The following is a 144179-nucleotide window of genomic DNA, read 5'->3' as shown; positions in this document are numbered from 1 at the left end:
AGGTGAATAGTCAGATTATATTAACTACTGTGCTTCTTATTATCTAGATGGAACCTCCTCTGACTGGCTCAGATCATCTGACAATTGCTCAATAGTCTGCCCTTTTCCCAGTGTGGTTAGATGGCAGAGACTGTGGAGTCAGACTACCTGAGTTCAAATTTCAGCTAGATTATTATCTAGATATGTGACCTCAGGCAAGTTTCATAACCTTTCTGTGCCTCAGTCTCTTCCTCTTTAAAATGGAGATAATAATATTCCTACCTCATAGGATTATTGTGATCCTAACATGAGCTAATATATTCAAAGACTTTGAATAGTGCCAGACATCACAAACGCCATGCAGGTAGGTGTTCAGTATTATTGTTCCTAAAGTTCATCATGAGTTTTTCTGACCAGGTGGACAAAAATAGGTAAAATTACATCTTAACATGCTTAATATTGATCTTATTAAGCTAACAAAAGCCAATAGCTCCATCTCAATGCTCATCTCAAAAAATTCCCTGAAAATCCATTTCCCCAACCTCTGATGAAACTGTATGAAAGCTCCTATTCTGTTGCAAGGGTTGAAGAAAGATCTCTACCAGCTGCCTCTACAGGACTGACTGAAACTCCTCTACCATACTCAAGAAGGAAGTCAGCCTTTTTCATTCTACTTAATAATCAGGAGACAGTAGTTGGCTTGCTGGACACTCCTACTAAGTCACAAGAATTTTCAGGTGCACTAAAGTTTCTGATGGAATACAGACAACCTTTGGCACTTGGACATTTTTCCTTTTGTTTTTGATTGAACAATATCGGGGATATAACTTTCCTACCAGAATCATTTGCCAGAGCTCTAAGGAGAAAAATGAAGTGTTTCTCAAGTAGCAGTAAAAGCCAGGACCCCTCAAAAGTAAAGGGAAAAAAAAAACCTTCCTTTGACTTCCACCTAAATATCTTCAATACATCAAAAGTTTAGCAGAGGGAAAAAAAGGTAAACATCCAGTTTTAGATTTGAGTTGAAAATGTGTGTGGTGCTGCTCTGAATTTTGATCAAGGAAACCCACCTGGCTCTCTCCAGAAGAGGTAACTAATCCTACCATGGCGTTTAGCTGTTACTGAACCAGCTCATAAGTGTATTGAAGAAGCATAAAATAAACCTTCTTCCATCACTCACTTATTAAATGATCACAGAAAAATGATTTTCATTCTTTACCCTTAGGGAAAAATGGAAATAGTATTTTTTCTCTTACAGATCTCCTTAAGAAGCGTTTATGAAAAGCAATGAGAATGCACACACAAGTACTTTGTAAAGTTATTATGCAAATGTAAGGGTTGGCAATTGTTTTATAGAAGCTGTATGGGAAAATCTGTAGCACTATTTCACCAAGTATTGTGATACACCATTTTGAGATTTCCCCAATTCCTAGAAAAGAAATCAGTTCTTAAAGTATACATGAAGCAGACTCCAGTATGACAAAAATCAGTGAATACTGGCTCTGGAAGTGAATACAGTCCCCCTCCCCCCGCCCCAAACACACTCTGACCCTACAAAGCCCATTTTATTCTTTGATCTGAGAACTTGGATCTCCTTACGCATCTATAGAATTAATAGAATTTCCCCTCTCTTTTTAGGATCTTTCCATGAAATATCGAGTTTAGCCAATTCTCTAAAATTTGAAATTTTCTCCCTTTTTTTTCATTTTTTAACCTGTTCTAGCCAAATGTTTGCTTAGGCAATGATGGTGACCCAGTACTTCCATTACTGTCATATTTCTACTGTCTTACTTAGCTACATTACTATCATGTGACTACTCAATACTTTCATCCCTATTGCTATCATGTGGAGTTGTCCTGGAATTCATCTAACACCTTTACTAAATTTTGATTTGCTGTTGAGAAGTTTCAATTTTAGTTAAGTAGCACTTGCATGTATGTTTGTGGTGGCTAGACAGTATTGTTCCTCTTAAAAGCTGATAGAACTCCTCTAGTCCTATGACTAAATCCTAATACAACAGGAAGGGAATTATTCAGCCCAGTTTCTAGGGAATCTAAGGACCAAACAGACTAAATGCGTTGCTTGGAGTTGAAGACAGAATGCAGACCAGGGTGCTCACAAGTTGCACTGCCTGGAAACAGCCAGTAGACTGTTCTGTGCTCTTCCTATACAATCTTTTATTCTCTACCACCTTCCCTCCTGATTAATACCTGCACACACATGTGCACACACACCTTATCCAGCATAGCCATGTCACAGTTCAGTTTTCATAGTCTCAGCTCCTACAGGTGAACGTCATAAACAGAAGTAACCAATCCTGCAGTATTCCCTCCTGTCCTTCAGCATTTCCTCCCTGGTCCCTCTGTCAAAAAAGGGGGGGTTCATTTTACATTTATTAGTATTTTTCTGAATATACTTTTGGAGGTGGGTGAATGATGAATGAGAGGCATAGGAGGCAAAAATGCACATGGACCATCTTTCTCTTCCGATTCCCCAGCTGAAAGAACCTGAGGAAAAGGAAATTTTCCCCACTGTATTCCAAATACCTAAGGATTTTTAGCAGACAAAATGTGGGCAATGGTGAGAATATACCCCCTGACTTTCCAGCATCTTCTCTCATCTCCATTCTATTTTCACTGCCTTTCTGCCCCCTCCACTCCTAAAATGCTGTGAGCAGAGTGGAGAATTGACTCAATTCTTCCAACCTATATGCTGAGCCACCTCAGAAAAGCAGCTCAATTTGGGGGACACTTTTTTGTCTGCATTAATAAAATCGAAGGGTGGATTTGACAGGAATTGGGGGGAACAGTTTGTAATCTCTGTAAAAATAAGAGTATCTGAGTTTCACTTTGGGTGATGGTTGCTATGGGACTTAGTGAAATTATTAAAATTTTAATATCTATCCCAAAGTGTTCCGACTCTCTCTGTTCCTCTGTTCAAATTTCCTAAGTCCTACTCCCTCCCCACTTAGTCCAGAAGAGACTTACCTCACCCCAACTGCTCCTCTAGTTCTGAGGGAACATCCCACAGGAACGTCAGTAGTCCCCGTACCACCCCAGCTGCTGGCTCACCTGTCAGTAGCAGTCCCTGGTTTGAGCTCTGTGAATCTGTGTCCTGAAGGCAGCTCTCTGACCATCCAGTTCACAGGACAAGGAAATGCTTTTAGCGATCCATGTTAAACCCAGCCACTGCCTCTAGGAATGCCACTGGGTCTGTTCCTCTGACTGCTGCTTATTCTACTCCTTCCTGGGAGTTCTGTACGCTCCCCGAGGGTGCCTGCCGGCTGATCCCCTGTTGCAGCTGGTTTGGCCTGTCTTCAGCACCTCCTCTCCCTGGTTAGTTCCCCGGAGGGGAGTTTTCAGGACCACAGCCGCTGGGCAGCTCCTCGAGCTCTGGCTGGGGCCTCCGAGTTGCAGCAGTTTTGATTGTTTTCCCAGAGGACCAGGGAGGGGCGAGGCTGCCCACAGTCTAACTCCTCCCCTTCCCCAGCCAAAGGCACACCTACTTCAAGCGGCTACTCTGGCCAGGTCCCCCTTAGCCATGTGCTTGTTTGTTTGCTTGCTTGCTTGCTTGCTTGTTTAAGTGGGGGTTGAGTTGGTAGGAGGGGCCTATGGGAGGAGAGTTACTGAAGTTTTGAGATAAAGCAAAAGAGGAGTGAAAATCTTTATCGTCAAAATGTACAAAATGGGAGTGAAGCAATGAGGGCAGAATGGGGAAAGAGAATCAGAGATAGACTTGGAGAGAGCTAAGAAGAGCGAATGAAGATGCTGGCACATGTTTGAAGAGCCCAAAAACGTCAGAGATGCATACCCCAGACACAGAATCATGGACTTTGCCTTACACATGTGGATTAGTGATTTAGTTTTAAAACTTTGGAATTCTAAAAGTAGAAGAAAGAACTATCTTCCCCCTACTCTCAACATGTCCAAGTTATTTCCATTTTAAAACGATTTTATTTTAATTAGTGAATATAAACAAAACCATCTCTGTATTTGTTGCACTATTCCTTCAATTTTTCTGTTTGTTTGAAATTTATAAAGACAAATAGCAAACGAATGAAATCTTTCATTTTAAGGACACTTAGCTCCTAGAATCACAAACTGGGATCTACTACTGTTTTTCAAAAATATATTATTATGCATTCAGTCCACCTGAGTGGTGATTAACTTGGAAGAAGGGTTATATAATTCCTAGAATTCCTATGGTATTAGGAAGTCAAATTAAGTGGTTAGAAGAGAAAAATTAAATTATATCTGGAAAGATTTAAAGAAAATAGATATGTATGCTTTATGACAGAGAGCTGTGGGCCAAGCAATCAAGTCAAAGTGTAGAATCTTCATTTGGGAGATTATTAAATTTGGGATTTTGCCTGAGCAAAACATGAGCAAAATCAAATGAATAATTGTGAGCTCATTTTAAGATGTAAAGGATTTTTTAATCTTCTAGTAATCCAGGAAGGGAAAACGGGAAGGGTATTTGAATAAAGCAATTGGCTGAATGATCTTCAGTAATTCAACTTCACTTCCAGTACCAGTTTTCACATCTGTAAAATGACCTGATCACTTGAGTTTTTTCCATAAGTAGTAAGATAGAATTCTGAGTCCAAGCTCAACCTCTTTTTTGAAAATAACTTGAAGGAAATTCCCCAGGCTTTTTGGAAATCACTTGCTCTACCAATGTGTCACATGTGTTGCACAGAGATGAAGAACTATAAATATGCCTTGTATGCAAGGAAAGCTGCCAAAGACTAAAACAAAAGATGATTTTACTGCTAATAGAGCTGCAAGGGATATCTTAGATTCAAATAGCTTTTTTAAATTCAGATATAGGTGTCATGTGACTCTTGTCCTCAGAAAACAAGAAAATTAAAATTAACACTTTTTTTCAGTTTTCATCGTAAGTTATTCATCTGCAGGAAATATTTAAGTTTCACTAATCTTTTTCATATCCCTATCCAGGAAATACCTGCTCAGCAAAATAAATTTCATTTTCAGAGTACTTAAATAACATGCTAGGAATGGTGGATTTCTAAAAACCAAATCAGAATCCACTCTTCAGCCAGGAGAAATTTATCTGTGGAATAATTTGTGTTTAAGATAGCGCTGCAATGACCACATACAGAATGTATTGATCCCCATCTTTGCGTCTTCAAAGCCATGTCCTTGGATATTTGATTCAATGAGATAGGTGCCGTTGGTACCCCGAGAGAAGTGTTCAGAAGGCGGGGAGAAGTAGATTAGCAGAAAGGTGAACATACTGAGACAAAGATGAGGGTGGGGACAGGACGTTCTGTGAGGCTCCTTGCTTTCTCTGACAGATGTAAGGGATTGACCACAATAGGATTAGCTCCCAAAACATGTTCAATTGTGTGTGTGTGTGTGTGTGTGTGTGTGTGTGTGTGTGTGTGTGTGTACCCGCGTGTGCAGCCCTGTGGGGGAAGATGCTGAGTGTTCTTTAAGAGCTGCCTTTTTCAGAGCGAGGGACGGAATCTGTTTCACGAGGGTCACCCTCCTGACAGCTCCTGGACAGTTATACAGTTGGCTATTCAACTCTGAGAGCAGTAAGGGGTACGAGGGGTGCCGGCAGTGTGTGGAGGGAAGGGGGCAGTGACGGGACACAGAACATTTTCATTCATTCTCTGCCCCCCACATGTTTCCTGGGCCAGAGGGCCACACCCCAACCCTACTTCTTTCTCTGCTGCTTTTTGTACAGCTCTAAACTAACCTGTTAGAACCATCTGCTGGGTAGGGGAAATGCAACCAGCGCTTAGTTGCCGGCCCACAGGCCAGGACCCATTGAAGCAGAGAGAAGGGAGGCAACGGGCAGATTTATGGGCAGCAATCTGTTCCCCGCCCTCCTCCCCACAACCCCCAACCCAGGCCCCTCTGCCAGGAGACAGCTTGATAATCCATCAACCCACTAATGAATTAATTAGTATTCCCAGTAATCCCGACCCCCAAAGGAGACCCGCCTGTGGGCCCCTAAGGGAGCTAGAAATTGCCTTCTTCGACCAGACACTGAAGCCCTGGGACCAATGTCTGACATTAGGCCCCAGGGTGCTAAGCTGCAAGCCACAGACCCTGTGTTAAGATCCCCAGATGTCCCTCCTTCTCACCTTCCCTGGGGAGGCAGCTAGCTTTTGCTGAATTAAAACCAATACCACCGACAAATAGAATCTAGAGCCATAAATCAGACTACGTAAAGTAGGATGGTGAACTTCCAGAAAGCAAGTATTCAGCCTGTCCATATTCAGGATAAAACTTGAGCAGATACTAAAACTGCTCTCCAAAGATTAGTTCGAGGTTAGGGAGGGGTAGGGATAGGGGCAGAAGGTAAAGAAAGCACAGTCCTCAACCTCAGGAAGCTCCATGCTCCAGGAAGGAACGATGCAGGGTCAAAAATAATTATGAAATAGGTCGAAACAAAGTGATTTGTGACATGGATCTGCCCTGAATGAAGACTGGAAAAAAGCAAACATGTCAGCTGAGTTTCTGAGTAGTCTGGAGACTGGCATCTGAAATACAAAAATCCTCTCTTACAACTGCAAACTCCTTCACACTTATGCAAAACTCTGAGATGCAGTAGGGTGGAAAAAGCTTGGGAGTAAGGAAAGCCCTGCTGTAAACGTTGGTCTGCCTCTACCTGCGTGGCCTTGATGAGTGATCCAAGCTCTCTGAGCCTCACCTCATCAACCAACGATCAGGTTGGATTATGATCTCTTAGGTTTCTTCTGGCTCCAACATTCAGTGATGATGCCATAGTTAAATGTGACAACTCCCCTTTGAGAGTGAATAACACCAGCCCATTCAAAAGTATGAAGTCTGAGTGCCCAGGTCTGAAGAAGGTAACAAAACAGCTCAGTGACAAAAATGAGTCTAGAAACCAGGTAATAGACTTGAGAGTCTTCTGTCCACCCAGATTCCTAGTCTCTTTTGAGGACACTTGACTCAATCTTCTCCCATCCCATTCATTCAAGACTTGTGTTTTGGGGCATACTCAGTGACTCATTCCAGCTACAAAAACTACCTGCATTTGTTAATAACCTGTTGAAAACTTCTGCACTTTTGAAAGCTCTGTACCATAGGCCTCCAGCATCCTTCTCTGCACTTGGTATGCTCCATTCCTAACAGCAAAGTCCTCTGGGATTCAGAGGAATCCTAACATTGCCATTCAGTAACCATACAACTTCAGACAAGTTATTTATCTTTTCGGGCCTCAGTTTCTTCCTCTGTGAATTGAAGACAATAATGCCTATCCAATCAACTTGCTCTAAAGAATATATATCTTATTAAATATGAGATAACATATACAAAGTACCTAGTATAGAGTCTGTCACTCAGCAAGTGCTCAGTAAATGACAGTTATAATTGGTATTTTTTCTTTAACACTTAAATCTGATTTTGCATCCCTTTGAAATCAAGATAAACTAGTATCAGGATCTCCTTATAGAGATCCTGTCTCTGTGCTTCTATCTCAATACAAGTATCCCTTTTCTATAGCAATGGCCACACTATATTCATTTATCCAACAAATTGTTTTATGCACATATAAAGTCTTAGACACTGTTCAAGATTCTGGTAATACAGCGCTGAATAAGATTTCTTATTCCTAAATAAAATTCAGTATAGTGGCAGAGGCAGAAAAACAAAATTAAATAAATACGTAACTCAAAAACTTCATTCCTCCATCTTTTTAACATAATTCCATGTGCACCCAAGGAGCCATGTATGGAGCAGAAATGTTCATTGCAGTACTTTTTTTTAATAGGGAAAAAATACATTATCAATACATTATGTACCAATAGTTAAGCCAAACAATAGAATACTATTTAACTTGCTTACTGCATATATACCATATATACTAATATATATATATATACACATATATATAGAGAGAGAGAGAGAAAGTAGATTGAGATTATTGCATAGTTACCAAAGGAGATTGTTTTCTTCTTGTACAAGCATAATGTATTCATATATAATTAATGAAATTGGTATAAAATATAATAAAATTATGCTATTTCAAAATCTCACTCCCCACACATAGCCAAATGCATTTTCAGAAAGGGGAGCCCCCCCAACCCCAAATACTGGAGTATGTGGCAGCAACAGTAAGACTTTTCCACAAAAAATCACTACACCAGCTCCCACCAATTCTGCCTTCATACGGTCAGCCCCCGAGCACTTGCCAACTCCCTGGAACACATTTTAGGTTGAATTTAAGAGGCTTCAATCATGGAATCTTTAAGCCCTAAGAAGTATCTGGTGGAGGGCAGTGGGGATTTCCTAAGAAATCCAGGCTTCGCTTACACCAATGGAAGGAAATTAGGATAAAGAGAGGAATAAAATGAAGTCTTCTGGGAGGACCAGGCAGAGCATGCCCTGGCATGCTCGGTTCACAGCCAAAGCTCAGTCACTCCAAGTGGACAGCGCAGCAGTACACAGGCAGTCCACTTGCACCCATGTGGCCTCCAGTGGTCTGCACCGTGAGGCCAATCCCATCACCTCTCCAAGGCATATTCATCCACCTATTGAGGGACGTAGAAGCTGACGAGAAGAAACCCATTACTAACTGTAATAATTATAGCTACTTCTTACAGTCCATTCACCATATGCTAGATGCTATTTTAGATGCTTTGCATGTATTAATTTATTCGATCATCACAACAGCCTTATTATTGTTGTTATTATTATTCTCTATTTTACACATAAATCAGTCAAATCCAGAGAGCTTAAGTCACTTGCCCAAGGCCACACAGGAAGTGCTGGTACACTAAGTAACAGTGCTGACATTTGGGTGCACATGGGCTACTTCCACTACACAATATTGCCTTTCTAAAGCAGGTAACTGATTGTTAACTACACGGGCCAAATCTATTCCCTGGGTGCTCCGGGAGGAATACAGAAAGTAAAATGATTAACAGTGGTCTATCTGGTGTCTCAACCTGAACAGCTGGCAGGATGGCATCCTCATCTGGTTCCGTGTTGTCCAGAATATGTTAAGAATATGTTCATATTTTGTTGACAATACACTTGCCTGAGATTCGATTTCAGGAGAGGCTTTTTACCACCTCTAAGGAAATACAGTATGTGGAGAAGGTGGCACCTTCATCCCTAGAAGCTCCTGCAATACAAGAGATACTCCCCACTCACCTGGGCCTTCCCTGAGCCCCACTTTATCCCCAGTCTCATACTCTGAGACAATATTTTATGAATCCAGAGCAAAGAGAATAACGTCTCTTAGGAAAATGAAACATAACACCTTTTAGAAGTTGAGCTGAGCAGAGTGCTGAAAGACGACCACTGCTGGGGCTGGCTCAGAGAAGAGGGACACGTACCGCTCACCGGCCTGAGACTCAGCTTCCAGGTGGGGTTTTCACTTTCTCCCACTAATTTCAAGGGAACAAAAATACCAAAAGGATACAAGCAACATCCACCTTGCCCAGTTCCCAAACCCTGGCATTCTGCTTCTGTAATAAATGACCTTTCAAACATAAAGGTCTGGTTGAACTCCTCAGACATTTTCCCCTTCCCCCTGCTCTCCCATTCTCTCAGCTAGATCTACTTTAATTTCTGGGCACTTTAATTCCTGGTATGAGCTAAGAAGGCAGGAAAGCAGGCAACACAGAGAATACAAAGCTATACTGGCCTTTTGGGGTTCAAAAGTGAGTATTTTAAGATACCAGAATTATAGTGTGGGGAAAGGGTAGGGATAAAGGAGGAAACTGACATTTGCAAAGTGTCTATGCCAGACAGTTGTTGCATCAGTCATCTGCGTATGTTGTTTTTTGAATTTTTACATTGAATTGAGAGCTCTAAATACATTACTTCATGAAGTTGCCACAGCAACTGTTTGGAATGGACTCTACTACTGCTTTGTTTTAACAGATGAGGAGAATGAGGTCCATTAAGTCATGCATTCGAGAAATATTTGACGGCCTCCTATGCGCACTAGACGCTAAAGATGTATCAGGGAGCAAAACAGAAAGGACAAGTAACTTGCCTAAGATCACACAGCCAGGAAATCAGTGCTGTACTTTAAAAGCCTGCTTTTGTTTATCTTGTTTAAGCCTTTGGTTTATTTTTATTTGTCTTCTATTGTTTAACCCTTAAGTACTGGGAGGATAGATTTGAATGAAAAGGGAATAAATTACTCCCCCACTTTCTCCAAGAAGTCACATTGGTTCCATAAAGGGAAGTAACAGTCCTAAAGTACTATAAAGAGGGATTCTATGTGGTAAGTTGACAGTTTCCATATCCCACCCCTGCCCTCCCCCGAAACACAGGAGTGTACACCACACTCACACAGAGATAATACACAGCTATAGGGTTACATGCCAATTTATTCATATCCCAGGGTGCCCATAGTTCTGGTTTGCTTAGTACAGTCACAGTTTGCACCCATTGTAAAGCAAATAATGCCTGTTGATTATTTTTAGAGCCCCTTCCACTTTTCAAAATATCCCAGCTTTAATGTACATCTTATGTCACCCACCCACACTCAACTCTAAAATCCCTCATTCTTGGATTTAGGACCTTAGCTTCCCTTTGTTCATTTCAGTTTATTCCAGCATTAAAAGGGAAAGTCTACCGCACTTCCCCCAGGCTCTAAAGGATGCTAAAGGGTGGCAGAGGGGCATGGAGATGCTGTAAGACAGGGGCTTTATAAATAGATGATGAAAATGAGAATTGAGAAAGGAAAGGTGAAGGGGAAAGTAAAAAGCAAAAAGCAAAGACAAAGATAAAACCTGTCTCTACCCCATCCTTTGACCCCTTGAAAAATACCCCCAGGCTGGGCTGTTGATATTCCAACCCCACACCCTCCACCTTCACCCAGCTGAAGCCAGAGTTAGAAGCCCAAATCCAGCTTTAGGAGTGGGAGCTGTTCATTCCCCCAGGCTAGAGAGGATTTAACGTCTTTAAAGACTAAATTAAGGCTCTGAATATTTTCTGTGGGTACCAGCTGCGGCCAGGCTAAAACCATTGCCCCATCCTCTACCAATCCCCTGCAGTATTCTGCAGGGAATGCTGTCACCTATTATCAAGGGTGCTAGCAAAGCCTTTCCCTAGGTACCTGCCACCTCCGTTCTTTATCTGTGGCATTGAGAATTTAGCTTTGCCTAGAACTGAAAATAATTGGAATGCCCATCCAAGTTCCCTGAGGCCTTAGGATATTATGACCGTCTGGCCCTCCCCATCCCTCACTTTCTCTTACTCCCTGACTTCCAGAAAGTGCTAGCCTCCCAAGATGCAGCTTCCTCTTCCTTTTGCTCTCCCTAATGCACTCTGCTCTCTCCCTCAGTCTCTCAGGGGGTCTCCCTCTCACTCTCTCAGCCCCATCCCCACTGTTGCCCTCTTCCCCCTCCCATCTTACCCTTCTTTAGTGCACATGTTCCTCAATTTGATTTACTTCTGTACATTGTGTAGCTTTGCAACGGTCTGTCCTTAGAGAGCCCTCAAAGGGGGCACTCCATCTGTCAGCCTCTCACTGTCCCTCCCTGGCCTCCAGCCATCGCCCCCTCCCCTCCCCTGCCCCTGCCCCTTACTGCGGGCAGTTTCTAAGGGAGCTGTGGAAGATTTAGGAAAACTTCTTACCCCACTTCTTCCCACCTCTTCCCTCACTTGAGGGCTTTCTTTTCCCTGCTTCCCCCCACCTTCACTCAGCTTGATTCTTGCCACCCCACCAAGGAAAACCTTTGAAGCCACAGGCGTCCATGGGAAAGTACAAGCCAGTGAAGTCGCTTTGGGTCTTCTCTCCTCCTGGGATGCCTGAAGCTATATGATCAAGACTTGGTGCTCAAACAACACATTGGGTTATTGATAAATTAAGGATTAGGTACCCCATGGTCGGGATCAATGGTGCCAAAAAATCCCAAACTGCAGATAATCCAAAATTATACCCCATTCAACAAATACCTATTTGTTCAAATCTTAGGAGGTGCTAGAGACGCAAACATGAGCAAAACGGGAAATACTCCAGGGATTCCAGGGATTCACAGTCTGTGGGGCTATTCAAATATATGAATAACATAAATGGCAGAAAACAGTACTGAGTGGCAAGTGTGCTCTAGGACTCTGAGAGAAGGTTCTTGGGGCTCAGGGAATGGTTCCAGCAGCAGATGGAGTTTAAGCTGTGCTTTGAGACAGACGTGGCTGTCAAGTGTATTCCCATTAACTTAGCACCAAATGAGAACTGGGCATTTATGTGCATTTTTCTCTAAAGTACCACAGTAATCTATTTTATATACTGGGTATAAATAAACTTGCCAGAGTTTATTTGTTTAAGGTAAAAACCCTAGGGGGTTCTGTTTCTTGGTTTTGTTTGTGAGTGGTCAGCAGGTTTGCTCATTTCATCATTTTTGACTGGGGTTGATGATTCAGTAGCTTGTTTCTGGGGGATGTGTTGCATGATAGTGCTGTGTTTTAAGATTCTGATGGTTAGGAGCCATGGAGAACAACAAGCCTGTATTTGCAGAGAGCTCTAAATATTTCAGAGCCTTATTTTTTCCTCCCTTGGGCAGAAAGTCTGAACTATTTTGTGTACAGAAAAAAAAGATACTATGCCCATAGGGAAAGTGACTTAAATGAGGTTGCCCACTGAGATGGACTTTAGTGACTGGAGCCTCGCTGGAAACCCCAAAACAAAATTTAGTGTTAAGATGTGACTTCAATCCTTTGATCCCATAACTTCACCTCAAATGATCTATCTAAAGGAAATGATCTCCAGTCAGAAATATCCTGGGGATAAGTAAATTCATCCCTATGTTACTTATATAAGTTAAAATAGGAAATAACTGAAATGGGCTCAATAGAATAATTAATTCAATTTAGGTGAGTTCATGAGACAAAACTTTGCAGCTTTTACCAGTTATTTACAGAAGATTTCTCAGACAGAGAAATGGCATAAAATAAATAATAAGAACATAATGTGCAAGATTTTGTATGCAATGTGATCTCAGTTAACTACAATGTACACTAAGAGCTGAAGCCTTTATTACACCCACACCGCTTACTGTCTACATTAGCATGGTTTCCATATTTAGAAACTCTTGCCCAGAAGAAAAATGTTTCAAATAACTTTAGTGTTTATTTTTGGAATTTTGCTCAAAAAAAGTATTTAAATAAACATTGATGATACTATCAAATGACTATTTATCATCAAACCTCTTCAAAATTCCCATCATTTGCTTTCTTTCTCAATCCTGAACTACTATATCATTATGTTTATCCAATCTTCTTACTCCTCACATTGAAAAATCCTTCTTAAACTATACTTACACCTTATAAGTATCCTGACCCCCACCGTCCCTCAAAAAAACCGTTAAAACTCTGACAAGTCAGTGATCTCCCTCGCCATGGAAAGCAAGAAACTAAGTTTTGTCTTATAAATAGGTTATTTTGGTAGAATTTTTTAGGAATCCAGCATCTTTAAATATTCAAAGAGAAAAGGCAGGCAAGAAATACAAGACTTCTAACAATGGTTATCAATTAAGTAGGATGCTATGCTTCAGTAATATTTCCTTTTTTATAGTAAAGAAGTATGCTTCACCAGTTTAAAACAAGTTATTAGTCAAATGTATAATTCAAATAAAGTCCCTGCAGGTTCCTTGAGATACATTCCAAACCATTAGGACACAGAGAACATAGAAACATTTTGAAAGCAATCCAACATGATGGCTCAGAGCACAGACTTTGAAATCTACGAGCTTTCTATCTTCCTTCTGTAATTCATTTTTCTGACTCGATACTAACTCTAATACTAATGTCCTGCATCTAACTCTATATTATTATATTCTAAAGCCATCTTTGCAATAAGTGGCAAATGCCCAAATACGTATTTTCAGTCCAGATCACTCCTGGACTCCAGGCCCATATACCAAATGCCAGCCTAATATAAACAAGTTAATGACTAAGAGACATCTCAAACTTAACATATCAAAAGCTAAGCTCCTCTTCACCCCCTAAATAGCATCCTTCATGCTCCCATATCTCAGTTATTGCTGGAAAAAATCCCTCTTTCCATGGGCTCTGGTCAAAGAACTTGAGTCCATTCCTGTGCACTCTTTCCAAACCTCCAATCTACAGGTACATTTGTGTTGGCCTTCAAACACCCCGCCTGTTCTGCTACCACCCTGGGCTGAATCTTCATCACCTTTCTCTGGATTTTTGTCCTAGTCTCCTGACAGTAGTCCTGGGCCTCCCTGTTTACATCCCTGATCTTTTTAGTCTGTTCTCAGCGTAGCAATGCAGTGAGAATTATGTCCTCTTTTTGCTCAAAAACGTCTAATAGTTTCATACGTTACTCACAGTCCTAACAATTACTTACAAGGCTCAAACACCCTTTCCCTCCTCCCTGTCTGATTCTCTCTCTGGCTTCCTCTTGGATCTCTCTAGCTTGCACACTCTACTCCAGGATCATTGGGTTTTTCGTTATTCTTCAAATACCCTGATCTTCCCATGGCCCCTCCATCTCCTACAAGTTTTATTCATACCCAAATTATATTCAAATTACATCTTTCTGCCTTCCAATAAATAATTCTATTTGTTCAAATCCCATTCGTCTTTCTCATGCATGCCACCTCCTCAATGATTTTCCTTCTAAGACTGAATCAACCTGTCCTTATAGGAAGTGAAAGAAGCCCTTTTAAAATTCTCTACTACAGCACTTATTGTCACATGCAGCATTATCACAATTCACACTGCTGGTTCATTTCTTCTGCAGAATGCATGTTCCCTTCATGCTGAAAACTTGTCTTACTTTTCACAAAACATAGTACATTTAATATATTTTTTGATGCACTATAAGAAGAATTCCACATTATTGGCAGGACAACCTAATATCATTACATAAATTTCTACTAAGCACCTCTGATTGCTCAACACATTCTAGGCACTAGGGATCTAGTGGAGAATTAAACTGACAAGTTTCTTTCCAATTGCATGATATTATTTATGTTTAAATTAAAAACTAGAGGATTTAACTTCACAAGCATTCTCAGGAATAATCTCCTGTTTAAAGTCAGGATGTTCCAGCTTGGTCTCAATTTGTCCCAGATCCCCCCTATGAGAAATCCTGATGTTTCTTTTCCACTGAGAAGTCCTTGTTGAAAATTCTTTACTCAAAACAAGTATGTTTCTTCTATGTCTCAAGGACCTTATGACTTTAAAATGCTTAAAACACAGTACAAGCAATTGAAATAAGTGTGCTTCAAAGTGTATATGAGCATGGCAAGAGGAAATAGAGAAGTGAGATGTTAAAGGAACCATCCAAGGCATTAGTTTACAATGAAAGGAGAAAGCAGAAGGGCTTAAAATGGGGAAGAAAGATGTAGAAAAGGAGGTGAAGGGAGTCCCTGCTCCAACCGTATCCAGAAACACTCCAGCCTGTCCTCCTTGATTATCCCAGATGTTTTCCCCTGTTCTGAACCAAATTAGTCCAAGATCTGGGCATCTCTCTGGTGCCCAAGGTCTCTCCCCAGTATGAGTGTGTGTGTGTGTGTGTGTGTGTGTGTGTGTGGCAGAGATAGGAAAAGAGAGATAGACACAAAAATAGAGAAAGAGAGAATGTGTGTGTGACAGACTTTGACCTGGAAGAGCTTCTATTCCTATGCCCTGTGGTTTTGGTGACAAGGAACGGAAGCTCCCTGAAAGACAGGAACACCTTGGATACATTTGTAAAAGAAAAACAGAACTTCAGTAAAATAAACCTGTTCACTAATATGTCTCTGGCTCAAGTATTGGCTTAATTATTAGCTATACTTCTTTTCATTGTCAAAAGTATCTCAGTTTGGACCATACATGTATGATTATTCCCGCTTTGGGAACATTTAGAGACAATCAGCAGAACAGAGGGGCAATGTTTGCTTTCAGAAGGTTCCCAGTTTAATAGGAGAAACAGCCAAGCAAACAGGCTAAACAACATGTCAACAAAGTTCAAGTGGAAAAAAAAAAGCACTGGCTGGGAGCCAAGGGACTTGGATTTAGGTCTTGAATTTGCTAGGGACTCACCCTGTGACCTCTAGCAAATCACAGCAGCTCTCCAGGCTTTATCTGTGAATTAAGAGCCCTGGACTAGATGATCACTATTCTCCCATTTCTGATTTAATGTTCTGAGATCACATTCAGAGACACTGAATAAAAAATTTTTAAAAATATGTGCTGCCTTATGAAGGCAAGCTCTTTGGAAAGGACAATGCAGCAGGCCTAACTAGGTGGCCTGGGCCAGGATGGGATGGAGATTAACCTCCTTCTATATTCTCTACTCCTCTCCACACCTTGTTCGTAGATAACTCATCATTAGCCAGGGGTGGCTCAGAACAGGTGCAGAAAGATACAGGCACAGAAGGCCCAGTGACAAAGGAGCAGGTCTAGTAAACAACAGAGTCCTGCAGCCTTTCCCAAGTTAGGAGCAAGCAAATTATATGCTCCTCTCCCATATTCTGAAAGCAGTGCCAATTAACTGAACACTAAATAATTTATGTTGTTTTGTAATTGTTTCTCAATGTTATAAGTAGCTGTAATATTCATTAGCACTTTGTAAGATATTTGCTTGTGAAAATACACTTGAGCTGCTTTAAGTCCATGAATAAGCAAACTGTGTGTGCCTGCTCTGACTCAAGCCCTGGGAAAACGATTACAAAGAACTCATGAATCAACATTGCTCCTAAGGAAAGGGGAAAGCAAATTGGCATGTCCTGAGCCAATTTCACACCATTTTTTAATTTAATATTTGTGGTGGTTAATTTTATGTCAACTTGACCAGGCTAAGGAATGCTGAGGTAACTGGTAAAACATTATTCCTGGGTGTATCTGTGAGTGTGTGTCTGCAAGAGATAAACATTTGAATCATGAGTAAAGAAAGTGCCCCTCACCAATGCAAGCGGGCATCAACCAATCTGTGAGGGCCTGAACAGAACAAAAACGTGCAGGAAGGGCCAGTTGCTCTCGCCACCTGAGCTGGGACAACCATCTTCACCTACCCTCAGGTATCGGTGGTCCTGGTTCTTGGGCCTCTGGGCTCAAAGTCAGACTTATACCATTAGCTCCTCTGGTTTTCAGGCCATCAGACTTGAACTGAATTAATCTACCAGCTTTCCTGGTTCTTCACCTTATAGATGGTGGATTGTGGGACTTTTTGGCTTCCTTAACTGCATAAGCCAGTTCCTAAAATAAATAAACGTCCTGTTGGTTTGGTTTCTCTGGAGGACCCCGACTGGCAAAAGAAAAAAAAAAAGGGTGAAGAAACATTATTTCATCTCTTGCAGATAAGGACTGTGTGGTTAATCAGAAAGTAAGCAACCCAGCGATGGGCCTGCCTGTTTAGTACCACGACAGGATTGTAACAGTTTTCCTAACTGCCTGGTGCTTATTGTTTAATTAACCAAAGTGGCTGGGGAGATTAGATAAGGCCTGTGTGTGAGGACAAGTGTGAAAGGCAACATATAAATTGTGAATAAGCCCATACAGGCACATGCTAAGGAAGTGGCAGAATCCTCAAAGGCTATGGAATTTAGTCCCAGATCACTTGTTCTGATACAGTCAGTAGCTCCTTCTGAACAAGGGTCTTAAAAACAGGTGTCTGCTTGGCCCACTGTCCCTTTCTGAGAATAATGCTTCATTCTCCCCAAATTATAATTTAGGCTTTATATAAAAATTGAAACCCAACATTGGAGCTGACTAGACCAAGAGTCAGAGGCAGACCTTGTGTAGGTTGTATGTGAAGGAGACCAAACTTAGTTCAATCCCTCCCCCCTGTAGGTAACTTCTTGCTACACTTAGGAAGAATCAGGCACCTGAGGCAAGTTGAATCATGTTCCTTCCGAAAGAGAGGTGTTGACACGTTAACAGTAGCACCACAGAGGATAATCTTATTAGGAAACAGAGTCATTGCAGATTTAATTAGTTAAGTTAAAACGAGGTCATGGAGGGAGTGAGCCCCTATCCCAAAGGACTGATATCCTTCTAAGGCAGCCGTATGGAGACAGAGACGCACAGGGAGAAAGCCACGTGAACACAGAGGATCGGAGTGAGGAATGTCCAGGCCAAGGAACAACACAGACTGCTAACAAACACCAGAAGACAGGAAAAGAAAAAAAGGATTCCCCTGCTGGCTTCAAGGGAGCATGGCCCAGCTAAACACCTTGATTTTGGACTTCTCACCTGTAGAACTGTGAGATAATATATTTCTACCACATTAAGCCACCCTGTTTTCAGTATCTTGTTATGGCTGCCCTAGGAAACCCTCCTCTGTGCCCTCACAGTGCCCTTTCCAAGTATCTATGCATTAATCTATCTCCCTCTCAACTGAATTCCCCAAGTGGAAAGACCCTCTTATTTGTCTATACTGGATCATGTCTAGAATAGCGCTTGATATAGAGAAGGACCTGAATATAGTAGGTGCTGAATCAACAAATAAATGAATGAAGAGGTAAAGGAGTTGGTGACTATATGGAAAAACATCCAAGATCTAATCAGAAGTGTTTGTTTTGTTTTGTTTTTATTTATCTCTAGCAATTGTACAGAAAAAGAAAAATTACCAGAATTTTTCCCTTCAATTCTTTGGAAATTTAGGTTTTTTCCTTAAATGCACCTCCAAAGGAAATAGTCATACAAGAATGGGACAATTATTTATGGAAGGAATTATATTGCAAATAAATTTGAGGAGAAAAGTTGATAGCAAAGGGAAGGGCCCTAACTGGTGTAGCTCAGGTCTTTGAGAAGCAAGATGCTCTCCTTGAGCTAAGAAAACAAAAATTTGGGGCACAGAAAGATCAGAAATAAAACACTCCTCTATTTCCAGGCTCTTCCTTCAGGTTACTTCTTCTACCCTGTCCTGATGCTTATAGGTCATGCAATTGCCATACCTCTATACTCTGATCTCTCTTCCCAGGAGTCCCATCCTAACTTTAATAGTTTTCCCATCCCAACTTTTCAAAACTTCACTCAAGGGTCACCTCTTAAATAATGCCTTTTTGATTCCTACCCCAAGCCTCTTCTGCCAGCACTGCATCCTGCACAGACTTCTTGAAGGACCCATGCACACATCCTTATGTATTTAGACCGATCATGAGGCCTCCTATTCTTTAAAGCTGAATGAAGCCTCTGCATTCTTTAACATCTGTCTCCCTATGAGACAGGTCAGTGGAATAAAGAAATGAAAGACTGGTAAATATTATCTCTAGGAGTAACTTTATCTCTAGGAATATTGAAACATTTATTATGTTCCAGCCATGAATACAGAAAGAAAAATAGCTGGAGGATAGGCTAGGAAAGAGTATTCTGTAAAAGGAGTAGCATTCTTTTCCATATGAGAGAGAAGTTTATTCAGGGACAGTCATTGCAGGACAGGAGGCAATGAATGCTTGGCGGAAAGACTTTGGAGCTGGGACAGGCAGAAGGACCCAGGAAAGTCACAGTACAATCTTGTTAAAAACTGAGTTTGTCCTCCTTGCCTCTTGTCCCCACAGTAACAAAGAATTGAAAGGCAGAGACACAATAACAAGGCAGAGTGAAGGCTTTATTTGAACACTCCAAGGGAGGAGGGGGCCAGAGTCAAGGTAGACAAAAGCCGGGAATTTTTCCAGGAGAGTCAATTTATTATGACCTAGCTGAGAGGCACTTCTTTGATTGACAAGCTGAAGTCATTTGATTGACAGCTCTAGTTATATACCCATGTGCACGTCTTTTCCTGAAATGCACACAGAAAAGACCGTGCAGGGTAGGAGGAGCAAAACTGCAATTTTATTTTAATGAGGAGGTGTGGTTTGGGTGGTGCTTGGTTTTGTCTGTTTCTGCTTAAGGATGTGGTTGGGACCAGTTTGGCCTGGTCTGATTAGCAAGAAGTTATCCTCTGTAAAGCCTCTGTTGTCTTCATGTGGAACCCTCTACCTGAGCAGTTTGGGCAGTTGTTTTTCCTTGAGCCTTATGTTCCCCTTCCCTGGCTGCTCATGTCTATCTTCCTACCTAACACTGAGCAGAAGGACTGATGAAGGTATAACAGTAGAATCTCATTCTTCAGAAAGGGTTCCATGCCATCCTTTCTCCTTGGCTGATGATGGCACAGCTGAGCTAGCCACTAGCTGGCAGGATAGATGGGATTTAGGAAGGTCCTTTGAGTAAAACTCTTCTCTCATTCAGATCTAATCTAATTCAAGGGGCCCAGATTGGTTGGGGAGGACAAAACCTCCCAGGCAAGAAGAGTCAAATATCCTCAGCAAATATTGGCAGTGCTCATTTACTCTTCATTGGCCCAGTACCTCAAAGGTGAGGGAAGAGAATTCCAGGCCAGAAAATATAATTAGTCAGACTGCTGGTTTGGGCTCTAATTTAATCTGGGCAGCTGTGCCAGGAGCCTATATTAGCATGACACTGGGTGGCGGTGAATATAATTACGTAGCAATAGAGAAAGGGAGGAGAAGTGGGATGGTGACCGATTTGTGCCTGCATTAGAGGCTGGGGGGTGGGAAGGGGATGTCAATGGAGAGGGAGGATTCCCCTGGGAGAAGGGAATAGGAAATAGGCTTCTGTCAGTGGATGGATGGTGACTTTAATTTGGCTTTTGAGAAATTGTGCGTGTGTTGTGCAGGGTGTGTGTGTTGGTGTGTTTGGGGGAGGGGGCTTTGTAGCTGGGGGTGAGTCCACTCTGCATGACAAAGGTGAGGTTGAGAGTTGATGGATAGGCCTTGTCGGTTACCTTGGAGGGAAGGGAGAGCGAGTGTTGGATCACATTGTGGCTGAACTCTGGACAGATCTTAGCTACTTTTTCAGTGGGTCTGCCTAAACAAGGAAAGCAGAATAAGGATTTTAAATGTGCACACTCATTGTCTCCTTGTTGTCTTAGACAAAAGAAATGTGACTAAAAGAATATTTCTAAGTATTTCATCCATACCAAAAAGCCACCAGCTACTAGTTTTACTTGTAAAGTTTTCCTTTTGGGCTGGGCTCTGGGTTAAACAGCTTTACTTTGTTTAGTAGTTCTTATAAAGCACAACAAGGTATTCGGTGTTGTAATTCCCACTTAATAATTGAAGAAATTGAGGCTCAGAGATGTTAAACATGGTGCCCACAGTCCTGCTGCTAGTGAATGCTGAAGGCGTAGGGACCAAGGGCAGGCCACCCTAAGATGTGCCACTGTGACATGCAGATTCTTTCAGAGGTGGGAACACTCAAGGCCCAAAAGACTCAGAAAGAAATTTTGACCTCCTCTCCCCAAATGCATAAAAAGAATTTAGTGGAGGAACTGCTCCAGGAGGAGAGCTCTCACCATAGACACTAGCTTATAATGTGAACCAGAGGCGGTAGACAGGGAGGGACGCAGCTAAGTCTGTTACCCTCTGTGCCCCACCTCATTGTTTCTGTGCGGCCCAGAAAACATTTGTTTATCAAACATTTGAGCTTTTCATATTCCTGTGAATTACTCCCTTTTTCCTTTGAAGTCTCAGACCCCTGCCCACTTCTCCAGGATGACATATATACCTCATTCTCCCTGATTGTATTTGGAACCCATGTCAATGGCTTCCCCTGTACCTAATGAAACCTTGGTTTTTTCCCCCTGTTAATCTCTCTCATGTCAATTGCATTCTTAAACCAGCTAGAAGAACCTCCAGAGGTAAAGCAAATTTATTCCTCCCCAACAAAGCTATGATTCAAATCCAGGCCTGTCCGGCTCTAAACATTTTGTTACTAACTAGCCACAAACTTAGTTGTAAGGTAGGATCACAACTGAAAATGGAACTTAGATCTCACACAATACTGCCTTTTTTGCATAGAGGACAAATGAAGGAAAGAAGAAGATATTATTTACCAGGATAAGAACTAGATCTATTAAAGAAAAAAATAAAAACAAGTTTTTCTCCCCCTCAACACAATTCTCTTTTCACTGTAAGAACTGTAATAATCACACCTAAATTCTTGCTCACTTATTATGTACTAGGTGATATACTAAGCTTTTCGTACCCTCTCAGTTCACTCCCACTTTGAGATTATTGCCCCATGTTATGTGCAAAGACTAAGGCTTCAAGGCTGTATGGCTTGTTGAAATGCAAAGCTCTGATTCATGACAGAGCAGGGATTCAAATCCAGCCAGCCCATTCTCCTGATCACTGTCTCCCTGTGAAACCCCTGCATCATCGTGAGACAGAGTAAGGAAATGGGACAGGAGTCCTGCCATTCATTATAAAATCTTCTTAGCCTTCAAAAAAGGCCCAATTTATTCTTTAACTTAATCTATATGCTGTTCTTCCTCTTCTTCCAGGCCCTTAATCAATTAAGTAATTTTGTAACCAGGATGAGAGATAGACCTCAGGAGTATAAGTGAACCTACACCAATAAAGAATGTTGAGATGCGAATCAACACAGTCACTTAAATAACCCTATTCTTTAAGACAAACTTTAAAGGAATTATGAATCACCTGTATACAGCATGCCTTATGCCAACCCCTACCCAAAAGACCCTACAAAACCCAAAACCCCAAACTCTTAATTACCTCCTCTCTGAGGTCGCCCATACTCCCATCTGACTGTTTACTGCCTTATCAAATGAATTTTCTTGTTGCATAAGCCTATTGCACTTGTCTCTAACTCTTTTCCATGATAAAGATAAGAACTCACCCACCTCCACTTCCAGTAGTAAAAGTCCTTGTAGCTTTGCTATTTCATTCAGCTTTCTAGTCTCAAAGTAATCTTTTTCTGTCTCCCTGCTTTATTTCAGATCAGTAGGGAAATGGAAGTTCTCAGAACATAATCTCACTCCATCCAGTGCTCCACAGCTCCCCCAAATTCTGGGTTGGTAGGAAAGTAATTCCCGTGCCACGCAGATCAAGTGGACACTGGACACCAGATGACCCTGGCTTTAGGAGTTGGCAAGGGATTTGACCTATGCGGAGCAGGAATTCAATGAACTTTCCTTTCCTCCCTCTGTTCTTTTTTGCTCTCTACTGCCTGCATGCCTCTGAAATTAGCTTCTACTCTGCTTTAATGACTTCCTTCCTTGCTGGCACTTACTTAACCTGGTCAAGAATTCTTTCCTGGTCAGAATCAAGAACACTCCCTGCTCTGGGTTGAGGCTGAGGTCTGGCCCAGTGTGCCTGGAGAGAGCTCTCCAAATACAGCTGCACGACAACACTTGCATCCTTCTCTCTGTGTGCAAGATGGATGTGTGAGTTATCCATCCCATGAAGTGACATAAAGCTTCAAAGATCCACAGGAATCTTTATTTCAAGCCTAAGCCAATCCCACTCACATTCCAGCCTATTATTTGGGGGAGTAGGAAGACAAATAGCTATGTATTGGGGATCCTTTTCATTACTCTCAAAGTTAACTTTCCCTGTGGCTTTGAACCTTTCAGCTCCACTGCAAGGGCCATCAAAACTGTCCTTTCCTATCCTGGAGGCCTCTTGTCTCATAAGAGAGAAACAGAGGAGAAGCCTGGTTATTCCTTTTCGTTTGTACTTTGAGGTTCTGTTACTCCATCAGCTCTCTTTTTCCCAGGCAAAGATATCCTGGGGCCTTGAGAGCCACTGGGTGTAAGAAGGGAGGGAAGCTAGCTTCCTTCCCCCAGAAGAGGGCGGCAGGGAGGCTGTGCTGGCCAGGCCTCGAAGACAGACCGCAGCAGCAATGATACAGGTTTCAGAATCAGACGGACCAGGGATTAAATCCCCACCGTCCACTGAGGATGCTGGAACTCTTTTTCTTCAGCTGTACATTGGGAATGATAATGCCTACCTCGAAGGGCTGCCCTGAGATTTAAGTGAAGGGATAGATGGTGAAATAGCTGGAAGGCAAATAGGAAGGTAGTGAGAGCTAAATCATGTTTGTCCTCTCCCAGACGCTAGTGCTCCCCAGACCCAACCCAGAGCTGTCAGCCCCGCCCTGCACTGTGGCTGTGCTGGCTGAGCCTTGCACAAGGGTACCTGCCCCTGGGAGGTACCCTTTACCTGAAAGCAAATACAATGATTTTCATAACTACAGTACAGTGAACAGAATCCCCTGGGAGCAAATTCTTTCAGGCATCATTTCATCTTTCCCCAGGTGTCCAAGATGGGTCTGTGAGATGTAGGCACCCCATGGAGTGACATAAAACTTAAAAGATCCACAGGAATCGTTCTTCTCTGCGTGCTCTGAGACCAGTGTTCTGGTCTTTTTGCTCCGCCCCCGACCAAGTCTACCAAGATTGTTATGTGCTGGACTCAAGGGTAAATGATTTCCTGAAGCAGGTTAGGGCTCTAGTGGCAGAGTTCCAGGCAGAAGGAGTACCAAGAACAGGAGTTAAGAGACAGTAAACCACATACATACCACCCACAGACACAGCTTGCAGAATGACATTTCTAAACATGGTTCTCATTATATCCTGCAGTGCTCAATATAGTTTTGATATATTTTTGAACTTCCAGTGTTAAGAAAATTAAATAGTAAAACTAGTAGGTGAAAGTCAAAAGTTTGATTTAGTATAGGATATTTACACAGTTTCAAAAATACTTAAAAGTCCTTATTAATAAGTTAAAAAGGAAAATTAAAACTTTACAATAAAAAAAAGGCAAAGTACCCTTTTATGTCACCAACGGTGGGGAAACTGACAGACACCATGTGACGCACTGAGGAGGACACATCAGATGCATCATCCCAAATTTTAATCACATGGAACTGCAAATAAACCAAACTGAGGGGCACTCTACACAACAAGGCTATCCTCAAAAAATGCCAATTTCATGGAAGGTAAAGGAAAGCTGAGGAACTGTTCCAAGTTAAAGGAGACAAGAAACATGAAAACTTCGTGCAGTACGGATTCTGCACATTACTGGGCTTGAATTAAGTCTGGAGGTTAGATAGTAATAGTGCATCAGTGTTAAATTTCCTGATTCTGTTCATTGTACTGTAGTTATGAAAATCATTGCTTTTGCTTTCAGGTAAAGGGTAAAGGGCCATAACATCTGGAAATTACTTTCAAAAGGTTCAGAAAAGATAGAGACCATGTTATAATGCAGAACTGCTGTCAATTCTAAATCAGAGAGACAGGTGTACCAGTTTTCTTTACTTTCTTACAATTCTCCATAAATTTGAAATTATGACGGGAAAAGAGTTTACAAAATAAATTTCTAACCCTGAAATACAACATTCAAGGGTTTCTTAGATGTAACCTCAAACTATCTTAACAATCGTATGTTCCACTCATTCTTTACCCTACAACTCACATCAGAGCCACATCAAGCTACTTGATTTTTCCCAAACATACCCTGTATTTTCCACGTTGGTATTTATGTTCATTCAGATCTCCCCACTAGGACAACCTTCTTTTTACTCCTTGAATTTAAATTCCTTTTAATCCTATTTGGTCCTGGACATTCTTAGTAAAAATTACCCAACCTAAGGGAGAAACCCTCATTTTCCCACTTCCTGGGTTACTTCATTCTATCAATGAGCTAGTCTCAGGTTCCTCCTAGGTAACCACAGGCAGATCTCAAAGAACGGTATAGGCTGCCACCTGGTGGTGTTTAGGAATATACTCGCTTGATGAGTGCATCAGTGAGCCCCCTGGTGGTAGTTAGAAATATACACGTTTGAAGAATGCATCTGAGCACAGAGGTTTGCAGGATGGGAAGTCAGGACACACAGCTTCTGCGTGCAGTCTCCTTCAGTTTATCTGCGCGTTATGAAATCCACTTGGGGGATTCTTTTAAGGACTAGAGTTAAGATATATTAATTGTTTTTCACAGAGAATTCACTCAATAAATGGTAGCTAGTATTATTAGAAACATACATATCATACTGGAAAAAAACCCTTTAAGACCATTTATTATCTTTTCATATTTTATAGTTACAGAACCTGAAATCCAGGAGAGGTGCAGAGCAAGACCTAATGGGCAGGCTTTTTACTCCTCACTCCTTTACCAACATAGATGAGAAGAACCGCGTCCAACGTGAGTACAGTCAATATACTATAAAAAGCAGATGTAATTGTAGAACTTTATGTGTTTTAATTCTCATTCATACCCACCCTCTTATTTACTTCTGTCTTCTAAGGTAGGCCTGGCAGCTGCTAGATCCAAGGACGTAAGGGCGGGAGGGTCTCCCGAAGAGGGAAATGGTACCCCGTTGAAGGAGGCGGCTGGCTGTGGTGGGGCAGGTGCCTGGGCAAGAGAAGTTTTCCTCCGAGGAGGCAGCCCAGAGCCATTTGCCTTTGGCAGTTTGGGTGGTTGCACTTCAGTTTCACTTTCTCTTGTGCATGAATCACTTCCTTTCGCATCCTCTCTCTTCACTTTTCTCTGGTTCAGTCTCTCCTCTTTCTTCTCCTCCAGCTCCTCCTCTTTCTTTTTCTCTAAACCTAGCACAAAGGACTCTCCTTGGAGCCAAGGCTCCTGCACAGACCCGGAGCTGGGGCTCCACACACACCATTTCCCACCTGCAGTGCTCCCTCTGGTCACAGCGGACAGTTATCCCACTTCCTTTCATTAACTGACATGGCACTGATGAAACGTCTAACGTCTTTCCAGAAATCCAGGTTTGTGGTTCTCCAGTTTATCATAGGTTCTGCCCTTATGTCCACTCTGCCGACCAGGGAATCTAGTCCACTGTGGCTGGGGAATGCAGGCCAAGCCTAGTGCGGTGGCCTCAGAGCTTCAGGGCAGCCCTTTTGTACAGATGAGACATAGAAGGAAGCTTAGAAAAGAGCCACTTCTTCCTCCAATCTGTTAACGCCTGCCCCCATCTCACCATAACCACACTCTTTAAACCCTACCCACCCTCACCCTACAACTTTTTCCCTATTCCAAATCTACAGCTGCCTCCAAATTCCACCTGCTGTCATGGCTTTTAATGCCTATCCTTTTTAAGATTTTAGACCCAGAGGTCCCAATTTTAAATGTTCCCCAAATCCATGAGGTCACAAGCTGCCTAACACTTGCTCCATAATTGCTCCACAGTTCAACCCACCTTAAATGCTCTTTCACCTAAAAATCTGTATTACTTTTCTGTCATTCCTCTCTTCCTTTTTCCACCACCAATTATGCTATTGCTATGAGTGTTTACTTTGTCCCAGGTACCTGATACAGAGAGGAAGCCTCTAGAAGCCCTCTTTTCTTCTCAGTAGGGAAACCAAGCTGAAAATTGTTCCACATTTCTTGTTCCTCAGGTCCCTGGGGTTGTCCCAGATTGAGTCCACTGCGTTGACCTAACTCCAAAAAGCGCCTGACTCCCTCCTACCAAACCCCTACATCCTTCCTTCTCCACTGCACTTACACTCACATCCTGTAGGCCTCAGGCTCTGTCCCCTTCAGTGTGTTTATAATGAGCACTCCCTATGTAAATCACACCTGACCCCAATGAGGCCCTGTGTTTCTAAATTAAACAGACTTAATCAGAAGAACAAGAAAACATAGGCTCAGCAGGCAGTCAAACAATCCTGTGCTCAAGCCATCTGAGTATGATGAAAAACGCAAATGTCACTATTTAATCTACAGACAACAGAACTGAAGTGGCTGTAGTGGAAGACAACATTCCCAAAAGTAATTTAATTTCCTTAGGAAGCTCCTCAAAAAAAAAAAAAAAATAGACTTACATATTTGAGAAATACAAACTCTCTTCTTCTAAGAGAGTCACCATTCATATCAGATTATTATAAGCTCCAAGAAGATGTGCCTTAAAGAATCAGGTTTGTCTTTTGTTAATCATGTGGATCCTAAGATGATTTATTTGATCACACTAGGAAGTCTAAGTGTCCTTCTAATGGATAGCATTTTAAATTGCTTCTCTTTATATCCCCGGATCTAGCTTGTTTCTGCACTTAGAAGGTACCCAATAAAATACAATTTGAATAGAATTAGAATTCCAGATGTAAAGGAATGCCCTCTTCAGAGCCTGCAACAGATGGCAGTTCAGTTCCACTGGATTTACAAATAGGGAAGATACAACAAAACATAAGGAAGAACTTCCCTGAAATTGAGTTGAGTGATTCAGGAGAAGGGGTGTGTTTTAAAAGTTAGCAAATCTCATTTCTTGGAACCCTTTTTTCCTAGAACATAGAAGCAGAGAGAAAAGCAAGGTGACTCTGGTGGACCCTTTTCTGTCTAGAGAAAGGTAAAAAAAACCCTTGCTGAGTTGAACCACTGCCTTCTCCTGGAGGCTTCTATCCACTCCTCCCTATTTCGAGCCCTTGGTACAGGATGGAGACAAACCACTCAGACTCCCACATTAGCAAATTGAAAGTCAATTGAAAAATGTGAAAAATGAAATCAGTGAAAGATGGATGTTTAGAAACCCCAGGATCTGAGAAAGGAGAAAGGTGAGAGCTGAAATGGAAGCAGACTCCTGGCATCTGGACCAGGCCGAGAGGCCCAGGTGCTCGGCCCAGAGCAGGGGCTGTGAGCAGCAGCTTCCTGTCACAGGACAGTCCCTGCAGGCAGCTGTCCTGGCTCTGCCCCAGGTCCGATGGGCAACCTGCCAGGTGAGCTCTCAATTCTCTAGCTTCAGAACTCATGCCTAACTTGAAGCACGTCTGTTTGGTGGACACATCAGTGTTCATCAACTCTTCTTGCTTCTCAGTGTTATCAGCTTACATGTCTGGCCAGTAATATCACTGAAAAGAAATTGTTGCTTGGCTCTAGAAAGGACAAGGGTTTTTTTCCTAATATACTCTCTATTACCTTTACAGTGATTTCTTAAGAAACATCTGTCACCATTTTCATTCCATTAGAAACCATACACAGTTATATGAGAGTAGAGACCAATAGTGTGTGTAGATATTGCGAATTTCTAGATGCAAGAGAATCTGAGAAAATGTTACTCTGTATGTCAGAGGAGGAAATTGATACCCAGTTAAATTAAGTAACTATCATATAGCTAGTGTTCAAGTCAGAGGGCTCTTTTATTCCCAGTTCAGTGTTTTTACTAAATTCCATAAGCACAAGGGAGGGCACCCTCCAATGACAAAGTAGCCACGTTTTGAAACAGTAAACTGCGGAGTTGCCTAGGCACTAGAGAGCCAGCTCGTCATCTCACTTAGCATAAGGATTTTATATTTAACCAAGAGAAAAATGGACAAAATCTCATAACCTTCTGAAATCCTGAATCTACTACATGAAGGGCAATTGGTTAAGTTTTCAGGGGTCCCGTAGATCATAGGATCAGAGAACTTCACAGTGTCAAAGATACAGGGGCATTTAATGTTTTCCAAGGATGGAAGGAGGGTTGATGAGAGAGAGAGAGAGAAATACTCTGAAACTGAGGAAGAAGACAAACAGAATACCTTGGACTTCCTTCTCCTCCTAAGAATCACACAGCCTTCACCTTGTCTTTCAGTAACTGCTTATAAAGAATAAAGCATTTCTTTACAAAAGAAATCAAAAATAGTAACTTTTTTCCCATTTACAAACAAAAGAAAAACTCTAGAAATTTGCTTGTGAAATGGTGTATTTGGTGAATGAAGTAATTTTGATAATTTCAGATACACAGCATGCTAGATAAATTGAAAACAATGAAAAAAAATTGAAAACCATGTATTAAGGAGCCTTAAAAAATAGCTGCAGTCTGTTGAAGATTTGCCCTGAGTTCTGCCCTGGAATAAATACTCAACATTCCTTTATTCCTATCACTTTACAACCCCTCCTTTAGGAAGATTATCCCTATTTTGCACACAGGGACTTTGAGACCTGGAGATATTAATGAATGTGTCCAAGACTACAGAGACACCTAGTGCCAGCATCTGACTCCTACTCTCCTAACCATAAAACCACCAAAGTTTATCAAAATGTTGGCATGTTGCCCAAGACAATCATTCCTTATGCTGAACAGTCCTGTACCTTCAAAGACATCCAGCGTCTTTGGCCCTCAGACACTAAATAACTCTGAAAATTAAAATGCCCTCACATATTTACAAACTTCCTGTAGAGATGGTGGTCTCCTTATGTCCCCAACACATTGAAAATAACTGTTCAGGGAAAGAACTAAGTTCAGAAGCTTAGGGTTAAAAAGAATCTTCAGAGTTCCATTAGTTTAGTTTTTATACTCAATTTTTACAGAAAAGAATAGTGATAGACCAAGGGAGTGCTAGGTTCAGTTTTTTTACTTGTTGACTTTGAAACCATTTTCGAAAAAGCATTTGCTATGTAAGGAAGATGCGTTATACATTTTCTTCCCCCCATGTGAATGGATGTGTTGTGTGTATTTGTGTGTGTGTTAAACAGAGAGACAGAGGAGTATTATTTTACTCATATTATCCTTGAAGAAAATACTGTTTAGAGAATTTAATTTGCTGAGCAGGAATTTTATTTAGGCATCTTTCCACCATATATAGCTATACTGGGGCTATCCAACAAAATCATCCTATTGGCAATTGGAAATGGATTTGGGGAACGTGAGAAAAAGAGATCCAACTATATGTAGTTAGAGCCATAAAATTAGAAAGAAATAATCACCGTGTGAAAATCAGTCACTAAACGTTTAGCATATTAGAGGTATGCCTCATACAATAAAATTTGTGATAAATATTCATAAAAAATGATACAGGGAAGGAAAGAGAATAGGTCCAGAGAGGGAGATAGGAGACAGTTGGAAAGGTGCAACATCAAATAGAGACAGGGAGAGAGTATAAGGAGAGACTGGAGAAGTGGGGAGAGGGGTGGTCAACAATGCTGAAAGCTAGGAGGGGGGTGAAAGTGATGGAGGATTGGGGAAGCCACTCAAAATTTGATAAAGCTTCTTGGAACTGAAAGCTGATACATTGAGCACATTTCCAGGATGTGACAGATGTTTTCAAATCCAGCTCTAAAAATTCCTTGGGAAAGCAATCATTTATTTCAAAACAGAAAACCTTTGAAATTGTTTGAACATAAATAAACAGGCTAAGAAGTCAACACAGAAAAACAAAGTTGCTTACAATGATATGCAGGGTTTGAAAACAAGCTTCTGGGGAACTTACCAGCATGACAAAGAGTTACGAAAACAGGTCCATTTTGGCTAAGAGCCCTCGCAGGTGTGTGAAAGGGCTACAAGTCTCTCCTCTGAGATAAATGTCTGATAATTTGGGGGAGAGAGCTTTACTGTTTTCACACACCTCTCCTCCTAGGGACGGGAAGCTTTATTCACAGCAGTGGATTCTAGTGATACGGAAGGCTTTCCTAGACATACTCATTACATGGGCTGTACTTCCCATCAACAGGAAAAAAATCTCTTGTTTTGGAAAGACCAAGGCAGCTCTCTGACACAAGGGGCTCCCTAGCCTTGAGCTCAGTGACTTCAGATATTTTGTTATTTACTCTCCTGAGCCAGAGCAAAGGATGTGGCTGGGCAGGAGGTGGGGACTAGGCATGTGCATATGTGTGTGTGGTGCATGTGTGTATGCGTGTCTTCTCATTTCCGCTTCCCCTTTCAAGCTGGCAACAGCAGTTTAATGAGGACAGAGAGAAAGGTGCAGTATGCAATATGATACTTTCTCACTGTCCTCACCCCTGTCCCGATGTCTGGGAGGGGCTTGGCCCAGCTTGGATGACAGCTTTGGCCCAGACTCGGCTCTCTATCAGCGGACAGGTGAGTACTTTCTGGCTCTGTTGATTACGATGGTGCTGGGAGAATGACAGGAGGGAAAGATCGGAGGAAAATCAGGCTGCAAAGAAAAGGGAAAAGTCAGGAGACAATCTCCCAACCCTGACTTCAGCCTTAAAAACTTCATGACTGTCTCTAAGAGCAAAGAGGTCCCTTTTCCTTTTTTTTCCCCTCCCTCCTATTAACAGAGAGGTCCTCTTTCTAGGGCCACAAAACTCGGTTCCTTTGATGACCTGAATCGATATTTGGGAATCTTATACCCTCCCTGCTGGAGAAGTTCCTGTCTGTGTCTTGCTGTCACTTTTACTGGAATTTTAATCTGATTCTAACTTTGAAAGCGTCTCAAGGAGAGAAGTTTCTTAGCTTCCTGGTGGTTTCCCTTCCAGCATCCACAACTCTGACTATTTGGGAATACCCAGCCTTAAAAATGTTTGCTTTTTTGTGGGTATGACCACTTTCCTCAGAGGTTGTAGAAGAAAGTTGTTAAGATAAACTACAACAGCATATATTGGGATCAGGTATGAGGAAGAATTTACACAATTGGACAATGCCGGGCTGTATTAACTAGAAGGCTCCAGATGGATAACCGCCTGCTTGGGTTGGTTTTTAGACTGTACATCCCAGAGATGGGCATGTGAATATGTCAGCCTCTTAATGACCAATGTGATCCAGGATTGAGGTGGGGTTCTGTGCTCTTCCGACATCCCGTGTCTCAGTGGTGGCCAGGCTGAACATGTCACCACGTACATGAGTTTTGGGGAGGGTAGAAAAGTGGAAAGATCCTCTACACTGGGGTTTTCCCATGCCTCTGCTACTGAGCTCATCAGGGGGTGGAGGAGAAGAGCTGGGTACCGGTGCTGGACAAGGACAAGATAAAAGAGCCCCACAGAAATGATCTGATAAAACTACAAGGATTTGAAAAATATATTCAGGGAAGTATTAATGACTTTGTCTACCACAGATGGCTCTGAGTATAGAGGCAAGGGGACTTTTTGGACAGTACATGGCAGTGCCAAGGATAGAAGGTTAGAGGTTGGAGATTTTCAACTTGCATGTCCAAGCTTCAGATTTAACAGTTGTTTAGGCTTGAGTGATGAGGGCTAACAATTGGGTGTGATTCTCCTGCAACATGAAGCATTGTTAGGAAGAGGCTAAGTCAGGTTTATTATCTAACTCTACTGAGAATATGGTCAGAGATACCATGCTAAAGATATGACAAGAGGCGATAGAACGAGATCTAACAAATGATTGCTCACTCACGGGCACCCCATGGAGTTTAGAAACTCTTCACAACACATCCTCCACACTCCTTTGTCCTCTGGAAGTTAGTTGGAACCCTGTGATTAAGCATCATGTAATGGCCACGGAAATCCAGCACAGTCATTTTTAGTTCAACATTTATTATTTGTGTTCTAATAGAAAATGGAGAGGAAGTTTGGTCCCAGCTCAAATCATGACTCTCACAGCCCACTCTGAACTACAGTAAAGGAAAGAGATCAGACATTTATTTCCAGTTAATAACTGACAGCTGTTCTGTTTTCCACCTAAATAACAAGACTAAAGTGGGTATTCCGGTACCCACTGCCCTCTGTGCCCTGCCCACACCCAAACCTAGGGGGGAAAAAAGGCTTAAACACAGATTTGGAGAAGAAGATAGGGTATAGATATTGTGAGAGAAACAAGGTAAGAATAAAGATAAGTGCATGAGGGAAAAGTGCTTCATTACCATGGAAACAGGAGTGAAGAATTGAAGATATGAATTCACAGAACCAACTTGATGATCAAGGAATCTGCTCATTCTCACTCTTGTCTCCAGACTAAGCTACCAGTCCAAATGCACTGATGTTTCTTATTCTTGATATCTTTATAGCCTATACAGATGAAAAATTTAGTGTCTCCCAACACCAAAAGGACAGAATTACTTTTTCCAAATGTACAACTTTAGTATCTCCTGAAACAATTTACATGCCTCCCATAAAACTCATGCACTTCAAGAAGGTAGGAGTAAGGAAGAAAAGAGGTCTTTGATGGTCTAGTTTCTGTATTTATTCAGCTAAACTTATTTGCGGTGAAAAAAAAGGGGTAAAGGGGGAACAAAAGAGTTATATTGATCAATTGAAATTTTTATTGTTATTATTTATCAAATAACATCCCCTTTGTCCCGTGAAATAGATTGAACTACTTCCCTAGTCATTAGAAGTCTCAGAATGCTCCAATGCTACTATACTCAAGGTAATTTTGGTTCTGATGATCTTCCAAACTGCAGTGATACAGAAGATTAGAAATTAGGAAGACATTTCCTATCGATGAAGAAACATGAGAGCACATGGCAGGTTGGGGGTGTGTAGAATGCGTGTGGGGCTGACCGGCTTGAGGTGGAGTTTGTCCCATGCACAGCAGAGAAATGTTGGCCGTCCTGGGATTTCCCACAGCCCTTTGCAATGGTGGTGACATGTGTGCGGCTGTGAATGCGGATAAGATGCAGAAGGTCTTATGAGCCCCATCATGGAAACTCCATTTCCTTCTTTCCTCCCACGCTTGTTTTCACTCTCAGTCCCAATTCACAAGCACTCCTTGGGGTACAGGCACAGTACAAAGAGAGAAGAGGTCTGTGTGATGCATGCCCCTGGAGGAGCCCAGAGTGCTGAAGAAAAACCTGGGACTGAGTCTTGGAAACCAAGGATGGCAGGAGGGAGGCTGTGATATAAAGGAAGAAAGCACACCTGGGACTCAGAGCTTGTGAGTTTCAGTACCACTTATACTCATTAGTATTCTATGTGACTTCAGATAAGCCCTCTCCTTCTTCCTCCCTACCCACCCCCCACTCTCTTTCATTTCTTCAACTGCAAAATGACTGACAAGGATTAGATGATCTCTCTGATCCTTTTGGGCACTAAGTAAGAATGAAGGAGCTATTTGTTGCTCATTTTTCTTCTCTGCTTAACAGCAGCATCCCTCTTTCACCATCTGCATTTTGCATACACTTCTATATCCTGCTGCTCACTCCTTCTTCCTTCCTTACTTATTCCTAAAAATGCTCCAACTTTAGTGAAAGGCTTAGACTGAAGGAAGATTAAGAACAGCTATCAATTATTAAGCATCTCCTTTATATATTAGGGACTTGACATACACTATCTGATTTTAACTTCCAATAACCCAACAAGTTCGGTATGTTATCTGTTGTACGTATGAAGAAACTGAAGTTCAAAAGTACTTCTTCTGAGGACACACAGGCAGTCCAGAGATAGAACTGCGATTCAAAACAAGGCTTACTCTGATTCCTTTCTACAGTTTTCCTTCTCAAGAGTTGACCATCCTTACTAGGCCCCTTAAAATATCCTCACAGTGAGATATCTGTAAGCAGAGTTGACATTTACCAGACTTAATTTGTAGGCCTATACTGGTTGTTAAAATATTTAAACATGTCCATACCAAATTATGATAAATATCCATTGCTCCAAGCCCTCTGAGCACCCATGACCAACCCAAGTATCTCAACTCTTCCCATAAGATTCCCCAGCTTGGCACCAAAAACTCAGCACCATACTAGCCATGCCCTTGGACAGAGCCACAGGTCTGTGACTGGTGTCACCTCTAATTGCTCTATGCTGCTCCACAGCCATTGTTAAATGACCCAAATGCCACAAAAATCTGAACATAATGTGAAAGTCCAGGCAGACTTTCTCCTCTCAACTGGCATCTAGTTGGACCCTTGCTGCTAAACCACTGGGCAAGCCTGAGGAAGGCAAAACTGCTTCATCATCTAGTTGAAGTCAAGAAGGAAAACTCTGCTAATAACCAGACAAAGCAACCCTTCCTTTAATAAGATTGTTTCAAAGCCCAGTATCAATTACTTCTGGTTTGTGGCGCCTCTTCTATCCTAGACTGTAAAATGGAGAGTTTGTGTAGCATGTCAAATGGAGAATTTACTAAGATGGTTTCTCCTTTCCTTTTCCCAGATCATATTCACCATTACCCCTTGGGTGTTGATATTTTTGGCTATTTTTTTATTCTGTTATTAATGGAAAGACTATACAACTGGAGTCAGACCAACCTGAGTTTAAATCTCAGCACTATAAGATCCTAAATATGTGATCTTGAGCAAGTCACATATCTCTCTGAGCTTCCAATAACAACAATTAGCCCAAAGGTGATTATCAGGATTATGCAAAGTGGTTTATGGGAAGGTTTTATGGATAAATATAAGGTACTCTATACATCTGAATTATTATGAGTGCCCATAATCTCTGACCACATCCCTTAGAAAACAGAGACTGGAAGCGTGATGTCCTAAGCGTGGTAATAATAACATACCCATAATGGTTTTCTGCTGCAAATACAGTTGCTGCTTCGGCTGCTGATTTTTGTTGGAAGATGCTCGTCTCAAAGCTCTTAAACAGCTCCCTAATCTTAAGCCACTAGAGGTGATTTCTCTTGTCTAACTTCTATTCTGTCTGCTGCAATTTCTGTTTCTGACTATAATATCCTCAGAACAAAGAGAATACTCTCCTACTCTACTTGGCTGTAGTGAGATTCCAGAACACCTACAGACTGTGGAAAAATATTCAGGGAGTGAACCTCTAGAAAAATGTAGGGAAGAAGAAAAGACAAAGGGTTGCAGGAAAATAGGACTTTAAAGTGATTCAGGTAAGTAGCAGCAGAACCAGTGTGGAATTTTCTTGGTTGTTTTTTTGGTGGGGGCATGGTTAACATCAAAGAAAAGCAGTAGGCTTCAGATTTCCATCCTCCTAGAAGATATCTAAATACAATATTATAAACCAGCATCAAGAAAGATGGTAGGCAGAATCCAGAAGGAACTTTTGACCAAGGAATGAAAACTTAGAGTGGAAAATATTTTTTAAACTTGAGAATTTGATAGTTTAAGCTTTATAAATTCAGTCAGACTTATGTGACACCTACCTGAAATCAACAAGGGACTGGCATGACTCTGCCCCAAGCCTTTTCCTCTTCACTACAAGGTATACAAAATATATACATTAGAATTTGATACCATGTGGCAGCTCAGGAGCACCTGTTTTATGACAAATACTAGATGAGGATAGTTTTTCAGCACTGGTGTGATTCTTGCTTCTCTGCAAGTAAAGCATTTACTGAGCCCCTTCTGTTTCAAAGTACTATGCTATGCCCTGAGACGGGGTTTGGGGAAGATGTTACAGGGAGTGGGGCAAAAAGACAAGAAAGGCAGCACTTATCTCGTGTTGCATATGGTACAGGTGTGTGTGTTAGTTGCTAGAGGTGAGTAAGAATTCAGAGATGACTCCAATTGGCCTTCAGTATAGATAGAATTTGTTTGGTCAGAGAGCAAAGTGGGTGCAACTGCATACACTAAAGCAAAGAAGCAGAAGAGTTCAGGAAGTGCTGGAGGTCAGAAGGCAACACCTGATGGAGCCACCCTCACTTGGTTCCTTCTCGGCCTCCCTCATTCATGCTCCCCATTTCCCTGGGTCAGTGAAAGGTGGAAGCCTGGGAACCCCTAAGTCAGTGTTAATTTGAAAGAGAATTTGTTAAATGGGTAATAACCAGAGGCCATTGGACCATTTCCTAATTCTTATGGGGAAAACTGTACAAATGCATTTCTTTACAGGTATTATTCCTACAAATATTTAAACTCAACCAGAATAAATGCATAAACATTGATATTAAAGGCAAACTTACACAACATCAAGCCCCCCCATGCATTTTTTTAGAGGCTGAAACCAATGCCCAAATAGAAAACCTAACTGACTTGCCAGACATCAATTAATTGGACAAAAAGGTTAGAATAATGCCCAAGTCTCCTGACGGCTAGTCAATGCTCTTCCCACAGCACCATTGTACACTGTACATATAAATGAATGCTTCTGTATGTCTTGTTTGGAGGAAATTTCTTCATGCCCTTTTATTACAAGGGGCCCCAAGGCCTTCAAAGGTGCCATCTTGACAGTTGTGTGCACCCATTCTTCAATTCTTTCTAACACTTTCACTGCTGATGTGCTTATCTAATAACCATTTGTCACTTCCTCCAGATTTCCACATAGAATACCCACCTTCTTATCTCACAGCCACACAGCTTCCTCCTGTTAACTAACCAGACATTTCTATTTCTCCCTGGCTCATAATATTGCTGGACTGGTAGTGTTCCCTAAAACACCCCATGAACAGGTCTCTACAACCCAAGTATGGCAGAGATTGGGGAAAATTAACGTACTCAATTCCCAAGTCCCACGTCCAATTTACCACAGTTGAGAAATTTTGCTTAGACCTTGCATCTTTTATTTCAGACCTGAGACCACTGTTGCTTTTTCAAGTGAAAAAATTAGTCCATTTTCACCCGAATTGCTCTGAAAATGGCTCATTCTCAGTGGGCAGTAGAATCCTTAATTTCTCTAGCTTTTTTGTTGCCATAACTCTAGTAACCATTTATAAGCCTTTCTTTGGATCTCTTAAGCTTTGAGGATTCTGTTTCCATAGGTATTTTCCTTTAAGTGTTTATATTAACTAAAACTTTTGTGCATGGGACCTAACAGCAAATAAGAATAGTTAAGAAAATGCAACTTACATTCACAATTATAGGAACTCCTAGAGTAGAAACAAGTCATGGAATAACCCTCCAATTCATCTTTTTTCTCCAACTTCCAGCCCAAAACATTTTTAAATACTTAATAAACACATAGTTATGAGCTTATCATTAATAGTTTTAAAGCTGATCTACTTCTATGAGTCTGTGATGACTCTGTAAGGCATTGGGCTCCAATGGGAAATAGGTCACCTACTGAATATTCATCCTTTAGAGAAGTATTTATTAAACAACCACAATAAATTAGGTTCTGTTTTAGGTATTAGGGATGCAGCAGTGAATAACCCATACAAAAATCTCTGTTATCATGCAGCTTATATTCTAATTAGAAGAGTAAACAATAAATTTAATGTAATTTAATTAACAAATAAAATATAAAATATCATAGTGATAAGGACAAAATCAAGCAGGGAAGCATCTCAGGGAAAGTAACAATTTTAGACTGTAGAAGCAAGGACTGACTTCATGAAGACAGTTGACTTAGAGCTGGGCTTTGCAGGTTAAGTGTGCCCCAGGCTGAGGGAGAAGAACAGGGAGGGGAAAGAGAAAGTCTAGGGTGAAAAAGGTTAATGTTTAGAGGAGGCAGAGGGGAAACTAGCCTATGTGAGTGTGATGCATTTTGAAAGGTGCAAAAGAAACACAGAATAGATTCATTATCACAGAGGACATTGAAACCCAAGTCAGGACTTCCATCTACCATCTTAATTAGTGAGATTCTGGCACTGTGTTAGGCAATAGTGTCCTCACTGAGAAACTGAGACCAAAGAAATGGTTATAGCATTATAACCCCAAGGTTAAACCATTAGCTAGCGACAGAGTAAGGTGTGGGGCTCAGACACTCCTTCCTTCCTTCTCTCCTTCCTTCATGCCTTCCTGCCCTCCTGCCTTCCTTTTACATTCCCCTCATCACCAAGAGTTCTTCTTGGGGGCTGAAGATTTCTTTTGTTGTGGGTGTGGTCATTTTGTTCTGGAATTAAACAGGCAAGTCAGGCTTTGATATTTTCTTCTCTGGGCTGACAATAACCTCTTCAATATTTTGAAGGTTCAGGACTAGGTAAATAAACTCTGATCAGTACTTTTAAGACTCTTTTCCTCAGTTCTTTCCACTGGTAGTTTCATCCTCTTTTTATCACCTCACAACAGCCCTGACAAGTTACCTCTGCTACCCCTCTTTGTGGCTTCACTATGTCACAAGCTTAATTCAATCATTTAATTTCCCAAGAGGCACAGGCAGTGGACAAAGGGCAGGTGCCTTGGATTAACAACATTTCATCGAGTTAACTGTTGTCTCTCCTTGGAGAAAAATGTGTCTTGGGCTGGACTGAAGTAAAAGATTTTAGATCAGACCATAGTAATTACGTATTCTTTTTCTCTGGCTATGTTTTGTCTGCAGCAAGCAGAGGCATCCAAAATAATTTTATTGCACTAGGAATGGGTTTTATGTTCAGGATGTGCTTTTCAAAGAGAGCTATTTTAGAGACTAAATTGTTGAATGCCTGACTAATGATTTTGTTTTTAAGTGTTTGAAGAACAGAAGTCTCTGGAAACTGGCACTCTTCTTGGGTTTTTTTTTTTCTTCCTTTTATTTTTCCTTCCTCCACCAGTTAAAAGTGTAGCTATAAAGATGAAGCTGTGTAAACGGCCACTCCAGGGAGCAGAGGGATAAGACAGGGAAGAGCAATGGTCCCACCTTCCTTTTTCCCCTTAGTGGGTTGTGAGTGTGGCAGGCGGAGCAGAGGTTAGAGGACAGTGTGTAAGCGATGAAACATACATTAGCCTCAAGTCTTCTTAAGCTCTCTTTGGACAATTGAGTGATTCTTCCCCTCTTTTCCTCTTTGAATAATTGGCCAGTGCCATCAGAACGTATTTTTTGGAAGAATGCAGAGGTGTGGAGGAGGTGGAGCTAAATGAAATAGAAATGCATGGATGAACTGGAAAAGTAACTCATAGGTATGGAGAAACCCAAGTTGGCAAATCAGAAAGTGATGATCTTGAAGGTAGTGGCTGCTAATTGCTTAAAGCTGTGTTCCTTGTTTCATTGTGAGAGTTTGTTTTTCCAAGTGAAATCCTATGTGGGCCCCTAATATATAAAACAGGAAACAAAACAAGAAACAAACCCAGGATGACTGTAGTAGTGACATCCTGGTTGTGAGACCTTAGAAAAGCTGGTTAACTGTTGAGATCTGATTCTTCATAGATCTTTATGAGGATCAAACTAAGTGAATTTTATAAATTGTAAATTTAAAGACACTTTAATTGTAATGCACGAGTCTGAGGAACAAAATCCTTCAGGATTAAAGAAAAATGTTTTGTAATGCAGCATGTCATATATATCATGAGAAGTAGGGATTCTTCAAGGCAGAAGAGCTTTCTCAACGTCCCTTAAGTCGTATGTTGTTTAGAGTTTCCAGACCTACTGATTTGAAAGACTTTCCCTGGTGTTTGGATTTTTCAGAGCATTCCTTTTTCTGGAAGACGGAGGAAGGGCTGGACATCTCCTCCCTCTTCCTGAATGGGCATGCTCCTTCACCAAGAGCCAGGAGGCTGTGGGGAAACCCTCAGGCTGGTGGTTTCTGAACAGAGAATGAGTGAGTGTCACTGTGTTTCAGTTCTCAGAAGAGCATTGCTGAGGCGGGAAGTCCTGAAGTTTGAACCAGGGCCATGGAGGGCTCTGTGCTGAGCCCCACGTCCTGGGAGAAACGGCGGGCCTGGCTCCGTCAGAGCCATCACTGGCAGACCCAGGTCCTCGAAGAGGAGGCTGCAGCTGCCCTGCAAGATGTCCCAGATCCCGAGCCTTCCAGCCTGGATGACGTTTTCCAGGAAGGTAAGAGAAGCGTAGACATCAAACAGACTTTCCTGTTGTCCTCTGATAGAGAAAATGTGGCAGTGGGCACAGGTCTGCAGAGTGTGGGCAGTGGGTCCACAGGAAAGACCATTTTGACTGGTTTAAATGAGTTTAAGGGGAAAAGGGTTCAGTAATACAAGATACGTATTATATGAGAAAGAAACAGGCCTAAGATTAGGAAAAAGAAGAGCCACATTTTTGCAGCATCCTGAGAACTGCCTCTGAGAACCTGAGGCCAAGGTGCTCTGTGAATGCTCTGTAATGTTTCTATTTTGTCTGTGCAACAAAATGACACTCAATCTGGGTCACTGGGCTCTGGCTGCAACTCTGCCACTAACAAGCATGTGACCTTTGGCAAGTCATTCGCCTAAGATGTGACTGAAGTAACCGTTCCTGAAGTAGTGGTAGTATCTTTTCTACATGCTTCTCTACATGCTTCTCAGAGCTTCTGTGAGGTTCAAATGAGATTACACATGTAAGAGTAAAAAAAAAAGGTATAAATAAACCCATCTTTGATTATTTGGTAGGAAACAAATGCAAGATTATATTTTTGTTCTTGTTTTTTTTTAACAAGGGATCCACCCCTGGTCCCAAACCTTGAGAAAAAGAAAACAGTGGGAACCTGGACATTTTCCAGTTTCCTGGGAAGACAGGGGCAGAGACAGAAGAAATATCCACTATTTTTATCTACTATCTTGAAAGAAGTTTCATAGGGGAAGATTCACAACGTGGCTAATATAAGGATAAACTTGTGGAATGGGGTGAGTTTCAAGGAGGAAGTCTGATCTCCTCCAGTTCTCACAGCAATCTGATGTCTGACTTTTCTAGGGAATCCAATCACTAAGATTGAAGACTGGCTGCAGGACTGTGGGTAAGTGACGGAGGGGCCATGGGGCTGAATGAGGTTGGTGGTCAGATATGCTGACAGGCACTGGTTCTTGAGAACTCAGAGATAAGGAAGTGGGTTTCAATTGGACCTAAAGATTAGAAGTGAGGATGAAATGGGGTAGAGATTGTAAGGGCTTAGGTTGAACATGGGGGTTGGGGCTGTGAATCAAGTACAACTCCGGGCTGAGACTAAATTAGGGTGGAGGTCTGAAAATCAAGGCTGGGGCCTGTCTAAAGCCAAGAATGATGGGAATCCACAGCTACTGGGAATAGCTGGGCCGAGTTCCAGATCCCTACTCCATTGTTTTGCCCTTCTGACTGGAGTCTTACATTGTGTAACAGAAAAGGAGTTAGAAACCAAATTGTTCTTATGATCAGAATAATTCATCACACTGTTGTTTATTTCTACTGCAGAACATGGAAACAGGGGCTAAGGGTTTACCCCAGTCATTCAAAGCAGTGAAGAACTGGAGCAGGTACTTAAGGCAAAATGTAATATCTCTTTCCTTAGAGACACTTTAAAATATGAGATCCCACATCCCCATCAGACTATACCATTTTAGGCCCAGTCTACCCAGACACAGAGGGAAAGCTTCTGTGCCCTATTTAAGCCTGATCATTTGTATGATAATGAATTCTAAGAATTTATAACTCCTGCCTGCTTCTTACTTCCCCCTCCAGGAATCCTTCAAGCTTTATATGGCCTTTAATCTAAATTCATCTATTAACTATAAATAAACTCATCCTTGCCCATTAGGTAGGAAATAAATAGCACTGAATAATCCAACGTTGTTTATTTTAATTCTGCCCCAGAAGGTAATGCCAGGAAGGATATATTTTGTGTTTTTGTTGTTTGCAAAACATATCGCACCTACTGTCCTAATTAGCCCACAACTAGTTAACATCAAAGTCAGTTAAGGGTCCTCAAAGTACTGGAAGTAAAGGGGTGGTGATAACAGGAATGTTTGCAAGTTTTGGTGTGTGAGAACTATCCTAGGATTTAAAATGCTTCACCAGATACATACTGGTGTATGTATCTCATTAACTACTCTTGAGTCTTATCAATTCAGATCAATAATTATTGACTATGCATTTGCTGTCTGATTGTCTGAATGGCTTAGAGGGGTGCCAACTAGTTTATGTATTTTTCTTGACCTCAGCTATACTACTTTCTCACTGAAAATAGTAATTCAGAATACAGATATACAAGATTGTCAACTCCAGAAATCACCTTTTCCCACCTATATTCTATAAAGATAAAGCTCTACCAAAAAATGTTATGAAAAGGTAATCTGGTGAGTGAAAAGGCTCCAAAATTTGCACCTAATTCTTGTCTTGCCAACTGTATAACAATTGTAAGCAAACTAACTGAAATTCTTCCTCAGACTCCCCACCTATAAAGTGGAGAACTAGAATAAGAAAGTTTCAAAAGTTCCTTGTAAGATTTCAATTATATATGCACAAGTGTTTTATGCTCTGTAATAGTAATTGAGTGGTGAGGTTTATAAAGGAGGGGTTTTACTATAAAATTTTACAAAATAAGTCTACTACTAATCTAGCATCCACCTATCTGTATCTCTTTATTTATCAGAAAAGTATGTCCAGAAGTGGTACACACCAGTTCTAGGAAAGTGGTTACCTCTAGGAAGGAAGAAAAAGGGAATGGGAGTAAAATGAGACTTCAGTTGTATCTTTAACATTTTATTTATTTTTTTATTGGCAGAAATCTTAAACAAATAATACAAAATGTTTGCATGTGTGAAAACAGGGGGACAAGTGCAAGGGTATCTGTCATGTTTACTTTTCCATGTGTTGAACATTTTTTAATATTTAAACTTCAAAAAGGCCACAAGGAAGTCCATTAACATGCTTACAAATATTTGTCTCTGGAAGGGGAATTATTAGGTTCATATAGTATTTCCAACTTTCTCTATTTTCTAATCATCCCTAGTAAGTATATAATCCTTTTTAATTATATGGGGAAAATCAGAAAAACTAAAAGGGTAATGATAGTGAGAGAACACTTGGTTTTGATAATGGACAAGAAGAAGATGGGAGGAAATGCATTCTAAATTTGACTCTCTGAGTTGCCACAGTCTTTGATTCTTAGGCTGCCGAGACCACAGAGGAACAAGGAACCCACATTCACTGGTTTTCTGCCCATTCTGTTGACAGGTGCCCTGAGAGGCACTTTTCAAATTTTATCTCAACACCATACAGTTTCCATTTTCTTCCCATTGCCAAAGACCCTCTGGTAGCAAGGGAGTTTGTTTTCTGACAAGCCTTCCAAGGAAGCCCACCAACTTCTGGGGTAATTTAGTGTCAGGTCTCCCAAGGTTGTTTATTTCAATTCCACCTCAAAAGGTAATGCCAGGAAGGATATATTTTGTGTTTTTGTTGTTTGCAAAACATATCGCACCTACTGTCCTAATTAGCCCACAACTCGTTAACTTCAAAGTCAGTTAAGGGTCCTCAAAGTACTGGAAGTAAAGGGGTGGTGATAACAGGAATGTTTGCAAGTTTTGGTGTGTGAGATTTTAGTGGCAAACCATTCTGCTGCAGTTTTAGATTGTGCACATCTTTACAAACTATGCTGCTCCTTTTCTGTTCTCCTCTTAAGCTCTCAGGGAATTTTCTAGGACATAAATGTGTTCCTTGTGAATCATCAGTGGTAGGGTTGGGGACCCAAAAATCATCTTTGTGGAATTCAGCTTTAATCTTTGCAGGCAAGATCTATGGAAATTACTGGAAGAAGCAAAAAAGAGCCATGCTTCTTCTCACAAATTAATCCTCATGTCTACTCTTTATGAATTGGGTACACAGGAGAAGGAGTACCTTAGCTCTTCCATTTCAGACTTGAAATGATGCTAAGGAACTTTTCAATGAAAGACAGAGACAGAGGAGCAGCTATGGATCTCGTCCGTAGTCATTGATTCTGTATCCTAAGCAATAACTCATGAAAGGCCTGGAACTTGGGTGATGGCCAAGTTTCAAATCAGCATGCTCAGTGATCAATAAATCCAGGCCCATGGACATACTTCTGTAATAGATCCCACATACACATAGAAATGCCAACTGTCCCAAGTACATATAAAGAATATGACGTGCATCTAGCGCACAAGTAGAGAAGAGAAATGTAGGGTGAAAACCTGTCAAAAACTTGTATCTAATGAATAGTGCCAAGGTTTGCTTTGGACATTATCAGTGGAATTTTTCAATGTAAATTTTCTTGAATTATAGCCTACAGAGCAGTAGTATTTTCCTCTTTAATATAAATTGTAGTACAACTTGGTGGATATGTTTCAGTCATGCTGGATGAATAAATTTTAGAGATCTGCTATACGACATACTGCCTGCAGTTAACGATGCAGTATTGTGCACTTCAAAATTTGTTAAGAAGGTAGATCTCATGTTGTGCTCTTACTTAAAAAAATTAAAGAGAAGCAAGGAGACCCTGGTAGGTGATGGATATGTCTGTTACCTTTATTGGTGATGCTATTATCTTGGATGTTAGCATATGTCCAAACTCTCAAATTGTACACATTAACTATGTGCAGTTTTTTTGTATATCAGATCTTAATAAAGCTGTTAAAATAATAGTCACATAAATTGTATTGAAGTATATATTTACTGAAAACTAAGCAATTATTAAATACATAGCTAGAGAAATTTTCTCAAAGGGAACACACCCGTGCAACCTGGAACACAACATTAGCAGTATTCCAGAAGCTCCCTTCTGTCCCCTTCCATGAGTGACTAAATACCCTGACTTGTAATATCATAGAGAAGCTTTACCTTTTGTAAACATATATAAATAGAATCATGCAATATGCACTCTTTCATGTCTGTTTCTTTCACTAAGCATTATGTTTGCAATGTTCATCCTTGTTTTTGCATGCAGCAATAAGTCATTCTTTTTGTTGTGTACTATTAAATTTTATATTTATTATACAATTTAACTACTTTACAATAATTAGAGATTTGATGTCTTCCATTGCTAGGTTATTATGAATATTATTTCTTTCGGTGAAAATATCCAGGTATTTCCACTGAGTATATTCCCAGAATTGAATACATTTCATAGTAATAGTAAATGTTAATTTATTCTAATATGTGTAATACTATATACACTGACATATATGTTTGTAATATTATATTAATACATTTCTTTGGTGAAAATATCCAGGCATTTCCATTGAGTACATTCCCAGAAGTGAATACATTTCATAGTAATAGTAAATGTTAATTTATTCCAATATTAGCAATACTATATACACTGACATATATGTTTGTAATATTATATTAATACATTTCTTTGGTGAAAATATCCAGGTATTTCCATTGAGTACATTCCCAGAAGTGAATACATTTCATAGTAATAGTAAATGTTAATTTATTCTGATATTTGCAATAGTATATACACTAACATATATGTTTGTAATATTATATTAATATATGTTTTATGTAATTATCTATTAGGAAGAGAAGTATGTGTATGCAGTTCTAATTGTAGTAATTAAAGTTACCTATCTTAATTAGCTGGAGTACAATTTCACATTTTATAATGTACCTTGATGTACAGATTTTTTCATGCAGATACATAAAAATTCAGATTGTGGAAAACATGGTTGATTTTTTTTTCACTATTGAAAAGAAGGTACCAATAAAAAGAGGTCCAAATATGACTCAATCTACAGATGTTCAGTTGGTAAACTCATCCCCAATATTAAAAATTTCATTAGGTGATACTCTAATAGCCTGAGAGTGATCTGGGTTGCTGGGAATTGGTAAAGAAGGAGGGTGGTTTCAGACCATCTCAGTGCCTGCTTTCCAGTCAGTCTCCCTCGTAGCTCACTTGAACAACTCTTCTCTGCCCCAGCCTCCACATGAGGTTACATTCACACCACATGCAACTTCCATTTTAAAAGCTTGCAAAAAAGCAAACTCTATAAAACTCACCACACATTAGTCTTTGAAGTGTACTTAGATAATGATCATATCGATGAACCCAATCCTCTTATATAATATTTGAGAGTCTAGGTGCTCTGGTTGCAGCTCAAAAGCTCTTTCACAGACTACTTCGCTCACCTGCTTTAGACAGAGAATTTCTTCCTTGTTTGGAAAACTGAGTTGAATCTTGCTATCACTTATACTCATTTCTGTCTGTTCTTCTTGTGGAGATGGTAAATGTTTGATAAGACCTTATCTCAAAAATGTAAAAATAAAATCTCTAACCAAAATGCAGTTTCTTCTGCTTCCTGAAAGACATGGTATTCAGCAAAAGCATGGCTCTGCAAGAAGGAAGGGGATGTGGGTAGATAAGATGACCTCCTAAAAGTCATATTTAAGTGAAAAAAAAATCTTGATATTTCTATTTGTGATGTGGAAATTATGGCACCCAAACTCCTACTTCCACAGATGTATTCCTCCAGTTTTGCTTCTATATTCTTTCTTTCCTATTTTCCCTAGCAACTGGACAATCATTGCTAAGTTTACACAGTGTGATCAGTACAATGGTGGCACAATTAATGTAAAATACAGTGCACTCCTGACTACCTCAATGAATTTGTCAGTCCAGTAACCACTCTGTCTTAGTTTTCTTCAACATAAAAGCAATTTAAATACGACTGCCTTGCTGGAAAATTATGTGAACTTGTGGGGCATACTTGAGGAAAAACCGCATAGTGATTTCAACTTATAAGATTCTTTTCGGTGTTTAGATACTCTGAAGAAGGGTTTTTTGAGGAAGCAGGACACTCGATCTACAGTGGTAAGTACAGGCCTTATTCTTTCTTCTTTCTTCTACCTGAATAGTGATATGGCTATGTGCGTGTATGTGTGAGCATATACATGCATGCACATGCATATGCATGCATAAGAATGCTAATTGTCCCTTAACTGTCTACAAAATGTCTGTTAATAGTCCCAAGGCTGTCCAGGAGGTCAAGAAGATAGAGTAAGCATTGACTCCAAGCCCACAGGCTGACTAGTGTTCAAAGATTATCTTCTGTTAGTAATTGCTCAGCTATCACTGCTATGGGGAAATGGCTTTCTAAAATATGTGCGTTTATGTGTGTGAGTACATAGCCCCATGTGCTTACTATTTAGCAGAGGACTGTATACAGTGACTATATGATATAGGAGACAGGTTAGTAATAGGTGAGTGTCTATGTAATTCTTTCTGAATTAAAATATGCATGAGATTTCTAAGGTAGTATATGTAGAGCTAGGGGTGGTTTTGAAACGTGGAAGTCTGATGTAACTGTGTGGTTATACATATTCATGTGTACAGATGTATGCGTCTGCATGTATGTGTCCAAACCTGATTTTCTGTGACCTTTGCTTTATTATTTGTCAGGGTGCCCCAGCCATGGAACTAGCTTTGAAGATGACTTGACCCTTGGAGCAGAGGGTAAGTGGCACAACTCTCTGAGGTTGAGATCAAGGAAGAGGCTACACTGGGTGAGTTAAGGATAGAATGGAGGGGGAGAACTGCAGAAAGAAGCAGCCCATTTCTGCTTACCTGTAGGAAAAGAGCAGATCTTTCTTTATGATCTGACATAAAACTTAGAAAGTGTCACATGCTCACAAATACTCCCTCACCAGCCTCTCATAATGTCTACAGGTTCTTCATTGGAGATTTCCTTTGGCCCCTGGGGGGATAACATATAAAAGCATCAGCTGCCCAGACATCTTTGAAACTTTCTGCATAGGAAGCCCAAAGCAGCCTGAGTGCTGGGTGTAAGAGAGAGAGTGCACAGCAGGAAGATAAGGGCTTGAAGGAAGGATGGAGGTACAGCAGTCTCTGAGTGTCTCCTGGGACCTATAGAGCCTCATGGGGTGGGGCAGGAATGACTGGCCCAAAGGGCTGAATGACTGTCCTCCCCAGGACAGAGAAACTCTTTACCTAGAGGCCAGTCATGGTTCAGAAGTTCAAAGACTCGGGGCCAGTTTTTCTCTGCCGTATCTGTCCCCCTTCTAGGTCTGTGTTTGATAATCTTCAGAGTCTCCCCCAAGAGCAGAATTTATGAGATGCAGCTCACCTGTAGTAGTGGCGACAGTGAGCTGAGTTTTAAGGTCAGAGTGGCAGCTTCAGAGATGTTCATTTTCCCTTCTAACTTTCTCTTTGTGTCTTCCTGTTCCTTGTCCAGCCACACTTTTGGCCGCCAATGGCAAACTCTTCTCCAGGTAAGTGTTACATTCAGCCAGGCTGTCACCTTTAGGAGCTACAGAACTGGGGTAGGTGTCAGAGTTAAAGAAGTTAAAAACAAAAAGGTAAAGATTCACAATAGAAAGTAAAATTTTCCCAAGCACGAATGAGGCCATAGGCTGAGTCTTCACACTAGAAGTTCAGAAGGGAATGAATATGCCCAACAGGGTACATCTTGGAGTCGGGATGCAGACTGCTTCCAAGATTCATATGACGTCAGCTCTGATCCCCACAGGCGATTCCTGGACACAGCCCAGCCCTGCCAGCTACTTGATCTTGGCTGCAGTCTGGCTTCCAGCAGCATGACTGGTGGAACCAACAAGACCAGTTCAAGGTAGGTACCAAACTTGACAGAGGTGTAAGGGTGGAGAAGATGAGATGCAAAAGAAAATGGAACAAAGAACCCTCACCCATTTTTTATGGGTTCTCTTAACTGGAGCTTTTGTGCAGTCACATACTTGAGAAGTATGACCATATTTGCTTCAAGAATAGCATGGAATCTATTCCCTGCCGGGATGCAGGGGAATCTATCGTTCAGAGCTGGATGCAATGTATAAAATACAGGTGTCTCCTCCTCTGAACCTTGTGCTTCAGCAAGTATAGTATTTGTACCACCACAGTTCCTGAATTTATAGTAAATGCTTAATAAACAATGAATAAATGCATTAATTAATTGTTTTGATGATTGAGTGAAGCAATAAAATACTACTTCATTCAGGCATTTTTTGTGTCCCCAAATGCAAGCCAGGCAACGAGTGTGTGGAATTTGAAAATATGAAGCAGATGAAGAGCTTGCCTCCAGGAGCTCAAGAATCCAATAGGATGAACAAAATATGCATGCAAATAACTATGAAACAAAATGGAAAGTGATTAAAAATAGTGTGGTATAATAAAAAGTATCTGGAATTTGGAGTCAAAGTTTAAATTTGAGAGCTGATTCTCAGATTTATTAGCCATGTAACTCACTTTAGTAATTTGTCCTCAGTGAACTTTAGCCCTGGCTATACCCCAATTCATTAAATCAGAATTTCCAGAGATCAGACTCAAATACTGTATTTTTTTTTAAAGCTCCCCAGGTGATTCTAATATGCAGTCATGGTTGAGTACCAATGATCCAGTCTTATGTCTACAATTTAGATAAGGAATCTTGAGACCATGGAGACAGAACCAGCATTTAGGAGGCAAGCGCAAGAGTTGATCCAGGGACTCTGATTATCTAGCTATTAAACAAGATGGTACCTATCTGGGACAAAAAGCCCAGCATTCTTTCTGAAGAGAGTGGCAGTGGTTATTCAATGTCTCACATAATCTACAGCTGCCCTGGTCCCCATTTCTGTTTGGAATGCATAGTTACTGATGTCTGGTGTCACCCAGCTTGGTGGCCCAGATTTGGATGTAGATACGTATTGGTGCTGAATCGAGAGAGAGAAAGAGAGCTTGATCTTCCATAATGCACGGCTCTGTCCTGAAAGTAGTGCTATAAAGGGGCCTACCTCTCAAAATCAGGTTTTCGGCATACTATATTAACTAATTTTTAGCCACAGATGAGAATAAGATGACTTTTATGTTCCTTACACATCATTGCCTAACTGTCCCACAAGCACTGGAGCAAGCAGGGTAGCCAGCTGCAAAGCACTTGGCAAAAGCCAGTCGTAGCATAGGACGTGCCCGTGGAACTGACAGGCTAATAACATGGCCACGGGATTTCCTTGCATCTACGCTGCTTTTGTTTCTTCAAATCCCTTTCACAGTAAATTTTCATTCATCTGTAGTCAAAGTCCTGTGACAGAATCTTATTCCATTTGTAAACCAGGCCTAGGCTGTAATTGCCTTGTTTCAGACAGAGAATTTAGATCGAGAGAAGTGAGAGCTTTTTCTTTAAGTCACAGTGGAAGGTAGAGAAATGGTCAGAAAGCTATCTCAGTCTCCCGGCACTTTTATTAGATACTCTGGTTACCCTGTGGCTCAAAGTTGGCCCTATTCCCCAAAATCTCCCTTTTCAGCATTTCTGAGATTCTGGACAAGGTGCAAGAAGATGCAGAAGATGTCCTTTTCAGTCTGGGCTTCGGCCAAGAGGACCACAAGGACACTTCTCGGATTCCTGCCCGATTTTTCACCACCCCCTCTCAGGCCAAAGGCATTGATTTCCAGCTCTTCCTGAAGGCCCAGGTGCGGAGGATTGAGATGGAAGACCCTTGCCTCATGCTGGCCAGTAAGTGTTACCACAGATCTCGTTTCTACTTCTCCCCCAGCGTGAGACGTTCACAACAGGTGCCAATGGCTCCAACTCCTTCTTTCTCATGGTCAGCTTCACTTGACCCTTTGTCTCTTTTATCTATTTCCCCAAAGGCATTCCCATTGCCTTCAGATGAAGGTGGAGAATTTTGACATCTGCTTTTCCCTCTTGAAGAAATAGTCTTTAAGAGATCTCACATCACTATTATTGTGAGGCCTTCTCTCCTTTTAGCTAACCCAAATCAGAACAATGTCTTTAAATCTCATTCCCATTTTCTACTTCGGAACTGGCATTACAACCACTGCATTAAAATAATTTCCATTTAGGGCAGTGGTTCTCAAAGTTGGATATGCAAAGTCACTCAGGGAGTTTATGGAACATTTATATTCATAGGCTTTTCTTTCAGAGAGGGAGGTGCCCAGGAATATTTATTTTAAACAAGCACACAAATGATGCTTACATGTAATCCTTCAACCCCATCTAGGGAAACAACGATTTCAGATGCCCTGATTCCGTACTAAGGAAACATATGAGAGGGTTTCTCTACCCAGATGTGGCATAAAAGACTTTACTTGAGTCTATATATTAGGATATATTTCAAATTCTGTTCTGCTACACCCCCCAACATGATAGTATTCCTGACAGCTTTGTTGCAGATTCTTTGCAACAGATCCAAGTTAAAAACTCAATAAATCTGCGCCCCTGAGCTCCACCTGCTAAAGCAAGGATCTTGAGCTGGAGTACTGGAGTACTTTGCAGCACCTTAGGTGATTTTCTGCACAGTAAAGACTGATGATGACTTACTGAATTATTTTATGTGCCAGGTGTATAATTAGGTGTTAAATTCTGGAAGAACAACAGCAAGACAAGAGGAACATGATTCCCACCTTTAGGGAGCTTATAGTTTAAGAGCTGTATGACTTAGCAAGGTGCTTTTCAAATATGGATGTGCTTAAATACCAAAGGATATTTTTAAATGTTTGAGATGCATCTGAGATTCTGCATTTATAACAAGTTCTCAAGCAACCCCAATGTTACTGGACTAGTAGTGGACACACTGAGAAGTGAGGTCTTAGTAGGAATGATATAGTCCATCTAAATTTCACTACCCCAATCCATTGCCTAGTAATTGCTATCCCTCAAGTGTATTGATATTAAGAAGTCTTTTGTAACCCTAAAGTTTTGTTACTAAGAAAATAATGTTGATTTTGCCCTTTTTTGCCATCTAAAGCAAACGCAGTATGGAGGGTGTTGCTTAGAATATAGTGACAGCAGAAAGCATATGCTAAATCAAGATAGAGAAAAGTTTCTCATTCCATATAGAATTACTTTATGGACTAGAGGAAAACACCTATTTGGCATGGGGAGTCAAGAAGTCAAGAAAGGGGATCCTGGGTGTCAGAAATCTAAATGGAAGAAATGCTAGTGGGAAATTGGCACCTTCTTTCTGCATTTTGAATCTGAAGAAGGCTACTGAAGAAAGAGATACAAGAAATAATTTGTTGATGACCCCCAGACTCACCATCTTCAACCCTTGTACCCAGGCAGGTTTAAGCAGGTTCAAACACTGGCTGCCACTGCCGATGCTTTCTTCTGTCTCTACTCCTACGTGTCTAAGACACCTGTCCAAAAGTTCACACCATCCCACATGTTCTGGAATTGCGACCCAATGGATGTGCCATCCATCAGGATTCTGGCTCCAGAACTGGAACCTCACTCACCCAGAGAGCGCCTTCGGAAAGCCATCTCCAAGATGTGCCTGTATACATGCCCCCGAGATTGGCTATCACCACCCCATAACACCCCCAAAAGGAACAGCTTAGACCAAGTGGTGTGGGAAGTGATGGACAGAGTGAGAGGAGAAAAGCTAGTCCTCCAGCAAGATCCTGGATTTGGGCCAGACTCATGGAAAGACTCTTTGCCCAATATCGGGGGTACAAAACTGCCCATTTCTTCCTGTCCATGTGCCCTCTGCTCTAAACAGGAAACACAGCTGGGGATGTCCACAGTGCAAGCACAATCACAAACCCTGGATTCTAACCCAAAGAAACTCTGTTGCACACATTCTCTGCCCAGAGAAGATCTACAGTGGAGCACAGACTCTGCACAGGTAAAGAGAGAGCTGCAGGGTCCACCGGCTACCAACAAGGAAGCCCATTCAGCCCAAGATGGAACTTTCTGGAAAAAGAAGACCAGAGCAAGAAAGAGCTTGTTTCAGAAGAATCCTATGGACAGGATGATTAAGTCAATGGGCCCGTCCATCATCCAACAGAAATGGAAGCAGAGCCAAAAGGGACCAGAACTGCACCAATCTTTAACCCAGCAGCTACAGGACACTTTTGACTTGGAGGAGGTGAGTGGGATGGAGATGAGGGTGAGGCAAGAGAAAAGCTCTGGATTCTTGCCCTTGGGTCTTCTCCAGATATATCAATTCTTAAATTACAATCAGGAACCTCTGGGAGTGAGTTAAGATACAAGAACCTGACCAATATCATGTGTGGGATCCACACAAGGATATAGAGGAAATAGGGGTCAGTTATACAGCATGCTAAACACTATTAAATAAAATATGTTCTTCTCTCCCTTGACAAATACGTATCCATAAAGACCTGAAAGTCCAGGTTCATATCTAGATTTCTCAGACTCTTAGGAATTCTATTCTAGAATATGGAAGTATGGACAGAACCACTTCCCAGCCTGTCCCCTTCTCTTCCCATGCCCAGATCTGTCTTGCACCATAAGGGACCTGTCACACACATGTGTGAACTCTCCAGTCTGCATATCCAAAGCCATACACAATAGCCATTCATTGGTCATCACCCATGCTTGGGGGTAGAGAGGTTGACCCTCTGAGAGAATGCACCAGGCAAAACCAGTTCCCTGAAGCAGGCATGGGGCCATTTGAGCAGCACACTTAGGGATTCTGGGTAACCATGCATGGTCTGAAAGGAGTAGTGCAGGACCCAAGTGGGCACATCTATCTAGGTCTACCAACTCTGTGTCTCAGAGACTCTCAAAAACTCAGGACCCCTCTAGTCTACATCTATAGACAGTACTGCCATCAAGTACTGGGTGCCTTGGAAAAGTTCTCAGATCCTTGCCACAAAGAGAAGCTGTGTTGATTTGCAGTGTCATTGGCATGGGTGTTGCCTCTCCAGTGAATGGCTGCCCCTCAGCTCCTTCCTTCCTCACTACCAGGTTCCTGCCACAGTAGAAGAGGCTGAGTCTCTCACGTACACTCAGTCTTTCCCCTACAGCTGCCACCCTACACTTTTCCCCACCAGTGCCTCTGACTGCGTTACATCTTAGTTACAGGTGCAAAACCACAGTGAGGAGAAGGAGAGCCACTGGCCCAGTGGATCCAGACATCCTCACCTCTACCAGACTGCTGCTGCTGGTCAAGACTCAAGAAGTAAGTGGGTCATTCATTCTCTCCCTCAATCTCTCTCTCTCTCTCTCTCTCTCTCTCTCAGTGGTTCTCAAAGCTGGCTGCATATTGTAATCACCTGGGAAGACTTTTTTTCAAATGCCCGTAATGAAGGGTCCCACAGCTGTGATTCTGTTTTAATTGGTATGACACAGAAACCAGAGGCTGATTTCATATTTTTAAGCCCTTCGGGTGATTCTGCTTTGACTGGAAAAATACTCCTCCCAATCAGTGGTTCTCAGCCTTTAGCATCAGCATCCCTGGAGAGCTTGTTAAAATACAGATGGCTGGGCTCCAGCTCCCAGAGTTTCTGACTGAATAGCTCTGAACAGGGCCCAAGATTTTGCATTTCTAACAAGTTCCCAAGTGATACTGAAGCTGCTATTCCAGCCATCACAGTCTGAGAACTGCTGTTCTAAGGGAAATTCTGTATAACCTTAATATTAAAAAATGTAGTCTACGACCCGACAGCGTTAGCATCATTTGGGATTTTGTTAGAAATGTGGAGTCCCAGCCCCCAACCCGATATCTAACGAACCACAACTTTATCAAGATCCTTAGTGATTCATCTGCACGATGTAGGTTGAAAAGCATTACTGTAGAAGTTTTGTAACAGGTGAGGACCATCCATGAAGATCTATACCCCAGCATCTGCTTTTTTGCTGCTTTCTCACCAGCCCACATCATAGGACTTAGAGAAGAGTCCACAGTAGATCTCACGGTTTTTCTCACTGAGGCTTCGGGTCCCTTTCTGCAGCTGGAGCCTGGTGCACACGGCGCTCTTTCCCTTCCTCAAAGCAGGACAATGAATCTCATGTAAATAGTTGTTACAGCTAAAATATTTTACGATGTGAGTTTTGAGTATTAACTCTTTCAGAGGTATTCCTTATACCTTTGAATATTGTGGCTAAAGATTTGCTATTTAAACTAAGTAGAAATTCATCTCCAATGGTTTTTACCATCTATTCCCTAGGACCACAAAGAAGATGGCATCAGGGATAAATGATTTTTCCAAGATAATAGGAATTGAAATATTTCTTTCATTGAGGAAATGAATCTGGCTTAGAGTCCCCTCCATTCCTAATGTGTTAGTATTATTTGCTGCACTTCCTAGCCCAATGGCTTTTTTTTGGTTAGTACTCCAAAATGTCAGGGCTACCTGTCCAGAATCACAAAGAGCTTTAATAATTCTAACTCTTTTAATTCTAATTTTCTGTGATATTAGGGCCCTAATAAGTCTTCTTTCTCTCTTACCTATTACCCTCATCTCCAGGGGTATAAATTGTATGTATACAGTTACTCACTCACCAAAGAGGTAAATATCATAAGGCAGCAATATGTTACATGTAGTTGAAAAAGTTTAGGTTATGGAATGAAATGATCCACCACATGCTAATTCAATGATCTTGCAAAAATCCTTTAACTTTAATTCTGTCCTATGTAATAGGAGAATAACAATAATTATATATAAATTGTATATGTGTGTATATATATATATATATATATATATATATATATATACACTAAGCACTTGTATATACATATGAACATTCTGATTTAATTGGTATGGCACGGAAACCTGCACATACTCCCTACTATGTGAAGGTGACACACTGGAATAACAATAATGATGCTGACGCTGCTACTGATTTCAGAAAAGGTAATCTTGGGTATAAAATATTTAGATCAATGATTCTCAATCCTACAAGCTTTTTAAAAAATGGTTATTTCTTGGACTCTACCCAATAGAATTAAATATAAAATCTCTAAGGTGTGGACTTGGACATTACTGTTTATTCTTATTTTAAAACTTTCCTAATGCATGTTTCCTAATGCTTCATAGCAAACCACCCAAAACTTAGTGGCTTAAGGGATATTTATTATTTTTCCCCATTTTGTGGGGGTCCTGGGAGGCTCTTCTGCTTGTGTCGCCTGGATTCCACTTATGCAGCTGCTTTTGGCTCATTAGCTGGGCTGGATGGAAGGTCAAAAATGGGTCCACCCGCATGTCCAGAACCTTGGTGCTGCCAGCTAGCACTTCCCACGCATTGTGCCATTCCTCAGCAGTCTAGTTTGTCTTTCTTGTGAGGTGTTCAGCAAGAACTGAAGTTGCAATGAACTCTTTTTAACTCTTTTTAAGTTATGTTGCAAACTGCACAAACCCTAACCCCTCCATCACGTGTTAGTGGTCAGATCAAGTCACAGGGCCATCTTTATAAACAGTCTCTCTCTATCACAGACAATGATTCCGGTCACCAAGAGAGTTAAGAACAACTGCTTTAATTAAGGGACTTTATCTTCACGTACTAAAGATGAACTGAGAGCAAGCTTTCATTCTAAAGCTCATTCAAACTCAGACACACCATACAAAATTTGAAAAAGAAATTAACTGCTAGACTTATCAAATTAAAATAGAAAATGTGGAGTATGTGCTCCACAGCTAGATTTTTCTGCCAATTTAATTTACTCCAAAATGCAATGCTTTGCTCGTGTTGTTTATGTCCAGCAGATGTCAGCCTCACACAAGAAAAACACCACAATGTGTGGCAAAGCCGAAGATTACCTACATGGTTTTACTTGTCTGGACAATCCTTGCAATACCCAGAACATCAGTTCTTCTCACAAACCTGTCCCACCTTTGGCTAAATGTCCATATACAGAAAGATTAGAATTGAATGAATTAGTAGGAGTTATATATTTCAAGTAAGTAACTAGATTCCATTCTCTGCCAGGATGATAGGATTTCATTACAGCATTAGAGATTGTGGTTACAAATGCTATATTTCACTTATTCTAAGACACATTTTTCCATATTTTAATATCCCTGAAATAGAATGGGTCTTACAATTGTCAACGTCAACCAACTTGTTTATGTTTTCCCTCCTTAGTGGAATAAAAATAATTAGGAGGCTTACAAAAGATGGCTTATCAGATCGGTGAAACACAGTACCTTCAAAAATAAAATGTACTTAGCTCCCAGGTAAGGGAGGAAATGAGTTTGTAGTTTTTCGTGCTATTATTCCCTAGAAGAATAAGAGATCTCTCCCCCACTGACAGTCTTTGGCTAAGGCAGGGGACATCACAGTGGTTCCCAGATCTTGCCAGTGTTCCATGTGTTTGTTTAATCACCTTTTCACAAAACTATGAACTCTCTCTCTCAATCCACTCCTCTATCATCCTTTAAGAGACCCCAAGAAGAGGTGAACAGCCATGAAACAGCCAAGTACCGCCAATATTAAAAAGTGTGTGATAAATATGGAAAGTGGGGACTCATTCACCACTATCAAAGGCAGAGCGAAGTGCGGCAGCTCCTCAGACCTACTAAGAACCACCTCCACTCTGCCTCTTCCAGGCTCTGTAATTATCTCCTAGAGGTCAGTTATCTCCCTGGTGTTAATGGCAGGGGAGGGGTGTGAGCATGGCAGGAAGTGACGGCAGCGTCCAGGTGGCCACTGTGTCCAGCTACATCGTCCTCTCATTACACAAAGACACTCACTTGAAAAGGCAAACAGGGGTTGGAATCCAACTCTATCAAGCCTTCCACCCAAAATCTCAAGGGTCTTCATCTTCTAAGAAGGAGTTCCTCTTTTTTTTTTTTTTTTCTCCTAATTTACTCCATAAGATGAGTGCCTTTCTGTAATTTACACAAGGACAGCTTTTTTGTTCAAAGAGGACCTGGTCACATGCTGTCAGCTTTCTTCCCTCCCTCTCTCTCCTTTCATCTCCTCCAGAGAGGTCTTAATCTTCCTCCATGATATAGGAAAGGATGGTCTTCATCATTCCCCAAAGTTTGCACCGTGCTCAAGAATTTTAAGTTCATTGCCCTTTCTGTTGGTGGCCTGTTGCTGAAATTTGAAATGTTTGCTCTTTACCACATTTAGAAGAGTCAGGGCCAAAGGAGATTATTTTTTGTTGTTGTTTCTTTTACCATATCTGAGGTACACAGGCCAATATGTATTCTATTTGCAAAGTGATCATATCTAGAAGTAGGAGGTTTCATTTTATGGTCAACTCTGCCGCTTGGAGAAGACAGGAAGGATTAGGTGTGGAGGCTGGTGCCAAGCAGAGGATAAATCAGGAAACTATTCTGAGATAATCCCAAATTGCACATAACTGAAAGTGCTATTCGTACCTGGTGGAACCTATGTAAGCCAGGTAGCTACACACTTGCTCTCTGATGTAAGATATTTCCCATTTGATAATACTAACAATAACAAATATTTACATATAGCACTTACCACATGTCAGACTATCTTTACCACTTTATTAGAATTGAATCATTTAATTATATGATACAAGGTTTTTATTGTTTCCCATTTATAAATGATGAAACAGGGCACAATTATTTTTATACCAAAACAAATTCTGAAGAGGGACTACTGGGAAATGTAGGGAGAGATGGGAATCTTTAGCACTTTATGGGAATTAAATCATTCAATCCCATAATTTAAGTTTTTTATTGTTTTCCATTTTATAAATGATGAAATGGTATTATTATATTCATACCAAAATAAATTCTGAAAAGGACATTCAGAAAGTGTGAAGAGAAATGGAAAAAGAGAGGGGAAGGAGAGAGGACATCATGACAATGCAATGATTATTTTTCTGCCTTGTTTACAATTCCTGCAAAGGTTGTGTTGCATCAGTTACAGAAATATAATTAAAAACAAAATCTTCTGCTGCCCCAGAAAATCTCTCCATAAGGGTATAAGAGAAAGAAAGCAGTTTTCTTTTTAAATAAGCATTAAACCAGAATATCATGTACATTACAGGCAATCCACTAAAGAGATTGCAAAGACAGAAAGAAATCTCACCCTTTTATATAGCCAAGCAGATACAATCCATTACATAGATGACAAAATAAACAATAACTGGTCCTCAAGAAAGAGGATTTGACAGCTCCATTTGTCACACATAGTTCATCCTAGGTTAATCTGGCAACTGGGGTGGCTTACTGAGTTAGCTAATTCCCTTCATCCAAAGGAATGATCAAACTTCTTCATCTTTATGACAGAAGGTAGTTTTGCAAGTTGGAACCAGATACCTAAGTTAGGCCTCCTGCCCCATTACAGAGACTGGAAGATATGGGCACTATGGCCCTTGATGGTTACATTTCAAAGCCACGGCTTCCATATCCTTGAGAAAGACATTTCTGGGTTGTAAAGGTGGCATGAGGCTTATTTAGCCTTTTAAATTTTTTTAAATACATTTCAAAGAGACAACTTACAAGTTTTCTAAAGAAACATGTTTTGAGAAAAGGAGAAGGTGGACGGAGAAACCTCTATTGCAACAGGGAAAATTAAGCATCTTATTTTTAATTTGTATTTGCCATTATACCTCTGCATATCTTCTTTTCTCTTCCTTGGCCTTCCCTTTATCTGTACTGCCCCATTCTTTAGAGCTGCGGAGGCAGAAGGATAACCTCCACCTGGACTGCTTAATGCCCATTTTCTGAATTATACATTTCAGATGTTCTGATGGATTACTAAGGCTATACCCAAGCTGGTCAAGCCACACAGTTTAGGTGTCAGTGTTCATGTAGCCTACAGTAAAAGAATTGCTCCTGAGATGTGCTGAGCAGAGGCCCCAGCTGCATACACATTACTTTACCCAGCCCTTCAGGCAGAAAGGGCCTCTGGTGATTATGTTGCCAGGTAGCTGCATCTGGGGAGGTCTCTCCCTGTGTACTAGGAGGATCTTGACTATGATTGAAAAAGAATTCACGAACAGATCAGATGAGTGTAGGTAAGGAAGGAATTCATTAAAGTGAGATTGATAGTGAATGGCAGCAGCCATGCAAGCAGTAGAGAGCAAAGAACAGAGGAAGTAAGGAAAGTTCAATGAACTCCTGCTCAGCATAGGGCAAATCCCTTGTCAACTCCTGAAGCCAAGGTTACCTGGTGTCCAATGTCTGCTTGAATCTGCGTGCATGGGAATTATATCCCTAGCACCCCAGGATTTGGGGGAGCTATAGAGCACTGGATGGAGTGAGTTTATGTTCTGAGAACGAGAACTTCCACTTCCCTACTAATCTGAAATAAAACAGGGAGAGAGAAAAGGACTATGTTAAGACTAGAAAGCTGGATGAAATAGCAAAGTGATAAAGACACCACTGGAGGTGGAGGTTGGAGAGTTCTTGTCTTTATCATGGAAAAGAGTTCAGAGACAGGAGTAATCATCTTATGCAACAAGAAAGTTTATTTGATATAAAATGATACACACTCAGACTGGAGTGCAGGCAGCCTCAGAGAGGGGGCATGCTTAAAGGGTTTAGGGTTTGAGGTTTTATAGGGTCTTTTGGGTAGGGCCTGGCATAAGGAGTGATGTATACAGGTGGTTGGTAATTCCTTTGAAGTTTTGTCTTAAGAACAGGGTTATTTAGGTGACTGTGTTGATCCACATAGGTTCATTTACATCTCAGAGTTCTAGCTCTCATCCTGGTTACAAAGTTACTTAATTGATAAAGGGGCTGGAAGAAAAGGAAGAGCATACAGATTAAAGTAAAGAATAAACTGGTCTTTTTTTGAAGGCTAGGTAGATTTTACAATGGCAGGACCTGTCCCATTTTCCTGCTCTATCTCAATTATATAGAATTTTCAGAGATATCATATTAAGTCTTATATTATATAGATACTATAAGAAGGAAAATGACTTAGCAACATCATGTAAGTAGTTAGTTAGTATCAGAATCAGAACTAGAACTCAGGTCTCGACTCCCAGTGACTCCCAAATGAATGTTCTTTTCATGAGAACACACTTCCCTGAGTGTGTAGGAGTTCAGACTAGATGTGAATCAGAGCAAGCCTCACTACCTGACTTGGATTTGACCTTCATTAACTGTGTCCTCTAAGCCTTTGAGCTAAGCACTGATACCCTTGCTATGTCTGTCACTGTTGGATTTTGCTCACCTTCTTATAAACACACCAGCAAGAGGAGTGTTCTGCAGGTCAAGCTGGACTCTCACTTGCAGTTCATGGTTTCATGGAAGACATGTAAGGAAAAGCAACAACTACTTTGAGTTAATTTCATTAAATTCCATGCAGTATAGAAAAATGAACCTCCCAGAGGATGGCATTCCAGGTGAATATGATGAATGAGTAAAGGTTGAACAGAGAAAGCATAGTAGGGAGAAGTAGAAAAAGAAGAAGTAGGACATTGGTATCTTAGTAGAGAGAAAAGCATGTTCAAAGGCAGAGAGGAATGGAATATCATAACGTCTTTGGAAACTACACATTGTAACTAGTGGGCAAAAGGGAACAGGTGGGAGAAGATCAAAATTAAGAACAGAAAGGATAATTAGAAATCAAATTACAAAACAAAGGTCTTCTGTTATTTTAAGTCTTTTAATTTAGGAAGATAAGAAGCCACTGAAAAATTTACAAAGGAAGTGATTTGATTAGATTTACCTTGTAGAAAGATCATCCTGGCAGAGGTAGGAGAGAGGGACAGAATAGGGAACCAATGGACTAAGGAAAACCACTGAAGAGTCTACCACAAGGGTGGAGGGGAAAAAAAGATGCTGGAGTATGAAAGCAAGTAGACATCTCCTCCCACACACACCCCAAGGAAGCAACTACAACAAATACAGCTAACCCTGGAAATGACCTGAAGACTGCCGAACAGACCACCTACACCTGGCGGAGAAGAAAAGACCACACAGAGAAGGATAAAGTGGAAGTGCCATGATCAATCAGGACCCAAACCCTTCCCCCATCCCATTCCACAAGTGGGAGGGACAGGAACAAAGCAGGGAGGTGACAAGAGTCCACATTACATCAGCCTTTGGTGATTAATGGGGCTGAACACCAGACAGAGCTGGAGCACTCTGGGAGGCTGAGACTCCTGTTGCTAGTGGAAGACAGGCACATTCAATTGGTCCTGCTGAGACCCAACACAGAGGCAGCAGCTTGAAAGATTTACAAGTAGCAGGAAGGGTGCCAGAGGGACAAGAGTTGGACAGAGCTCTTTCAACGGGAAAAAAGGTGGATGAAAAATGCTTCTCCAGCCCTCCCTCAGTCCGGCTGGTTGGGTGGTCATGAGAGCACCAAACACTCCATCCCCTGCATTGGTGGCTCAGGCCTGAGGCACTTCATTGCATACCCATCCATCTGCCCACCCAGTATGATAGGCTCAGCAGCATCAGACTTCCCTACCTGGCAAGTAGAGGGAGGCTTTCTCAGCTTTCTCCACCCTCTCTCAGCCCAACTGGGGAGACACCTGAAGGAGCCAGCTCTTAGTGCTCCTTTCTGCTCACTGGTGGCCCAGCCCACTGCTTCACACCAGCCATGCCCACCCTGTTAGCCCAGAAGCACTGCCATCGCTGCAGGGCAGGCAGAGGAATGCCCCACCCACAACAATCCCAACAGAAGCATGGATGCTAAGCTCACAAAAGGCCAGCTGAGGTGAACTGCCACACATGGAGGAGTGAGGTAGGCTACTGCCAGCAGATGGATAGAAAGGCAGCCCCACCAATAGCTTCCCAACAAAAACTAGGGCTCCATCACAAAGGAGAATCAGGCACCAGGCAGCAAGAGTTTTGAGCTTCTGGGTACCACAGGGTGCCTTCTGCATAAAGCCATTACTTTCTAGACCATGAAGCATAGCAGATCCATCTGATACAAATGAAGAAACACAGAAACACAGACAAAATGAGGAGTTAGAGGAATATGTTCCCAACAAAAGTACACAATAAGACACCAGAAAGAGGGATAAATGAAATGGAGATCAGCATCTTGATAAAGATTTATAAACAGTCATAAATAAGCTCACTGATCTGTGGAAAAACATCAACTATCTCAAACTATCTCAGGGAGGATTTCAACAAAGAGAGAAGAGTTGGAAAAGCCACTCAGAGCTGAAGAATACAGTAACTGAAATGAAATATACAATGGAGAGTATGAATAATAGATTGCTGCAAGTAGAGGAGAAAATGAGTTGGAAATTAGAGAATAGGAAAACAACACAGGTGAAGAGCACAGAGAAAAAAATCTCTAGAAATGAGAGGATGCTAAGAGAGCTGTCTGACAACTCTAAATGAAACAATATTTGCATAAAAGGGGTACCAGAAGGAGCAAAGAGACAAAGGAGTAGAAAGTCTCTTTGAAGAAATAATTGCTGAAAATTTCCCCAATCTGGGGAAAGAAATAGACACCCAAGTCCTAGAAACACAGAAAGCCTCAAACAAAAGGAACCCCAAGACATATAATAATTAAAATGATAAATATTAAGGATAAAGAGAGGATATTGAAAGCAGCCAGAGAGAAAGAAAACAATACTTATAAGGGAAACCCCATCAGACTTCTCAGCAGAAACTTTACAGGCCAGCAGGAGGTGGCATAAAATATTTAATGTAATGAAACAAAAGGATGTTCAACCAAGAATCCTCTACCCAGCAAGGTTATCATTCAAAATTGAAGAAGAAGTTAAAAGTTTCCCAGATAAACAAAGGCTGAAGGAATTAATAACCACTAAACCAGCATTATAGGATATGTTAAAGGGATTTCTGTATATGGAAATGTTCTTAAGCCTAAATAGTTTTCACCAATGAAAATAAACCCACAGAAAAAGTACTATACCAATTACTTACCAAGCAAGTATAAAATTAAAACAAAACAAAAGTAGTAAAACCAATGATACACAAAATCAGTCAAGGGATTAAAAAAAAATACAGATTATTACATGCAACACATAAAATGTAGAGGAGAAAGTAGATTGAAAAAGTAATTTTAGATTGTGTTTGAAATAGAGCAATCAACAACTTAATCTAGACTTATATATTTAGGACACTATCCACGAACTTTATGGTAGCTACAAACCTAAAGCCTATAATAGATACACAAAAAATTAAAACAGAGAAATCCAATCACAACACTAAACAAATCATCAAATAACAAGAGAAGAGTATGAGAGAGGAAGAGAGGAACTACAAAAACAACCAGAAAAAAATTAATAAAATGGCAATAACTACATACCTATAAATAACTACCTTAAATGTAAATGGACTGAATGCACCAATCAAAACATAGGGTGGCAGAATGGATACTGAAACAAGACCCACCTATGTGCTGCCTACAAGAGACTTATTTCAGACCTAAAGACATACATCAACTGAGAGTGAAGAGATGGAAAAAAGACATTTTATACAAACAATAGGGAGAAAAAAGCAGGAGTAGCAGTACTTATATCAGACAAAAGAGTCTTCAAAACAAAGAAAGTAATAAGACAAAGATGGACATATGGACATGACATTATGATAAAGGGATCAGTCTAACAAGAGGAGATAACAACAATATCTGTACCCAACATAGGAGCACCTAAACATGTAAAACAAATACTAGCAGAACTAAAGGGGAAAATAGACTGCAATTCATTTATATTAGGGGACATTAACACACCACTTACATCAATAGACAGATCAACCAGACCGAAAATAAGTGAGGAAACAGACACGCTGAACAACACATTAGATCAGATGGATTTAACAGATATCTACAGAACATTTCACCCAAAAGCAAATTGATACACATTTTTCTCAAGTGTACATGGAATGTTCCCCAGAAAAGATCACATATTAGGCCACAAAAACAGCCTCAATACATTTTAAAAGATTGAAATTTTATCAAGGAAATTCTCACACCACATTGCTATGAAACTAGAAATAAATTACATGAAGAAAACAAAAAATCCCACAAACACATGGAGGCTAAACAATATGCTTATAAATAATCAATGGATCAATGAACACATTAAAACAGAAATCAAGCAATACATGGAGACAAATGAAAACAAAAATACAACAGTCCAAAATCCATAGGATACTGCAAAAGTAGTTCTAAGAGGGAAGTACATAGCAAGACAGCCCTACCTCAAGAAACAACAACATCCCAAATAAACAGTATAAACTCACAATTAAGGAATTTAGAAAAAGAACAAATGAAACCCAAAGTTAGTAGAAGGAGGGACATAATAAAGGTTGGGGCAGAAATAAATAAAATAGAGATGAATAAAACAATAGAAAAATCAATGAAACCAAGAGCTGGTTCTCTGAGAAGATAAACAAAACAGTTAAACCCCTAGCCAGACCTATCCTGAAAAAAAAGGGGACACAAATAAACAAAATTAGAAACAGAAAAGGAATTATCACAACAGATACCATAGAAATACAAAGAATTACTACAGAATTTTATGAAATATTATATGCCAAAAAACTGGACAACCTAGAAGAAATGGAGAAATTCCTAGAAAAGTACAACCTTCAAAGACTGACCCAGGAAGAACCAGAAAATCTGAACAGACCAATTACCAGAAATGAAATTGAATTGGTAATCAAAAAATTCCCAACAAACAAAATTCCAGGACCGGATGGCTTCACAGCTGAATTCTACTGAACATTTAAAGAAGAACTAATACCCATACTGCTTAAAGTATTCCAAAATGTAGAAAAGGAGGGAATACTTCCAAACTCATTCTATGAGGCCAGCATCACTCTAATACCAAAACCATACAACGACAACTCAAGAGAAAAAAGTTATAGACCAATATCCCTGATGAACATAGATGTAAAAATCCTCAACAAAATATTAGTCAGTGGAATTCAAAAATACATCAAAGGGATCATCCACCATGACCAAGTGGGATTTACTCCAGGGATGCAAGGATGGTATAATATTCATAAATTGATCAATGTGATACACCACATTAACAAAAGGATGGAAACCACATGATCATCTCAATAGATGATAAAAAATCATTTGACAAAATTCAATATCTATTCATGCTAGAAACTCTCAACAAAATGGGTTTAGAAGGAACTTACCGCAAATAATAAAGGCCATATACATTAAACCCACAGTTAACATCATACTCAATGGTGAAAAGCTGAAAGCTTTTCTACTAAGATCAGGAGCAAGACAAGGATGTTCACTAATGTCACTTTTATTCAGCACAGTCCTGGAAGTCCTGCCATGCAATCAGACAAGATAAGAGATAAAAGGCATCCAAATATGTAAGGAAGTAAAACTATCACTATTTGGAGGTATGATACTATATATAGAAAACTCTAACAACTCCACCAAAAAAACTATTAGGATAACTGGATTCAGCAAAGTTGCACAATACAAAACTAATACACAGAAATTTGCTGCACTCCTGTATACTAACAACAAACTAGCAGAAAGAGAAATCAGGATAAAAATTCCATTTACAATTGCATCAAGAAGAATAAAATACCTAGGAATAAAACTAACCAAGGAGGTGACAGACCTGTACTCTGAAAACTTAAAACACTCAAGAGAGAAGTTAAAGAAAACACAAATAAATGGAAATATATCCCGTGCTTATGGACAGGAAGAGTTAATATTATCAAAATGGCCATCCTGCCCAAAGCAATTTACAGATTCAATGCAATCCCTGTCAAAATACCAAAAGCATTTTTCAATGAACTAGAGCAAATAATCCTAAAATTCATGTGGAATCCCAAAAGACCCCAAATAGCCAAACCAATCCAGAGAAAGAGAACAAAGCTAGGGGTATGACATTCCCTGGCTTCAAGCTATACTACAAAGCTACAGTAATCAAAACAGTATGGTACTGGCACAAGAGCAGAACCCTAGGTCAATGTAACAGAATAGAGAGCCAAGATATAAACCCAAACATATACAGTCAATTAATATATGATAAAGGAGCCATGAATATATAATGGGGAAAAGACAGTGTCTTCAATAACTGGTGTGAGGAAAACTGGACAGCTACATGCAAGAGAATGAAATCGAATTACTGTCTAACTCCATACACAAAAGTAAAACACAAAACCATAAAACTCTTCAAAGAAAACATAGGTAGAAATTTCTTGAACATAATATGAGCAATTTTTTCCTGAACACATTTCCTGGGGCAAGGGAGAGAAAATAAAAAATGTGCAAGTGGAACTACATCAAACTAAAAAGCTTCTGTACACCAAAGGACACCATCAGCAGAACAAAAAGGCAACCTACAGTATGGGAGAATATATCTATAAATGATTTATCTGACCAGGGTTTAACATCCAAAATATATAAAGAATTCATACAATTCAACACTCAAAAAACAAATAACCCTATTAAAAATGGCCAAAGGACCTGAAGAGTCATTTTTTCCAAGGAATAAATACAGATGGCAAACAGGCACATGAGAAGATGTTCCACATCACCAATCATCAGGGAAATGCAATTCGAAACTACAATGAGCTATCACCTCACACAAGTTAGAATGGCCACTATCCAAAGACAAGAAATAACAAGTGTTGGAGAGGATGTGGAGAAATGGGAACCCTCCTACACTGTTGGTGGGAATGTAAATTGGTACAACTGCTGTGGAAAGTAGTATGGAGGTTCCTCATAAAAGTAAAAATAGAAATACCGTTCAACCCAGTAATTCCACTTCTAGGAATTACCTGAAGAAACAAAACCCTCTATGCTTATTGCCATATTATTTACAATAGCCAAGATATGGAATCAAAGTAAGTGTCCGTCAATAGATGAGATAAAGAAGAGGTGGTGCATATATACAATGGACTATTATTCAGCCACAAAAAAGTAAGAAATCCTGCCATTTGCAGTAACATGGATGGGTCAACCTAGAGGTATTATGCTAAGTGAAATAAGCCAGGTGGAGAAAAACAATTATCATATGACTTCACTTATTTGTGGAATCTAAAAACAAACAGAACAAAATGAACAGAATAACAATAGGTTCATAGACACTGAGAAGTAACTGATGATTACCATGGGAGAGGAATTGGGATAGGGGAATGGAGAGGGTTAGGGGTCTAAAGGGGCACAAAAATTCTCAATCATAATGTAAGTTGGTCATGGGGCCGGTAGTACAGCATGGAGAACATAGTCAGTGATTCTGTAACATCTTTCTGTGGTGACAGATAGTAAGTGCACTAGTGGGGGTGGGGGAGATTTAATAATATGGGTAACTGTTAAACCACAGTGCTGTATACTTGAAACCAATATTAGATTGTATATCAACAATACTTCAATTTAAAAAAAGAGTCTACCACAAGAGTGGGATTTTCAGATATTTCTTATGTACAACAGCTAGACCTAAGATGAATCAGACTTGTGTTTGAGGATAAAGGAATAAGGAAAAGAAAGAAACAGGGAAATTTTCAGGTTTCTTGGGTGATTAAGTGAATAATAGTAAGACCCTTTTGTTAAGAACAAAATACATTAGAAGTAACAAGTGTGACAAGGAAGGCAAATATGGAAGATGCAGAACGTGAGTTGGCAGTGGCTTTTATCATTTTCTCCAGCAGTGCTCAGCAATCCATATAAAGGAATACGAATAAAAGTGTTAGGATACTTTCATAAGTATAAAAAATTATGAGGGGAACTCTTCCAGGAATCCCACTTTACGGTGAACATAACAGAGACCCTGTCATGTGACTCTCTTGCTGCTGTTAATAAGGAGAACTATTACTTACAGTAGTGAGAAACATTTCAACAGGTGTGGTATGAAAGTATCTACCAACGCCACTACCCACAGTTTTCTCAAAAATACATGTGTTTCTTTTTAATTCCCATTGCAGGCTTTCTCCACCACCCCAATGGCACATGCTCTGACAGCAGTGGCATCGTAGAAGAGCCTAATTCTGTCTTCCCCTTGCAAGAGGTTGAGCTGTCCCCAACATCCAGCTCCTACTCTCTGGCCCTACAAACCTCTGAACTCAGTAAGAGAAAGGCAGCATGGTGCACCGGAAAGAGGATCAGATTGAGAGACTTGGAATCTACATCCTGATGCTGTCATAAATTGCATGCACAAAGACCGTCACACATCACTTCATTTCTCTGTGCACTGGTTTCTCTACCATGTGAGCATTGTAATACATGACAGGGACAGTGATAAACTGGACAAAGATTTAATTTTCTCCCAGGCATGGGCACTGTCTAGTGCAGTTAGAAGATTTAAGGATGGTCAAGTTTGGGGAACAAGGAGTGCTACTAGAATACTCTCAAAGAGCTCAATCTAAATGAGAAAGGAGAAATCCCACATTCAGACTCTGAAACCTTGGTGCAACCCTCAGTGGGGTTCCTTCTGAGCATCTACTTGCCTCTATGTGCTCCCAGTTAAGTTCCAAAAAGTATTCTGCAACACCAGGATCATGTTTTTCTTCTTGAGCAGATCTGTTTGAGGCCTCCCCCTTAAAAACCAGCTGCTCCCTCTATCCCAAACTTTGTGTCTTCACAGGAAAAAAGGTGAATGGGATTCAAGATTCCTCTTCTTGGCCATTGTGAAAAATTCAAAGTATTTTCTGCTGGCAGAAAACAATACAAATAAAAACATTGGCATGTTTTCAAAGAGAATTAATTGTCATAGTTTGTGTTGGAGGAGAATGTTTTATCAACAAACACGGCTTGAGCACCTACATTGCTCTATCAGACAATATGTGGTACAAAGCATCTTAGACACATTCTTCCCTCAAGAAAATTTTAGTAGAGTGGGAGAGGTCACACACACACACACAAACACACACACACACACACACACACACACACACACACACACACACACTTCCAGCAATCTATTACTCAGCTGCCCAATAAATTGCAAGATGGCAAAAACGAAAAGAGAGGGATTTGAGGGAAAGGACAACCATGAGTGTTAAAGAAACAAATCATAACAGGTATGATGAGCAGACAGAGGCTGATTTTATTCTAATACTACCGCCAACAAGAGGGAAAGGAGCACAGAGCATAGACCAATTCTAGTTGCCTGGTGAGGTAGAAACAAAAAGCTGGAGAGTTTAAGAGCTGGAATGAGGAATCTTAGACCACCTGTGTTTGCTAATTGGCCTTGCCCAAAGAAAAGTAAACTTTCTGGCATCGTCATGACAGGCAGTAGTTTTACAGTTTGGAGCAGGGGGCCCCACTGAAGTTCAGCTCCTACCCTTCCACAGAAACTGTGGACACTATTTTCTTTGATGTTTGCATTTCAGAGAAATGATTCTCAGGTGCTAGAGAAAGACTTTCCAGGATTGTTAAACTGAAATGAGGCCAGGAGATTTACTGCTCTAAGAGACAGAGAAAGGACTTAGAATAGCAAGCTTTCTAAAGCAAATTCTCTAAGAAATTGGAAGTCAGGGCCTAGAGTCAGGAAGAAATTGTGGGTAAAATCGCAGTATTTCCTGAATCTCTCTCCTGGCCTTAGTGTATCTCCATATCAATAGGTGTTTCCAAGGGATGGAGAGAAGTAGTCCATCTTCATACCATCAGGGAGTTAGAAGGGCGAGCGAGGGCTTATCTGAACCGGAGAGGTTGGGAGGAGCTCTCTTCTTCTGCAGCCTGGTCGAGAGACGCGGGACCACTGCTTGTAAGAAATAAATGGGTTTCTCCCACTTTATTTCTTCCTTTGACTGATTTTAGTTTCAAAGGTATCTTGCCCCAGGATTTTCACCCCGGAGTTATAGAAACTATCCGAACTTTAGTCAAACTGAGAAATGTTAAAGCCATCATGGTCATGAGAGAGTACGGTAAGGCTCTGAGATTATGTCATCTAAAAGGACTAAGGGACACACAATTGACAGCAGCTCCTTGAGAAAATGGGTTGGGGCTGCAGAAAGGGACAATCCCCACATTCAGTTTCACCAGATTAGATACAGGAATGAGGAAGGGAAGGCTTCCAGGGAGCGTGTCTGGACGGGATATCATTGTGCAGCAGGGTCCGGACAGGATAACCTCCTCCAGCTCTGTGGGAGGGATCTGCACAGGCAGTACCTGAGGGGGCGGGGAACAATGCATTGTGTCTCCTGGTGCTTCCCAGGCAGATTCTGAAGAACTCCTAGGGTAATCCGAATCATTTGGATAAGATTCTATTATTAGATGGAGAACTACAGTTTCCTGCCTGACTCTAAGCCGTCTCCAGCATCCACAGGGGCTCCACCTGCTCCCCGCCAGCTACCAAGGGGAACCGGCATCCTCTGCCCACTTCAGCAGCCACAGACCGTCCGGTGTTGTCTGAGGTGGGGCGCGATGCTCCCAGGCTGGTCGCCGCGGCACAGCCACTAACTGTCCCCTAGGCCAACCCACAGGTCCTGCTATCGGCGGCGGATGACAGAGCGGGCGCTGCAGTGCATGGCTCGCTAAGGCGAGCATGGTCTCACGATGCCCCCAGATCCCTCCTGAACTCTTCACAAACCGCGCTGCCCTTCAAACACGGAGTTGCTACACCCCTGGGATCGCTGAGGCCTTAGAACCACAGAATGTCACATCTTGAAAGGACTAGCCCAGTTGTCCCCCTGAAAAGAAAAAAGCCCAGAGACAGGAAAGGAACGTGACAGAGATCAGCAGCTGGCACCCGGGGCTGGAGCACGAGTCCCATGACCATGAAGGGGACATTTTTTTCTATTAGATCTGTTCTCTGTGCTGACCAAGCATTTCCACGATCCTCTTTCACCGACACCTTTTCAGCGCTGCTTTATCTCTGCCTCAACTACCCCCGTCCATCTTCTTGTCCCCACTGTGACCCTGGGTTGCCTAGGAGCCCTTTGTAAGGGAGAGAGGCCAGCCTTAGAGTAGGACATCCGCAGAAACCAGGCCGGAGCTCACACTGGCGGCCCCACAAGGCAACCTGGCAAGTGATCACACACGGATTGGAGCTCCTAAGTGAATTCGAAGACGAGGCTAGGGAAAGCCAGGGCCACTGCAGGGAGCTGTTCAGAGGGCAGGGATGTGGGCAGAGAGGGCTTTAGGAGGTGGCTTTCCCGAGCTATAGGCCTCTGGAGGTTGCTGCGCAGCAGCGGTAGGGGTGGGGGTGGGGATGGGGGTGAGATACTATTGGAATGGGGGAGGAGGGACCAGAGGTACTTGGAAAGGGTATAGGCTTCCAGAGTTGCTAAAGTCTGAATATTGGGTGGTTATTTTGAGTTAACCCTTCCCAGGTACCTGACTCTAGTTAGAATCACAGCTCCAGAGTGCAGTGAGGATTTGAACCCTAAATTTTGGGGCCCCAAATTCATGGAAAAAAATACATTTCCTTGGCTCATTCACTAGCCATCTGTGTGGTTTAGGCAAGGTGTTTAACCTCCCAAAGTTCTCAACTACAAAGTAAAGATACAAATACTTGTCCTAGTATAGTGGGTTGGATGAAATGAAATAATGGTGTAAAAGTGCTTATAACATAGCAATGGTTATTCGAGCCAGGATCCAAGAGACAAAAAGCCCTTACTTAACAGCATCAGTACGTCAGCAACAGGTAGAACTAGAATGTGGCCACCTTAGACAAGTTACCCATCTCAAAAGGGCAGAGGAAGAATTTGCAATGGCAGGTTTTCTGACGAAAATGTTGCAGGAAATGGAGGTCAGGTACCTAGAGTCAGAAAAAACCCTGCCTAAAATTTAATTAAGTTGAGGGGAATGTTAAGATCATCTTGTTCAATAATAATAGTATTCACTTAATAAGCTTGCTGTGGGTATTAAATGAGTTATTCTATGTAAAGAGAAGAGAACAGTGCCTTGCACTTATTGTCACAGAAGGGTTTGAAACTATTACTGTTACAAATGATGTCTCAAACCTCTTCCACTGCTGAGGTTTATTAATTCCTTAGATCGTGCTGATTGTAATACACAGGAAAACAGTATTTTCTCAGGAAACAATTGTAAGTCTCAATTACCTGGGAGTCAGTTTGTATTCTCAGGCACTATTCCAAGTGAATTTTCAATGTGCAACCAGTTTCTAGCCCTTGCTCAACATCTATTCTGCTGCCTATTCTAACATATGCAAAGCTCCTAAGGCCTCAGGAAATGTAAACTAACTTCACAGTCTTTATAAACCAAAGCAAATTAATGACATGAGTCTTCTAGGGGTGGAGAAGGCTGATGTTCAGTGCTTGCTAAGATCTCTTCCAAAATGACTGTTTTATTATCAGCTGATTGGCATGACCATTCCCCTAATACTCATCTCTTTGCTGGTGTGAGGATTGGAATGAATAGTATGGGGGCAGCAAAGGAAGATACCTCCACTTGATCCATCTTCCCTCAGTCTGTGGCCATGGGGACATATTTCCATATAGGGCAATGATGGGAGACCTGAACTTGGAGAGCAAATGGCTCCAAACAATTCCAATGAAACAAAACATGTTTTGTAAAAATGTTATAAGAAAACTTCTAAGTTATTCAGCACATGACAAAATAAAATTCATTGTTACAACTTTCCATTCATTATTACAACTTTCCATTCCTTAATAGAACTTTCCCTTGTTATTGGCTTTACTATGACTATACTTGGTCACCAGTAAACAACCACATGCAAGCAGATGATTTCTGTGCATGGAAGCAAACAAGGCAAATGGCTGCATGTGTTACCACCCTTGGGGACCTTACTTGTGCCCGTGCCATACCTCAATCAGACTGATTAGGGGAGAGTAACTTAGTCCCAGCCATGGAGGCCACTTACTACTGTGTGAACTCTAACACTCTCTCTCTATGGGCCTCAATTTCCTCATCTTTTCAAAATGGAAATACTAATGTAAAGGCTGCTTTTCTCTCAGGTTATTGTCATGAAGATCAGATAATAAAAGAATGCTTTGTAAACTGTAAATCATATATATCATAAGGCATTATATTATTTCTTTTTTTTATTGAAGTATTGATACACAATCTTGTATTGGTTTCAAATATATAACACAGTGGTTCTGTAGCTACCCGTGTTATTAAATCTTCACCATTACTATTGTGGTTACTATCTGTCAACATAGGAAGATGTTACAGAATCATTGGCTATATTCTCCATGCTGTACTACGATCCCTGTGACCAACTTATGTTGTGATTGAGAATTTTTGTGCCCCTCACACACCCCACCCTCCTACCCCAGCCTTTCCCCCATGGTAACCACTAGTCACTTCTCAGTATCTATGAGTCTACAGCTATTTTGTTCATTCTGTTGTGCTTTGTTTTCATATTCCACAAATAAGTGAAATCATATGGTATTTGTCTTTCTCCACCTGGCTCATTTCACTTAACATAATACCCTCTAGACCATCCATCTTGTGGCAAATGACAGGATTTCTTTTTTAAAGGCTGAATAATATTCCATTGTGTATGTGTACCACCTCTTCATTATCCATTCATCTATTGATGGACACTTAGGTTGCTTCCATATCATGGCCCTAATAAATAATGCAGTGAAAAACATAGGGATATTTTCAAACATAGTGTCTTTTCAAATCAGGGATTTTATTTTCTTCTGGTAAAGTCCTAAAAGTGGAATTACTGGGTAGAATGATATTTTTATTTTTAGTTTTATGAGGAATATCCATACTGCTTTCCACAGGTGGCTGCACCAATTTGCATTCCCACCAACAGTGTGGGAAGTTTCCCTTTTCTCCACATCTTTGCTAACACTTGTTATTTCTTGTCTTTTGGATAGTGGCCATTCTGACTAGTATAAGGTGATAGCACATGGTGGTTTTGATTTGCATTTCCCTGATGATTAGTGATGTGGAGCATCTTTTCATGTGCCTGTTGGCCATCTGTATTTCTTCTTTGGAAAATGTCTGTTCAGGTCCTCCACCCATTTATTAATAGGGTTATTTGGGGGTTTTTTGGTGTTGAGTTGTATGAGTTCTTTATGTATTTTGTGTGTTAAACCCTGATCAGATAAATCATTTACAAATATATTCTCCCATACCGTAGGTTGCCTTTTCATTCTGTTGATGGTGTCCTTTGCTGTACAAAGCTTTTTAGTTTGATGTAGTCCTACTTGTTCACTTTTGATTTTGTTTCTCTTGCCTAATGAGATGTATCCAAGAAAAAATCGCTCATACTTATGCTCAAGAGATTTCTGCCTATGTTTTCTTCTAAGAGTTTTATGATTTCATGTCTTACATTCAGGTCTTTGATCCATTTGAGTTTACTTTTGTGTATGGAGTTCAATAGTAATCCAGTTTCATTCTCTTGCATGTAGCTGTCCAGTTTTTCCCAACACCAGTTATAGAAAAGACTGTCTTTTCCATATTGTATATTCATGGTTCCTTTATTGTATATTAATTGACCATATATGTGTGTGTTTATTATATCTGGGCTCTCTGTTCTGTTCCATTGATCTATGGGTCTGTTCTTGAAGGCATTATACTGTATTATTTCTTCTTAGAAGTTGCAAATTAAGGCACAGCTATGCTCTTTTCATATCCTACCAATCCACATTTTTACCTATAAATTCAATAGTTACACTATTATCAAAATGGAGGTTAATGTACCCATATTCTAAGAAAGGTGCATTGTTCAGGATTTCTCCCTGTTGACTTTCATCATTGTGGATTGGGATGCAGTTACTTTCATGAAGCTGATATCTGATCTTGGCACATGCAGAAGGCACAGAGAAATGAGCACAGGACTGAGAGTAAGAAACCTTAGTTCTTGCCTCATCATGGCCCTAAACTGCTGCCCGACCCTGAATAAGTCTCTTTCTGTCTCTCAGCTTCAGTCTTCATCTACTTCCAACTATAGCAGCCCCACAGTCCATACCCCCTTTCCTGCTATCATTTTTCTCTACACAACTTACATTATTCAACATTCTATATTTACTTGTTTATTGCTTTTTTACTCCTTAATGGGATGTAAGCTTCATGTGGGAAAGCACTGTTGTCTGTTTTGTTCAATATGGCATCCTCAAGCCTCACAGTACCTGATGAATGAGTCACTCTGTTTATTAAATAAAAGAATGAATGAGGAATGGGGATATCCAATTAGATGATCTCAAATCTACTAGTCTTAACTATTAGGATCTTTGATTTCATCGTAAGTATTGCACCATTTGGTTTCATTCCACCTTGTATCATCCTCCCCCAAATGAACTGTAATAAACACTTCCACCATCTCAGGAACTGAACAGTGGCAACAGATTCAGGGTAGATGTAAAGCCTTTCCCATACATTAAATTCTGTTAGCTCTTAGAGCACACAGAATTTGTTTCCTTTAAATAAAATTTCTCTCCACATGTATGTTAAGAGTGTTAGAAGACAGGCACAGGAAGCTTCCCTTTATTGCACACCCAAGGGAAGAATGTAAGCAACTTGGCAGGAGGGCTTTAGTGGCCATCTGAAGGAACAGAACAAGGGATGCCTGGGACTCATTCCCTCTCCTTGAGGATCCTAGTGCTGCAAAAGAAGAAAGAAAATTGCTCTGCCAGGTAGGAAGTGATCCTGCCCAGATACAGAGCAATGGGTGAGATTATTCTTCTAATTTCTCTGTTGCCAAAAGTGCCTTAAAAATAGACTGGGCTTTCTCAGTCAAGTGGGAATGGGGATGATTCAGCTGAAGAAAGAGCAGACTGAGTGAGAATTGAGTCATGCTTTCGTGTCTAAGCCATGTCGTTATGAGCGGAGAACGGGGAGCAGTTGTTCTTCCCTTCTGAAGAATGTGGGAGAGAAATAAGCCAAGATTTCAGCAGGATGAAGTGAAGACAGAACCCATGGGGGAAATAGCTGTCAATAATCACCATAAAGCAATGTGGTGTTGATGACTGAACAAGGTACTACAATAAACTTCTGCTTTGGGACCCTTGCAAAAATGCAGAGACTCTCCATAGACTTCAAAGTACTTTGAGTTCAGAAAAACTTCAAGGATTCATGGAAATTGAGAAATTGTAGGCATGGAGGAGTATGGGGAGTGGAAAGGAGTGATTAACCCCAGAGGACCAATTCTCCAGGACTTATCTAAGAAAATGAGTCAAAACCGCGTGCCTAAATGTGACTGTACCCCTTCTGATTGCCTGTGAAGGAGCTCAGACATGAGAGAGGGTTTTAAATGGTGAATAAGAGAAGCATGGGTTGTCTAAATGTCAACGGGGACGAGTTTAAGAGCTGGGTCTTCAGTAAGGACACACACCACGTGTTTGTAGGTGTTGGTGATTAAGAAGGAGCATTGTGGCAGCTGGGAAAGAGAAAGTTAAACTTGGTTCTGTTGGAAGCCAGGCTCAGGCCCCCATGGTTATGACACATTCATCTAGAACCTGAAGGCATAAGTAATCATTATTTTTATTGCTAATCTTCATTATTGTTATACATAACAACTCCCATTACTAATACAAAAATATTTTTAAGATGAATGCCCCTATCACTGTTTCAGTCACTATTCTAATTTTTTAAATACCTTGTGTTTGTACAACATTGTACTGGAAGTAGTACTTTCAATTGTATATGCAGGGAAAAAAATCTCAAACTGTCTAAAATAATAATGGAAATGTATTATCTCCTGTGCCTGGGAAGTTTAGAGGAAGAGCTATCTTCAGATGAAGCTTGGGCTTATAGTTTAAATGATGGGATCAAAGCAATTTATCCTTTCCATTGCTTGCCTCTGCTTTATCCTTTCCATTGGTTGCCTCTGCTTCTTTGATAATGCTTCTATTTTCAACAAGTTTTGCCTTTCATAATCCAAAATGGCTGCCATTCAATCCTGAGCTAAATTCTTCCTCAAGTACATGTAACGTGAACAGTGACTCTCTTCTCCTTATTTAAATTCAAAAGCTTTAGGCTTCAGTCTGATTGGCTCAACCTAAGTTACTTGCCACTCATCCATCCCTCCATCCCTGAACGATCAGCTGCGACTGATGACTTGAGATTCACTGATTTGTTTAGGTTTCAGCCACATTTCATGTATTTCAGAGTGCTTTCCTAACATTTATATATTAAGATTCTCTGAACAACATTGTGAGATACTTATTAGTTTCACATTTTTCCAAAAAAGGAAAATGAAACTAGAAATATGTGACATGTCTAGTAGACCTCACCGTTACGTGGGGTCAAGGGCTCCCATCTTCTACTAGCCATCCCTATGAGTAGTTGGCACAAGTGACCATCCAAAGTGAATTTTCCTTAGTAGAAGCATCCAGTGCTATTTTTTTCCTGTTTAGTTTCATCGAGATATAATTGACATATGCCATTATATAAGTTTAAGATGTATAACATAATGATTTGATATATGTATATATTATGAAATGATTACCATAATAAGTTTAGTTAATATCCATCACTTCACATAGTTACAAATTTTTCTCTCATGATGAGAACTTTTAAGGTCTATTCTTTCGGCAACTTTCAAAAACGCAATACAGTATTGTTCATTATAGTCACCATGTTCTACATTACCTCTGCTGAACTTACAACTAGGAGTTTGTACCTTTGACCAACTTCACACTTTTCCCCCAGCTCCCTGACCCCCAATCTCGGGCACTCGCCAATCCATTCTGTGCTTCTATGAGTTCAGTGCTATTTTAATGGGTGGAAGTGGGGGATGGAAATATCATTAGTTCTAAGTTGCAGATACTTTCTTGGGAGGAAAAGAAGAGCTTTGGCATAAATTTTTTAATGGGACATAATGCCAATATTAACTTTTGTCTCTAATGTAAATGTTCTTTGTTGATATTCTTTCTTACATTCACAAACACATACCTCCAAGAATATCAAAGCTGATCAAAAGCAGGAAAATTAATATAAATATGTTGCATCGAGAGGTTAGTATTTGCATAGATAAGTTAATTTGCTCAGAGATATCCAGATATGGTACCTTGTAATGAGGTGATATATGTGTGTGTGAGCGAGACAGTGATTATGAAAGATACAGAGTAATGAAAAATATGCTGGTTTAGTAAAATCTATGCCTTCAGAAATGAAGAAATGAGCACAGATGTCAAGAATTTAAAAGCTTGTTGTCAGGAAGCTGACTCTAAGGCCACGAACTTGCAGAAAGTGAAAAAAAAAAAACACTTCTTCCTCCTTTATGTTCTTGCTCTTGCATTATCACAGTCTTCAGACCAAACACTGTACTCAGATAACTAAGTTCCAACAAACTTTTGTTGCAGGAGATAAAAGTGCACCTATGCTATGTTTCTGCTTATTATATAGACTTTAGGCTAGCAATGTGAGTGCCTTTCAAAAGCATCTTACCTGCCATCAGGTGTTTGTTCCCCAATATTTTCTGCTTTTTTCACACATTTCTATATGTGCCATCTGACTAGTTTTCATCAAAGTGATTAAGTTTACCTTCTCCACACTGTCTCTTTTCTCTTGTCTTTTCACCATAGGCGCATGTCTCCCTATGAACATGCACATAGATCTATATAAACTTTTAAACCCTCTACCTGACTGTATAGAAAGAAATCGCTAAGTGTCATACTCTTCTATTCCATCCATGCCCACATGCGAGGAGAGGGTCTTGTTTCCTTGACAGGTTCCTATACTCAACTGTAAGAGGAAGGCTCTGGCACAGACCATACCTGACTATCAGGTATGCCTACCAGAGCGAAAGGCAGCTCTCTACTTTCTGCCCAAGGATTCCCTGTATTTGATGGGAAGTGATGGTGATACAGATTCTACTCAAGGAAATAAGAAGCTATTTATGGGTCTCAGTACTGAGATCTAGGATGGCCAAGAGTCTTTAGTGGAAAGGATACAAACTCCATAAATAATATTTTAAATTTTACTCAGATCATCCACATCTCTCCTCCAATTCTTAAATTAGTACAGCAAAGCCCTGAAGGGTGTTTTGTATACACCCCCTGTATTTTAAACTCTACACCAAACCAAATATTTAAACATACTGTTCCTATCTATTCAATTAATCTCCACTTTCCTCATAGTAAATCCAAAAACTCCTTATAAGCCCCAAAAGCCTTTTTTATGATTCAGCTTTTCCTATTTCTCCAGTTTCATTGTTTTTATATTTACTACATTTTTAAACTAACACTTTAATCTAACTTAACTATAGAGAATTATCTACAGTGTCTGTAGCTTAAATAAGGGGAGGATACTTCAGTCCAGTGGGGAAACATCATTATAATCTCAAGGTTTTACCATGGTCGCCAATCCTTTTTCCTAGAGAAAAGTGTTGTGATACTGTTCAAACTATACTCGATGTTCATGTTTTCTCTGTTTCATTTAATGTCTTCAAATCTTGTAGGAGTACAGATGAGTTCTTCTCTAACCATTTAGAAGAAATGTGATCTCACTGATCTATACCATCAGCCCACTTCTTCCCCTCAATTTTCATTTGATGACCAGAGTTTACATTTTACCAATGAATTTCCAAACCTAGTCTGCATGGCCCATACATAATAAGTACTCAATAAATATTGGCTGAATGAATATCTAAGAACTTTTTCATAGCCATGCTCAAATATTATAGTTAAATAAATCCTACTTCACAGCTGGACACCATACTTGGGTGTGTTCAATCGTATATAAACATAACGTAGAGCTTTACTGCCTCAGATTGTTATCTACCTTCTTGGAAGGGCCTAACTTTACACATCTCATTTTCAAGTACCTCTTTAAGGACATATTACAATTTATTCAAGGATCTGTTTACCAAAAACAAAAGATATTATATTTTCTGGAAAAGTAGAAGTGATAATTCATTTATTGACTCAGCCAAAGAATATACCCTTCTCTTCTTTGTCTACTCCTCTCCCTATAATTCCACTCATCTAAACCTTCAGCCTGCTTGCTTTAGCAGCACATACACTAAAATTGGAACAAAACAGAAATTAGCAGCATCTGCACAATGATGACAGGCAAATTCATGAAGCATTTGATATTTTATGTACCTTAATTAAATAAGTAAATAAATATATAAACTTATTAAAATAGATTCATCAGCAATAGAAGAAAATATAATCATGTATGTCTTTGTTGATTGAACCTATCAGAATAGTAAATTAAAGAAATGCCCCATCCTTCAAAGGATTGTAGAGATTAATTCCACTAAGAATGTAGAAAACATGGTAAGTTTTAACACATCACTTTGTTTCTTTGCCTGTGCAGAAGATAGATATTAAAGAATAATAGTAGATCATTATATACTTAATTAGCATGAACTCAACTGCAGCTGCTCTACCTGATAGATATGTTTTCATTTCTGGAGGAGAAATGAATAGCTAGTATGCAGCTATTAATCTGGAAAAACGTTTTTCCCTTTCTCTTTTCTTGTAAATTACATCATCAGAAACAATTTGCCTTTAACAGGCAGGGCCAGCAATATACCTTCCTCATCTTGCCTCAGGACTTCATTAACTCTCTGGCTTACATCTTAATCCATTATATAGAAAACCTTAATGTTCTCTCCATCTCAGTGTCATCATACTGGTTCAATGTGCTGACTGGACATGATGTACAGAGAAAATAACTGCTCTAAACACCTTGGTTTTTACTCCCCAGGAAGAAATGTCCATAAAATACTGGCATTACTACTATAAAAACTTTTACAAAAAATGTCTATCAGAGTGGCACCAGGGGAAAACTTCAGTAGACACTGTGGTATGCCACTCAGATCCTCTTTCAGAAATGAAGAATTTTCTACAGCCTTCACTGATTGCTTTGGATGAAGATAACTGTTTGCCCAATATAATGTCCCTTTCCTGAGATGACTTCTATCCAATAATTGATCAAGATGGAGGTTTAAAGGCTCCACCCCCTCATCCCAACTCGAAATAACTGACAGATCATCACAGCTTCAAAGCCTCTCATGGTACTGACTGTGATCTCTGTTGGGACTGCAAAATTGTCAACTTCTCTCCCTAGGTGGTAATCATGTAGCAATACAGAAATGTATCAAATCAATTATATCTCAGTAAAAAATTAGGTAGTTTTCATGAAGTTGATAGTACTAAGATTTAATGGAAACATTATGAAGAAAGGAAAACATAGGTCAAAATAATTTTTGAGTGCTAAAATGTGTTTCAGAATTTTCTAATTCCTTCATTCTTAAGAATTCATAATTCTTGAAAAGAGTCAATCGAGAATAAAATTTTGGACATATCAGAGAAGAAATAGAAAAGTGATTAATGAGAGATCAGAGGAAATCAAAGATCTATGTGGAGGAGATGGTTTTGGTTAGAAAAATAACAATATTTGAATCTGAGTTGGACAGAAAGTGGATTTTAGTGTAGGATACAAGTCTCATTTGGAAAAAGAAGTGGAGTTCAATGTTGGTTTTATATCGAACTGAATGCTCCAGATATTGCAATTTAAAATGAAATATATTGGAAGTGAAACAATTACCTGACTGCTTTAATGCATCTGGGGTCCCACATAGTCCTATAAGGACACTCTTTTTAACATGCACAAATATGTATGCCCCTTTTTTTAGACTCACAGAATATAACAGTTTAATCACAACCAACATAAAGAGTACTAAAGAAATTTAAATTGGTTGATTGACGTTGCCCATCTCCCATTATGGGAATGGCATATCATGGCTAGAAAATTCCTTTGTATGCATTATTCAAAACCAAATGTGTTTCCTAAGGTCCTGAGGCCAAAGTCTCTGGGGACAATTTTATTTTTAGTTCTTGACTCAATCTTGTTTCTTTTGGACATCAGCTCTCACTAGTTCCAACTCCAGTTTTGAGTTGGAACTCCAGACCTGGATTCTTCCTCATAGATATCCTGTTTGGTATCTCACCTTTAGAAAGCTTGGGAGTGAGACATGAGTTCAGTGCTTGTTCCATGGTGAGATATGTAGAGCAAGAGACTCAACTGCTTTTCAAAATCTGAATGCCTCATAACTCTTAGGACTGATTTTTGTTAGGTTTTTTGCATATAACCAAACTTCAGTCACTGATCATAAGCCTTATCTTTTCTGGAAACCATAATTTGTGACAGAAGTTGAGACTCTGCAATTGTGGGTATGCTTATGTTTTTGACACTTCCTTCTTTCCCTGAAGCCATTCCACCAAAAACCAGCTAATATCAATTCACCCAATAATCTCAATTAGGATTACCCAGGCTCTCATATCAATAGGGAATAGAGAGGGTTAAGTCATAGGTAAAACCATGTATTCATGCTACTTAAAAAGAGGGTGAGCAAAGTGTAAAATCATCATACCATCCAACCCATGGGTAAGCTATGATTTATCCCCACCTATAGTAGTGTAACAAAGTTACTAGGAAAATTCTGTGTGATTTAAATAGCACTCTCCAAACACTTCATGGTGAGTTTATGACAGGTATTTTTAGATTAGTATATGTGAAGGATTACTTGGGACAAAATTTGTCTTTTCTAATTAATGTAATGAATAATAATTTTAAAAAGCAACAGTGAAACTATAGTGTCATTATGTAATGCTACAATCTTTAATTCATATTTTAAATAAATTTTAGAATTGTATACTGAAGGTCAAATGTATGAGAGTCTCATATGTAAGTAGATGAAACAGGTTTTAATAATAGATTTTATCTACTTGCTCAGTCTACAGCTATGCTTTTGGGTTTTATTTTGTTTGGGTTTGGTTTTGTTTTAAATTTGATGTTTATTTATTAATCTTTTTTCATTTACATACTCCTTTTCCTGCTTGCATTCTCTGCTAAAGGCTTTTGGATGTCAACATAAATTGAAGATGTAACCATAGATTTTTCTAAACAAAGTAGTTGTGCTTTGAATTTAGAGAATAAAAGAAATGGTATTTATGCTCATCCAAACAATTGAAATATAAGGAATACTATTAAATGTCACTAACTCACACTTTCACTTTTAATTACTTTTTAAATTCTCTCATTGAATTAATTTGCTCTGCTTTATAATATAAATAGGGCATTTTTATAAAAAAGAAGAGGTTCTTCATAAATACTAATAGATTCATATTTCTATTTGTGCTTATTTTAATCATTTTTTATTTTATTTTATATTGAAGTATAGTTGATATGCAATATTATATCAGCTTCAGGCATGTTACATAGTGATTTCACAATTGTATATGCTGTGAATTGCTCACCACAATAAGTGTAGTTACCATCTGTCAACATACAAAAATATTACAATATTACTGACTATAATCTCATGTTGTATTTTTCATCCTCATGACTTATTTTATAATTGGAAGTTTATATCTCTTAATCCCTTCATCTATTTTGATCCTCCTGCCTCCCCATGGCAACCAGTTTGTCCTCTGTGTTTATGAGTCTATTTCTATTTTGTTCATTCAATTGTTTTATTTTTTTAGATTCCATGTATAAATGAAATAATACATTACTTGTCTTACTCTGTCTGACTTATTTCACTTATCATAGTACCGGCTAAAAAAAAGCCTATGTGGGGCCAGGTATTAGGGGAGCTGCTTAGAGGCCAGGTGAGAACCCCAGTACCATGGACCTAAACTAACATTATCTTTCAAACATGAAAGATACGAATATTGGAGTTTCAGTATCCCTTTCTGGGAAGTTTTTTGAGAGTCACTTGAGTGTCTTTGTTTAGCTTGTATGAATTCAAAGTAAACTTACAGTAATTTTTGAGTGTTCAAGCTCCCTACTTTCCTGAGTAAAAGAAAAGAGTGATAGAGAAATGAGGTCTTATTGCACTAGGTCAGAATAGATATGATTAGTTATCTACTCTCATTCAGGTCTAATCTACAGTAAATTCCAGAATACATCCTGAAAAGAAAACCCAACTTTCAAATTCTACAATGGTAAAACTTCAGTCTTAAGATACATTCTTCTAGATTGACCTTAACATCCAAGGGCTTATTTTCTTGTTTTAATTTCTGAACTTGGTCTTGTATTACACATGTTCCTTATCTTTATCAGTGGTTCAGTGATTGAAATTTAAAGAAGTGGTTCATAAATACAACACTTACTTTTTTTTTTAAGTTTTTCTTTTGCATTTTCTAGGGAATGTAGCAATCATTCCTTCTGAGGCTATATGTACAACTGCTAAGTTTCTGAACTTTCACTGTGTCCTGACACTTAAGTAGGATTTATTGTGGTAATACTTTTTACATATAGTCAGGCAATCCTTGACACTATCAAGTCGTGATTGAAATACTGGTACTGGGATGTTTGGATATTGTAGGTAAATTATGCAAAAAAAAAATTTAAAAATTACTACTCATTCATTCTCCTATAAAACCACAACCTGAAAGATAAATCAGAATGCTGGCTGCTGTTTCCCCAAAAGATACTGAATTTAGACATTTGCAAGAAATCTTAAGAGTAGTCTTGATCTGACAAGGTTAGTACTCACACTTTAATGATGGCCTTGGCCTTTGGCTCTCTGGAAGGCAGAAAAAGCTCTCAGGTGTGAAGCAGTCAGTGATTACAGGGAACACATTAGGTGTCAGAATAAATAAATGGTTACCCTGAAAAATGCAGTCAGTTCATACAGATGATGTGATGAGTTCTTTACTTGGAAACAAGATCTCCAGGACTTGGTTTACCATAGAAGTTCTGTGAGAAAAGGAGCCTGTATTTTTGCTCATTAGAAGAGTATATATGGCTTCCAATTCAATATGATCATTTTCTCATTCTGCATCACCTGGAGAAAACAGGCAGTGTAGCAGGCCAGAAAATGACCCAATAACCTTCATCAAAGTCTTATCCGATAAGGCCTTATGAGGGAGTGGAGAATGAAGGGGAGAATGAAAAATGATCCATTTCTCTTTCTTCCCTTATAAGGGTATCTTTTCCTAGTAGTTGGAATCTTTTCTTCTTCTTTTTTTAATGTCACATGAAAATTGTATATATCCAAGTGTACAACTCAGTATTTGGATATATGTATACACTGTGAAAATATCACCACAAGCAAGCTAAAACACTTACCTATCACCTGTACATGTTTGCCATTTTGTGTGCATGTATGTGTGTGTGTAGTAAGAAGATTAAGATCTGTCCTCTTAGCAAATTTCAAATATACAATACAGTACTATTGTCACCATGCTGTACATTGTATCTCCAGAACTCATTTATCTTACATAACTGAAATTTTGTACCTTTTAACCAACATCTCATTTCCCCAAAACTCTTGCTCTAGACAACCACCATTCTGATCTCAGTTTCTCTGAGTTTGATATTTTAAATTCCATTTGTAAATGAGATCATGCTGTATTTGTCTTTCTGTATCTTGCTTATTTCACTAAGTGTGGTATTCTCCACATTCATCTATGTTGTCACTAATGGCAAGATTCCCTTTTTTTATAAGGCTGAATAACATTCTGTTACACCTGTATACCAAATTTATTTTATCCATTCATCCAAAAGAGGCATCAAGCTTGTTTCTATATCTTAACTGTTGTGAAGTATATTGCATGGTACATGGGAGTGCAGATATTTCTTTGAGATCAGGATTTCTTTTCTTTTGGGTATATAGCAAGAAAGGGATTGCTGAATTATGCAGTAGGTCTATTTTATCTTTGCTTTTGTTGCCTGTGCTTTTGGTATCATATCCAAAATATCATTGCCTAAACAGTATCAAGATGTCCCTATTTTTCTTTGATCAGTTTTATAGTTTCATATCTTACATTTAAGTCTTTAATCAATTTTGAATTGATTTTGTATATGGTGTTAAATTCCACATGTTAGTATCATGCAGAATTATCTTTCTCTATCTGGCTTATTTCAGTTAGTGTAATGTCCTCAAGTTCCTTACATGTTGTCACAAATGACAGGATTTTCTTCTCTTTTATGGCTACATTATATTCCATTTGTATATGTGTATATACCACATTTACATTATCCATTCATCTGTCCATGAACACTGAGGTTGTTTCTATGTCTTGACTATGGTAAACAATGCTGCAATGAACATGGAAATAGAGATACCTTTTTGAGATAGTGATTTCTTTTCCTTCTGATAAATACCCAAAATTGTCCAGTCATAGGGTAGCTCTATTTTTAGTATCTTGAGGAACTTCTGTACTGTTTTCCATAATGGTTGTACCAATTTACATCCCCATCAACACTAGTACACAAGAGTTCCCTTTTCTGCCTCACTAACATTTATTTCTTGTCTTTTTGATAATCTTTATAATAGGTCTTTATATTTTATCCTCTATCCAACAAATTTTGCAGTGTTCTTCTTCTTCCAAAACTTCTTTGGCTAAACTGAGCCCTTTTTATCTGCATATGAATTGCATATATGAGCTTGTCAATTTCCACAAAAATACCTGCTAGGATTTTTTTGGTGGGGGGAAATGGCTTTAAATAAATCAATTTAAACATAATTAGTTTCTTTACATTACTGAGTCCTTAAACCATAAACACTATCCATCCCTCAGAATTGAGGTTTTCTTTAATTTATCTCAATCACATTTTGTGACTTTTCAGTGGGCAGTTCTTGTAAAGTTTTAGTATTCCCAGGTATTTGATTCTTTTGTAGCTATTATAAATTCATTTTAAATTAATTTGCATTTCTTTATTTCTGTTTTTTAAAAAAAGGGTGAAATATAACTGCTTTTATACATTGACTTTATACCCAGTGACCTTGCTCAATTTTATCATTGATCCCAGTAAGTTCTTTGAATTTTTCTACATACACCATCATACTCTTTATAAATGATACTAATTTTATTTCTTCCTTTCAAAATATCATGCTGCTTCTTTTTCCTTTATTGAGCTTTATTGAGCTGGCTGAGACAATCAGGACAAGGTTAACTAAAAGTAACGATAATGGTACAGGAACCAAGGGCAGTCTTCCCCAAAATATTCCACTAAAGCCTATTGATTACTCTGAATTAAAATGACTTGAAACAACAGAAACAGGAGGATTCTCTGACCTGCCTCTGTCCCCCTTGCCTTGAAACCAGGAAATAAATCTCCCGTGGGAAAGGTGCCCTCCCTGCACCAGAAGACCGAGAGACATCCTCATCATCACAGACAAGGAATTCAAAGCCAATGAATCCTATGTAAACAAACCTTGTTACTTTCCACTAATCTGCTACCCCAGTCCAAATGCTACTTAGAATTCCTAACTAACTGAAACTCCCAAACCTAAGTGTTCTGTCCCATCCGTGCAGGACTCCGAGTCACAGATGTCAGGGCCAGGCAGCTTCGCTTCAGAGGACCAAGGAAGTAGAGACTGTGTAAATCTGCTCCCTGGCACTGGGCAGGGATTAGGATGAAAGACTGAATTGTAAATCTTGAGAGGAAGAATGCTCCAAAAGGAATAAACTGTATCCTAAAATAATACTTAAATGGTATAAATTGGGGATCAGGCTCTAAGAGCAGAAACTGGATTGTACCCTGCCATGAAGAAAGGACTTGAGTAGCACAATGCAGGCAGAGGGAAGTTTTCAGCACTAGGTAGGGGCTGAGGGACAGGCTGCCAACAGATGGACCAAAGCCCCAAAGGTCTGGTAATAGCTATTGAAAAATCCACTTACCCATGATCAGAACAAATTAATCTTTCTTGTGAATAGGTCAATTTCCCTAGATAAGTAAGCAATAACTGGGAAGCAAATGGAGCCTGAAATAAGAAATAAAGATGCCTGGGGAAAACTGTGCAGCCCTGAAGGACTTTTGCTGAGGATATGGTTGGAATGCACGTTTCCAAGTTTCCTCACTTATTAGGAACACTGATGCCGTACAAACTACCACACAATTAGCAACTTAAAACAATTTCTGTGGATCAGAAGTCAGGGCACAACATGGCTCACCTGGATTCTTTGCTTAGGGCCTCACAAGGCTGAAATCAAGGCAGAAACGTCTATGTTTCTTTCTGGAGATGGTAGGCAGAACTTGCTTCCAAGTTCCTTCGGGCTGTTGAAGACTTCAGTCCTTAGTCAAGTGGTCTCCTTCACTGTCAAATCAGCCAAGGCATGTTGAACACTTCATGTGCCTCAAATATTTCTGCTTTCCCATGTGCTTTTAGGGGTTCATGTAATTACACTGGGCTCACCTGCATAATCCAGAATAATCCCCATATTTTAGGGTCAGCTGTAGTAACCTTCATTACTGCAAAGTCCCTTTTGTCATATAACACAATAGATTCATCAGTGTGCTGACCCATCATATTCATAGTCCTGGGGATTAGGGCCTGGCACCTTCTTGGAGGCCACAATTCTGCCTACCTCAACTTCAGTCCATATATATATAATTATATATGATAAATATAATTACATATTACATATTATATGTATATATATAATTCTGTAAAAAGAGTTCACTTTCATTAATGATACCAGCATCCTTCCAGTTGCTCAAGTAAAAACCTTCAGTTTTACACCTGACTCTTTCTCTCACAAACCATATCCAACTTTTCAGCAATCCTATTGGCGGTCTGTTCAGAATACACCTAAAAACAGAAAACTTTTCGTCACCTTCATTGTTATCCTGCACCAGATCATCATCATATGTTGGCAACAATAGCTCTTCTTTCTATACATATTTGCCTGCTTATTATCATTTTAAAGAAATTAGCTATAATTGTCATGCTAAAATTTTAATCCTGCACTGTAATTCCTCTGCTCTCAACCCTCTAATAGTTTATAATTTTTCTGCAAAATCCGAAGTCTTCATGGTTGCCAACAAGCTCTGTCTTACCTGGCCCTACACACAATGATAGCCTTGTAGGAGGTTAGAGTCAGAATATATGAACAAAAATGAAGAGCTATACTGGAAAGGAGGAATGGAGCCAGCTAAAAACACTCTGTTAGAGAGGCATCAGGATTTCATTTCTGAAACAGGAATTTTTTTTTAATTAACCCTGACAAGGGATGGTTGATAACAAGCACTGAACTGCCGTTACTCTGTGACTGTGATGGAACAAGACAAGGCAAAGACCACTCCGTAATCATGTCTGAACATATAAAAAATAAAGACAGTATGCAACTACAAAATAATTAAACACCCCTCCCCTGGCTAACCTGATTCACTCCAGCTCCTTCGTCGATCACAGATCTATGCCAAATTCATTCCTCTTGCTCCTTAGATGAAAATTTTTAAGATACTTACACCAATCAGGGTCCATTTGGAAGGCATAAACCATATAGTAAATAGAACAGGAGAAGTTTAACTACTAAGGGTGTGAAGAACATATAGAATTAGAATGTGTAAAGATAATGGGAATATATAAAAAGAATCAAATGAAAATTCAGAAATAGCAGATAGAGAAAACAGCCACGACTTCCTGGGCTGGTGCTGAGAGCCCAAAGAAGGCATAAATCAGAACCCAGAATATTCCCAAGGCTGAGATTCGCATCTCCTTAGAGGAAGGGTGGCTGTGGCCACAGGATAGCACAGAGATATGCTGAATTGCTACAGGGTGGGACTGGCAAACAGTAAACAGCCCACTGATGCTGAAGGAACTTGCTAGGAAGCTGCCAGAAAGGAGAGGGAGGAGAAGGAAGCTTCTGGAAGTTGCTAGGAAGCCACCACTGTGAAGAGTCACACTTGCTGGAGTGCTGGCTGGGGCAGAGTAACTACAAAAGCTTATTCAAGAAGAGCTGGAGAATCCAAACATCCCTTTATCTAATCAATAAATTGCATTTGTGATTAGGAAACAGCACAAAGAAAACCTTCAGGGCCAGTAGCCTTCCCTAGTAAATTTTACCAAACACTTAGGGAGAATTTGTACTAGTTCTATATTTAAGAATGAACACAATCTTTCTTAGGAAATAGAAGAGGAGGAAAAAAATCCACAGTTATGAAACTAGCATAACCTTGATCCCAGACCAAACATTATATTTAAATAAAATCACATACCAATATCCTTTTTGAACATGCCCCATATAGTTATACACTAAGCAGACAAAATAAATAGCTTTAACAAAATATAATACTAAAGGGAATCCAGCAAGTGAAATTTATCCAAGGAATGAAAGGTGCAGTAACATTTGAATATCAACCAATGTAATTCATTAATTTAATACAATGAAGAAGACACACAAAAATTATTTTAAAGACTTCAAAACCCAGTCATCCTTTAAAAAAAGAGCAGCTCAGGCTTGGATTTTTTAGATTCTACATGTAAGTGATATCATACAGTACTTGTTTTTGTCTGACTTTTCTCATTTAGCATAATGTGTTCAAGGTCCACCCATGTTGTTGTAAATGTCAGAAGTCCATGTTACTCATGGTTGAATAACATGTGTGTGTGTGTATTTTATATATATCTCATGTCATCTTTATCCATTCTTCCACTAGAGGACATATAGGTCATTTTCATATCTTGGCTACTGTGAATAATGCTGACATAAACATGGGAGTGTATGTATCTCTTTGAAGTCCTGCTTTCATTTCTTTCTCTTTTTGATGTATAATTCTTTTTATACTTTATATATTTTTATTTTATGTTAGATTTTTTACTAAAGTATAATTGATACACAATATTACATTGGTTTCAAGTATACAACAGTGAGTCAACAGTTCTATACTGTAATTCCTGTGCAATTAAATCCTCACCCCAGCCAGTGTAGTTACTATCTGTCAACTTAAGAAAGACATTACAAATGGAAGCAACCTAAGTGTCCATCAGTAGATGAATGAATAAAAAAGATGTGGTACATATACACAATGGAATATTATTCAGCCATAAGAAGAAAACAAATCCTACCATTTGCAACAATATGGATGGAGCTAAAGGGTATTATGCTCAGTGAAAAAAGCCAGGCGGAGAAAGACAAGTATCAAATGATTTCACTCATGTGTGGAGTATAAGAACAAAGAAAGACTGAAGGAACAAAACAGCAGCTGAATCACAGAACCCAAGAATGGACTAACAGTTACCAAAGGGAAAGGGACTGGGGAGGATGGGTGGGAAGGGATGGACACTGGTTGATTCCATATCTTGACTATTGTAAATAATTCAGCAATAAACCTAGGGGTGCATATATCAAAACAATAATGTTTATTTAGCCAGTTCTGCAAATTAAATAGTAGTTCATAGCAGCTCATAATAAAGTTCATAACTTGAGAAGAAATATATTCTAGGGGGGTAAGGGGCATTACAATTAGCACACATAATGTAGCGGGGGGGGACGACATGGAGAAGGCAGTACAACACAGAGAAGACAAACAGTGATTCTACAGCATCTTGCTACGCTGATAGACAGTGACTGTAATGGGGTATGTGGTGGGGACTTGATAATGGGGGGAATCTAGTAACCATAATGTTGCTCATATAATTGTACATTAACAATAGCAAAAAAAATAAAATAAAATAATTTTTTTTAAAAAAAGAAAGGTTACAGAACTATTGACTATATTCTCTATGTTGTACTTTCATCTCTGTGACTAATTTACATTATGATTGAGATTTGTGACTCTTTATCCCCTTCAACTGTTTCACCCACCCACCCAAACCCTTTCCCCATGGTAACCACCAGTCATTTCTCAGTGTCTATGAGTCTGTTGCTGTTTTGTTTTTAGGCTCCACATATAAGTGACATCATATGGTATTTGTCTTTCTCCACCTGGCGTATTTCAGTTAGCATTATACCCTCTAGCTCCATTCATGTTGTCACAAATAGCAGTATTTCTTTCCTTTTATAGCTGAATAATGCTCCATTGTGTTTATGTACCACATCTTCTTTATCCATTCATCTATGATGGACACTGGTTGATTCCATATCTTGACTATTGTAAATAATTCAGCAAGAAACCTAGGGGTGCATATATCAAAACAGTAATGTTTATTTAGCCAGTTCTGCAAATTAAATAGTAGTTCATAGCAGCTCATAATAAAGTTCATAACTTGAGAAGAAATATATTCAAGGGGACCAGATAGATAAGAAATTGATTGTTCCACACTTTATTTGATGATAAAGGATAAGAAAGTCCTAGAGAAGAATGAGTGACTAGATAATACACAGTATTTTCACTCAGTTACAGAACCCTCAGGGCTCCCAATAGAGGTCTGGTGAGATTTCACCCACAGCCATAATTAGGCCAATCCTTTTCCTGTTAATATTGGATGCATTTTCTTCATTATATGATTTCATTTCATTGTGTTCAAGAGCAATTGTCCTCTCCAGTCCATGGAAACCTGAACGGAGCTTCCCCATGCATCCTCTTGACACGAACCCAGGTATGTCCAGGGAGCTATGTCAGGGTTCCAATCCCTATATTAACTAGCAATCTATTTTTATATCCTCATGAGTTTAATTCCTCTACTAAATTCTCAAAGACATTCCTTTATCTAGGTGCATCATACAACTAACTTTTTGTCTGACAATGAAGGTAACTCTTGGCTGCAGCCTGAGAGTCTGTAATATCTAAACGCTTCCCTGAGGGCAGGAGCCTAAATCTTTGTCCACTTCTAAATAGCTTTCACTGGGCAGATTTACCTTTTTTCATAAATGTTTTAGTATCTAAGGAGCCTGCTTGAAACTGACTTCCAACAGCTACAAGATCCTCAATTCAAGAACAACAATTGGTCATCCAGTCATACTCCTTTGCCCCAGACCACTCAGGAATGAGTCAGGGATGTCCTTGGAGAGCATTGTTTTCCATCCAACAACTGGCTGTACTTGATTGTCAGTATGTGTGGGGCTTTCCCTGAACTTCCTCTCTTAGCATGCTCTTAAAAAAATAAGTTTCCATTGGTGAGTGAGCTTTTTCTGCTACCCATCACATAATTGACTATTGACTGCCATCATCCAGGAAGCCACAGAAAACCATAGGTATTTATATCCTCAGAATAGCCTAATACTCTTCAATGATGGGCTCATTTTATTAAACATCATTGAGAAGCTAGCAACTATTCCTTAATTCTGTGAGAAGAATCTGCCTCAGGTAGTTTTCAAATCCAAAATGCAGGAGTACTTTACAAAGTAGCCCTATTTGATTTCTACCAATGATCCTAGACTACATATGTATGATGGCAGAAACTTCCGTCATGTGAATAGAGATCCTATGAGTTCTTGGGACAGCCTGAGCCTGGCTTTCAGTATCTATTAAGAATTTCTGTTCAGGGTCCTTCTGACCTTCAGATTTCTATGGCGAACCTGTGAGAAGAAGCCAATGGAATTCCTAGATGAGGAATATGATTTTGCCAAAACCAAAATGGTCCTATTAGTCTCTGACCTTCTTGCTTATTAGCATGATCTGAAGACAGGATGACATGTTACATAGTTTGACAATGTCTATGACTTGCTCCAACCAGTGTTTGGTTTGCTCCAGCTGACGTAATTTGGTTGCTCCAACCGATGTAATTCCCAGTAATCTCATAAATGGGACTAGGCCTGAATATTAGCCTTGGAAATTTCAAGTGTCTTCCAATTATCATATTAATACTAAATGTCAATTTTTTTCAGTTTCCTCTGAGGAAGCAATTATCATGCTATATACTACCTTGCCCTTAAAGATTATTACCTCCAAATCTTACCTAACTCGATTATAGAAATATGCTAATGAACTTAAATATCCTTGTGCAATACAGTAAATGTGCACTGAGCTCCATTCCACAAATATTCAAACTGAGCCTAACTGCACTCAAACACTCTGATGGAAAAGAAGGTGATAGGTAAGACTATAAGGATATACCAATTCTTCATCAGCTGCTTCCTAAATAGTTTTATCATTAACTGCAGCTGAAACAATCTGAGGACACAACTTTTTTCTTCTTTCATAGTCTCCTTTACCTCTTAATCACTGGCATACCAGAATTGTTTTTAAAAAAGGGAAAAAGTTTAGTAGAAATCAAACTCTAACATCAGTCATACTTCATCAGAGCATTAATGACACGTTGCTTTCCTTGAATTTTGGACTGCTTAGTTTCCTACTGGTGAGAACTCAGCTAATTTGCAGGGTTCCCACTTAGCAAGTCTATAAAAACTGAACAAAGAGTGACAACTGGGCAGATATCCACCGTGAAAAGGACAAAGGAACCATACATTTTCATATGTAATATGCATAACAACTATGCATTCACATGTCACAGCCTGCCAACCAAAATCCACCAAAAGCATAACTATAGTTAAAAGGGTGAGTTTGTTTTCATTGCCGTGGGTAGAAAATATACCACTGGAAAATGAGGACAGATGTCTTAGTACAAGTGTATTACAAAAGGACCTCTTACAGGATTTGGGCCTGTGTTTGGTGATTTGGGGAAGGTTTAGGGAAGCAGTCCTTTGCTCCGGATTGGATGCTGTCAGGGAGCTTGAGTAATGCTACAACTGGTATTACTCACAGAATAAAGATTGAACAAACCTTACCTAGAAGGATAACAGACTAGAGTGAGGCTCAAGCTGTGGTAGAAAATGAAGCAGAAGTCACTCAGTGGCCAGCACAGGAGATATATTTGGAATTTTGTGATTTGCATACCAACTTTGTTTTTGTCTATGTTGAAACAAAATTATAAATTGGTCTTTTATTGCCTCACTTTAGGACAGTCACTGAGTGACCACGTCTGATGGTGTTTTGTAAGGTTGTGCCCCACAGAAGAAGACCACTGCCAAGCTGTGAGCCAGGTCAGCCCCTAACAACTCAGAAGCTCAGCTGTGTTAGAGCAGTTTCTAGATTTCAGGAGCAGCCTTCATCTTTCTCACATGCTAAGTCATTGCAGATGACAGAAAATTGTGGGTCAGTTAATAGTAGAGTTCGGTGGAATTCAAACAGAGCATGTGTGCCCAGTAAATTTTGCTTGGTGCATTCATGTAAAGAAATCCCTAGTCTCTAGTGATATACCCAAGAGTTGTGTCTTACTTTTAAAAATTAAGTAAATGTAGAAATCTATTGATCAACAGTAACACATGAACATTAGGTAAAACTTAAGGTATCTGTTACTTGAGTTGACTAAATATTGTACAACCACCTGCCCAACCCCTAATAAAAAATTACTTTTGATGTGCTCATATATATTTATTATTTAGAAGTAGATAAAATGGTTAGAGGTAGGAGAGATATGGTAAGCATGGAAAGTAGTTGAATTAAATCAAATGAAAGGACATTCTGGCTCAGCCCAGTAGGATCAAATGCAGAAGGTCCAGGCTGATTCCATCTCAAGAATTTTTTTTTTAACTGAGATACTTCTTAAACCTGTCATGTGTATCTGCAAGAGAAAAAAATACAGTTTTTCAAAAAAGTTCCAAAAAAAGGATGAAGAATTTGGCTTCATTCTTTGGAATCTGCAAAGAAAATCACAAATATCAAATGCCACTGAAATCAGTGGAATCCAAAGGATTATGAGCTTTTTATACCTGCAAGAAAAGCAAATAATTCTGCCCAAATGAAACTGGATATGCTGCCCTGGAGGAAGCCTAGGTCAGCTGTAAGTTTAGAGAGAGCGGGAAGGCCAATATGTCTTGGTTTTCCCTGTACCATGTCATAGCACATCCAGCCTTCTTAGGATAAGGGATAAGTATTCATTTTTTTCTCACCCCTAGGATACCCAGTATAGATCCTTGAGCACCATGACAAACATTGGCCCGGGCAGTAAAAGAATATAAAGCAATATTTGAAATAGTTTCATCAGGACTTTAAAGTATTAATCCAATCCCTTCTCTTACTGTCAGTATATTCAGGGGAACTTATTTCCCTGAACTTTTTTCATTTCTTCATCTTTAAAATATTTAATTCATAGACTTACCATAAGATTCAAATTATATCATGTATCTGAACTTTATACCTCGATGCTTGAGATCTATTCAGAGTCAAGGACTTTTGTAATTGGAGTTACATGGAAGTTGAAGTGCAGGGAAAAAGGAACGGGTTTAGGAAAGCTGTACCTTGACCCTCAGTGGATTTCCAAATTCCCATAAATATCCTGAATAACACTCAAAACATTCTATCTCAAAAGAAGAACTCCTTGTAATTTTTTAGTTTCGGAAAATTCTTTAAAGGAAACAGAATTTTCTGGTAAGAAATAAACATCAACAGTTTGACCTCATTGAGGCACTTACTTTGTTCTGTCCAGTGATATTCCTCTAAAAATGATTTTTCTAAGAAAGGCCAATATTTCAAGAGCCATGTAGGTAACTCAGTAAACAAGAAACTACATACTCCTCACTCCTCTGGCATCTATCTGTTGACTTGATTAGTAAAAACACAAAGAAGTAGAAAATAATGAAGGAAAACAGGGCTATTCGTGGTCCCAAATATAGTTGCTGAGAGAACAGAGAACCCAGGGAATCCAGGGGACATAAGGAAAGCACTCGGTTGCAGTGGGCTTACAACAGGAAGAGAGGACTTACCCGACCAAGGGGCAGTAGCAGCAGCTTTGGTTGCAGTGGACGTAGTTGTAGTAGGAGCCCCAGTGGCGGTGGCAGCAGCCATGCGAGGAGCGGCAGCGGCGCTGGTAGCAGCCATGCGAGGAGCGGCAGCAGCGGTGCTGGTAGCAGCCATGCGAGGAGCGGCAAAGGCAGTGGTGGTAGCAGCCATGCGAGGAGCGGCAAAGGCAGCGGTGGTAGCAGCCATGCGAGGAGCGGCAGCGGCGCTGGTAGCAGCCATGCGAGGAGCGGCAAAGGCAGTGGTGGTAGCAGCCATGCGAGGAGCGGCAGCGGCGCTGGTAGCAGCCATGCGAGGAGCAGCAGCAGCGGCGCTGGTAGCAGCCATGCGAGGAGCGGCAAAGGCAGCGGTGGTAGCAGCCATGCGAGGAGCAGCAGTGCTGGTGACGGCGGGGTGAGCTGAAATTAGGAAATGTTCCAGGTGAGACCCTTGACTCTCCTTCAGGGAGCACAGTTTGTCCCACACGTGCTTGGACATACATGCCCCAATCTTAATTCTCTGCAAATGTCATCAGTTCTGGCATATCGTTAGCCTGGCTGCCCTCTTTCTTCCGGCCTCATTTTTCCTAGTCCTGTCCATATTGGAACAGAAAGATCTGGGGGATTTCCTGCCACAACTATGAGACTGATATAAATTACTGACTGATACAAATAATTTCTCCTAGTTCAAAGGACAATATATACACTCCCATGACAGGGACTGCAGCCTCGACGCAACAAGGAAACCCTCGTGGAGTGACATTAGTGCCTTCCCACGGACAGCTTGGAACGGAATGGTTGCCGTTGCAGCATGGACGTGTGTGAGTAGAGGAGTAGGCTCTAGCGGAGAAGAGAGAAAAGAATAAGATGTATCTCGTGTGACAGTGATAGTATGAATGCAGTAAATCTTCCCTCAGCTTCTGCCCTGAAAGGATATCAAATTTGTCTCATTTAGGGTGTCACCTTGGACCCCATCATCTGCAGCAGTAATTTGAGAGCCACACTAGACACAAAGGGAGACATCGGTACAACAGTGGCAATAATAAAAATGAGCAAATGCCCAGTCATTCACCCCATGATCAAATCGATCTTGGCGAAAGATTTATGACATCTATCACTCTCTGTACCTTAACCCACAGTTACTGACAAAAACAAGAGTCAGGTCCCACATTGTGAACTCAGTTCAACTGAACAGCTGAGTAGCTCCATCCCCATCCCCAACTCTAGCCATGCTGTCTCAGCCCTCATCCAGGAGAGACCATGTTTTTTTGTGCCCCACGTGGCAGATAGGATATGCAGCGCGGTGTGTGCAGTTAGACTAGAGTCTGCACCTCATGACCAAATGATACAAGTCCTCGAGCTGTGGAGGATGAAGAGAGAGACACTCCTAATGGATGGTGCATCAGCACAACACACACAGCACAAGATGTGAAGGACACTGTGCCAGAAGCCCAAGGGTGACTAGGGGCTTTGGTCCACAACCTTGGGTTTCAGGTCAGAGAAGGAAAATAAACATCAGCATGGGCTGAGGGATACATACCATTACAAACAGCAAAGCTTAGGGCCCTTCTTCTGCTTGACCCTACATTTTACATTCTGCATCCCACCCTCCTATGTAATCCTAATGCCCTCATTTCTACATCACCTTCAGCAATTATATTCTCTTCCTTCTTTCTGGGACTAATAGGCCCATCATTTACATACTGGCCAAATACTCAGCCCTTCATTTTAGGGTAACCAGAAATACTTGACATGCATCTACCAAAATTCCCAGAACACAACATCACAACCCAATTCCCTGCCCTTCCTGCTGCAGAAAAACAAATGATTAATCCACAATTTATATAAATCCAGGCCTGAGATTTCATGTTTCCTAATAACATAGAGGAAATGAGCAGATTTTCTAAGTTCACAATGAACTTTGGAATCAGGAATATGCCTCTCTCAGCTTCTGTGTAGCTGAATGTCCTGCCCCCATGGTAGCTTTGATATGAGGCTGGGAGAAAATGGTCATTGCAGGAGGGAGATGAAGTACAAGTACTGACTAACCAGTAGAGGTGTCAGAGGGAGCAGCTGTTGTAGCCTCTGCGGGAGAAAAAAAAACAGAGATGTAAGTTAAACACCACTTTTGTGGGAGAGGGAAGACAGAGTATGGACAATGTTGCTGACTTTCACAATTGAAGAACCTGAGTCTTTGGGGCACACTTGAAGGGGAAAAGGTACACAAATAACATAATGCCCACAAATGCCCACATTTTTGCTTTCCTGAAATAACCCCCCAGTTACCTTCGTAACATAGTTTACTAACATTAACAATGAAGTTGGGCTCCAAAGTTAGAGCTGAGCAGAACTGTGGCTAAATGAAAAGCCTAATGGCAGAGTCATTTCTACCTTAAATGGTCAGTCAAAATTAGGAAGGAACAGATGCATGGAGTAGAGAACAGGAGGTGCCATCGTTCTGGCTACACCAAAGTCATGTCCACATGGAGCTCACATCTTCGTGCACTGTCCCACCAAACTTTATGTTTAGCTAACACATTTTACTTACGGCCAGAGACCAAGAACATGGAAACCACCACCAGTCCCAGGAACGCCAAGAGCTTCATGATGGTAAATTGAGGAGCAGGGAGCACAGATAGAAAAGTTCCAGAGCCCAGGAGAAGGTAAGGCTCTGACTCCAGGGATCCCCATCCTGACATTATATAGACAGAGAACACCAATCAGGAGCTGCGAGATAAGAATCTGAGTTAGTTAATGCCAAGCAATGTTGGTATTCAGAGAAGCCACTGGAAAATCAACAGCACAGCCAGAGGCTCTTTGCAAAATCATACTTTCAAGCCCTTGGCTCTGGCACAGGTTTCAGTCAAGACTATCTTATATTAAATAGTTTTCAGGCAATAACTTTTCTTCCAGGCTTCCTCTTACCCTGTATGGTAAAGTCATACCATGTCTAACAAGCTGGAGAAGCCCCACACGCAGCACCCTGATTTGCAAAAACCTGAAGTGCCCCTTTCATAGGTATTAGAAGTTTTAAGCTCACAGATTGCTAACCCTATGTCTCCTCAATGGGAAGTAATCGGGATAGAGCAGCTGGAACGAAGAACCATCCTCTGTAAGTCAAGTTGTGCATTTTTCCACTATGGCCTCCATCCTATACATATAGTTAAGGTCATCTGACACTCATAAAGGGTGAGCCCAAAACTGACATAATCTCTCTGGACTTAAGTAATTCCTGTGTAAAACTTGAAACTCAAACAGAAAGAAGAGAGAAAAGTAAACATTTTTTGATTAAGGCATCCATTGAATCAGTTTACTCATTTGACTAATATTCCTTGACTGCCAGGTTTGAGAGAAAGAGCAATGAGCAAAGCACACAAAAAGTCTATTCCATACATCCTGTTGGGGGAATTCACACATTAAAAAGTAACTAGGAAGAAAGGGAGGGAGGAAAGAAAGTAGGGAGGGAGGGAAGGAGAAGGAGAACTGGACAGAAAAGGAAGAAGGAAAACCATGTGTCCTCTGTAAAGTGATAAGACCTGATAAATAATAATACAGGAAAGAAAGGAGAGGATTGTTGGATATGGAAACTGAGGTGACAATTTTAGATAAGGTAGGCAAAACAGTGACACTTAACAAAACCTTGAAGATGCTGAGGAATCAACCATGTTGTATCTTGGGAAAGTGTATTCGAAGGAAAGGAAACAATTGGTGCCAAAGCATTACAATCTTCCGCGTGTCTGTAGTTTTTGTGTAGGACACAACCCTGAAACAAGATACGTCAAACCACTTGCTCTTCATTGTAAGACACCCAGATGAAGTTAACACAACAAGGAAGCAAAAACCTCCACATTCACATCACATCCAAGTGTGTGACCCTGCCAAGATCCGTGGAGGGGAACCTAACAGCCCCTGGAATACCTAGAAAATGAGAAGTCACTACATGCTGAAGGTTTCTCTGCAATTAAGGGGCCCTAGGGTTTAAAAGTTGTTCTTGTTCACACAAAGTAAGCCTTTTTTTGTAACACACCATCAACTCTGTCATCTGGAATATTTTTTCTTTTTGCTTTAATTGAAATACCTGGGGTATATAACACAGTGTAAGTTTAAGGTGTTACAACATGTTAATGTGGTGCATTTCTATATTGTACTATGACTGCCATTGTAGCAATTATTAGCACCAGTATCATGTTACTTAGTGATCATTTCTTTTAATGGTTAGAATAGTTAAGTTCCAGCCTCTTAGCAAGTTTGATGATGATAATACAATATTATTGTCTATATTTATGTACTGTACATAGAGGGCTTACTGATCATCAGGGAAATACAAATCAAAAGCACAGTGAAGTGAGGTGCTCCCTCACACCTGTTAGGATGACTATCATCAAGAACATGGAAAAGGTGTTGGAAAAGATATGGAGAAAAGGGAACCATGTACATTGCTGGTGGGAATGCAAACTGGTTGAGCCACTATGGAAAATAATATGGAGGTTCCTCAAGAAATTTAAAACACACCTACCATATGATCCCATTCCTCCTTAGAGCATGTAACCAGAGGAAATGAAAACAGATATCCAAGACATACATATATATATACACTCCCATGTTTATCACAACATTATTCAAAATAGCAAGATATGGAAACAACTCAAGTGCCCATCAATGGATGAATACATAAAGAAGATATCTATATATATAAAATAGAATATTATTCAGCCATGAGAAGAAAGGACACCTGGCACCTGGCATTTACAACATGGATAGACCTTGAGCACATCATGCTGAGAATAGTCAAAGACAAGTACTGTCTTTTTAAAAATCATTTTGTATTACAAACTCACATATGGAATTAATAGAACCAAATTCATGAAAATGGAGACTAAAATGGTGGTTAACAGGGTATGGGGGTGCGAGGATACGACAGGTGTTGCTTAAGGGTGCAAATTTGCAACAAGTAGTACATGAGCCCTACAGATCTATTCCCTCTCTTATAGGAGAGTCTATCAGGCAACAGCCACTCTGCTTCCCAAGACACGCTAGTTTATCCCCATCAGAAAAATGGAGAAAGGCAGAGGGTAGTTCCTGAGAGAGTGTTCTTAATCTCTGAAGGGCAAATAGAAGTCCTGGTCACAGGTAACCTCACTTCTGCCATGAGGCACAAGGTTGTCATACCATGGTCATTCCATAGGGTCATACCATACAAAATACCCCAAAATAAAAATAAAAACAAAAAAAATCCATATGCTGAAGAGAAAGAGGAAAGAAAGATTTTAAAAGGTAAAGAACATACCTCAACATAATAAAGGCCATCTATGAAAAACCCACAGCCAACATTATATTGAACAGCGAGAAGCTGAAAGCATTTCCGCTGAGATCGGGAACTAGACAGGGATGCCCACTCTCTCCACTGTTATTTAACATAGTACTGGAGGTCCTAGCCATGGCAATCAGACAAAATAAAGAAATACAAGGAATCCAGATTGGTAAAGAAGAAGTTAAACTGTCACTATTTGCAGATGACATGATACTGTACATAAAAAACCCTAAAGACTCCACCCCAAAACTACTAGAACTGATATCGGAATACAGCAAAGTTGCAGGATACAAAATCAACACACAGAAATCTGTGGCTTTCCTATATACTAACAATGAACCAACAGAAAGAGAAATCAGGAAAACAACTCCATTCACAATTGCATCAAAAAAAATAAAATACCTAGGAATAAACCTAACCAAAGAAGTGAAAGACTTATACTCTGAAAACTACAAGTCACTCTTAAGAGAAATTAAAGGGGACACTAACAGATGGAAACTCATCCCATGCTCGTGGCTAGGAAGAATTAATATCATTAAAATGGCCATCCTGCCCAAAGCAATATACAGATTTGATGCAATCCCTATGAAACTACCAGCAACATTCTTCAATGAACTGGAACAAATAATTCAAAAATTCATATGGAAACACCAAAGACCCCGAATAGCCAAAGCAATCCTGAGAAAGAAGAATAAAGTAGGGGGGATCTCACTCCCCAACTTCAAGCTCTACTATAAAGCCATAGTAATCAAGACAATTTGGTACTGGCACAAGAGCAGAGCCACAGACCAATGGAACAGACTAGAGAATCCAGACATTAACCCAGACATATATGGTCAATTAATATTTGATAAAGGAGCCATGGACATGCAATGGCGAAATGACAGTCTCTTCAACAGGTGGTGCTGGCAAAACTGGACAGCTACATGTAGGAGAATGAAACTGGACCATTGTCTAACCCCATATACAAAAGTAAACTCAAAATGGATCAAAGACCTGAATGTAAGCCATGAAACCATTAAACTCTTGGAAGAAAACATAGGCGAAAACCTCTTAGACATAAACATGAGTGACCTCTTCTTGAACATATCTCCCCGGGCAAGGAAAACAACAGCAAAAATGAGTAAGTGGGACTATATTAAGCTGAAAAGCTTCTGTACAGCAAAAGACACCATCAATAGAACAAGAAGGATCCCTACAGTATGGGAGAATATATTTGAAAATGACACATCCGATAAAGGCTTGACGTCCAGAATAGATAAGGAACTCACACGCCTCAACAAACAAAAATCAAATAACCCAATTAAAAAATGGGCAGAGGAACTGAACAGACAGTTCTCCAAAAAAGAAATACAGATGGCCAATAGACACATGAAAAGATGCTCCACATCGCTAATTATCAGAGAAATGCAAATTAAAACTACAATGAGGTATCACCTCACACCAGTAAGGATGGCTGCCATCCAAAAGACAAACAACAACAAATGTTGGCGAGGCTGTGGAGAAAGGGGAACCCTCCTACACTGCTGGTGGGAATGTAAGTTAGTTCAACCATTGTGGAAAGCAGTATGGAGGTACATCAAAATGCTCAAAACAGACTTCCCATTTGACCCAGGAATTCCACTCCTAGGAATTTACCCTAAGAACGCAGCAATCAAGTTTGAGAAAGACAGATGCACCCCTATGTTTATTGCAGCACTATTTACAATAGCCAAGAATTGGAAGCAACCTAAATGTCCATCAATAGATGAATGGATAAAGAAGATGTGGTACATATACACAATGGAATACTACTCAGCCATAAGAAAAGGGCAAATCCAATCATTTGCATCAACATGGATGGAGCTGGAGGGTATTATGCTCAGTGAAACAAGCCAAGCGGAGAAAGAGAAATACCAAATGATTTCACTTATCTGTGGAATATAAGAACAAAGGAAAAACTGAAGGAACAAAACAGCAGCAGAATCACAGAACTCAAGAATGGACTAACAGGTACCAAAGGGAAAGGGACTGGGGAGGATGGGTGGGTAGGGAGGGATAAGGGGGGGAGAAGTAGGGGGGTATTAAGATTAACATGCATGGGGGGGTAGGAGAAAAGGGAGGGCTGTACAACACAGAGAAGGCAAGTAGTGATTCTACAACATTTTGCTATGCTGATGGACAGTGACTGTAAAGGGGTTTATAGGGGAGACCTGGTATAGGGGAGAGCCTAGTAAACATAATATTCGTCATGTAAGTGTAGATTAGTGATACCAAAAACAAAGCAAAAAAAAAAAAGGGCAGTTCCTGTGTGGTAACCTCCAACAAGTTCTACACAAGGGTATAAGGGCATATAAAAGTGTAGGCAAAGGGTCTGTTTGTGTTTATACAGAGGATCAAAGCCTAATTGGGCTACCCCGAAAATGAACTAAGATACGATATGAAAAAGAACTTCCAACATCAGCACTCTCGGGAAGACTCATGCCAGAAGATGATCATCAAAAAACCCCAACAAAGATCCACGCACTGCTACAGCTGTAGATGCACTCATCCCACCAGTTCCTGGACTTGCCATGGGAATGAGGAAGGAGATATCTAAGCTGGCCTGTGCATACAGTAAAACAACAAATTTGACTGGATCTATACTGTTGGAACTCAACCAAGAATTTGGAGAAGTGCAAATTGTAGCGCTCCAAAGTCTTACAACTACAGACTATTTACTGTTAAAAGAACATATGGCATGTGAACAGTCCCCAGGAATGGATTGTTTTAATTTGTCTGATTTCTCTCATACTGTTCAAGTTCAGTTGGACAATATCCACCATATCATAGATAAGTTTTCACAAATGCCTAAGGTGCCTAACTGGTTTTCTTGGTTTCACTGGAGATGGCTGGTAATTACAGATATGCTTTGGTTATGTAACTGTACTCCTATTATGTTAATGTGTGTGCGCAATTTAAGTAGTAGCTTAAAACCTATACATGCTGAAGTTACTCTACAAGAAGATATGTCAAAGAAATAATCAATCTTCCCATGTTTTCTTCCGCCTGCTACTTCTATAGCTTTTCTTCTTCCTTCCTAATTACAACCCTTAAATAGAATTCGTGCCTCATATCAAATTTACCGAGTATCATAATTCTTCCAAGTGGTAAAGACACCTCAAGACAAATGCTGGGCATAGAAGCCACAGGGCATAAATATGCAAAGAAGTAAAAAGCTAACCTTTTCAAACAATAAGGCTTCCCTCTCACTTACCAACTTCACATTTCCCTGTATGGCCCCGGAAGATGACTGGTTAGCCAGAGACGGGTAAGATTCCTCAAGGGAGGAACAACCTAAGACAGGCACAGTCGCAGGGGGGCCATCAGGTGAGAAATTGGGGATCAACAGAGGTGAGGCTTAGAACCTCACCCCCCCTGTTCTGAGAGAAATCTTCTGCATACATGGATGTTTTATTGCCCTGGTCTAGCTTGGATTAACACATAGTCTACAGGCACACACATGATCATCTACATTTGCTCTCTTACAACACTAAACTATGTTTTCTACCTTTATCTTGTATCTACCTACCACTTCAGCATTTTATTAAAAATAATAATAATAAAGAGAGAAATGTGGTATCCACATATAAATCAAGTATAAAAACCAAATGAGTATTCATATTTGAACTGACTGTTTAGAGTTCATAATGCATGAGCAAAACCGAAAGTTTCTGTGATGACTGCCCTTGTAATGTTCACCATGTAACTTATTCATTATGTAAGAATTTGTTCTACATGTAAGAACTTGTTTGTTATGCCTCAGAAGATTGGAGACTGACGAAAATTAGGCTTGGGGTGGATTAATGATTGTGCATTGAGCATTGACTCCCCTATACAGAATTTTATTGTTGTTAACAACCATTTGATCAATAAATATGAGAGATGCCCTCACAAAAAAAAAAAAAAAAAAAAAAAAAGGACAGACTTCCAATGGTAAAATAAATAAGTAACCGGGATGTAATGTATAGCATAAGGAACATAGTCAAGATATTGTAACAGCTTGGTAGGGTGATAGCTGGAACCTAGAATTATGTATATAAATGTTCTACCACTGTGTTGTACACTTGAAACTAATGTAATGTAATACTGTGCGTCAACTACCCTTCAATAAAAAATAATTATTTAAAAAAAAAAAAAAAGGTAAAGAACAACCATAAAACTCTTAGAAAAAAACATAAGCAAAAATCTCTTGGACATAAACATGAGCAACTCCTTCATGAACATATCTCCCCGGACAAGGGAAACAAAAGCAAAAATGAACAAGTGGGACTATATCAAACAAGAAGCTTCTGTACAGCAAAGGACACCATCAGTAGAACAGAAAGACATCCTACAGTATGGGAGAATATATTCATAAATGACATATCCTATAAGGGGTTGACATCCAAAATATATAAAGAGCTCACGCACCTCAACAAACAAAAAGCAAATAAGCCAATTAAAAATGGGCAGACGAGCTGAACAGACACTTCTCCAAAGAAAAAATTTCAGATGGCCAACAGGCACATGAAAAGATGCTCCACATCGCTGATTATCAGGGAAATGCAAATTAAAACCACAATGAGTTATCACCTCATGCCAGTTAGGATGGCCAACATAGAAAAGAATAGGAACAACAAATGCTGGTGAGGATGCAGAGAAAGGGGAACCCTCCTACATTTCTGGTAGGAATGTAAACTAGTTCAACCATTGTGGAAAGCAGTATGGAGGTTTCTCAAAAAACTAAAAATAGAAATACCATTTGACCCAGGAATTCCACTTCTAGGAATTTACCCTAAGAATGCAGGAGCCCAGTTTGAAAAAGACAGATGCACCCCTATGTTTATCGCAGCACTATTTACAATAGCCAAGAAATGGAAGCACCCTAAGTGTCCATCAGTAGATGAATGGATAAAGAAGATGTGGTACATACACACAATGGAATATTATTCAGCCATAAGAAGAAAACAAATCCTACCATTTGCAACAACATGGATGAAGCTAGAGGGTATTATGCTCAGTGAAATAAGCCAGGCGGAGAAAGACAAGTACCAAATGATTTCACTCATCTGTGGAGCGTGAGGACAAAGCAAAAACTGAAGGAACAAAACAGCAGCAGAATCACAGAACCCAAGAATGGACTAACAGTTACCAAAGGGAAAGGGACTGGAGAGGATGGGTGGGAATGGGGGGATAAAGGGGAAAAAGTGGCATTACAATTAGCCCACATAATGTAGCGGGAGGGGTGACACGGAGAAGGCAGTACAACACAGAGAAGACAATAGTGATTCTATGGCATCTTACTATGCTGATGGACAGTGACTGTAATGGGGTATGTGGGGGGGACTTGATAATAGGGGGAGTCTAGTAACCATAATGTTGTTCAAGTAATTGTACATTAATGATATCAAAAAAAAAAGAAGTAAAGGGCAAGAATGGACAATAGAAATTAAAGGTGCCATCTGATTATACCCAGCATGAAATAAACCCTACCAGCCAACCACTCTGAGCCACTCAAGAAAGATGAACACAAATTTAAGGGTCACCCAGGAGATGCTTATATCTGAGGGCCCTCTATGCCTTCCTCTGGGCTCAACAATGCAGAGGCACTGAGACCCAAAAGGGGCAGTAAAGGCAATGACTGATGTGCTGAGGAAAGACTGCACGTGTGTGGGGGTTAGAGTCCACTAGGAGTGTGTTAAACATGGAAGCTGAATATAACGAATACTGAATTCAGGTAAGTGAGTAACTGTAAGGAACCTCTGTATGGACCCCCAGGGCTAAGGAAGAATATCCAAAGAAGGACAATCATGGAATGTGGTCTCCTTCCCAAAACTGGGGTTCAGACCTCTGTCAAAATGGTGTAGTTCAACTCACTTGATAGCAGAGAAGTTTGCTGATTTGCTGGGACTGAAGATGGTCTGCAGTTGCTGAGCAAGCAGGGAACAACCCCCAAGAATGCAGGCAGGAGCAGAAAATCAGCAACCAGTAGCCTGGATGTGCAGAGAAGGTGGGGGCTCTGGGTGTAGGTGAGCCACACAGGTGAGCCTGCTGAGAGTGTGCAGCTCAGTGGGAACCCCCCAGATGGGTAGCAAAGGCCTGCAGTGTGGACTGGGACCACTAGAGAAAGGGACCCCTTGGGATGCCAATTCTCCTGTCAAGAAGGTTGTAGATTCTTGCCACACCACACAGGGCTGCATGTTCCCCCAGGTACTGCAAACACTGAGCACTTGGCTAGAGCAGAACTCAGCCAAATAGTCCCACAACCACACTGCTGACCCACTGTGTGGCAGCCGGAAACCACAGGCAAGCCCCTTCCCCGCGTAGTGCCTCTCCCCACAGCCTGCCGTCCTGGCCGCTGTGAAGAAGGAATGCTTCGATGACTTCTCTCCAGTACCTAAGAGCATGTACTGACAAGGGACTTTGGAACCGCAAAGCACAACATGAAGACAAAAGTCCAAAGGATTCTGAGCCTCAACTTCCCAAATGGAGGAAGAGAACACAGAGTAGCAGGCCTCCAAGTCCTCCACCAAGGTTCCCACCAGAAAAGCTCAACTGTCATCAGTCATCTACAACAGGTTCCCGAGTAAATTGGAACACAGATTTGGGGACTTTGTTTTTCTGAAATTATTGGAATTTTGATGACATTGCAATGCCTCCAGTAGCATTTTTAAGCATTATCACTATAAGAGGGATCTGAAAATTCGATTATAATGTATCCTATGAAAATATTTAAAATATACTCAAAGATAGCACCAAATATTTTCACTAAATTGAATAGCATTATATATACTGGGCATGTTACATCAAAGCTAGACTGAGGTCATTCTCATCTTTAAATTCTTACATTTATGAGGCATCTGTCATATGTTATCGAAAGCCAACCTTAATACCAATGCATATTAGTATTATATTACATATGGTATATTAGCATATATATATGTATATATGCATACATATTGACCAATATTGGCAATTTATTTATTTGTGCCTCAGGATATTCATTCTTACTAAGAAAAAATAAGAAATAAGAAAGAGAGAGATAAAGAAAGATATACCCCAGAAAGTTGGTTAAACCCATAATGCATCTACAAAACTTATTTACTACTTCCCATTCCCATTGCTTAATTCTTTTCATAATTCTCTTCATCAAAACTAAAATAGCAGTATATGTAAGAAACTAAAAGTTACCAGACCTTCCAACACAATAGGATAACTGCTATATTACCTTGGTAATTATATATTCCTTAAACACTTTTTTGACTATATGAACACCCACTCCCCATGCCTAGCATTTCATACTATCACTATTACCACTACCAAGCAGAAAATGTTGAATGAATTTCTCCATGTTCCCATTATCATATGCAAATGTGGACATACAAATGTATGTGTATATGTGTTTGTCTCTTAAAAATGGTATATAACAATGGTATTATATTCTTCCTTGTACATTCAGTGCTATTTGTCATAAATCTAAATCAGTCACTGTAAATCTAGATCATTCTTTTCAGGGGCTCCAGGACATTGCAATTTACTGTGGCATTGCCTGTTGATGGGTTTCAGGTCATGTCTACTTCTGTGGTGTTTACCAGTCACGAATCATTGATATGCTTTTTGATGTACCTTGTATACAAAAGATTTTATATCTGTGCTATAGCTCTCCAGAGGCTTTTAAGTAAAATCATACATATATTATTACTTTTTAGATGTTATCAAATTTCTTCCCCAAAGGCCTCAAAAAATTAATATTAACAGAAACAAATTTAAGTGCACATTTTTCCATCCATCTCTGCCAGCAATGTTAACTTGATTTAATTTATCTATCCGTTAAATCAGCAGCAATAAATGTTATGTTTATTTGCCCTTCTCATACTACAATAAATATGAGCACACTGCATGTATTGACTGGCCACTTGAATTTCTTCTTCCATGATTTGCCTATTCAGATCTTATAATATACTGTGCCTTCTTTCTTATCACTTTAAGGACTTATGGGATATAGAAATATTAAAATTTTTATCTCATAAAAATCACAAAGTTTTCCAACCTACACCATTTTCATTTTATTCACAATATATTTTTGAATGTTTTAAATTCAGGTCATGCTCTCATTTTTACTATAATTTCTACATTAGACAATTTGAAAAACATGTAACTGGGTCATTCCAAATTTGTGACACTTTAATATTCCTCCCTGCAAAGATCATATCTCTTTCTAATATCTGAATTTACCCAATGATCACAAAACTGCCCAGTCACCATGTCACTATCTAATTTGGAGCAAATCTGAAAGGGGGACAGACTCTAAAAGGAAACCAGAGAAGAAGCTTCAGCCTAAGGAGAGGTCTAAGAGAGGAGCATCAAGAGCTCAGTCCAAAACTAGATCCCTCACCCCTCACCATACATCACACAGAAGTTGGGAGGCTCTGAAGCAGTCATAGGCTGGGATGCTCAAGAACACATGACTGAGTTTCTACAAAACACAAACTATCTAAACACAGACTAGCAAGAGAATTAGCTACAGAGTTTGTCACAAAGCATGGGGGTAAAGAGAAGTCTTAAGGTAACAGAATGCCTGGTAGGATTTGGAGTTAAGACCAAAGGTCAGATCTCGTCCTGTTCTATCAGAGGAGCAAAGGTGCACACGTGGCTGCACTGTGACTGTCCCACATTAGGACTCTGAACATGTGCACCATGCACTGTACACAGACGCAGTGGGTTTCTGCTACAGATCAATGCATGTGGCTTCTGTCATACATTACTGCTTTCAATCTCAACTTAAATATCACCTCTTCTGGGAAATCTCCAATGGCTTCCAAACTAAAGTACCCCTACACTTACGATCAGATAACTTGACCTATTTTCAACATAATATTATCACTAACTGATATTTTCTTCTCTCTTTGTTTCTTTGTTCATTGCTTGTCTGGTTTTCTGCCTCCCCTCTCAAGAAATAAGCTCTAAAAGAGCAAAATACCTAGACCACAATACCTGGAAGAGTGCCAAGCACTTGGGGAACTCTTGATAAATGTGAGTTAACTAGACGAATTAATGAATGGATGAGTGAATACAATACATTTCCATGTAAAAAGCATAAAACAAAAAGAGAGGATTTTTCTTAAAGTATTAAGAAGTATACTATGGAAAGTAAGGACTAAGTGGGATGTGGATGAGATCTTGGAAAGTAGAACCTCAGGCTATGATCGTGAGTCACGATATAAATCAAAGATATAAAATAGACAAATAGATATATAAAAATAGCTGATATGATATGAAGATAAAGATATGATATTAAGTACTTACAACATAAAATAAAAAGTTAGGCAGTCAGGAATCCCATAAACAGAAGTAACTAGGAAAGAATTCCAGTGGTGCTCAGGTACAAAGATGCTTTATTATTTCTAATGTCTGTAGTCACAGAAATCTAGGTACACACAGAATTACACAAAGAGCAGCATGCACTTATAGATGAACAGGAATTCCATACACAAATGAAGCAAAGTCATTACTCAGCTTTACCGAATAAACCTCAAGAAAACTTCTTATCATGAAAATCCAGGGAAGTTCTTTCTAGAGCTTCCGTGCACCCACATTCATTATTTTACTGTCAGGGAAGATCTTTCCTAAGCACCACTGGTTTTTCATAGTTAAGGAAAAGAACTTCCAATCCTTCCCCTAATTCTCATTCTTGCCCCAATCCAGGCCTATTCCACTCACTGCTCTGTATCAGTTCCCTACCATTGTGCCATGTGTTCCCACTGATTTCAAATGGCTGCTGCATACTGGAAACCCCAGACCGAACCACAAAATGCCCTCCCTCAAAGCTAAATATTCAGAAGAGTATTATTTCTCAATGTTATCACTTTACTTTTTCTGTCTGTCTTTCTGGGAATATGCCACAGTTTCTTTACTGTTTTTTGCATTTTCTTTTTATGAATATCTTTTTCTGAAGCTCTTCCTATTTCTCTCTACATGTCTCTCTGTCTCTCTGAAAGTCTTTGTCCTACTCAGATTGCCTATCACTCCAATTATCCTTTACCCCCATCCCAAATCTGATAACAAATTGTCTTTATTTTGTTTAGATTAATTTTTAAGACTGTACAACATCCTCAGGCTTCCAAAACTCTCTTTCTGGAAATCTGAAAACAATCACATTGTCAGAAAATCCTCCCTGACACCTTGGGGAGACATCTTTCTGAACACAAGTTCACCTGGAATACTTAAAAAGAGGCTTCTTTGTCCTTCTCCTCACCTCCCTCAACTCTCACACTTACTCTATCAATCTCTGACCGTCACATTATCTTCCTGGACATCTGACAACACTTGTGTTCCAAGTTTGCTTCCTGGCACCTCAGGGCAGTAGCAATCTGACTATGGTGTCACGCAGACCTTGAAATACCTCAGGCCTCCTTCCTGCTCACCTCCCTCTACCCAAACATTTATCTGATCATCACACTTGCTAGAGTTTACTTTGAACACTGTCAAGTATCTACTCAAAAAACCTGCTCAAGTTTCTTGGACATTGTAGTAACTTTCATCTGGCATTACTGTTGTTCTATTCAGTACCATTGTCAAAAAAAAAAGGTACAGCCTTTGATGGGAAGAATAGATTCTGGGATGATAGGAATTCATGCTGAAACTCAAGAACACATCTTTTCAACAGAAAGTCTATACTGCATCAAGCACTGAGTCTAGAATAATTTCACTGTGAGTGTAGAGAACAGATATAATTTGAAAATCCACATGAATTGGCCTTTTAAGAGTTTATCATCTACCCTGCATAGGACACAATAGCTTTTATATAGAACTCTGGTAGGGAATGCACAACTTGAATCTAATTATGAAGAGTCATTATTTTGAAACCCAAATGAGGGAATTTTTATTTTTTTCAAAATTGGTTATATAAATATATTCTTCAGTCTCTCAGCATCATAAAAAGTTCTTTTTCAAAAGGCAGAAAAATCATTTCAAAATAAAAAAGACTGAGACAACAAGTAATTAAATGAAACATGTGCTCTTAGACTAGATCATGTCCTAAAGGAACACAATTTTATAAGAGACTTCATCAGGTCAAATAATAATATTGGATACATTTTTGGAGGAGATAAAATTATTGCATCAAAGTAAAGTTTATTAAAATTGAAAGCTATCCTTTGGCCATGTAAGAAAATTTTCAGTAGAAAATATACACTAAAGTACTTAGCAGTAAAGAAATATACCTAATGAACTGCTGGATCTGACTAAAGAGAGAAACTGTCTCCACCATGTTAACTACTCCAGGCCACCACACTGCGAGAGTCCAAGCTCAAGAAATGTCCATATGTAGGCCTCTGGCCAGCAGTCCCAGCTAAGCTCGACATTAATGGTATCTCAGACTAAGCACAAGAAATATATTTGAAAGAGCCTCCAAATGATTTCAGCCTCCAGCCATTCAAATAGTCCCAAGTGTGGCCTCAGACAGTAAAGAAGAGATAAGACATTCCTTTGGTGCCTTATCCAAATACCTCACCTACAGAGTCTTTGAGCATACAAAAGTGGTTTTTGTGTAATGTCTTAATAATGCAGTGGTTTGTTATGAAAAAATAAATGATCAAAATGGATTTGGCTACCAAAAATTATAAGCTGTAATAACAAAAACCTAAAACAATGTGGGCAGGTGTTTGAAAATATATAGGAAAAAAAGATGTGAGAAAAATGAGATATTTAGCCAACACATGATAAGACTGAAGTTTGTTGGTGAGGGCTTAAAGAAAATTGAGGAATATGTTACTAAAAAATGGAACAAAGGGAAATTTGTGATGTAGTGACATAAAGACTGGCAAATTCTTGCCTAAAGTAGTGTAGAACAGAAATATACCTAATGAACTGTTACATCTGTAAGAACTGTTAGGGTAAGGAGATTTCCAGGCAACATGTCAAAGGTGTCATCAGTATTTCTTTTAGCTGACTAGCATAAGGTATAAGAAGAGAGAGATGAGATTTAAAATGTTGCATTGTTAAAATCTCAGAGATCCAGCATCCCACAGAGCCCTTCAGCTAGGGCCTTAGGCTCTCTGAGGATTTCATGGATGTGTGTCACAGACCATTCCTATTAGGCTAGAAGGCCTTAAGGAATCATAAGGGACTTGTTCCTAATGACTGCTCAAGTGGCCTGACAGAGAAAGTTCTGACTAGAATAAACAATGAATTTGAACTGTCATATATCTACTAAGTTAACTGAATTCATAACATTACATCTTTCCAATAAGAAAACTGCCACCCAGGCTTCACCAAGACCTTTTATACCTAAAATTTAGAGAAGAAAATACCAATCTTATCCAAATTCTTCCCAAATGTTAAAAAACAATGAGATATTTCTAGTCTAATCTTATTACACCAACTCACCCTTAATGCCAAAGCCTGAAGAAGATATTAAGAGAAAGAAAAACTATAAAACTGGCATTATCATGACCATGAAAGCCAAAATTGTAAACAATAAATTACCAAATTAAATCTGGTGATAAATACAAAAGATTAGACAAATTCAGTTTATTCTAGGAATGCAAGATAAATTAATATTTGAAAATTAGTCACTGTCTTCATGATCCATCACTACACATTTACTGCCTTGCAGTTTGGGGGCTCAGCAGTCCAAAATGGGTCTTACTAAACTGGATCAAGGTATCAACAGGATTGCATTCGTTTAGTTCTTGAGGAAAATCAATTTCCTCTTCTTTTACAATTTCTAGAGGCTGTTCACATTTCTTGGCTTGGCCTCTTGCATCCTCAGAGCCAGCAGTGGCTGGTTGAGCCTTTCTGATTCTGCATCACTTTGATGCTGACTTTTCTACCTCCCTCTTCCACATTTAAAGGACCTTTGTTAATTATACTGGGCCTACCCAGACAATCCAAGATAATCTCCCTATTTTAGATCATCTGATTAACAACTTTAATTCCATCAATACCCTTTCATTATTTTTTAATTTTTAAAAAAAAAAACAGAAGTAGAATTGTCTTAACAGCAAACACCATACTAAAGGTTGAAATACTAAAAACATTTCCTAGAAATGAAGGTGGGTGTTATTTATATTACCATTGTGCTAGGGATTCAACCAAGGTGATCAGGTAAGAAACGAAATACAGAAAAGAGGAATAGAAAGAAAAATATGGCACTCTAATTAATTATTTATAAGTGACGCAATTGTGTTGATAAACATCTAAAAGAATCTACAGAAACACAATGAGAATTAAAACAACTGTAGCCATTTCCTAGATACAAGGTATAAATACAAAAATCAATTGGATTCACATATACCACCAAAAAAACAATTCGAATTTTTAATGATATCACTTATAGCAGTGATGAAGTATTAAGTAATATATCTTTTGAAAGTTGTTCAAAACATCTATGCAAGAACTATCAAAAATAAACTATGAAGGAAAAACCATATAAATGAACAGGAAAACTCAACATTATAAAGTTGTCATTCTTTCCAAGTTAATTTATAGATGCAAAGCACTAATTCTGAGCGGCCACTCCATTCTTAGAAACACAGAACAAGTCAACAGATGTTCCTTCATGAAGCTAAACAATTAAAGGAATGATATTTCTAAGTGTTACCCCCTTTTTTCCTTTCTTTTTCTGGGAATACAGCACCATTTCTCCCTCCTAAATCATTTTTTCCAAATTTAAAGTCTATTTTCTATGTCTTTCTGAATATTCTTTTTAATATTCATTTCATCCATATATCTCATTATCCCTTACCCCCATTTCAAGCTTTGCTAAATTGCTTTATTTATACAATTTTTGTAGTTAGCACAGGAGTTTTAGAATCCTAAAGCTTGTCTCTTGGAAGCCTGGAGGCAATTACATTCTAAGACTCTAACTCCTTGTCAACATCCATCTGATATAGTGCCAGTCAGCCTGGAATACTTAAGAAGGCCACCTTCCTTCTAGAATTCCTTCTTATAGTTATCCTATCAGTGTTTGATCATCTCATTTGCTGAAGGATCCAGATTGTTTATTTTGCATCATACCAAGTATTTTCCATACACTGTCACAGGTGCTATCTGGTGTTATCTGTCATCACTGTTAATCCTTGGGGGAAAAAAACTATAGAAAGAATTAGAGACTTCACTAGGAAGAACAACTTTTGAGGCAAGAGTAACTCCTAACCATCTGGGAAGCTCCAGAGCAGTTCTCTGCAACAGAAAGTCTGCAATGCATCAAGTCCTGTGTATAGAATAATTTCATTGTGTTTAAAGAACAGATGTCCTTACTGGAAAACCACATAAATCAGCCTCAAAAGAGTTAATTTTTCTACCCTGAGTATGGCTGAGAATTCAGTGATGGCTGGGAATATAAGAAAACAGTATATCCTTAATGCCAAAAGCCAAAGCCTGAAAAAGACATTACAATAAATTATAAGATAATCATTATCATGACCACAGATGCAAAAATCCCAAATAATGTACTAGCAACCTAAATCAGGTTACAAATAAAGAGAAACAATAAGACAATGCAGCCAAATTGAATTTATTTGGGGAATGCAAAATAGGATTAATACTAGAAAATCATAAATGTCAGTCATCTAATAAACAGAATAAAGGAGGAAAAGCATATGATTATTTCAAAAGATGCAGAAAATTTTGATAAAATTCAACAATTTAAAAACACTTAGAAAAATACAAAGAACTGTCTTAACCAATAGCAAAATCCTACTAAGAGATGAAGTACTGAAAGCATCCCACCAAAATGAGAAAATTTATTAGCAAGAAATAGAAATGAAAGCTATTAGGAGTAGAAAGATAATCAGAAGTGTGTTATTACTCATAGATGGCATTATTGAATTTATAAAATGTACTCAAAAATCTGCCAGTAAGTTATTAGAATCAAAAAACAAATGTATCCTTTTTGGACACAAGGGCAACAAATCAATTGTATTTCTCTCTCTATATATATATATATATGTAGAAATACAAATTTATAACAAAAAACTAGAATTGCTTATATGATACTCTTTAGAATGCCATTAACAAAATCAAATACTCATTAACCCATTTAAGAGAAAATACTCAAGACTACCACACAGAAATTATGACAAAGAAATGGAGGGATAAACCATGTAAACAGTCTGGAAGATACAGTGTTGTAAATATACTAATTATCTCCAAATGGATCTGGATTAAAGGAAATTCCCATGAAAATGTGAGCAAAAATTTATTCTTTGGAAATTGATGAGCTATTCCAAAATGTTGAGGTTGTGGTAGGGAGAATTTCTAAAATGGCCTCCAAAGATGTGCCACCCCAAAGCTGTGAATTTGATGAACTATCATACTTGTCATTATGTTAAATTATATGACATAGTTGATGTTAAGATGATGAGATTACCCAAGTGGGCCTGATCTAATCACAAAAGCCTTTAAAAGAGGAGCGCCTTCTCCAGGTGATGGCAGAACAAGAGGTTAGAGGGAGAGAAGTGCATGAAGGATTCTACTAGCTGTGCTGGTTTAAAGATGGAAGGGACCATGTGGGGGAGAATGTGAGTAGTCTCTTGGAGAACTGAGTGGCCCAGAGCTGACAGCCAGCATGGACCACCAACCACAGACACAAGGAACAGGATTCTTCCAAGGACTTGACCGAGCTTGGCAGAGGAGCCCAGCCCAGCCCAGCCCTTAATTTTGGCTTTGTGAGACCCTAAACAGAGAATGCAGTCATGCTATCCCAGACTTCTAACAAACTATGGTATGATAAATATGTATTGATAAACCACTGAATCTGTGGTGATTTCTTATGCACCCAGAGAAAATGAATACAGATTTTGGTACCTAGCAGAAACATGAGCAGTAACAGATGCCTAAAACTGCCAGGGTAGTTATGGAATTGGGCAATGGGTGGAGCCTGGGAGAAATTTGAGGAGCAGTATAGGAAAAGCTTAAATTACCTTAAAGAGATTGTTAGTAGAAATAGGTATGCAAAAGAGGCAGCCGGTTAGGGCATAGAAGAAAGTGAAGAACATGTTAACGGAAATTGGAGGAAGAAGGATCCTTGTTATGTGGCAGCAGGAGGCTTAGTAAGTCTCCTTCAATTGCAGTACCGCAGAATTTGTATCTGACGACCTTGGATAATTAGTTGAAGGGATTTCTAAACAAGTGTTAAAGGCACAGCCTGGATTATCCTTGTTGCTTATAGTCAAATGCAAGAGGAGAGATAAAGTGAAGGAAGAACTTAATTAAAGAAGAAGGAACCAGAAATTGATGATTTGGAAAACTCTTGCCCATCCAACAAAAAAGACCCTAATATTAAGAGATTGCTCCCAAAGTGGGCCTAGAGAAAAAGCTGATTGTATGACTCTACACAACTCTGCAGAAACCTCAGAAAGAACAGAAAGACCACTTAGTCACACAAAAAATCCAAAAAAATGTAAAGGTGTTCTTCAGAGATCGCACCTTCTCATCAAGGGAAGCTTAGGGGCCTTGACCTTCAGAAATCAAGCCAAAAGCCAAAGCCAAAGATAGAGAAGGGGTTCTCTTGAAAAGATTTGTAGATGTATCTTCTTACTGATGAAATGTGTTCTCATGATATCCATGCAAGAGCTACAGGGTTTGTGAGAGGGGTATATCAGCAGAAAACTTTCCAGCTTAGACTGAAAGACAAAGAGAGTAAAAATGAAAGGAAGTACAAACGTCTACTGACAAGGGAGCAGACTGATGAAGGAAGCCTAATCAACCGCTAGCACATGCTGCCTTTCATGGAAAAGAAAGGAAGACTCAGTAGCAGAACCAAAATGCCAACCAGGGAGGACTGTTCCACGCTTAGAAACCTAATGGATTTCAAAACTATTGCTGACCAGTGACTCCTTTTTATCTTCCATTTTCTACCTTTTTAAACAGGAATATCTCAGCCATTACCCCATGTTTTTCCTGCTATTGTATGCTAGAAGCAAATAAATTATTCCTTTATTTTCACAGATTCACAGATGTAGAGGAATTGTGCCCAGGGCTTTCAGCCATACCTCATTTCAGTGATTCAGATGAGATTTGGAACCTTTAAACTGATGGCTTCACATGTTTAGATAAGACTTTGGACTTTCAGTTGATGCTGAAATGGAATGAGACCTTTTGGAACCCTGGGAGAAATAAATGTATTTTGTATTTGGGACAGTTAGAAACTTTGGAAGCCAGAGGGTAAACTGTGATAGGCAGAATTTCTGAAATTTTTACCCAAAGATGACTTGTACTAATCTCTGAAGTCTGTAAATAGGCTGAGGTATTATATCCAAGATTAAGTTAGTTATATGGCAAAGTGGACCTTAACAGAGAGAGATTACGTGGGTGGACCTGATTTCATCACATGAGTTCTTTAAAAGGAGAGTTTTCTTCCACTAGTGGCAGAAGAGAAAGTTAGAAACATTTGAAACTCAAGAAAATTCAGCACAGTGTTGCTGGCTATGAAGAAGGAGTGGGAAACACGTAAGCAGTGGAAAGTGGACACAAGGAGCTAATAAGTTCTTGCCAACATCCAACAAGTAAATGCGGACTTCAGTCCTATAATCAATAGCAACTGAATTCTGTCAATAATGCAAATGAGCTTCAGAGGGTGCGCCAGGCTCCAGAGGAGAGCACAGCCAGCTGACACCTTGATTTCAGGGAGGAGACATTTGGACAAAGAACCTAAAATGCCGTCCTCAGCTTCTGGCCTTCAGAAGTGAAGGATAATAAACTTTGTTATTTTAAGACACAAAGTTTGTAATAACTGGTTGCAGAGCAATAGGGAAATTCATAGGACAGATACAGCCAACATAATTATGGAGAAGAAGAAAGTTGCAGGAATTACACCAGCTTTTATAAAGATTTGTTACAAAGCTCTACTAATTAAACTGTCTTGGTTGGGACAAGGATAGAGAAATAAATAAATGGACAGACTAGATTGCTCAGAAAACAATTCACAAATATAAAGTGGTCTAAGTTATAACAAAGCTAGGGAAAAGATGAACTTTTAAAGGAATACTGCAGCAGAATTTGGATAATCATATAGATAAAAATGAATACTGCCCCTCTGTCTCATGCCATACAAAACATATTTTTTCCATGTATAGTCTATCTAAATGTGAAATTTTAAAAAAAAAGGAAAGAAGGAGTAAGATAGCATCAGAAAATAGCTTCCCAGGTTGACTTATGCAGGTATTAGTTAAATAGGAAACAATAAATACTAAGGAGGAAGTAAAAGAAGGATGCGTTAAGCTAAATAAAAGAAACTTGTTTGTCCAAAGTAGAGTTCAGCAAACTACAGCTGTCAAGCCCATCTTCTGTTTATGTAAATAAAATCTTCTTGGGCCCCATACACCTCCCTTCACATGTTGTTGATGGCTGCTTCGGGGTTAAAGCAGCAGAATTGAGTAATGGCAATAGAAACATTAAGGCCTGTGAGCCTGAAAGGTCTATTAACCTGTCCTTTTACAAAACTTGCTGACCCCTAATCCAAAGCGCTATTCAAGCAAAAAGATCATCCACAAAATTAGGAAGGATATTTACAAAGAGTATAACCAAAAAAGGACTATTATCTAGATGATAAAATAGTATACCTAAAAAGTCAATAAGAAAAAGACAGACAATCCGAATAAAACCATTGGGAAAAGCTTGGAATAAGACTTCACAACAAAAGGATATCCAAACAATCGATAAGCATATGAAAAAGTGCTCAAACTTAGTTATCAGAGAAAAGCAAATTAAAACAATGAGATAATACTACACTTCATCAGAATGGCTGAAAAGTAAAAGACTGGGAATACCAGGTATTGGCAGTGATGAGGAAAAACAGAAATATATGAGGAACTCATCTACACAGAAAACTATAAAACTGAAGGGGTATAAATAAGGGAGGCCCAAATAAATAGAGAAATATAACATATTCATGAATTGGAGGACTCCGTATTGAACATCTCCCCAGTTCTGCCCAAATTGGTCTATACATGCAAGACAAAACTAGTTAAAATCTGAAGGTTTTTTTGTTGTATAGAGAATGATAGACTGTTTCTAAAATGTATGTAAAATGCAAAGAATGCAGAAGAGCCAGGATATTTCTAAAGAAAATCAGAAGGGGAGGACCTGTTCTATTTGATATCAAGGCTTAAAACTATAATAATTGCTACAATATGTTGCTCTGCAAGAACAAATAGGAAAATAGAACATAACATAGACAACAGAAATGGAGACATTGTACCTTCTTTTTTTTTAAATCACAAAGATGGCAGTGCAGAACAGTCAGAAAATGTCTATTTGTTAATTTTTAAATAAGTGGTGCTGGGTCAATTGGATATCCATACTGGAATAAAATGGGATTTGACTTCCACATCACTGCTCACAATTTGGGGAAAATTTTAGATTTAAATGCACTGACAAGACAGAAAAGCTTCTAGAAGATAGAAGAATATATTCATTACTTGACATGGAACCTTAAGAAGGGGACATAAAAGAAACATAAAAGGAAGAGATAAGGGGTGTAAAAATGCCAGGAGACTATCTGAATCAGATTCCAGTTGAACTTAAAGGTAACCCAATAGGAAAAAGAATTAAATGTTGAAATAACTTTGGTCTCAAATTGTATTTGTCATTAAAAGAAAATGAGTTCTCTCTGGAAATGAACAACATAGCCTCTAGACACTACATGGATATAATGGATGGAAGAAAATGATGTCAAATAGAAAAAGTTATCTGTTTTTATAACACTATCTTATAATTTACTTTCATTTTTATTTTATAATCCAAATAAATAAAAAAGAAATCTGTGCTACAAATTGATGTATAAATTACATGATACATATTGTAGCTGCTACATCACTGAAAGGAATGTAAGCCAACATCAGTCTCCTGAAAAGTAGATTCCCATCCTTCTAGAAAAAAAAAAAAAACTAATTAATTGAACCAAATAAATGCAATGAAAGCATAATATTGTCATTAAGAAGGTGAAGAAGAAAGTAGACGCATACAGAAAAGCTTCTAGGAAACTAAAAGAAAAACTAAGGTATATCCTGAAAGAAGACTTACATGCTGTTTTCCTCCCTAAACTGACTAAAAATCTCAACAACCTCAGTTTACACACTTTGATCCACGTACTGTCAAGAGTTTGATCTGCTAATATTTGCTTTGATACCAGTGTTGCCCAATCTTGACAGTGATGAATCAGGGTGAATGACCTGTATGAAAATAGGTATGAATTTTGTGGACAGATGGTTCCCTAAATTCACCTGAAGCCTAAGGACAGACGTTCATTGTTCCAAGCCCTGAGTCTATATTGATTTCCTAAACTTGAGAAATAGAAAAACTATGAAATAACTTGATCAGCCTCTGTTATACTTTGTCAAATTAATATTTGTCAAGTAAAGTCCCAGGGTATGGTACCATGACCTGTAGTTCAACAAAAGACCAAAAGGGAAATTAAAATAGAAGAGTTTAGTACTCCAGGCCCAGGAGGAAGTACATAGTACACCTGGAGGGACCACACAGGGAAGTCGAGGCAGAAAGAGGGGGCAGGACCTGGGGCATATGCCTTTATTAGCATCTCTGGGTGGAGTATTTTGAGGTTCCTGGGCTAAGACCAGACCTGTCAATTCAAACCAGAAAGAGTGGGTTTTTGGTAAACCACACACGGGTCTTGTCTAAGGAGCACCAAAGAGAAGGCTCTGGGAGGCAGGGGGAAACTGTTCACAAGGGCTTTAGGGGAATCACAACAGGAACTTCCATCTGCTGTGGCTGTTACCTAGGACAGGCATTTGGGGGGGAGGCTGTGTCAGTTCAAAGCCCCCACAGACCCCTTAGCCACACAAAATGAGTGCCTAAGCAGCAATGTCATGGAACTGTTTGGCTAAGCTCTCAACAAGCCATCCTGTGATTCCAGGACAACAGGAACAGCAATCACTGGTGTAGCAGTACGTTAAGGGCCATAGGTATTGTTTTCTGAAGCCACTGTCACATACCTTTAACCAAGGCAAAGACGATGAAGCCTATGCTGAATAGACTCACTTCTGCTTAAAATCCAGTTCTTGGCCTTTGCACCAGGTGGATGGAAAGAGCATGAGAGCAAAGCAAGGGCCTCAGGAAGTATGGGAATGTGTTGAAATATTCCAGCTGTATTATGCATGACCTGCATACTTTTATAAAACAGACATTTTTCTGGAGGTTGGCCCCTATGTGTCCTGACTTGATAATGTACCTGCAGCAAGAGGTGCCCACAAGGAACAGATTCCACCCCACTCAGCCAGTTGGAACTCTAACACCGGTCAGTTATCCATCACCACTTGGGCTAGGGAGTCACATTGTTATTGCATCAGACTCAGAGTGTGGTATAGGGTTTGCATGTGGTTGGTTCGTTAGGGTAGCTGATCATTATGGGATGGCTTTTAATATTTGATCTTGTTGGGATAACGTGTTAGCACCTATTGCAATGTCCGCCAGTCAGGTGACGACAGCCAGTCCCAACAGGGAAGGAATAAAAATGGCTCCTTTAGAGAGGTATCAGGCGTATAAAAGGGGGCAGGAAGACTAAAAGTAGCACTGTTGTGATAATTGGGGTCATCTGGTCTAATAGCTTGTGGGTGGTGGGGCAGGGTCATGTGGACTTGCTCCTGGCCCCTTGAGTCAAGTTCACAGTAGGATCCAAGTGAGGCATCATTTCCCATTAGGGGGCAGTGAGTACATAGGGTGAGGTCCAGCCTTTGTGTTTGATGCAGTTGGTAACCTTTAGAAAGTGTTGCCATGGGGGATTAATTATTTTGATGCTTACTCAGAGAGCCCTGTTTGAAATCCAGACTAAGGGTCTGGATCAACTCAAGTGAGGTATCTTGGATGTAATTAATACAGAGGAACCAGTTCACTAGAAAAAGCTGCGAGACAGATAGTGACATGGGGCTGTCGGTCTGACCCTGCATAGCGGCAGATCCAACACTGTTTTATTTGAAAGGTCTGGGCTGCTATCTCAGAGATTTGTATGAATGTATTTGTCATGTCGGATCCGCCCACTTGGTTGTGGTGGGGGGCAGGGTTGCCGTGTACGATGGGAAGGGGCTTAGGGAGAGGATATGGAGAGGAGTGGAGGTGGCAATTTCAGCTATGGAGGAGGTGCGGATGGTGGGGTGGGGGAAATAATGAGGAGAGGAGAGTCTGTCTCCAACTGTGGTGGAAAGTAAAAGCTGTTAACACAGTAGGAAGAGCCCCTAACCATGAAGTCTAAGCAAGTCAAGCTAGGGGTGTTGTGAGGAAGTGACTTATCGTGGCTGGTGTGGTTTAGAACCTATTGTTTGGCTTGCCATAAAGGTGGGATGACGTCTGGTGCTACCAGGGAGTCTGCAAGGAATTTACAGCTTTAAGTTATGATGGAGTCACTATCCCATAACTCCACATGAACCCCGTAGTACCACTCCTAGATGTATACCCAAGAGAGCTGAAAACCTGTGTGAGGTGCCATCTCATTGCCGTTCAGATTCACACGTCACAGATGAAGGAGAAGGTTGAACATTTTTTTCATGTGCTTTACTGGCCATTCAGATCTCTTCTTGGAAGAATTCCTATTTAGGTTTTTGCCCATTTTTCAACCATTTTTCAATTTTGGTTTTTCCACGTTTCAAGTTTTTGTGAGGCAAGCAGTTAGCTAATTCAGAAAAATAATATTCTACAGGGTCCTGAGAGTCAATCAACTGGAGGCATTTTTGCAACCCAGCCTCTAGGTTGACAGTCGCTACATTCACTTTCCTTCTGATTTGGAGGCGACAGGGTCGGGGAGGCATTGTCTCCCTCAGCGCGCCCTTGGGTTGTGGTGACTGTCTGAGGTGTAGTCACTGCCAACAGCAAGCTCTTGGGCTGGAGAGATGTCACCTGAGGCATCCGTGTACTTGGGAGCGACAGAGGTGGACCTGGGAGACGGTAGCCTTCCCAGGGAGATCCATGAGAGGCAGGAGTGGCTGGCTGGTGTTGAATTCTTAGTTCATACACTGGAGGCCTGCATGGATGGAATTACAGTGATGGGCTCTACTGCCAGTTGAGCAGATCTCAGTGAGCTCTGATCATCGGGGGTGCATCTTACAAAGGACTGTGCTGTATCTGGGGACTCCATCCCAAGTGCGTATAGATTCTGGGCATATTGATGGACTAACATAGGGACATTTCATGCAGGGCAGCTTTGCAATCCAGAGATCACCCCATTAAAATTATGGTGGGATCATTAGAGCACAAACCTGCCAGCAAATGGATCTGATGTGGTTACACAGGGATGGCCATTCTGCCTGGGATATAATTTGAGGCATGGTATAAGGAAGGAGTGACTCTTTCAAGCATAGCTTCCATTGGCAGCATTTAACCTAGAGAGAGGTGAGCTCTGGGTCAGAATCCATATCCAGTGGCACATTGTCCAAAGCCCTTCTAACAGTGCCTGCCAGCATCTGGCACATAGTCATCCTCAGATGCAGTCGTGCTTCTGACTGATTTTGTTCCAGTGCCTCTCTTGGGACAGTATTGCCCAGCTGTACGTAATAAGAGTGATTGCCACAACCAAACAGAGCAACTCTTTCAGGGCCAGCAATCTGAGCACCGACCAAAGGTAAAAGGCAACTGTTTTGGAGCCAGAAGTCAGTTACTTTCTGATGGGGTAAGGACGCAGCTGCTTTCTCTGATAGCAGCCATTGGATTCCGGGGTTCCTTTGGATTTCATTTCCTAAATTACAGGCATCCACTTGGCCACTTTTCCTCTCTCTGAGATACACACAGTTCCACTAGTGGGTTCTGGAGCTATAATTTCAATCTGCTGCAAAATATTTTATGAACTTGGTTTAACTAACTAGCCTTTATAACCCGAATAGTGAGGCAAAGCTAGTGGGGGTCTTAGCTTCATGGTTGGTATCAGACCATCATCTGGGCCAGTGAAATCTAAGTAATCATGATCTGGAAGCAATTTGGTAGGGTCTGACACCACGGGCTGTCTATTATATGAGGATCAGATGGCACAGTCTGCTCTCCATGGGCCACCAGCATGTGGAAGATAGAGAAATGATCAAAAAATCGACACGGTGAGGGGAGTGTTCATCTGGCACACAGATGTCAATGAGCTCCTCTTCCTGTCAAAGCAGTGAGGGCAGTTTGTGAGTATGGGCAGGGGAGTGTTGGGAGGAGACTGCTGGCTGGGGGTGGGAGGGGTGGTGATAGAGGCCAGGAATTCAGCATTATTAGAGCCTGGGGTAAAATTTCTGTCCATTCAAGGGACCACCTATTGTCTTAAAGCTTGAGAGCATGATTCTGAGTAGACCATTTTGTCTCTGTAAGTCAAGCCCCTTGGGACCTTAGCTGAGAAGAAATTCCATATGACTCCATGTTCTAGAGTCCATGACTGAGCAGTTTGGGAGGTGAAATGCATACTTTGATCTGAATCAATATGCCTCGTGGACCAAAGGGGATGAGCACATACCCAATTAAAGAGTTACATGACAGGAAGCAGAGTTTCTAGCAAGAGTGGACAACAGGAGTCCAGTGAAGGTGTCTAGGTGCTCCACTACCATGCCTCCGTGCTCCAGCAGAAGGCCACAACAGTGGTCTGATCAAATCAGTTCGCCATCAAATAGGTTCTGCACCCTAGGGCACCTGCCCCACCTTGAGTTTTGTGTCAGAGCAAAGGGAGTAATTATCCAACACCACTTTAGCTAGAGCAGGGATGAGGAGGATGTCACAGCTTTATGGCAAATCCGTGAGTGCTGCCTCTCCCCTCTGGCCTGCTGGGCCCTCTCTGCTACTGGGTGTGGCTTCTCTGGCAGAATGGTTGTATCTGGGGCTCTGTCAGGTACTCTGGGGCTCTGTCTGGTACTCTGGGAGGGGGTTCGTGTGTGGCCTCAGCGCCATGTGGGATCTGGATAAGGAGCTGAAATGTTATTATAACATGTTTCTGGCGTTTGTTGGCATGTGTGTACAGAGACCATAATGCATACATATGAGCGGGCTATCACTTTTCAGGTGGAGGCACCCAGGAGGGGCCTTCTCTGAATCCTGGAATTATGTTTCAGCCATGATCCAGACCCAAAGCTAGCCCAATGGCTACTGCCCAGGAGTTAGTAAAATGTATGCCCCTTGGAAGTCATATCTTTTATGACCTGTTGCAGAACCAGACTCACGACCACCAATTCCGCCAGCTGGGCCAAGCCGGGGGAGCCACACTGCAGCCTTCTGGCAGACAGCATTGCAGTCAGTGGTGGTGCTCCCATCAGTGAAGAATGTGATCTCTCCCGTGTCAGAAAGCTGTCCCCAGGGACACCTCCAAACCGATAGAGGGGATGCAGTACAGGTGCCACCAGCTGCACTCAGTGTCAGCGGGCACGGAGCTGAGCAGGGAAGTCACATCCCCTGTGATTTGTAACGGCCTTGAACATCAGGTCAACCCTTTCCTGAAGGAACTATTTCCATTTTAACAGTGAAGCCTCCTTGGCCATGGCTGGCCTCTGCTGCGTTGAACTCCTGACCCAAGGCAGAGTGGGGACTTGCATGAGAAGCACATGGGCTCTGAGCCTGTTAACACCTCTGCCTCTAAAAGGACACAATAGGCTGCCAAAATTTGGTGCTCAAGGGGGTATGTACCAGCCTGATGTGTGGGGCGGATGTTCATTCCAGAAACCCACGGGTACTCAGGGAGAGCCATGCTCAGTCCAAAGACTCCATGAGGCATAGTCAGGCATGGCCAGTGATTCAACTTGGAAGTCCAATGCTGGGAGGACAAAGGACAAGGGCTGCTGTATGGCTTGCTAAGCCAATCATAAAGAAGTTTGCTGAGGGTCTCCCCGATGGATAGAAGCTGGTTTGCATGTAATGGTATAAATAGACCCAAGTAGAATGGGTAAGTACGAAATGTGTTGCTCTAAAGGTACAGAGACTGTGTCTGTGCCTGCTGCAGTGTAGTGGAAGGCTTGACTGTGAGGATCTGATGGCAAGAAGAATTTTGCAATCCTCAACTGACCACACTATGCCAAGAGACTGGACAAATGTGGCTGCTCCTTGGATCTTAGGTGGGGCAATGGCCCATCCTCTCTGCTATACATGTCAGGTTACTAGGTATAAATCTCTCCAGACTGCATCCTCAGAAGGTCCCCTTAGTAGAATGACATCTACATATTGGCAAAGGAAGTAGTGGACTAGTTTGAATGAATTTAGATTTTGTCTGCATAGGCTATGTGTGAGGGCAGGGCTATTTAATTTAGATAACCCATGGGCAGCCAAGTAAATGTAGACTGGGTGCCCTTGAAACTTAAAGCAAATCAATATTGCAGGGCCAGTTGTCGGAACTGAGTAGGGCTAGATCTAGGGCAGCAAAGTAGAGGTCCTGAGCTTTTTGGTGTAATATTGGCAATGGGAGCCTTAATGGCAAAAACCTGTGCATTTAGGTTTTGCTAATCAATTGTTGATCTCCATTCATTGGGAAGGATAACCTGGAATTACTGTCACTTGGGACCCTGTGTCTAATATAGCCAAGAATGTCTAGAGACTCAGCAGGGGCCACAGCTAGGTCAGCCTTGGGTGGAAGTCCATTGTTGAGCCTGTGCATAACCCCCATCCCTGCCACCATGGCCACTTTAATCAAGAACCCATTGAGTGATGACAGGAGTGGTTGGGGAAAGAGGCTGACTTGATGCACAAAGCAGATCATCCTAGCCACTTGATTATTAAAATCCTCCTCTGCTGAGGTCACTCTATGGTGAGCATTCACAGGACACACATATCTTTATGCTTTTTGCCCATTCAGAGGAATCTCCATACACCTACCCCCAAATTTCTTTGTCACCAGTTTTCCAATCACGTTCCTTCCAAGTCCCTGACCATCCAGCCAAAGCATTGCCACAGCCCATGAATCTCTTTAATCAGATGTGCAGCCACTCCTCCTCCCAAGCAAAGTGAACACCCAGGCACACTACTCAAAGTTCTGCAGACCGGGAGCATTTCCCATGGGGGATGCCCCAAACAGGGGCTTCAGTATCACGGCCGCCTACTTTTGGGTGGCGCCTCAATATCATGCAGAATATTCCATCTGTAAATCAGACCCAAGTCTTCTTCTGCCACTTCGTTGTAAGGAACTCTCCATGAAGCCATAGATGCTGTCTAGAAGAGAGAGGGCAGGATAGCAGGAGGTGGGACAATGGGCCTTTGGGCTACTTCATGTGAATTACTCGCGTATTCAGGGCCTGCCTGGTCCTGATCATGCGCATACCATTTCCATTTGGTGACAGAGTGCTGCTGTCCACGCCCATTGCTAAGTCTTGCTGGGTCAGGAGCTCAGTTAACAATGGACAGCTCAGGTCACAAGGCAACCTGGTGGCCCAATAAGCATGAAGCCTCCACTCAGGCCCTTAGCAGGCTAGAAGCTGTTTCCCAAAAGAGGAGTAGTTATCTGCAGATGACATCAGGGCACTGCTCCAAACTCCTAAAGACCTAAGCTGTGATTCACATATCCGGGCCAGTGAAGGACTCCATCAAGGATCACTGTCTGCCCCTCATACCCAAGCACCGTTGCGTGTGCTGGATCCTATAACCCACACGGAAGACCTGCTTGTACAGAAGCCTGGACCTGTTGTAGAGTCACCACTTGGTTGAGTTTATGAGAATCCACAGTCATTCTCAATGTCCATTTGTTTTCTGAACAGGCCAAATAGGAAAGTAGGTTGAGAGTATGGTAGAATCACCTCCCTGCATCTTCCAAGTCCTTAGTGGTGTCACTAATCTCTGCAGTCCCTTCAGGACTGTTGTACGGTTTTTGCTTTACTATTTCCCTGGGCAAAGGCAGTTCTAGTGGCTCCTGCCAGTAAGTTCTCACCCCACAGGTCAGGAAATCAATGTGGGTATTCTGCCAGCTGCTCAGTATGTCTGTTCTAATTATGCATTCTAGAACTGGAGAAATAACCACAGAATGATCTCAGGGATCCACTGGCTTGAGCTAAAACTCCATAATCACCTCACATTCATGAGCCCCTCCTCTAACGGGTAGGCCATAGTCACATTTTGGGTTTCCTGGAATTAGTATCAGTTCAAAGTCAGTGTCCAGTTGTCCCCAAAAAGTCTGATTATTTCCTTTTCCCCAGTATACAATTACCCTGATAAAAGAGCCATAGATCCCTTTGGGTAAAGTTGGGAGAAACATTAACAGCTTAAATTTGTGGTAGGGTCTTTCTTCAAATAGACCTGGTCTCTGCTTCATTCAAGGGGTTTTGGATCTGTAAACTGGTGCAAGTCTGGGAATTAATTAAGGAGCTGTGGCTCTCTATTTTTTCAGATTCAAGTTAGACTTCTATTCAGCTGATACATAACTTCTCTGTTTAGATCAAGCACAAATTTAGTAGCCTCCTATTACATTTCTAGAATGTAATGATCATTCAGCTAACACGACTGGTCTAAGCAAGTCAAAGTATTCTGATTGCTGCTTTGACTCTGCTCTCCTTATGGTAGCCATACCTACCTTGCCTTTGGTGGCTGAGTGCTGCCACTTGGCCTCTGCCACCCCAAGATCCAATTATTCCCATTGCATTTAGGTTTCCCAGTCTGGTGACTGCAGTGCCCACTTAAGGTCTGGCCTACAGAGGAAAGAAAGACAATTCACAGGAAGATGAGAAGAACAAATGTTTGAAAAACAAATATTTGCCATACCATGCAGTTAATTAAGTCTTTTCTGATACAAAAAGTCATCTGTGGTAATAGCTCTCTTCCTAGTATAGGCCCCCCATCCAAGTGCTTTTAGGCAGTTAAGGGGGAGGTAACAAGATCTTCCAGAGTCTGCTGGGCACCAATTGTCTTCAACTTGAAATAATCCACATGCCAAAGTGGCACATTCTGGGGAGATGTATTCTGCTACCCTTCATCCCCAATATAAATTAATACATAACTATGCAAGGTGACGGGTGTGTTAATTAACTTGATGGTCACAATGTATATGAATATCAAATCATCACATTGTACACTTTAAATTACTTACAGTTTTATTTGTCAATTATACCTCAGTAAAACTGGGGTAGGGGGACTAAATTATTTGGGGCCATTTTAAAATCATTAACCTTTTTTTCTGATAGTGTTCCCCTTCTTGTAATCATTCTAATAGCAAAGATTATTTACACCCCAAAAAAAGTGATCTGATCATTTATATATATGTATTGAATGTGTTATTTAACCATATAGGGCTCCTGGAGTTTAGCACAACCAAATCCATGGTATTAAATAATATCTGTGAATATAAAATTAACTTCTCCCTGAATGTTTTCATAAGAAATCTCAGGACTTATAAATAGCACTTTACTCACTAGCGCATTCAGTCCTAAGTAATTAATTCTTATTTCACTGGATCCTGGCTTTACAGCCTGATTTTATGAAGCCAGTTTGTTCTGTAATTAAATGAGTCCTGGAAATCCTTTCTCAGTCCAAAGGTATGATCCAAAAGTTGCACAAGTGAAGTCAGCTCAGAAATCTATATATGCAAAAGTCTAGTCCTTAAAATGTCAGTACTTTGAAGTACTTGCTGGGGTTCTTTTCCATGAGTCTCTGAGACTGTCCGTCATTGTTGAAGATACAACTCTGGTCTGCAGTGTAAAATAGAGCCTGTAGTCAAACATCAGAGTTCAAAAATAAACAAGCAAATACATATATGTGTGTGTGTGTATTACAAATATATATATATATATATATATATTACATATGGTTAATCTATTACTGTAACCAATAAAATAAGAATAGAGAGTAAAACTCTCTACTGGGGTATGTGGGCCCAGAACAGCTCCAGCCACTCATCCCAAAAATTGATAAGACTCTAATTCTTGACTGGAAATTCTATTGCTTTCTTCATACACTGCTTTGCAGAAGCTATCTAAGCAGAAACAGCTAGTTAAGTCATTGCCCCTACTTTTAATATCTACCCTTCTTGCCCCATTCTTTTGAATGGTATGGGGTATTTTCCCCATCACTGGGTCTCATACATGTTAACTGAGCCAATGGGTCTGTCACTGCCTCTTGAATATTCTATGGGATTCCACAGTGGAAGAATGATTACATTTTGTACCCAAGGTTGGGAGCGCCTTAATCTTCTATCATTTTCTGTGTTAATGGTATTAAATTAGTTGCATCCCTGTTACCAGCATGAAGCCAGAGTAAAGACACTTAGACCCAATAAATCAGTCACTTCTGAAGGAAAATTTCATTTGTGCGTGGAAGATGCGGCAAGGCAAGTAGCCCTCTCGGGACACATTTACTGCGCTCCCATTTGCACTGTCATTTGAAACCTCAGGAGTTTCATGGATGAAATCTGAAACTGGCCCCTGTTCCCAGAGGGCAGGGAGAGACTGAAGAAAGAGGGAGACTCCTCCAGACTGGGTTAGCAGGTTTAATGAGCAAGGAAACTTACATACAAGGCTTGTCTTGGGTGGATGCAAGACAAGTAGATCTCTGCACCTGCCAGTCAGAATTATGTTTATATTGAGGCCTTAACTGGGTTCAGTTATGTGCACAGTCCATATGGTCTCAACATCTTATTTTCTCAAGGCTGTGTCCTTGAAATGGCTGCTAGTGTGGGAAAGGTGGGCACAACATATATTCCAAGAACAGAGAAGGGAGTGAGGTGCCTCTGCCGGGGTCAGCTCACAGGCCAATCAGCAGTCGTATCCTCTCCACGACCTCCTACAACATGCACTCACTGCAGCTGGTCAGAGGTCAAACATAAGCAGCCCCTAGGAAACCAGCCATCAGCCCAATAATCTCTTCCACTCAGTCTCATAAATTAGCTGTTTAACAAAATGACTGTAAATTCTAAAATCCATGCCGAAAACAAATCACCAGATTCCTGCTTTTTCTTTGTAAAATATGAAGTTCTTTAAAAGCACATACCCCCAGGCTCAACAATCACCTGGTCTTGTCCTCCAACTAACTGTTAATATTTTGTTTAGTCAATGGCTTTAATTTTGTTACCTTTGGGAAACTAAGACATTTATTCTGATAACCTAACCTGTAGCAGGCTTTCTCAACCTTGCTATACTGAAATTTTGACTCTGATAATTATTTGTGTGCACTGCAGAATGTGCAGCTTCATCCCTGGCCTCTGACCCACAGATGCTAGTAGCACCTTCCTAGTTGTGACAACCAAAAATTACTCTGGACACTGCCAAATATCCTTTGGAAAGCAGAACCACCCTCATTTGAGAGCTACTATCTCAAGGGATATATTCATTTTCTATGATTGAATAACCAACTTATGTGTGTGGTATACAACAACATACATTTATCATCTCACAGTTTCCATAGGTCAGAAGCCTAGACTCATGAATAGTCCCAGCTCAAAGTCTAATTGGGCTGAAATAAAGATGTTCGACAGAGCTAGTTTCTACCTAGAGTTCAGTATTCACTTTGAAGCTCACTGGCTACTGACAGAATTGGGGACTTTCTATCCCTCTGCTAACAGTTTATACAAATTCACTTAGCCAGTTCTCTGAGAACTAAAACTGTTTCCTCAGATACCACTGGTAAGCTTTAACATTAATTTTCCTCAAAGCTATTACCACTTTGTACTAAATGTGAATAAGCAAGCATTCTGGAATCATATATTTTCCCTCCCCAATTTATGCTTGCTAAAAAGCTGCCAGCCAGTAAGATATGATTCATGGGTCTGAAAGGAACTAGCACATGTGTCCAGACAGCCAGTCAGACTCTCTCCTAATTCACAGATATTACTCAGTATTAAATTTCACTAAGATTTTAGTAGACACGGATGATCAAAAGGCCCAGACAAGCAGAAAAATGGACATACCACAAAGGAAGCATAGCCTTTGGTCCAGAAAAATTGATGAGTCTCAAAGAGGGGTTTAGCAGAATTACCCCAGAGAGTGAAGTGTATTGAAGTTTTGAAACCTCTCCATTTTATACTCCACAGACAGGTATAGTTTGCATGGCATTTCCCAGGGATCCATTCCTCACAAACACATAGATTCTGCATTTGTTTGCTCTATGTAATCCTCAACCTGAGATAGCCAGCTGAGGCTGTTCAATAGATAGACACTTCCTCTTAGGAAATATTAGTCTATTTGTCTATTAGACAATGGGATATACTGTGTACTGCCTTCTTCTCCTTCCCGATGGGCATCTCCTCAGAAAAAAAATTAATTGACTGAAAGCCAACTGCTTTAACCCCTTCATAACTGTTTACAATCTACCTTCACATCTAACATGTAATCATACTCTTCCATCATTTGCTCCTAGAAGTAGTTTGCATTCTCCTTCATTAAAAACATTCTCTATATTAGTATTATTATTGCTTCCATCAGTGCCCACTCCACTACAGTCCATTCCAAAAGCAGACTCCAAGGGGTCTAAAACACAACTGAGTATAAAGTAACCAAGGATGAGTTCAGCACTCTACACAGAGAAAAACTGTAATCCTGTCTAGTTTAGAAACTATGGGGGATAGACCCTACAGAACACAGCATCAGAGAATTAGTTATCATGTAACTGAGCTCACCCAGCATCTACTGGAGTAGCCGGCACATTGTAATTGACCGTTTTCGTTTTGTTGAATGGATTAGATAACAGAGCAGCCAGAAAAAAAATTGTGTACGGATAAAATCCTCTATAGCCTGTGTACCAAGTCTGTGGGCCCTTAGCGCTGATCTTACATCCTAGATTCCTTCACTTATTGCATAGGCTCCATGTTATTTCTGTAGGTTTCTAAAGCACAGCTCTAACTGGTTTTTCTCTGTGCCTCCTCCATTCCACATATGGGTAGTTTTACAAGGGATAAAACAAACTCCAGTTTTCATGTTGTTGGTGATCTGATTGTTTTTATGTGAAAGCAGATAAACTGTTAGCAATAGGAGACATAAAGGGAGAGGGAAGAAAAGGAGGTATCTGTGGGCTGAAAACAGCACACATGGTAGCCAAGCAAGATAAAAGGTGTATGAGCCAATCTGTGTGTGTAAATGATTAAAGGTTAGTGAAATGCCCAAATACAAACCAGTATTTGGTCTCTATATTCCAATAAACCTAAAAGAGAAAAGCATGATAATGTTTTCAGGTTTCCATACCAGGTTGCAGAAAGTGGCTTCCTATTTGATATCTGCTACAGAGGCAGCAAGTATCTCATGCAACTGAACCCAGAGAAGTAAAGGAATCTGGGGTCCAAGTTCCTGGAGTACAGTACTGGTGTGATCAGTACTGCCTTTAGATCCCATCCTGCAGTACCTGGACAGGATCAACTCCTGTCTAAAAGTATTCAGTTTACTCAACTCTGGATGAAAACCTAAGATGGATGAAACTTAAAATGGAAAGGATCCCAGAATATGTTAAGTTTTCTTAAAACATGCAACAAAGTAAAACAGCCTTCCTCTAAAGGAAGAAAATCCATTTTTCAGTGCTAGTCTGTTCAGTACAGATTCTTTTTTCTTATTAGAAGATAGTTGATGTACAATATTATATTGGTTCCAGATATACAACACAGTGACTCGATAATTATATACATTATTAAATGCTTACCACAGTAAGTGTAGTTACCCCCTGCTACCATACCATGGTACTACAATATTGTTGGTTATACATTTTATGCTGTACTTCTATTCCTATGACTAATTTATTTTATAATTTGAAGTTTGTACCTCTTTATATCCCCTTCACCTATTTCACCCATCCTCCCACTGCCTTCCCTTATGGTAACCAACAGTTTTTTATCAGTATCTATCGGTCTAATTATTTTTTGTTTGTTTATTTTGCTTTTTAGATTCCATATATAATACAAATTGTTGATGAAGATGTCGAGATATGTCCAGACACTGAAGTAGTATAAAGCAATGTGACAAATTTCTTCACAGACATAGATTGCTTTAGTTCAGATACAGTCTTTTCCCCATTGTCTTAGTCCTTTCTGTCTGCGGTAGCAAAATGCCATAGACTGGGTAGCTTATAAACAACAAGCATTCCTTTTTCACAGTTCTGGAGGCTGAATGCCAGCATGATCAGGCTCTGCTGCAGACCCGCTTCTGGTTTGCAGATTGCCAGCTTCTTGCTGTGTCCTCACACAGTGGATGGAGTGAAGGAGCTCTGTGGGGTGTCTGTTATAAGAGCACTAATCCCATTGATGAGGGCTCTGTCCTCATGGCTTAACATCTCCTAAAGGCCCCACCTTCTACCACCAACCATCACTTTGGAGGTTATGTTTCCACATATGAATTTGGGGAGACACAAACATTTAGACCATAGCATCCTTACTCCCATGCATCCATTTATTCACTGTCTCTATACCTGCATTTCCTCATTTAAAAATTTACTATTTGTGTAACATTAAAGAAAAGTTTATATGTGAAATGATTATATGAAATGTATGACTTCCATAATCACTTCCAGATATCTATGCTCATAAATCTATAGATTCTGGGTTTATTTAATATAAGTAATCCTAAATCTAGATATCCAGTTCAGGCCATTCTATAGGTGTGGTCTCTAGTCTCTCAGTAACAAAAATGAGTCCACTTACCCAACACCCAGCTGACAATGTGATTCCACTGGGTCAGATGCCTTCTTTTACTTCATTGGTTATTTATCTTCAAGAAAAGAAGTAATTGGCCAATTTGGTTGAATTGATTAAATAATTAAGCTGCCAGAAAGAAAAACTGTAATTTCTGCCAGACTGAAACCACCTGTAACCTGATTTCTATGTCTTTTGCACCTTTACCATACATTTTATAGCCTAGCCTACATTATTTAGCCTACATTATATAGAAGCACTATAAAATGTGCTTCTGTGTCAGAGTTCAATCCTGCAACCAGTGCTCTCCTTTTAACCTGGATGCTTCTGCAGGTAATATATGCCAGCAAAATGAAGACTGTTTTTCATACACTGTTCATTGCCAGACTAAGGTCTAATGAAGGTTCCTAAGATTGGCAGGACTAGTTCATAAACCTGCCTCCTAGTTGCAGGGGAAGCTGACAAATGGAAATTCAATATCAGTGTTGGGAAACTATACACAACATTTATTTAATTCTAATAAAAATGGTTGATATTACAATCTAGATTTTACAAATAAGGACATTGAGATACGTTTATTTTATAAATTATAGATTGTTTGGGGCTTCCTATAGAGATAATCACGTCATCCAAAAGTATTTAATACTTTACATTTCCAAAGTGCAGCCATAACTAGGATTGTTTCTTAGATTTCTCCATTTCCATCTGGGTAGTTTCATCAAAAAAAAAAACCTCTAATTTTGATGTGGCTTTGTTTGAATGCACATAAACTTAGTGAGAATAGATATGAAGAGAAGGTAGGTAATCAGGTGAGATGAAGCTCAGGCACATCACAGTCCTACAGGGCTGGAAGGACAACATGTGCATGTGATTGACTGCAGTCAGTGACCTTGCCAAATACCCTCCTGTAGTGAGGCAATCCATGAAAATAACACAGGTTGGCAAGAAATATAAATTCATTCCTGTCTACACACAATTAACACAATTACATGAAATGGGCATGCATGAAAAAGGTAAGAAAAAAGTAAAAATAATTGTGAATCAAGAGGGTACCTATTGCAAACTAGCCCCATCTAAGGCTAATTGCAACAGAAAAGTAACTCAATGCAGACTATCAGTTGGTTCCTAAAATCACTAGAAGGGCTGAGAAACAGATGAAACTAAGTTTCCAGGAGCAATGCCAACAACTCTGCCACATGATTGGACTGCTGAAAAAACACATCACACCCACTACTGCTGAAGGGCCCCCACCCATAAGATGGCGAATCTCCTGCTTCTCTTCTGGGTCCTAGGTTCCCGCCGGCGCCACCTGAAGCCCAATCACCTCTGGCCCCCCTAATCCCATCACCTAGCCAATAGCCACCAGCCCCGTACAAGTAACACCACAATCACCCCATGCCCCTTCCTATATAACCCAGCACCTTTCCTTAATAAAGCGGAATTCTCCGGTGAATTGCTGCTGTGTGTCGCTCCTTTCCTTTCAACTGCTGCCGAGCATGAAATGCTAAGAATTTGATTAACAACAACAGAGATTGCTACCCATAAAATGTGCTTCTGTGTCAGAGTTCAATCCTGCAACCAGTGCTCTCCTTTTAACCTGGATGCTTCTGCAGGTAATATATGCCAGCAAAATGAAGACTGTTTTTCATACACTGTTCATTGCCAGACTAAGGTCTAATGAAGGTTCCTAAGATTGGCAGGACTAGTTCATAAACCTGCCTCCTAGTTGCAGGGGAAGCTGACAAATGGAAATTCAATATCAGTGTTGGGAAACTATACACAACATTTATTTAATTCTAATAAAAATGGTTGATATTACAATCTAGATTTTACAAATAAGGACATTGAGATACGTTTATTTTATAAATTATAGATTGTTTGGGGCTTCCTATAGAGATAATCAGGTCATCCAAAAATAATGACATTTTTTTCTTTCTTCCCTTCCAACAATTTAAACTCTTACTTTCCTTTCTCGTTTTAAAATGTTCAGGCTAGCTCTCAGCGCCTAGTCGGCGCCTCCTGCCTGAAGGCCGTGCGTGCTGGGTCACCTCAGGGCACCCGGCCGTCTTCTGGGCTCCTCAGCTCTCCTCTCCCTCCTCTCCCTGCCTAGTTTCCCCGTCCCCCGCCCTTCTCGAGGACCCCACCCAAAATCTCCGGTCCAGATAGGCCCTGGGTCCCCCTCACAATCACCTATTACTATGGAGATGGACTACTCTCCACCCCTTGGAAACACCTATTGATATGAAGATACACTAAGGCCAGGGGCGGAAGATGGCGGCATGAGTAGAGCAGCGGAAATCTCCTCCCAAAACCACATATATCTATGAAAATATAACAAAGACAACCCTTCCTAGAATAAAGACCAGAGGACACAGGACAATATACAGACCACATCCGCACCTGAGAGAACCCAGCGCATCGCGAAGGGGCTGCCCGAGCCAGGCCACGCCCACAGAAACAGCGGAGATAAACTCCATAGCAGCCAGGCAGGAAGCAGAAACCCTGTCTGCGCGCAGCTGCGCAGCACAAGCCACTACAGGTCGCTGTCCTCCCAGGAGAGGAGGGCCATAAACCAACAAGAAAGGAAGTCCTTCCAGCCATCACTCGTCCCAGCTCTGCAAACTATTCCTATCACCATGAAAAGGCAAAGCTACAGGCAGACAAAGATCACAGAGACAACACCAGAGAAGGAGACAGACCTAACCAGTCATCCTGAAAAAGAATTCAAAATAAGAATCATAAACATGCTGACAGAGATGCAGAGAAATACGCAAGAGAAATGGGATGAAGTCCGGAGGGAGATCACAGATGCCAGAAAGGAGATCGCAGAAATGAAACAAACTCTGGAAGGGTTTATAAGCAGAATGGATAGAATGCAAGAGGCCATTGATGGAATTGAAATCAGAGAACAGGAACGCATAGAAGCTGACATAGAGAGAGACAAAAGGATCTCCAGGAATGAAACAATATTAAGAGAACTGTGTGACCAATCCAAAAGGAACAATATCCATATTATAGGGGTCCCAGAAGAAGAAGAGAGAGGAAAAGAGATGGAAAGTATCTTAGAAGAAATAATTGCTGAAAACTTCCCCAAACTGGGGGAGGAAATAATCGAACAGACCACAGAAATACACAGAACCCCCAACAGAAAGGATCCAAGTAGGACAACACCAAGACACATAATAATTAAAATGGCAAAGATCAAGGACAAGGAAAGAGTGTTAAAGGTAGCTAGAGAGAAAAAGGTCACCTATAAAGGGAAACCCATCAGGCTAACATCAGATTTCTCAACAGAAACCCTACAGGCCAGAAGAGAATGGCATGATATATTTAATACAATGAAACAGAAGGGCCTTGAACCAAGGATACTGTATCCAGCATGACTATCATTCAAATATGATGGTGGGATTAAACAATTTCCAGACAAACAAAAGCTGAGGGAATTTGCTTTCCACAAACCACCTCTACAGAACATCTTACAGGGACTGCTCTAGATGGGAGCACTCCTAGAAAGAGCACAGCACAAAACACCCAACATATGAAGAATCGAGGAGGAGGAACAAGAAGGGAGAAAAGAAAAGAATCTCCAGACAGTGTATATAACAGCTCAATAAGCGAGCTAAGTTAGGCAGTAAGATACTAAAGAGGCTAACGTTGAACCTTTGGTAACCACGAATTTAAAGCCTGCAATGGCAATAAGTACATATCTTTCAATAGTCACCCTAAATGTTAATGGGCTGAATGCACCAATCAAAAGACACAGAGTAATAGAATGGATAAAAAAGCAAGACCCATCTATATGCTGCTTACAAGAAACTCACCTCAAACCCAAAGACATGTACAGACTAAAAGTCAAGGGATGGAAAAACATATTTCAAGCAAACAACAGTGAGAAGAAAGCAGGGGTTCCAGTACTAATATCAGACAAAATAGACTTCAAAACAAAGAAAGTAACAAGAGATAGAGAAAGACACTACATAATGATAAAGGGCTCAGTCAAACAAGAGGATATAACCATTCTAAATATATATGCACCCAACACAGGAGCACCAGCATATGTGAAACAAATACTAACAGAACTAAAGGGGGATATAGACTGCAATGCATTCATTCTAGGAGACTTCAACACACCACTCACCCGAAAGGATAGATCCACCGGGCAGAAAATAAGTAAGGACACAGAAGCACTGAACAACACAGTAGAGCAGATGGACCTAATAGACATCTATAGAACTCTACATCCAAAAGCAACAGGATATACATTCTTCTCAAGTGCACATGGAACATTCTCCAGAATAGACCACATACTAGGCCACAAAAAGAGCCTCAGAAAATTCCAAAAGATTGAAAACCTACCAACCAACTTTTCAGACCACAAAGGCATAAAACTAGAAATAAACTGTACAAAGAAAGAAAAGAGGCTCACAAACACATGGAGGCTAAACAACACGCTCCTAAATAATCAATGGATCAATGACCAAATCAAAATGGAGATCCAGCAATATATGGAAACAAATGACAACAACAACACTAAGTCCCAACTTCTGTGGGACGCAGCAAAAGCAGTCTTAAGAGGAAAGTATATAGCAATCCAAGCATATTTAAAAAAGGAAGAGCAATCCCAAATGAATGGTCTAATGTCAAAATTATCGAAATTGGAAAAAGAAGAACAGATGAGGCCTAAGGTCAGCAGAAGGAGGGACATAATAAAGATCAGAGAAGAAATAAATAAAATTGAGAAGAATAAAACAATAGCAAAAATCAATGAAACCAAGAGCTGGTTCTACGAGAAAATAAACAAAATAGATAAACCTCTAGCCAGACTTATTAAGAAGAAAAGAGAGTCAACACAAATCAACAGTATCAGAAACGAGAAAGGAAAAATCACGACAGACCCCACAGAAATACAAAGAATTATTAGAGAATACTATGAAAACCTATATGCTAACAAGCTGGGAAACCTAGGAGAAATGGACAACTTCCTAGAAAAATACAACCTTCCAAGATTGACCCAGAAAGAAACAGAAAATCTAAACAGACCAATTACCAGCAATGAAATTGAAGCGGTAATCAAAAAACTACCAAAGAACAAAACCCCCAGGCCAGATGGATTTACCTCGGAATTTTATCAGACATACAGGGAAGACATAATACCCATTCTCCTTAAAGTTTTCCAAAAAATAGAGGAGGAGGGGATACTCCCAAACTCATTCTATGAAGCTAACATCACCCTAATACCAAAACCAGGCAAAGACACCACCAAAAAAGAAAACTACAGACCAATATCCCTGATGAACGTAGACGCAAAAATACTCAACAAAATACTAGCAAACCGAATTCAAAAATACATCAAAACCATCGTACACCATGACCAAGTGGGATTCATCCCAGGGATGCAAGGATGGCACAACATTCGAAAGTCCATCAACATCATCCACCACATCAACAAAAAGAAGGACAAAAACCACATGATCATCTCCATAGATGCTGAAAAAGCATTTGACAAAGTTCAACATCCATTCATGATAAAAACTCTCAGCAAAATGGGAATAGAGGGCACGTACCTCAACATAATAAAGGCCATCTATGATAAACCCACAGCCAACATTATATTGAACAGCGAGAAGCTGAAAGCATTTCCTCTGAGATCGGGAACTAGACAGGGATGCCCACTCTCTCCACTGTTATTTAACATAGTACTGGAGGTCCTAGCCACGGCAATCAGACAAAAAAAAGAAATACAAGGAATCCAGATTGGTAAAGAAGAAGTTAAACTGTCACTATTTGCAGATGACATGATACTGTACATAAAAAACCCTAAAGACTCCACCCCAGAACTACTAGAACTGATATAGGAATACAGCAAAGTTGCAGGATACAAAATCAACACACAGAAATCTGTGGCTTTCCTATACACTAACAATGAACAAACAGAAAGAGAAATCAGGAAAACAACTCCGTTCACAATTGCATCAAAAAAAATAAAATACCTTGGAATAAACCTAACCAAGGAAGTGAAAGACTTATACTCTTAAAACTACAAGTCACTCTTAAGAGAAATTAAAGGGGACACTAACAGATGGAAACTCATCCCATGCTCATGGCTAGGAAGAATTAATATCGTCAAAATGGCCATCCTGCCCAAAGCAATATACAGATTTGATGCAATCCCCATGAAACTACCAGCAACATTCTTCAATGAACTGGGACAAATAATTCAAAAATTCATATGGAAACACCAAAGACCCCGAATAGCCAAAGCAATCCTGAGAAAGAAGAATAAAGTAGGGGGGATCTCACTCCCCAACTTCAAGCTCTACTATAAAGCCATAGTAATCAAGACAATTTGGTACTGGCACAAGAACAGAGCCACAGACCAATGGAACAGACTAGACAATCCAGACATTAACCCAGACATATATGGTCAATTAATATTTGATAAAGGAGCCATGGACATACAATGGCAAAATGACAGTCTCTTCAACAGGTGGTGCTGGCAAAACTGGACAGCTACATGTAGGAGAATGAAACTGGACCATTGTCTAACCCCATATGCAAAAGTAAACTCAAAATGGATCAAAGACCTGAATGTAAGTCATGAAACCATTAAACTCTTGGAAGAAAACATAGGCAAAAACCTCTTAGACATAAACATGAGTGACCTCTTCTTGAACATATCTCCCCAGGCAAGGAAAACAACAGCAAAAATGAGTAAGTGGGACTATATTAAGCTGAAAAGCTTCTGTACAGCAAAAGACACCATCAATAGAACAAAAAGGATCCCTACAGTATGGGAGAATATATTTGAAAATGACA

The 144179-nt window shown here is 40.1% G+C and overlaps 2 protein-coding genes and 1 pseudogene across 6 annotated transcripts in view; 2 read left to right on the top strand and 1 right to left on the bottom strand.

The window, feature by feature from the left end:
• The window catches only part of NEUROD4 (neuronal differentiation 4), a 9832-nt gene extending 6514 nt beyond the window's left edge, over window positions 1–3318 (bottom strand). The window contains exon 1 of the mRNA XM_036915059.2: window positions 3049–3318. The gene's annotated coding sequence lies outside the window, so the exon portion shown is untranslated. The remainder of the gene's footprint in view (window positions 1–3048) is intronic.
• Window positions 3319–31315: 27997 nt separating this feature from the next.
• On the top strand, window positions 31316–70036 carry TESPA1 (thymocyte expressed, positive selection associated 1). 5 transcript variants are annotated; one of them, XM_036915364.2, is made up of 12 exons: window positions 31316–31491; window positions 35849–35930; window positions 40693–40907; window positions 41757–41799; window positions 47537–47586; window positions 48175–48228; window positions 48968–49004; window positions 49262–49360; window positions 51030–51238; window positions 52807–53615; window positions 54578–54674; window positions 69262–70036. In XM_036915364.2, exons 3-12 carry the CDS (start codon window positions 40745–40747, stop codon window positions 69468–69470), a joined length of 1770 nt encoding a protein of 589 aa, XP_036771259.2. In that variant the 5' UTR covers window positions 31316–31491; window positions 35849–35930; window positions 40693–40744; the 3' UTR covers window positions 69471–70036. The 5 variants fall into 5 exon arrangements, with proteins under 5 accessions (XP_036771259.2, XP_036771256.2, XP_036771258.2 ...); XM_036915361.2 differs by having other exon boundaries at window positions 54572–54674; XM_036915363.2 differs by lacking the exon at window positions 35849–35930 and having other exon boundaries at window positions 54572–54674.
• Window positions 70037–81167: 11131 nt separating this feature from the next.
• LOC118927315 (U6 spliceosomal RNA) lies at window positions 81168–81265 on the top strand (annotated as a pseudogene).
• The last annotated feature ends 62914 nt before the right edge of the window (window positions 81266–144179 follow it).

The sequence above is a fragment of the Manis pentadactyla genome, chromosome 10 (assembly GCF_030020395.1).
Source record: "Manis pentadactyla isolate mManPen7 chromosome 10, mManPen7.hap1, whole genome shotgun sequence".
NCBI classification, from domain to species: Eukaryota; Metazoa; Chordata; class Mammalia; order Pholidota; family Manidae; genus Manis; species Manis pentadactyla.
Note: the sequence above shows the minus strand (reverse complement) of the source record. Positions and strands in the feature narration are given on the sequence as shown.

Bases quoted from the DNA above. Each gene is read 5' to 3' on its own strand.
- TESPA1 (XM_036915363.2), top strand. From the start codon at position 40,745: ATGGAGGGCTCTGTGCTGAGCCCCACGTCCTGGGAGAAACGGCGGGCC. The intron at 49,005-49,261 runs GTAAGTGTTACA...TGATCCCCACAG, and splicing joins AATGGCAAACTCTTCTCCAG to GCGATTCCTGGACACAGCCC. The intron at 53,616-54,571 runs GTGAGTGGGATG...GTTACATCTTAG, and splicing joins ACACTTTTGACTTGGAGGAG to TTACAGGTGCAAAACCACAG.